This window comes from Cydia splendana, chromosome 12 (genome assembly GCF_910591565.1).
Source record: "Cydia splendana chromosome 12, ilCydSple1.2, whole genome shotgun sequence".
NCBI lineage: Eukaryota > Metazoa > Arthropoda > Insecta > Lepidoptera > Tortricidae > Cydia > Cydia splendana.
Genome location: NC_085971.1, coordinates 20641313 through 20752613, shown reverse-complemented (window position 1 = coordinate 20752613; position 111301 = coordinate 20641313). Strand labels below are relative to the sequence as shown.

Sequence of the window (111301 nt, the reverse complement as noted above, 5' to 3'; positions counted from 1 at the left end):
AAATGAGGCTAATCTTTCCTTTAAAATTAAGCCATTCCCTATACTATTAGCTAAAATTACATAGACGTTGTACCTAGTATTTATATCTGTAGTTTTATGTAATTGTCATTTTTTATTATGTAAATATAGCTTAATACGTATTGTTTCCATTGTAGCCAATGTAAGTCCTTTCTGTATTGCTTTAATTTCTTTTCCATGAATTAATTAACACCAAACATTAAAAAAATGCATTAATACCTAACATGTAATAATGAGCAAAAAAAATTGGTGTAAAATTCAAATTACTCTTCGACAGCTAGGGTAGTAAAAAGGGTATTTTACCGTAAATTGCCCTCTCGTCGTAAAAGAAATGATACCTATAGATAAGTCATTTTTGGCCCATTCCCATAGTAAGAGTTGTGACGCGCGCGGCTATAGCCCAATATCAACCTTCGTGCCTTGCGACAAGGTTCACGATGGCGCGCCGCGAAGATTCAAATGGAGGCCCACTTCACCATCCCACTAACCCGGGGTCAAGCAGTTAAACCGTTAACCTAGTGTCATATTGTATGGGTAACCATGGCAACTCCAGGTTTAATCGTATAACCCCGGGTTAGTAGAATGGTGCAAGTGGGCCTGAGTTAAATATAATTATTTTCTTTTACCCTTTTCAATGATACTTTATATAGCTCTCAGAACTGTAGGTACTTGAGTTTATATGTAGTAGGTACATATTACATTTGTGACTCTATTTGCAATTTTATATTACTTATAGAAGATGCTGTGAATATTGCATTAGATTGAGAATATTGAGATGTCTCGTGATAGTTTTACTATTTTTAGAAAAAAATACGTGCTTGTACTTTATTAATTCTTCCTTTTTACTTCACTTCCCGAGTCAGCCATTTTTGTAGATGTTATTTTTTTGTAATTTATTATTTATTTGACACAGAATTTCAAGAAAAATAGAATAAGACATAAGTATTTAAGTAAAAAAAAATTATGTAGTCGATTCGTAATGGGCATAAACGAAATAAGGTTACGTGCGAGAAAGATAACATTTTTTGCATTGAATCGAATAGTAGGTTTCACAATAAGAGGCAAATGGAACACATGATGACTGAACGTAAATATATATTAGAGCTACTCACATGTAAGAAAGAATGAAGATAGGTATTACAAATTCTAGAACACTCCACACTGAACATTTTCGGAAACTTCTTACATTATTGTAATATGGATCAGTCGAACGAAATTACAAGAAAAAATGGTTTATTGCTATTTTTTTTTAATTTTTGGAAAATTAGTCTTGCTTACACAACTGTATACCTACACGACGTATTATTGTTTACTGGCCTCTCCTTGCCGTGCGATTACTAATACAAAAGTATTCACTTGTACATATTGTACAACTACTCGTATGGACAATTATGATCACCCAGTATTCATATAAAATAGCTGATTGTTATTTAATTTATTTGTTCTTAACATTACTTATTTTACTGTTTAATTATTTGATATGAGATTATTTTGCTGTTGAGTTACTATAAGCTTTACGTTTATTACTATATTGTTTTACTAGTTATATTCTCTCCTTTGTCTGCAATGCGGTTGGCAACTATCAAAGGTTTGCATAGATGGCGCCATCATAGCTTGCCCCTTTTTCTATGAGATTTGGTTTAAAAGCCTGGCATCCAGGGCATTAAAAAAACAAGAGTTTGACACAATCCTAGGGGTTGACAGGACAAGCTATGTTGGCGCCATCTGCTAAATACTTCGACCGGCCAACCCTATTACTTGCTTTCCAAAAAATAGAACTTCCACACTTAACACACTATATGTTAGGCGGCATTTTCTCAGATTGTCAACTTAATTTATTAATAATTTATTTGTTTTATAATGTTAGTATTATGTTGTAGCATTCCTTTGTTATTGTTGTATCATTTTAGGATGGATGTATAAACTGCTAAAATAAATAGACACTGTTTAGTATTGCGTCGTTTTATTTAGGAAATACCTAAGAAAGAGCGCGGGTGCACGGAGCGGCCGCATAGAGTTAGACCAAGAAAAGTCTGCAGCGATTTTGATAGCCCACGCAGTTCAAGTGTTATTTTAAACGTCAAACGTCTATGAAATTATGACATACAAATAACACTTGCACTGCATGGGCTATCAAAATCGCTGTAAACTTTTCTTGGCCTAACTGTAGTAGGGTGGTAAATCAAATTTTTAGGGTAGTTTCCGTTTTGGTATACCTATCTATTTTGAGCAGTTCAAAGTCTATTCTGGATTGTGAAATATTTGAACGTTTTCTAATATTTTTTAGACCAAGTAGTGAAGTTGTTATACAGTGGAACTTCGATAGCACGAATCTGAAGGGAAACGCCAAAAAGTTCGTGTTAACGAGTTTTCCTGCCGTATTCGAACTTCAAGATATTGACAAGAGACGACACGTACTAGATCCATTCTAGATACGTTATAGTTTAGATTTCAACTAGTTTTCTCTTTTGCAGCTCAATTCGGGCAACCAGTGTCGCTTTTACGTCAAATAGTGTTAGATATCTTGTGGAAATCGTTCAAGAGTATCTCCAGAATCGCATAACGGCTCGATTCGGAAAATGAATTAGATTTCTACTAGACTTCAACAAGTTACGATACGGATAATTTAAAGATATTTGTAAGATAGATATGTCAAATTTGACGTTTCCGCGATTCTGGAGGTCCTCTTGAACGATTTCGAGAAGTTAGGACTTAGATATCCAAGTCACATCTAGTCGATATCTAATGTAGATCTAGTTGATCTCTAAATCGTCTCAAGATCTTGTGATTATCTCGAAATCCGAATAGGCCTGTGATGTCAAATTTGACAGGTTAGATCTTAAACATATCGTTATCGTATCTTGGTGACGTGTAAAAGATATCTAGTAGATGTCTTTTACACTTAGTCTTAAAGATGTTTTAGGTTACAGAGGTAAAATGAATGAAAATTCGCATTAGAGAGGTAATTATACTTACGCATAAGGTACGGTGCTATGGAGAGGGCTATGCTCGGAGTTTATCTGCGTGATCGAATCAGAAATGAGGAGATCCGTAGACGAACTAAAGTCACCGACATAGCCCACCGGATTAGCAAACTGAAGAGGCATGGGCAGGCCACGCCCGCTCCGTTCACACGCGCCATCTATCGGACGCTCTAAGAGTTCTAAGACAATGTTTTTCCCACAAGTCTCCTTCAAATATCTACGAAGCCTCAGTCCAGCATATTAAATATCATTTTGTATAAAAATGTAATTGTAACAACTTATTGTAACCCATATTCCGCAAATAAACAATAATTCATTCATTCATTCAAATATATGGGTCGCGGCAATTACACCGCTTAGATTCGATAAATAAATAAAATGCGTTTATTTTCAGACAACAAGGCCCATAGTAAGTATTGTTAGTAGGTAGGTAACTGTACTTAAAATAACAAATAAAAACTAAAATTAAAACTTAAAAAGACCAATTTTATAGATTTAGTTTAAATTCGTTTCTTTTTGGTGTATTAATTTTATATATTTATGTAGAATAATTTCAAACATCAAAGCAATAAAACATTTATTTCTTCTTCTTTTTCTTGTATATTCTCTCGGGATCCTGGCTGGTAAACTCCGCGGAGTCCGAAGGTAAGCTGTAAGCTGCTTTGTCTTCATTCTAAAAAATGTAAGTAAGTACACACCTCAGTTATATGTTGATTGACTCTTAGCCGATGGCCAACGCACGCTCAGAGCGTCAGGACCGTGCGCGTTCGAAGCTGACGTCACAAGGAGTACAACGTCGCGATTCGGGAATGGTTATTTACAATACAAGTGCGGAAAAGAGGAAATTCGAAACGAGTGACGATAAATTAACACACGACCGAAGGGAGTGTTTTAAATCGACACGAGTTGCGAATTACCTATTCGCACGTGTATCGTACAACGTTTTACAGTACATATGGCCCTTTAAACTTTTGACATATGCACGGAAACTGCTGTTTCACGCACTAGTGCGGGCAAGTAGGGCCATATGTACTGTAAATGAATTAGAGATTCACTAGATATGCCGTATTCGAACTTCAAGATATTCACAAGAGACGACAAGTACTAGATCCATTCTAGATACGTTATAGTTTAGATATCAACTAGTTCTCTTTTGCAGCGTAATTCGGGCAACCAATGTCAGTTTTACGTTAGATAGAGTAAGATATCTGGGTCAAACAGATCACTGTGTTATGTCTTTCCTGTAGACATACACGAGAGTTAAGGGCTATAAAGGCTAATTTTCTTATTTAACCCTTATCCACGTGAAAAGGTCCTCCTTTTATTTAAAGAACTATGATAAAATCATTACTTACATGCCCACAAGCTGTTAACTATTGCCCACAGGAGAGAAAACTAGTGTGTTATCGCGAACAGTACATTTTTCTCTCCTGTGGGCAATAGTTAACAGCTTGTGGGCATTTAAGCAATGATTTTATCATAGTTCTCTAAATAAAAGGAGGACCTTTTCACGTGGATAAGGGTTAAATAAGAAAATTAGCCTTTATAGCTCTTAACTCTCGTGTATGTCTACAGGAAAGACATAACACAGTGATCTGTTTGACCCATCTATTAGATGTGAATTGGATCTCTAAGTCATATCCTGTGGAAATCGTTCAAGAGTATCTCCAGAATCGCGCAAATGTCAAATTTGACAGGTTAGATCTTAAACATATCGTTATCGTATCTTGATGATGTCTAAAAGATATCTAATAGATGTCTATTTCAAAATCCGAATCGGGCCCATAGTAAAGATAATCTTTCTATCTATTGACTGAGCACGTTCGTGACGCTCGAACTCTCAGAGCCCTGAGGGCCTACCGCGACCTACTACGTTCGACGTGTTGGCTCCCTGTCACACTTACGTACGAATTTACAAGTGGGACAGAGAGGAAACACGTCGAACGTGGTTCGCGGTAGGCCCTCTGCGTTCCGTGGCCAACGGCTCGATTTCTACTAGACTTCAACAAGTTACGATACGGATAATTTAAAGATATTTGTAAGATAGATATGTCAAATTTGACGTTTCCGCGATTCTGGAGGTCCTCTTGAACGATTTCGACAAGTTATGACTTAGATATCCAAGTCACATCTAGTCGATATCTAATGTAGATCTAGTTGATCTCTAAATCGTCTCAAGATCTTGTGATTATCTCGAAATCCGAATAGGCCTGCGAGGCTAAGGTGCACAGGGTTCAGCCAACACAGATTGTGAAAAATCAATGCGGTTTTTTAGATCATAATCCGGTTGCCATAATAATGAACAACCTTGAGGCCGTTCACTACTTTCTCTAGTAAGTTTATTGATTCGAAACCTGATTAAATAAATCTCACTCGACTGTTTTTTTCCCATGCGATGTTGTTATCTCCCTGTCACACTTACGTACGAATTTACTAGTGCGACAGTGAGGCATCACGTTAAACGTGGTTCGCGGTAGGCCGTCTGTTCCCAGCAGTGAGCCGTATAAATATAGGCTGAAGTATGTATTAATGAGATAATTTTGCAGCAAGAACGCCAATGTCGGTCAACATAGAATAAGGTAAGGACCCCTAATTAACGAGGGGGTTAAGCAACTTTTACAAAGAGAACTAAAATTGAAGCATAAGCTGGCTTTGTATGAACAATGACATATTTTTTTATGATAGTTTGTATATCGAAATTCATATTTAATTCATTTTTGAACTTGTTTTGGCCAATTATATAGAAAAAAATAAATATTAAAACCAAAACGTCGAAATCGCCTATTACCGTGGTAATTGATCACTGTTACCCAAATACCGCGAATAAGGGTTCCTTTTTACGAGGGTAGATAAGCCCATCGCAGTTTTAGTTCCTTATTTATATACTTTTCACGCCACTGTTCGGAAATGTGGCAATAGATGATCTAAAACCAAACTGGAAAGTAGGCAATAGATTTGGAATATCGCTCGCAGACGTATCTGCATGTTTAAAAATTAAAAATTGGAATTGCTGTAGCACCTGTACCACCACTACTACACTGTTTCATTGTTATCATCATCTGTCATTGGTGACGGTTCGCTACAGCAATGCATGAGTATCATTTAAAAATAAAAATCAATAAAAGGTCTATTTTGGCGCAACTTTTTCCTTCATAAATAAAATTTAGTACATTGTAGGAGAGGACGGAAAACCGCTAAAAGATGGACGAGTCGTTTGAGGGCCGACACGTTAGTGGAGGCCCTCAAATAATACGAGTCCATCTTTAGCGTTTCCGGCCGAGGCATTACATAGTGCTTTTCACGACTACTGCGAGGAAATAAGAAAACATTTGCATAACTATAAGTACTAGCCCTCGATTTCTCTGGTAGCAAATTACTAGCCACTGCCTGTGCTGTCTCTTGAATTTCGGTAGGCGTCAGCGTAAGAATATCATTTTCTTCACTATACTCTGTATCTTTAGGTATTTAAATAAAAGTAAACAAAATCTACCCTCAAATGGCTCCTTAAGCCAGTTGAGGGTAGATGAAAACATTACATGATCAAATAATGTAGGTTACAGTCAGGTCGTTCAGGGACTGATCCAGGCGGTTTGGTATTTGGTTGGTTAACCAATAAATGTTATAACTACCCGAAAATGTACAAATTGTTTGTTTACCTTTATTTAAATACCTAAAGATACAGACTTTAGAAGAACTCATTTTTATAGCGAGCGTAGATACGTGTTTCTTGTATTTTTTAGTCAAATACAATTTACACTATCCAATTCAGTAAGTATTTTCAGATCCCTCTTTTTCGTTTTTCTGTTATTTGCTTCAAACCGACTCTAAACTTAGAAGCGTTTTGCTAAAAAAAACCACAAACAGCTACAAAAGTAAAAAACGCCTTAAGAGTGAACTGAATGGATAAATGTTAAAAAAAATTAAACTGAACGGTTTTGACATTTCTTTTTTTTAAACAAGAAATTTGGCCCATAAATAACCTAATTTTATTTTTGAAGGAAAAAGTTGCGCCAAAAAAGACCATTTATTGATTTTTTTGTTTTAAATGATAATCATTGCTGTAGCGAACCGTCACCAATGACAGATGATGATAACAATGAAACATTGTAGTAGTGGTGGTTCACGTGCTACAGCTATTCCCTACATTCCAGCTTGGTTTTAGACCATCTATTGCCACGTTTCCGAATAGTGGCGTGAAAAGGTTATTTATAGGACCAATTTCTTGTTTAAAAAAAAAAAGAAATGTCAAAACCATTCAGTTCATTTTTTTTACAATTATCCATTCAGTTCACGCTTACGGCGTTTTTTACTTTTGTAGCTGTTTGTGGTTTTTTTAGCAATAACGCTTCTAAGTTTAGAGTCGGTTTGAAGCAAATAATAGAAAAACGCCTCTTAAAAGTGATAAAAAAAGTAAAAAAGGCGGGATCTGAATATATTTACTGAATTGGATAGAGTAAATTGTGTTTGACTAAAAAATACAAGAAACACGTATCTATACGCTCGCTATAAAAATGAGTTCTTCTAGTGAAGAAAATGATATTCTTACGCTGACGCCTACCGAAATTCAAGAGACAGCACAGACAGTGGCTAGTAATTTGCTACCAGAGAAATCGCGGGCTAGTACTTATAGTTATGCAAATGTTTTCTTATTTCCTCGCAGTAGTCGTGAAAAGCACTATGTAATGCCTCGGCCGGAAACGCTAAAGATGGACTCGTATTATTTGAGGGCCTCCACTAACGTGTCGGCCCTCAAACGCACTCGTCCATCTTTTAGCGGTTTTCCCTCGTCTCCTACAATGTACTATACCTATATTTATTTGACAATAGTAGTTAAATAAATATGTTGTAGGAATTAATTTTCATAATTATGTTTTACTAAAAATCCTCTGATTTCCAATCATAAGATTCATTTTTTTTTGTTTTTCTTTAAGCAAACATAAGAGGATTTTTAGTAAAACATAATTATGAAAATTAATTCCTTTGAGCCTACATCTACTAACTACACTTAGATAATAGATATGTGGTCGTATCAAACATACATGCTGTATATCTACATAAAATAAATAAATATAAGAGAAAATCTTACTCAGATCGACATTGTCTCAAACTAAGCAAAGCTTGTATGTACTATGGATACTAGGCGACGATATACATATTTATATAGATAAATACATACTTAAATGTACACATAGAAAACACCCATGACTTAGGAACAAATACTTGTGTTCATCACACAAATAAATGCCCATTAACATCAAGTTGATCCAATGATACAATACAAGATATGTGAAATCAAATATTAAAATAAATTAATATTGTATGTTGGTGTAATGATTTAATTAAAATAAGTCAATAGGTTTTATAATAAACATATTAAGAACCTATTTATTTCCTACCAAAGTTATAGTTGGGTCGGTATTAGGTTCCCATACATCTTTTTACCGAGTGATGTCTTTTGTAACCATCGCTAAACGGTTTAATTCACATTATTGTAAAACACATATACGAGTTATAAAAATAAATAAAGATCGTGCATATTTTGAACACAATCAAAATGGAAGATTCTAAATATTACAAAACATTATATAAAACATTATCAAAACTACACAACGGAACTTAATCCACAACAAACAAACACAAAACAAACAAAACATTGCAATTTTAATCGGGACGAGGGTTTTAAGATCTCATCCACATGGAATCCAGTCATTAGTAGATGTAAGCGGAAACGAATATTGACCGTCGATAAATCGAATATCGTTAGTGTTGTGTGTCGACAGAGTAACATCCCTAGTGCGCAAAACGTTCAAACTGATAAACAAGACCAACGGCTCGATTCGGGAAATTAATTAGAGACTTACTAGATATGAAATAGTAAAGATATGTGACGTTCCATTGCAAAAGGTACCTTATGGTGGCTGGCGCCGCGATTCGGGAAATGTATTAGAGATTCACTAGATATGAAATAGTGAAGATATGTGACGTTCCATGGAAAAAGGTACCTTATGGCGGCCGGCGCTTACGTCGCATAGCGCCGTAATAATATTGGAGCGGCGTTAATAATAGCGTATGCGCCAACCGCCATAAGGTACCTTTATTTATTTATTTATTTATTTAAACTTTATTGCACAAAGTATATACAAAAATGTACAAATGGCGGACTTAATGCCAAATGGCATTCTCTACCAGTCAACCATAGGGCCAAACAGACATCTACAATTGGTGCAGAGAGAGAAATATACCTATTCAGTGAATATAAAAAAAGCAAACTATACATATAAACTACATAAATAAATAAAATATATATAAACTACTACATATTTATACAATACATACTATAAATATAATAATGATGGATATTATTCGAACTCTTGTTTTAGCAAATGCTTACGCAACAACCGCTTAAAAGAAAACTTACTTGGAGCTTTACCCGTAGGACGTCACATATCTTTACTATATCGTATCTAGTTAATCTCTAATTCATTTCCCGAATCGCGCCGCAAGTGCGGGTAGTTCGAAAAACTCGCGCGGCTAGAAGATGTTGATGTCAACTTGAGCCAGTCTTCTCCGAGACCACGGGGACAACGCCGTCCTCGAAACGTCGGAGGTAAATCTTAAAACTTAAATACGCGATTAAGTCCCGTTGTGTAGTTTTGATAATGTTTAATAATCGTGAAAGTATAAATCAATTATATAAAACAGACGTGAAAACCATACTTTTGTTTTTATATCAATATTTAAACAAGATTGTCATTTAAGTAATAGCTAGTAATAAAACTTCCAATTAAGTGCTTTTAACTGTAGTCAAAATGAAGAGTTTTTATGTTAATAGCTCTTTAGCTTCATAGATGGTTCAATGTTTCAATAACCTCAAAAATTAAGGAAATGTGTATTTACGTATGAATATACGACCCTTAGAACATAAAATACCGTTTCCGCTATTATCGAGGTATACCTCGAAATTAGGAACCACACCAAAAAACGGAACCCAACAGCGAGGTTTTTAATTTTCTATTTTTTACTATTGGCAATATAAACTGAGATAAATATTTACAAATTTAATATGTCATATGTAAATAAAGAACATATTTGTACTTTAAAATGAACACAAGAAACTAAACGATAAAATTAAAACTAAAATAAAACAAATCTTAAACTAAACTTATAAGTAAAAAATGCTCCCCAGGTCACCTTCATGCGTTATGGTGTCCAGAAGGCTGGCAGCGTTACCTTTTTGGATGGCCAGGCTTATCCTCTGGCCGAGGTAGCTGCCAGCCCTCCGGTCACCTGAGGTGTCAATGAGGCGCTGTGATATTTCCTTAAAAAGGCTTTTTGCACTAGGCCCCCACGGTCCCAGAGTCTCTACGCCAAACGGCGCAAATATGTAGCCCTCGCCGAGGACAGCATATTTGCGCCGCTTGTTCTGCTCAGCGGTTGTAGCCGCCGCTCCCGCCTTAACGGAGGTCGCCTGTAGGTGGGACGGCGCGAGCGTGTCAACGCAGGTGGCGTCCCATACAAGCGTCCTCCCCAGCCTCCACGGAATTGTCATTCCGTCGGGCCGCTTGCCGTCGTCGCGTGCGATACCGTTCGGCTCTAGGATAGCCGGCACGCTAACGGAAGCAAGCGCCCTCCGCCCTTTACAAATTGAGTATTTGGGAACCATAAATATCATAATTAAGAATTGATATAAAGTCTTAGTCTTTCTATAATAATAATAATAATATAGCATCTTTATTCCCTAATAAACAAACATAATAATTCACAATTGCATTTCTTAAATACTTGCATTAAAATTTCATTTCATGCATACTTTACATATACCTAACATTTCAAATTTGAAATATTATTCCAAAGTTTAATTATTATTTGTTTGTCCTTTCCACATCTGGGGCCATGGGGTCCCGGACTTTTGGGAGGCGTGCGTGGGGCCGAAGCCAACAGCGCAGAGGCCCTTTAAGACAATTTAATCTAAAGGCAAGGGATACACGTGGCGGATACCATCCCCGAGCGCACAATATGATACATCCGGAGATGGTTCCCGCCAGGTGCAAAGACTATTGCAATGCAGCACTTTTGTGCTGCGATGGGAACTAAGGTCATATGCTATTGATTTGAATGTTGGATGGACTGGATATCGGGCTATGGGAGGAGACTAGCGGACACCTGACATGACAATCAGCCTCAAAATTGTAAAAGACAGGTGGTCTCAGTGATGAGTCAGTGACTCGCCAACTCATTGAGTGGGCCCCGCAATGGCCGCACGCACAGTGCGACAACAGGGCAACACTTTGGAGTGGCTGTGAGGTTGTCGAGAGGTGAGTCTGCTGTAGCCAGATCCCGGTAATCCGTTCAGCAGGCCGCCGGCGTTATGACATTTTACACTTCCAACCTGGAGCATAGGTTCCGCTCTTGCGACTCCACTCTGGCCGGCCAGTGAAGGCAAGCACAGAGGCGAGGGCCAGATGAAAGTGCCCTCTGGAATAGGGTTCCGCGGTGTCTCACCGACAGCTCGCCACAAGCTGCCCTCGCGGGTTAATTTTTTTTATTTTTATTGAATTAGTAATTATTAATTGATATATTGTACTTAATTAATTTCATTTGTATATTTTACATAATTATTTATTAAAATGTTTATTTAAGGACCTCTCTACGAGTAAAGGCCTCCTCCATATCCTTCCAAGTATCTCTATCCATTGCCTTCGTAATCCAATCCTTTCCAGCAGTTCTAACTAACTCGTCTGACCACCTCTCTTTCGGTTTTCCTTGAGTTCGTTTGCCGAGTGGTCCTGGCCACAGTGGCCACATAGTTACCTTATTTGTCCATTTGTCCTTGCTCATACGTGCCACATGGCCTGCCCACCTCCATTTTAGTTTCTTACAGTATTGTAAGGCGTCTATTACGTTTGTTGTCCTTCTTATGTCTGTATTACGTTGCCTGTCCTTCGTCCTCCTGTTTATTTTCAGTATACTTCGTTCCATGGCTCTTTGACATGTCTGTATCCTATTTGTTGTGTAGTTACTGTAAATCCATGTTTGGCTGCCGTATGAGAGGCATGGGAGTATACAGGAATCCAGAACCTTTTTCTTGAGCTTGACTGGGAGGTCTGACTTTAGTATTTCTTTATAACTCCAGAATTTGTTCCATGTTAAATTTATTCTTCTGTTTATTTCGTCTATGTGTCTTGATTTATTGGAAGCTATTTGTTTACCTAAATAGATGTATTATTCTACATATTTAAGCTGTGCATTATTTACAAATATGGGTGCTTTTGAAGCATTTATGACTTTCGTTTTAGCCGTATTTAATTCCAAACCAATATTTTTGCTGACTGTATCAAGCTCACGAATCATTTTTTGTAGTTATGTTGCAGACTCCGAAAAAATAATTAAATCGTCGGCAAACGAAGATTGTTTAGAAAGTCACCTTTTATATTTATTCCTTTCCGGGTCCAGTTTAGACTTTTCATAACATTTTCTAGGACAGTGACGAAAATTCGAGGCGAGAGTGGATCGCCCTGCCTGACTCCTCTACAGATCTTTATTTCTGGACCTTTTGTTTCCATTCAAACACGAGATACGCTTTTATTATAGATGTCTTTTATTAGTTCTATAATCTCTGTGGGAACGTCGCAATCGTGTAAAGCTTTCAACATGCTTTTATGTGAAATAGAATCGAAGACCTTGGCATAGTCAATATAGGCCAGATATAGAGGTCTTTGACGTTCTTCATACTTCTCTATTATAAGTTGAAGCGTGTGGATATGATCCATGGTCGAAAAGCTTTTGCGGAAGCCCGCTTGCTTTACAGGTTGTTGTTTTTCAGTAAATGTAGCGAGACGTTCTTCGAGGCAAGATGCGAAAAGTTTGTATAGGTTTGGTTTGCAGGCTGATGGGTCTGTAGTTGGCAATATTAGCGGGATCCCCTTTCTTGTATAATAAAATTATATCAGATTTTGCCCATTCCGTAGGTATCCTTGACGCGTCTAGAATTTTTATTAAATAAGTTTGTTAAATGTGGTATGTTGTACTAGTAGCGATTTGCCCACTTTGATTGCTTGGTTTGGAATTTCGTCTGGACCGGAGATTTTATCTATTTTTAACCCGTTGATTTTTTTCGTGATCTCTATCATAGAGAATCTAGGTATATATAATAGTGGTAGAGATTGGCGTGATTTGATGGCATTCCTCTTGGTCTGAACTTTGTGTCGAATACAGATTTCTGTAGAATGAAGTGGCGGTATCTATTATCTTTGTTCTTGAGTAGGTCTTGATATTTGTAGACAGTTCGCTTAAGCAGGGGATCCATTGCTTGGTATTACTTAATGCTTTAAAGCCCTTCTTCACGCTACCTGAAGACAAGAGATGTTTTTCTATTACTTCGATTCTATGTTTTTGATGTTCTTTCTTAATAAGTTTATGTATATTCTTGTACAAATAACTGCGTTCTTTCTTTTCTTGAGATGTAATTTTGAGTTTATTTGTTAGTTCATATCTTCGATCTAAAAGTTGTTTAATATGCTCCGAAATAACGTATTGTTTTTTTATAGTTTTACTTTTAGTACAGTTTAAACTTTCAGATATCCAGGTTTTTATTTTAATGTAGTAGGTCTCTACATCTTCATTTTTGACTGATGTTGTGGCGTTAATTTTTCAGTTAAGATTTTCAAGTATAGCTCCTCATCTTCTAGTGTATTTAGTTTCGTAATGTTATTTTTATATGTGGCTCTACTTTTCCTTATTTTTGAAATTACAACAGTACTTCTTACAAGCCGGTGGTCGCTGGGAAATGACAATCTTTTTAATATCTCAATGTTAGTGAAATTTTCTTTCTGGTTCGTTAGTATATAATCAATTTGGCTCTTCGTCTTTTTTGGGGATAGCCATGTCCACATGATTCTGGTATTTTTTTTAAATAGACTATTTATTACGTATAAGTTGTTTTGCCAGCAGAACTGTAGTAGGGTTTCTCCTCGTTTGTCTCTTTTCCGAAGCAGTATTTGCCTATTATTCTTTCTTCGCCAGTAGCACGTTGGCCAATACGCGCGTTGAAATCTCCAATTATAATTTGAAATTTATAGCATTGCTTGAGAGCTTGTTCGATTTGGTTGCAAAAAAAATATATTTCCTGGTCGCTCAAGTCTATGGTTGGCGCGTGGGCTTGAATTATTGATAGGGTTGTGTTGTCGAATTTCAAGTTTACTTACATATTCGTTCTGAGATTGCAATGAAGCTCTCTATATTTCGTTTTTTTTATATAAGAAATCCGACTCCACATTGGTCTTTTGTCTCGCCATAAGAGCAGAAAACATGTTTGTCATCTTCTCCAACATTGTAGCCCGTTCGCCTTATTTCTGCTAGGCCAATTATATCGTAGCTTATTCTTCAAATTGCTAATTTAAAATCGAGTAATCGTTCTTTTGATAGTATGTATCTTGCGTTGTATGTGCATAAATAGATTTGTTGATATGGAGGGTTGTGGTCTCTGGCCCCCGCGGTGACCGGCCGTGGTGGGGGTGAACGTGAAGAGGTCGCTTTATGTCAATCATTCTTCGAGTTTGTGCTTTCATTGGTTATAAAAGTTTTATTTTGTACGAGATTGTTCGAAGGTGATAAGGTGCTCGTAGGTGGTTCTGCGTTTTTATTTTTAGTTTTAATCACGTACTGCTCTATATTTGGATGAGGATTCTTCGCTGGTTTTATAATACTGTTATTTCCCGACCCAGACTTGTTTTGGCTTGTTCCTGGGGATTCAGATAATTGCCTTTTATTGTTGTTTCGGTTTTGGTTGTCATGTTGTTTATGCTTAGTTTCTGGGATTATTATTAGCTTGTTGTACCTCAAGAGTGCTCTACGGCCCTTACTTTCTTCTTCTACTAACTGGGCCCTTAATTTTTTGCTTTCCTCGAGTACTTCAGGCGGGTAATCTTCCTTAATATAATATGTTGTCTTTTCCAGTTTTTTTTTGTGTTTTAATATTAGAATTTTCTTGCCAATAGTGGTGACGGTTAGCGCGATCGGTCGAACTTATTTTCCTCCTTTTTGCCCCTTCTTGATACCGCCTCAATTTCAGATCTCAATAGATTAATTTCCATGTTTTCATTTAATATATTTAGAACAGTATTTTCTAGTTTTTCATAACTTGGTACTGTTTCAGCCACTCCAAAAATCATGATATTTTTCTTTCTTAACTCCTCTACATATTGCAGCCTTTTCTCTTGTTTTTCGAATTTATCTTCCAAGATTTTTTGTTTTTCTTGTAGTTTGTCGAATTTATCGTCCAGTTTTTGTGATATAGTGTTTGTGATCCTGTTTTCCATGTCTCTATTATCGTTTTTCATCTGGTTTATGTCTACCTGAAGTCTTTCTAGCATTTTTCTGATTTCTTCAATATTTGTTTTTTACGCCCTCTGTTGTTAACAAACAACAAACAAACAAGATTTACTTTATTCATGTAGGCCTAGCAACAAGCTCTTATGAATCGTAATTAATCTTAATCTAATTATCAGAGCAATTTATTGATGTTAATATTATCCCATAATAAAATTGGATTATTATACATATCAAATTAAAACGCAGCAACAATTAGAATCTGGAGCAGCGTTCGCTAACTAATTTCAAAGAGAATAGATAGTATAGAGGGGTCCTGTCATAGTAAATTTTGTAGGCACAGTAAATTTACTGCCATCTATCGACACACGACCAAAACTCAAAATGAAAACGTATAAAACTATCAAAAAATTAATATATATGGATAAATGATTTTATTATTTTTATATCATTTTGACCCATGTTCATTCACTGATACCTATGTGTTAAAATTGTTAAATATGAAACGGTGTCGTCACGTCATCTAGCCGGGGATAGGCCAAAGGTGTATGCGCCATCTGTCCGAGAATGACTTTTTCTTGACTTCCGAGGCACGTTTTTTCCTTAGACTTTATTCATTCCTTGCACTTTAATGTTTTTGTAACCGTTGAGTAGTTTTTATCCATTTTTATTATTTTAAACAATGATTTTATACGGAGCAGCCGTTACCGTGCCACACACGGCGCCCTCCTTTCTATAATATTCACCATTACTATGAAAATCACTAAATAAATTAGGCGTTTGCTTACTTGAGGTGATCCGCGTTAGTATGGAGCATTCAAACCATGCGCTCCCGGTGAGTTAGTTCACGGTTTTCGAATTGTTTACTTTGTGTTTTTTTACTAGTGTTGTACTTATTCGACAGTCAAAAAAGAAAGCTTTATTTGTGTGTAATTAAATTAAAAAAAAATGATTTTCTTATAAAACACCTTTTTGTACATACCGCGGTAATGAATACCGATTTTAATCGGCTCGTTAATAGGGGTACTTACCTTATATGCCAATGCTGCTTTTAAGTGTGTAATGCCATCCTTGAGGCGGTTGTTTAGCAGATATATAAACTCCGTGTTACTGTTCACATCGGCAAGTATGTTCAGCAGCTTGTGGTAGTGGAACACGTACCTACAATCATATGATACATTACATTATAACAGGTAGGTATAATTCAATTCAATATTTTTATTTAAAAAAATCCGTATCATTGTTAGTACAGTCAACAACAGAGCTATGAATACAGGCAAAGTGCCAAAAATATGTATACACGACTTTAATGTACCTCAGGCAATAAAGTACTGTATACATATTTTTGACACTTTGCCTGTATTCATAGCTCTGTTGTTGACTGTACAAGCCACAGCAAAACTTATAAATCTATGTTAGTGATAAAAAAAAAACGGCTTAGTGCTCGCGAGTCGGACTCGCCCACCGAGAGTTCCGTACCATTACGCACGAAACGAAAAAAAAATCAAGTTTGTTGTATGGGAGCCCCACTTATTTATTTTTAGTATTTGTTGTTATAGGGGCTGTCCATAAATTACGTCATCGTTTTTTGACGTTTTTGGACCCCCCCCCCCTAAAATCATCCAAAAATCATGCTTCGAATGACCCCGTTTCCTCCTACGTCATGCTACTATAACTAAGTCATCTACCAAACTAAGGGGAGGTGAATTACTTCAAATAAACAAGTGTAAAGTTAATAATTTTAAAAGAGGCGTGGTGGGGCGAGCGGCGGGACGCGCAGCCGCACCCAGCGCGCGAACAAACGCGAGTCCCAGCGGCAGCGCTGCGCCACGCCAGCACGCTTAGAATACTGGGGGGCTACAAATTCGCAAATTGCGGGGATCTTTCTCTTTTACTCCAATGAAGGCGTAATTAGACTGACAGAGAAAGATGCCCGCAATTTGCGAACTTCGATTTTCGCGGTTATAGCCCTGTTTGGGCGGTGGCGAAGACGGTTGACTAATGACGCACACCGTTTTCTAACTATTGCGTCCAAACTACCAGTGAGCGGTATAGACCTACCTCTTTTATCTTCAACTAGCGACCCGCCCGGCTTCGCACGGGTTAACAAATTATACACCTCAAGAATCACTCTATTGATAGGTTAAAACCGCATGTGAATCCGTTCAGTAGTTTATCGCATAAAAACATACAAACAGACAAACAGACAGACGCGGCGGGGGACTTTGTTTTATAAGGTGTAGTAATTACGAAAACGGGACTATAATCGCGTATAATAAAGTTTTAATATTACCATCGACGCAGTTTTCCTCCGAGGCCACGGGGACAATGCCGTCCGCGAACCGTCGCCGCTAGGGCATGCTCCCGGGAATTCCCGGTTCTCAAATTCCCGGGAATTCCCGGGAATTTCATTGTGTCGAAAGAACCGGTACTGAAGACCCGGTACCGGTACTTCCCGGTTCTCATCAATATGCGTATTTATTCCCATTTTAACACTAGTACTTTAGCTCGGGACATTAAATCACATTTAATAATGTTGCTATGAAACGGGGGACCCAAATAACCCGACAAATTAACCTGGTAAAGTAGGTATTCCAATCGATATTACGTTTTGGCTCGGGTAAGTAGGATATTAGGTATATTCGAATATTCATCTTTCTTTCTAGGAAGTTGGTTTTATATGAAAAAAATCCGTTGTCGGGTTGATTTTTTAATTTCTATATGCCGTGCCGTCATAGTGCTGAGTGCATCGACTACGGGGCCTCCCGTGTAGCTCGTAATGCCATGCCCATCAGGCGGAGGTAAACCAGCGATTCGCAGGGCTGGTGGCTCTAGCCTATAGCCAAGGTTTTGCGATGAAAGCGCGTGCAATAATATTGACTTGTAGTGATTAGGTATTGGGAATTTCCAAAGGGGCGTAGCGGAAGATTTACAAAAATGTGAGCGAGCATAGGCAAAGTCTCAAACTGTAGAGGGCCGTGTGCAGGTTGGTTTCGTAAAATAGGTTGGAACGCTAGATTTTTTGATAAAATAAGTTATTTATCGATACGTATGTAATAATTTATATGAAAATAAGTCATTCATAAAGATTGTACACTAACACAAACAATTTCTTAAGTATAATCTTAATATGCCTTGAGAACCGGGAAGAACCGGGAATCCCGGTTCCAGCCATGCCCAGAACCGGGAAATGAAATTCTTGGTACCGGAACCGGTACTGCGTGCCCTAGTCGCCGCTAGGCGTAAGGTCCGACTTTTTAAGTTTTTACAAGCTTTTATTTAGTTTCACCTGAGCGTTGTCTATCTGTGTGTAATCAAATCTTGCAAGTTAAATTTGATCCACTTCCCGGTTTCCGATTGAGCTGAAATTTTGCATACATACGTAAGTCGGGTGACAATGCAATATTATGGTGTCATCAAGCTGATCTGATGATGGAGACCGGAGGTGGCCATAGGAACTCTGTGATAAAACAACGAAACCTAATTGTATAAACAGTTTACTCAATTTCCCAAGAGATGTCGCTTTTTAGTTTGGAAACTAGCTAACGCTTGTGTAGCATGGAATTCATAAGAGATTTATTTTAATTTGTATTATGTGTGATTTGTGTGAGCCAGGCAAATATACGTCAGTTTATTATTAAACTCGGTATTTGTTCTTACTTCCCCTTCGAGACCTTGGTGCAGAGTGTACATGGTCCCTCGATCGGATAAGCGAGCGGCTTTTTGGAAGTTCAGTCCAGTGCGGACTCACTTCGTCCCGTGGTTAGACGGGTAAAGTTTCCAGCTACCTGGGATTACTAGCGCCATCTAGCGACGAGTAGCCGAAGCTAAACACGGAAGCGGATACGAGTGGCAGCAGTTTAGAGGTCAAGTGGCGCCATCTAGTACCAGCAACTGGAAAAGAAGTTCAGCGAAGTGTGACGTCACATCAGTTCAGTGAGTTGTGTCAAGTGCGAACCGTGAGTACTTTAAAAGTTATTTCTCAAGAGATTTTCAACCTTGGGAACAATAGTTTATTTTGTGTTATCAGTTTATTTTGCTATGGAATTTTGAACTTTATTTACAAGAAGAAATTTACTTTGAAGAATTCGATTGTTTACATGGACATAGAAAATATTTGGCTGTAGTTTATATGGAATATTAACTTAGAATAATTTAGTAGAGTAGACACTTAGAATAATTCAGAAAATCCTGTTGGAACGGGGAATCCACGCCCGATTTTGCTCAAAGTGTATCAAAATTCAAAGACTTGTAAAATTTTCAAAAATATTATTATTTATAAATTTTATATTTTTTAGTATTTTTATTATATAAACTTTAGATTGTCATTCAATTCAAACTGTTTGGTCGGAAAGTCATAACATTATGGAGACATTACTAAATTATCAAAATGACTTATCCAGTCGTATTTGCAAGGCGCGCGTTAATTTTAAAAAATCTCCTAAGTCTCGTATAACTGAGCATTATATAGAGAGTAGGCTGGAAACACTAGAACAGTTATGGTCGGAATTCAGACTAGGTCACAAGGAGTTAATGCGTACCTACGATTTAGAACTTTTGAAAACAAAAGGTTATATTGTCAATGACATTTACGACCAAACAGAAGATGAATATACTGATTATCGATGTGAACTTAAAGATGGTTTAGCTGAATTTGTAAGCTTTCATTCATGCCAATCAAAGGCCACCAACGAAGATAGTGTGTCGGCTAAGATAAATTCAATAAAGCTTCCTAAATTAAGCATTCCCAAGTTTTCGGGCAAGTATGAAGAGTGGATGACATTTAAAGATTTATTTATGTCTATGATTCACAACAATACTGCATTAGATAGCGTACAAAAATTGCAGTATCTTAAGAGTTATCTCACGGGAGAGGCAGAACAGTTGCTTCGCAATATTCCGGTTTCAGATTCCAATTATTCTCGGTGTTGGAGTCAATTGGAACAGCGGTATGATAATAAAAAATACCTTTCGCACTGCATTTTAAAACGTTTACTAAGCCAAAGGAATGCAACTTCTGAATCTCCCGCCTTTTTAAAGGATTTGTTAGACACGTCAACAGATTGTTTAAGTGCACTGTCTAACTTAGGCATTGACGTCTCCACATGGGACATAATAGTGATACATTTATTGACGCTAAAATTAGATCCAGAATCGCGCAAGCAATGGGAGCTTAATGTAGCGACCAACTCAGCTTCAGATGCTCTACCAACTTTTGAGCAATTCAAAGATTTTTTGACGAGTCGATACAGAGCATTAGAATTCATCGAGCCGAGAAACGTCAATAGGAATCCCAATGCTTACGCAAAACCTGGCAATAATAGTTCAAACAAGCCGAATACACTTCATGTTGCCAACGCATCGGCTTTAGCTTGTGAATTTTGTAGCGAAGCTCACAAACTTTGTTTTTGTAAAAAATTTGCAAATGAAGATTTTGACAAAAGGCATGAATTTGTAACCAACAATCGCCTGTGCTACAATTGTTTAGGCGGTAACCACGGTGTGAAGTTTTGTCAAAAGGCCACTAGTTGTAGAGTTTGTGGAAGGAAGCATCATTCCTTGCTTCACCAAAAGGATTTCTCATCTTCAACTGTCAATCCAAAGAAAGTAGTTCAGGCAGCTGAAGATGTCTCGAAGGAAGCCACACATATCGCGACAGAGAACACACAAAATGAGTCCACACCGATAGTCAACTGTTTTGCGACAGAGATAGTGAAAGAAGAAGTATTATTAGCCACAGCCCTCATAAAGGCTGAGTCCAAAACAGGCGAATATCAGGTGCTTCGTGCATTCATAGACCCAGGTTCACAGTCTTCATTTGTTTCTGAAGCTGTGGTACAAGCCTTAGGGCTAAAGAAAGTGCCCATCAGAAGTTCAATTACGGGGTTAGGCGGCGAGCCAACTTCTGCTGTGCCGAAATACATAGTAGAATTAAAAATTCAATCGCTCGTTAACCCAACATTTAATACGGTAGTAAAGACATATGTTTTAAACAAGGTCACCAATCACCTTCCTGGTAAACAAGTAACATTTCCAGGATGGTTAAAACAGAAACAGCTTACGTTAGCCGACCCGACTTATAACATCTCCAGAAAAATCGATGTGCTGTTAGGAGGCGAAGTTTACTGCAAGATAATTACAGATGGAACACTCAAAGGTCCAAATGGATTTCCTCTGCTACAGTGCACCACCCTCGGATGGATTATATCTGGCCCAGACGGTTCAACCAGTGCAAATAACAACTTGACAGTTTTACATACGCAGGTGAATGAAGATGATATGTTGAAAAGATTTTGGGAGATGGAAACAGAACCGAAGGTACACTCCAGAATGTTTACAACAGAAGAACAAAGGTGCGAAGATTTTTTTGCATCTACGACAGTGAGAGACCAAGAGGGCAGATACGTCGTGAAATTGCCGTTTCGCGATGATCCTACCTGTAAGGGAAATTCAAGAGAGATCGCAGTTAAAAGATTACACAGTTTGGAGAGGAAGTTTGAAAAAGATAAAACACTTAAAGCTAGATATACAGAAGTAATAAAGGAGTACGAGCAACTAGGCCATATGATACCTGTGACAGAACCTGACCACAAACTTAAAGATGCTATATACTTACCTCATCATGCTGTCATTCGTGAAAATCGAACCACAACAAAAGTAAGAGTCGTGTTTGACGCATCCTGCAAAGACGACAAAGAGATATCGCTGAACGACTTACTTATGATAGGGCCCACTTTGCAGCCAGATTTGCGTCATCTAGTTATGTGTTGGAGACAGTACCCAGTCTGTTTAGTTGCGGACATTGTCAAAATGTACCGCATGGTGCGGGTGGCAGAAGAAGATACCGACTTCCAACGCATAGTGTGGAGAGAGGACTCTGAAAAGAAAATCACAGATTACAAGTTACTGACAGTAACATTTGGAACGGCTTCCGCTCCATATTTAGCGGTGAAAGCGTTGAATCAAGTAGCTTGTGATCATATAGACAAATATTCAATGGCTGCACCTAGAGTTCACAAAGAGTTTTACATGGATGATTTGATGACTGGTAGTGAAACAATAGAAGAAGGATTACAGCTATACAAAGAAATGAAAGCCTTAATGAACGAAGGAGGGTTTTTATTACAGAAATGGGCTAGTAATAGGCAAGAGCTGTTAGATCAGATAAATATAAAAGAAAACGAACATATAGCAAATGAAGAAGAAAAGAACAACCTGGAATTAAAAACAGACAGTGTAACAAAAATCTTAGGACTTACCTGGAATAGAGATGAAGATGTATTTCAGTACTCAGTAAATCTGCCGCCGCTTTCACCACCTGCAACAAAAAGAAAAATCATTTCGGATGTTTCGCGTCTATTTGATCCGTTAGGATGGTTAGCTCCGTGTGTCATAGTAGCCAAGATTTTTATACAGCGATTGTGGCTAGCAGGAATCGGATGGGACGAGGAACCACCAACTGATATATTAAAAGATTGGATAACTTACCGTGAACAGTTAACTTACCTTGAAGATTTCCGGATCACAAGATGGCTGAACATGAATGTTAATGACACATTAGTGGAGTTACATGGCTTTAGTGATGCCGCTACTGCTGCATATGCAGCTGTTGTATATCTGCGGGTAGTAAAAGCTTCAGGTGAAGTTCAAGTTGCTTTGGTAGCGGCTAAAACAAGAGTATCTCCTGTCAAACAGGTCAGTATACCAAGACTGGAACTCTGCGGCGCTGTACTCGTAGCTAAACTGCTGAAAGAAGTTGCTACAGTTATGAACATACCCAAACCCAATGTAAGAGCATGGACAGATTCTACAGTAGTTCTTGCTTGGTTAAACAAACATCCAAGTAATTGGAAAACCTTCGTGGCCAATAGAGTCTCGGAAATACTTACCACTATGGATTCATCTCAATGGTCACATGTCTCAACAAAAGAAAATCCCGCAGATTGTGCGTCTCGTGGGATCCGACCAGCAGAGCTAATTGAACATGACTTGTGGAAATCTGGCCCTAAGTTTTTATACGACGAGGTCATTAGTTATTCCAAACCCAAAGACAACGAAACGAATCTGGAAAAAACAGCGAAGGTTCATTTAGGAGTTGTAGAAGAACTTATTTGGGATAAATATTCATCGTTAAACAAGCTTATTCGTATAGTCGCGTATTGTAGACGTTTTCTTATTCATCACGACTTATGCGGAAATCGAGAACACACCAAACATCTACAAAAATGGGAATTAGACGAAGCTTTCATAAACTGTGTGAAAATGTGTCAAAACGCAGAATTTAAAAATGAGATAGCAGAGATTGATAAAAATGGTTATGTATCCTCAAAGACCTCTAAAATTCGTTCTTTGTCACCCTTTCTCGAAAACGGTGTTTTACGAGTTGGCGGTCGATTAGAGAAAACGTTAGATTCCGAAGAAATAAAGCATCCGATGATCTTACCATATGATTCACATTTGACAAAATTGATCGTGGCGGACGCACATTTACGCACCCTTCATGGAGATCAAAGAATTATGTTAAACTATTTGAGGTCAGCTTATTGGATAATAAGAGCAAAAGATTTGGTAAAACAACACATTCGTAAATGTATTCGCTGCATTCGTTATAAAGCCAAAATGCAAACACAGATGATGGGAAACTTACCTACAGCAAGAGTCACTCCAGACAGAGCATTTATTCGCAGCGGTGTAGACTACGCAGGACCCATCAATCTGAGGACTTCGAAGGGCCGAGGTCATCGTTCATATAAAGGATACATTTGCTTATTTATATGTATGGTCACGAAAGCGATACATCTAGAAGTCGTAAGTGAGTTGACATCGCGTGGGTTTCTGGAAGCTTTCAAGCGTTTTATATCCAGACGCGGTCGCTGTTTAGAACTTCATAGTGACAACGGGACAAACTTTGTCGGAGCCGCGAAAGAATTAAAAGAATTATTCAATGTTGAGAAATCGACTATGATTCAGGAAATAGCAGAAAATTTAGCTTCAGACGGTACTACATGGCACTTTATACCACCTAAAAGTCCAAACTTTGGCGGATTATGGGAAGCTGGAATTAAGTCAACTAAGTACCATATCAAACGAGTGATTGGTGATTCGACACTCACATACGAAGAAATGTCAACGCTGCTTAGTCAAATTGAAGCCTGCTTAAATTCGCGTCCTATTTCAGTTATGAATACTGATCCAAATGAACCAAACCCTTTGACTCCTGGTCACTTTTTAATAGGAGAGCCTTTAGTAATAGTACCGGAAAGGAACTTTGAAGGTTCAAACACTGTCAATTTAAAGCGATGGCAATTGACGCAGCATATGTTGCAAAACTTTTGGCGTCGGTGGTCCAACGAATATTTGACCCATTATTTACACCGCTATAAGTGGTCACATCAGGTGCCCGAACCTGCCATTGGGGATGTCGTTTTGGTGAAGGAAGACGATCTTCCTCCTTCTAAGTGGCTTTTTGGTAGAATTATACAAAAACATCCCGGCACAGATTCATTAACCAGAGTTGTAACTATAAAATGTAAAAATACGTTGATAAAACGGCCGACTTCAAAGGTCATTATACTACCTGTAACTGAATAGACAAGTGTTTCATTTTGTCAATATGTGCTTGTTTCTATTTAAAGAGTTATAATTATGTTTTGTTAAGAAGTTTAATTGTTTTATGTTATGTTTCAAGTTAATTGTACTTGGTAAAACCGCATCCACGAAATTTGTTTGTATTTAGTTCAATTTTGTTATCTTAGTTACTTCAAGGTGGGCGGTCATGAGGAAGGACATGTCGTCCTTGGTGGGCGGTATGTATAAACAGTTTACTCAATTTCCCAAGAGATGTCGCTTTTTAGTTTGGAAACTAGCTAACGCTTGTGTAGCATGGAATTCATAAGAGATTTATTTTAATTTGTATTATGTGTGATTTGTGTGAGCCAGGCAAATATACGTCAGTTTATTATTAAACTCGGTATTTGTTCTTACTTCCCCTTCGAGACCTTGGTGCAGAGTGTACACTAATTGTGTTTGGGGTTTTTAGAATTGTCTCGATGAGTATTAGTTGCCTGTGGAAAAAAAAGTACAGTCGGCGATAAAAGCTTGTACCAAAAATGAAATTTTTGCCAAAAACTTATTAGATACCTACGCGTCAAAAGTTATCAAAAGTTACCACAGCATGGAAACATTGAGAGGCATCTTGACCATCGTGCTGTAGACATTCCCCGCGGTAGCCCTCTGCTCCAACGTGTTGCCGAATAGCAACCCGATTTTAAACACGGTGCTGTTTCTGTACCTGTATCACATTCACAATTTAAGGTAAACGTACTAGTGCTCGGCATGCTAATGCCCAATAGATGACACCTTGCTGTCATCTCTATTGACAATGACTTAAGTTTCAAGATGACATGTAGGTACTGGGACCGCGTCGAGCACCACTTCGTTTACCTTACTTGTATTTAGAATCTTTAATAAATAAAATTACGGATTTTAAATCTTATTAAGCTATATTAAAAAAGTCAGCAGTACCTGCAAACTTTGAAACTCCGTAAAACCACACACAAGTACAAGGGTCAAGGGTTAACTGGAAGAGATCCCTGAAAGGGATAAGTTCGCCTTTGTACTAATGATTTGTGTTCTTTCATGTTTTATGTTTCTTTTTGTACAATAAAGTATTTTACTACTACTACTACTACTACTACAAGTACCTATAAACCAATGGCAACAAAAAAATGATTTGGCGAGTTTTGAAGGCAAATTTTTATACGAATATCTCATGTATAAAAATGGGTCACTCAAGTCTTTAAAGTCGAAAAAAGTCAGGAGCTCGCGCAATTGCGGGCCGCAGATCTCCGCGCCCGATTGAACTACCCTCTATAAAATATTTAATAAGTATGTCTGTCTCACTGAAGATTTGACGAAATTCTTCGTTCAGGTGTGACTATCTGACTATAATTTTTTTAATATTTTATTTACATATAATATATATACAGTGGTACTACTAAACGAAATTAATAACTAGCTTAATCTGACTATAATTATTATATTATTTGAATGTTGCAGGTCTAAAGGCAATTTTGTTTCATAAAACTTGGGCAAAACCTAGAAGAAGAATACTATTTATTGTAGCACTTTACTTATTGAACTTGAAATTCTTATAAATTCGCCTTCAGAAGTCACTAAATCAAATATGACTACCGAACAGACGGAATAATCTTAATTTTATTTTAAAGTGATTTTTTCATAGCACTATAAACTTGAATAGTGCGGAGTCGTACGACAATAAACAAAAGCATTGGTACCCAGCGGAGCGGAGAAGAAAAAGAAAGTGTTTTTTTCAAATAAACTAAAACAAATGCTAACATTCAGTGAATGAATATTTAAACGACAAATTATAAAATGTCATTTTTCTGTACAATAACTAACAAGCTTGTTACAGTTGTTACCTAGTGTAAAAAAAACACATTAGTTTAAGTTAGCTTAAGTTACTTATAAGGATTGCCATGCCCTAACGGGGCTCATGTCTGAAACTTTTATTTCATAAGATCTTATGTACAACATGAATGCAAATAAAGTACTTGAATACTTGAGATGTGGATAACAATACAACCATTGTTATTGGTCGAATCCTGCACGTCTCGTCTCACCTCTAGCTGCCTCAGTAGAAAAGCTTTAAGATGTACCTAAATGGAGGACCCGCGAGAAAATGGCTTTTCTACAAGCGTCATCCTCATTGTCCTCTCTAGATATTAACATTATTGAAAATATTATGACACTACCTATTCGTTGTATACTCGTATCAACCACAGCTATGCCCCTACGTTCGAATTTTTAATTATTATAATCTGGTTTTCGCACCAAATTTTTACAATACCCATGTTAGAAAAAAATCAAACATAGGGGCATTAGCTATGGTTAATGTACATCAAATTATGTAAAAGTTATTTTCTATAATGTTAATAATAGCTATATCCAGAGAAGAAAACGGGGACTACGTGTTGTATGGAGTGGCGGCCGTCCCTTTCCTCTCAAGCTTGAAAACAATTAATAGTAGGTTAAATTGAATAGAAATGTTACTTTTTTCTAAGTAAGTGTAGCTTATTGATCTCGTATCTCGTCGAATAAACCGAGTGCGCCATGAATTGGAGTAATTTCCTTCTGCCTCGTATATCCCAAGCATACTGGAGAAAAAAAAACATTGTTTGACATTGTAACCCTTAATTTAGCACAACAACAAGGTAGTGAGTTCAAGCTTGCTAGACCTTCAGCAATCCTAATAGTTCAGGGTCCTGGCCAAGATGACGATCGCTCGCAGAGAAACTAAACGAAACGCTGTCTCTATCCCATTAATTTGGAAGGGTGATACCTAGAGACAGCTTTTGGTTTCCTTTTCTGCAAATATTCGTCATCGTCACCTCGGCTAGCCTGATTCGGAATAAATGCAAAAAGTGGGTCAAATGTCAGGACAAACTTTGCCAAATTAAGGGTTAATATAAAATTGTCGATTATATCTTGTTAACACTAATTTACTAATCTTACGTGTAATATATTAGTAGTGCCCTTTTTGTGTAGAATAGAATAGAAAAAAAACCTTACTCGTAAACACACACATTAAATTTAAGAGGAATATAAGGAATTATTAAACAAAGAAAACTTAAAAGTGAAGTACATTTGAAGCTCCATATTATGGAGCGAAACAATACGAACAATTTCCAAAAGGTTTGTCCATTGGTCCATTAACATATTAAAGGTAAAAAGCCACAAAATGGGGAAAAACAATAATTATATAAATATGCAGGCTTTACAGGACCCTAATTTTAGTATAACAAATACGTATTTTTATTAACTTTTCTATTTTTCGCTTTTTATAGTTTTTATTGAATAGGGCACCCCATGAGGCCCAATAATAAAATAATAATAATAGCGGGCAAACTTATAATACCCCTCTTTCTGTGTCGTGGGTTAGAAAGGCATTTCAAACGTAACAAAACGTACAAAAAAATAAAACAACGGGTTGCACTCCGGGAGTGCCGGCAGAAGTGAAAACTCAATGACATTAACAGTTTTTCTCAGTAAACTCAGTAACAGTTTTTCGATCAGGTCACGTGTCCGTCTTACGTCTTACGAATCTTACGGTCACGTGACCTGTCGCGAGTTTAACATTTTTCCCCTTCACAAAAAGTGCACAGCGCAAGAAGTTTTCACCACACCAGCTCGGAAAGGCTTACTTTGCACTTCAAAAACGGATAGCAAAGTTGCACTTTGCTATCAGTAATTCACATGTGAGGCAAAGTAATCGAATGCAAATTTTGAGTTGTTTTCTTATGTTTGCTGGTAGAATTGACTTTTAAATGATGATTTTGGATGATAAATATCTAATAACATTAATTTGAATTTGATTTGGTTTGATTTTGTTTTGATATTTTACATTTAATATTTGCTTCGGGTTGGTGTGGTGAAAAATTTTGTTTCACTCGGGGGCAAATTTTGTTTAACCCTCGTGCTTTGTAACCCTCGCAACGCTTAAGATTCCATTTTTAGAACCACTCGCTACTCTCGTGGTTCAATTTTGGAATCTTTCGCTTGCTCGGTGTGGTGAACCTCTTTACTCATAACATTTATTATTTTTCCATCCTACATGCCTAATTCATATTGTCATTCACATACATTATGTTTTGCTAATTAAAACCTACAGATTAGGTTTTGCCTATTATTTCAATTTAATTAGCAAATCAAACGACTAATTACGAATGGATAAGTATTTACGCCCTGAGCTGTTTGAAGGAGACCCATCGCAAAGCACCGCGGCCGCAGAATGGGAACATTGGAAGAAGACCTTCAACAACTTCCTTGCGGTGCAAGTTCTCTCTTCCGATCAGGTCAAGCTAAATATTTTAATCAATCACCTGTCTCCGAATGTCTATAACTACATAAGCGAGTGTCAAACTTACGAACAGGCAATACGCGTACTAGACGGGATTTACGTAAAACCTAAGAACATCCTTTATGCGCGCCATGCTCTCGCTACACGAAAGCAAAACAGTGAAGAGACAATCGACACATATATATATATTCAAGCTCTGAAACAATGATCTAAAGACTGTGACTTCACTGCCGTCGATGGCAATACAAACCGGGACGACAATATCCGTGATGCCTTCATAGCAGGAATCTCTTCAACCAAAATAAGAGAAAGGCTTCTTGAGAACCTGAGCCTAACATTAGATGAAGCACATAACTAAGCTCGCTCCCTAGAGATGGCAGAAGTCAACACATTACATTACAGCAGCACGACCCCTGTGAATGCTACTATCGAAAACATACGCAATACAGCTGGTCCAAGCGAAAACACTTCCGCTGCCGCGCCAGCCTTGCGCTCCAATCGAAAATGTTTCTTCTGCGGAGGTCGTGTACATCCACGCAAGACCTGTCCCGCCTTCGACGCTTCTTGTCAGGTTTGCAATAAGAAGGGACATTTCGCTAACGTATGTCGTAGCAAGAATCAAACCAGTGCTGCAATATCCGATACGAATAATGTCAGTTCCAGCATCGTCGCTGCATCATCGTCATCGTTACGCAAAACAACGATGCCTACGTACATCAACGGTATCAAAGCTGAAGTATTGCTGGATACTGGCAGTGCCAAGAGCTTCATGGATTCCAAATTTGCTAAGTCATGTTCCTTGACAAGTAAGCCCAGCCAGCAGAGAATATCCATGGCCTCTCTAAGTCATAGTGAACCAGTTGCAGGAGAAATAACTATCGATCTTACATTGGGTAAGCATTCATATGAGAACTTAGGGCTACTGCTAGTAGAAGATCTATGTTCCGACGTCATTATTGGCCTCGACGTATTGGCTCAACATTCTTCTATCGAATTCGATTTTGGCGGTCCGAGAGAACCTTTAGTTGTCTGCAATGTGGCTGTAGCGTCCGTGCCTGCAGTACCTTTATTTGCAAATCTAACGCCTGGATACAAACCGATTGCCATCAAGTCACGGCGGTACAGTGACGACGATCGACGCTTTATCGAGGAGGAGATAAAGAACCTTTTAAAGGATGGTATCATCGAAGAAAGTAGGTCACCATGGCGAGCGCAGGTACTAATTACGAAATCTGCTACCCATATGAAACGTCTTGTAATCGACTACTCAAGAACTATTAATCAATACACTGAACTAGATGCTTACCCACTTCCTAGCATTGAAGAATTGATTTCAAAAGTGGCTAAATACTCCGTCTTCAGCGCTATAGATTTGAAGAGTGCATACCACCAGGTGCCAATTTTGCCAGAGGAGAGACATTTTACTGCGTTCGAAGCTGCTGGAAATCTTTACCAATTCCGCCGCATCCCTTTTGGTGTTACCAATGGAGTTTCTAGCGTCCAGAGAACCATAGATTGGCTTATTCGGACAGAAAATCTGGCAGGCACATTTGCCTATCTCGACGACATAACAATATGTGGCAAGTCACCTGAAGAGCATGATACGAATTTGCAAAACTTTCTGACAGCTGCTAAAAAGTACGGTCTGACTCTCAATGAAACCAAATCTATTTTTAAACAATCTTCCATTAATATACTTGGCTATACGATCGCTAATAATGTTATCAAATCTGACAGCGCCAGATTAGAGCCTCTTTTAAACTTACCTCCTCCGCATGATTTGCCCAGTATGCGCAGAGCCCTGGGCATGTTCGCTCACTACTCAAAGTGGATACCAAACTTCTCCGAAAAAGTACACGAGCTAGCAAAAACAAAGACATTTCCACTAACCAATACTATGATGAAAGATTTCGGAGATCTTAAGAACTACATAGTAAAATCGTGCGTTCACGCCATTGACGACAACGTTCCATTTACGGTTGAGACAGATGCATCGGAGCACTCAATTGCAGCGACGCTTTCACAGGCTGGCAGGCCTGTAGCATTCTATTCGAGAACACTCAATCAAAGCGAACAGAACCATTCGGCGATTGAGAAAGAAGCTTACGCGATCGTTGAATCCCTAAAGAAATGGCGGCATTTTCTCATCGGCAAGCTATTTCTGCTCATCACTGATCAACGTTCTGTTTCCTTTATGTTCGACAAGAAACATACCAGTAAAATCAAAAATGAGAAAATTCAGCGCTGGCGCCTGGAGCTGTCTCCATACAAATATGACATAGTGTACAGACCCGGCACGCAGAACCATCTAGCGGATGCCCTCTCCCGTGTCTGCGCCATCGTCGATACACCTGCGAAGCTGCAATCTCTCCATGAAGCTCTCTGTCACCCCGGAGTGACAAGAATGGCTCATTGGGTTCGTTCCAAAAACTTGGCATATTCGATTGAAGAAATAAGGAACATGACGAATCAATGTCGCATCTGCTCAGAAGTTAAGCCTAGATTCTCTAAAGCAGATCCACAAAATAGACTTATAAAAGCTGTAGCGCCATTTAAAAGACTGAGCATGGATTTTAAAGGGCCCGTACCGTCCAGATCAAGTAACAAATACATTTTAACAGTGATCGATGAGTATTCCCGATTTCCATTTGCCTTTCCATGCTCCGACATAAGCGCCAAAACTGTTATCAAACATTTAGACAGCATTTTTAGTATGTTTGGCATGCCTGCCTACGTACACTCCGATCGTGGGACATCGTTCTTGTCGGATGAGGTGAAGGACTATTTTAACTCCAGAGGAGTAGCAACAAGTCGTACGACGCCATACAATCCTCGAGGAAATGGCCAAGTCGAGAAACTGAATGGAACCCTGTGGAAATCTATTCAGCTAGCGCTCAAGTCTAGAAACCTACCAATAGAATGTTGGGAGGATGTCCTTCCACAAGCGTTGCACTCGATACGCTCCCTGCTATGCACAACTACGAACTGCACGCCACATGAGAGGATGTTCCGCTATCCGCGAAAATCACCAAATGGAGAATCAATTCCGACATGGCTAACTAGCTCGAACAAGGTCCTTATGCGACGATTTAATCGAAAATCGAAGTATCAACCGTTAGTAGAAGAAGTGGAGGTAATAGAAACCAATCCCACTTATTCATACGTACGGACTGAGGATGGACGAGAGACGACTGTGTCCAACCGTCACCTAGCTCCTCTCGGGTGCTGTGAACGGAATATCCCTGGGAATAACGAGTATGTAGATAACGACCCCGAAAGAGCACAGTCACCGCCACCTTCATGTTCGCCACCGAATACGCCGAATTCATCACCGACTCACTCACGCCAAGATTCGCCGTTCGCCACTCCGCTTTCGCAGTCGCCATCCGAAACTCTGCAAGAAGTTCCAGAGCCACCGAGCCCTGATGACAATGAACCCGCAGGTGCAGAGCAACCCCGGAGGTCCGGTAGAATCCGGAATTCGCCGAAGTATTTATCCGATTATATCTGGCCCGGGTGAATGTGGTGAACCTCTTTACTCATAACATTTATTATTTTTCCATCCTACATGCCTAATTCATATTGTCATTCACATACGTCATGTTTTGCTAATTAAAACCTACAGATTAGGTTTTGCCTATTATTTCACTCGGGTATCAATATTAGGACGAGCGGTTAAACAACAACTTTGCCCCCTTGTAAAACAAATAACTATTTCACTTCAAATATTGTATGAAATTTTGGGGCCACTGTTTTTCTTGTGTTAGAGAAAGAGCTCGTGATTCTGAGTCGAAATAATATAAAAATTCTAAAATCTATAATGCAAGTTGGGGGTACACAACTTTAAATAGAAATGCACAAAAATAAGATTCGTACGGGATGCTCCGCATAGTTGAATACATGCAGTATGTTACCCTGCCGCCTTGCGTCCGTGGCCCCCTTCATTCTGCCAGCGTCCAGACCGGCAGCCAGCTTCAACTCCTTAAGCCTCTTCGCTTCCTCTGCAAGCTTGATGACGTTTTCCAGGTTTTCGTGATCCAGGACGTTGAATTCCAGCCTTTCTAGTACCTTTGTCAGGTTTTCGTTGACATCTGTGGAATATACGGACTTGAAATCGAATTCAGTATATATTTATACCTGTACATATTTGTACCTGTTCATACTTTTGTACCATTTCTTTTGTAGTGTGCAATAAAGCATTTTATTATTATTGTTCTCTTTATTCATTTCTCATCTTAAGTTAGGTTATTTATAATATGAATATAAAAGTAAAATATAAAAACACTTACAAAACAATAAAAATTAATATAAACACATTATAAAAAACCTAACCTAGGGTGCCGCCAGCAGCGGGGCAGGGCCCAAGCTACCGGTGGTCAGGGCCGCAGAGAGAGGAACCGGCGGACTATCCGCGCCGTGTCCAAGATCACCGCCTTCTGCATCTGACCCTTGATCCAACCACCTAGCGAGAGTCTCTCAAGATGTTGGTCGAGACTCTTCGCTATTAGACCGTTCACTGAAACGACTATCGGGACAATGATCGTCGAATCAACATCCCACATGGCGGTTATCTCGTGAGCCAAGTCTAGGTACTTACTGGACTTGTCCTTCTCGGCTTTCACGTGATTCTCATCATGGGGGATGGTGATGTCAACGAGCACGGCCCGACGTTGTGATCGATCTATTATCACGATGTCAGGCTTATTGGCTACAATAGTCCTGTCAGTGATGATAGATCGATCCCAATAGAGCGTGGCACGACCATTCTCGAGAACAGGCGCAGGTAAGTACTTGTAGTACGGTACTTCGCGGTCCACAAGGCCGTATAGAAGAGCAAGTTGCTGGTGAATAATCCTGGCTACGAGATTATGTCTGTGCAAGTACTCGCCGTTAGCAAGATGAGAACAACCGGAAATGATATGCCTGAGTGACTCTCCGGGACGGCGGCATGCCCGACAAATATCGACCGTACCGTCCTTCAGGATATATTTCCGATAGTTGTTCGTCATCATCACTTCGTCCGCAATTGCACAGGCAAAACCCTCGGTTTCTCCGAAGAGGTCCCCGAATCGTAACCAGTTCACCGACGCGAGCAGGTCCACGTCGGGTCCCGTGAGGGCCTTGTAGAACCGCCCGTGTAGCACCTTACTCTCCCATGCCGTCTTGCGATCCGCAGTACTTAGTACCACAGGTTTGCGCCAGTTCTCGTTTGCCAAGGAGAGCGGCGTTAGGTTCCTGTCTACTGCCACCACATCACGATGCATCCCACACTCGTTGTTAAGGAAATAATTCCTGAGATTGTACACCTCGCGGTTGTGGAGATCCTTGGCATTTAGGAAGCCTCGGCCTCCACACTTCCGTGGGATGTACAATCTCATAACTGACGAGCGTGGGTGTAGCATACGATGTGTGGTGAGCAGTGATCGGACCCTCCGATCCAGGGCGTCCAGCTCGGTCTGAGTCCACCTTAGTATGCCAAAGGAGTATGTGAGTAGGGGCATTACCCAGGCGTTGAAGGCGCGCACTTTGTTGCCTCGTGACAAAAGACTGTTAAGGACTTTTGTAAGCCGACTGAAAAAGCGCTCCTTCACCGACCGTCTAATACCCTCGTCCTCAATACCCAACGACTGTGACATACCAAGGTATTTATAGGTTTCTGATTCAGAGATAGATCTGAAAGACATTGTCTCAGAGAGTTGTAAATTTCTTGAATTTACAACCCTCCCCCGCTGTACATGCATAACCGCACATTTATCGACACCAAATTCCATGTTGATGGCACTACTGAAGACTTCGGTGGTTTTCAGTAGCTCCAACAAGTCTTGGCTATTTGGTGCAAATAATTTGAGGTCATCCATGTACAGGAGGTGAGAAATGACTTCACCCTCTCTCTGAAGCCGGCAACCTAGTCCCAAATCCTTCAGCAGGGTGCTGAGGGGATTCAGAGCTAGGCAGAACCATAGGGGACTCAGACTGTCGCCCTGAAAGATTCCTCGCTCAATCCTTATAAAATCCTGCGGGCCAAGGCGGTCATCCCCGCCTCCTGGTTGACGAAGGACTGTGGTCCACTGCCCCATACACGTGCTTAGGAAGGCTCTCAAAGCTGCATCAACTTTATACAACTCTAAGACCCTCCCCAACCATGAATGAGGCACCGAATCATAGGCCTTCTTGTAGTCAATCCAAGCGGCTGAGAGGGCCCCCTTGTTCCGCCGGATTTGTTGGCAGATGGTCATGTCTATGAGGAGGAGCTCTTTAGTACCACGGGACCCAACCCTACATCCATTTAGAGCGGAAGCCAGAATATTGTTTGCAACAATGTGCGCGTTGATTTTTGCTCTCAAGATGGATGTAAGGAGCTTGTATAGTGTAGGCAAGCATGTGATGGGTCTGTAGTTCTTCGCTTCCGTGGTACTACCGGACTTATAGAGCAGGAAGGTGACACCAGTTGTTAAGGAAGGTGGGAGAGAACCAAGCTCGAGGGCTTGTTGAAATTGTGCTGCCAAGCGCGAGTGCGAGCATCGGAACCACTTTAGCCAGAAGTTGTGCAATCCATCCGGCCCAGGACTTTTCCAGTTCTGGGCCGTGCGGATGGCACAACTCACGTCATCGGGGCTGATGGTGACTGCCCCCATAGGTTCGATGGACTCGCACTCACGCTCGACAACACTCATCCAACACCCCTCGGTGTGTCCGACAGGCACCGACCAGATGCTACGCCAGAAGTCAGTCATGGCAGTAGCATCCGGCGGCTGCGTGTCGGGCGTACGAAGGTTGGTTTCCTCCCACTTTCGGTAGACCTTCCTTTGGTCACTTTGAAAAAGGCGATTCTGCTGGAATCGATCCACACGCTCTCTGTAGCGGCGAATACGGTTTGCCCATGCATAGACTTTCTGCTTTAGAAAGTCGATGCGCTCTGTGACATTGGCCATGTAGTCGCGGGGCCTGATATCCGTCCCCGCGAACGCCTGGTTCACAAAGCGCATTACTCGGGGGCGATTGTTGCCCCCCCTGAAGCAGATCAGCTTTGCGATGAGAGTCCTAAACGAGCTGATACGTCGCTCGATCCGCGCTTGCCATGCAGGGACACCTCCGACGATCCTAGGTGCACGTTCAGCGTCCGGAAACTTGACGCGAGCAACACGGCACGCCGCGATGGCTCCGCAGTACATGATCGAGTGCGTATCATCTAAATCTTTACTAGTCCGTAAATATGGCTCTAGTAAAGCGTTTAGGGCTCCCATTAGCGCTAGATTGCGTCTATTCATAGGCAGACGTGGTAATCGTGGCCTAGAGTTGGTTGTGGCGCGATACTGCGTAATCGCCTCTTCCAAAGTCCTCCTCAGTTGCTCATTAGCAGTCGTACTCACATTCTGACTCGCGAAGTCCCCCTCGTCGGTACAGAAATCAACCCGTGGCGCCGCCGGTGCCAGGTCGGGTGCGGGCACCGGATCCGGCGACGTGGCGGGTAGATCTCGCACCGAGGTGGAGTCCGCGCGAGCAGAGAGAGCCTCCTGGCGAAGCCGATCAAGTGTCGCGTCATCCAAGCGCTTTAGCCGCTGAATGACGCGCACCTGATCCGATAATCGCTGCTCCGACACGGTGATGGTGGGTTCAAGAGCCTGAAACAGAGGCAGTATTCTTGAACGATAGGCGGATAGCTGTGTTCCCCCCTCTGTAGCCCCATAATAGGCGCGCATGACATTCTCGTTCATGGTTCGAGTCCATCGCATGCGTCGCACTATACCACCGGTAGCGGGAGCCGTGGGCGGGGCAGGATGTCCCGCAGGCCCCAAGCGTGCCGGCAGCGGTGGCCGCCCTCATCGCGCAGGTGGTCGTGGCGGCGGCGGCGGCGGCCCGCCCTCGTCACTGAACCCGTCTGTGTCAGGCGGCGTTGCGAACTCGTCGCCTGACGACGATGTGGACGAGGAACTGGACGGGGCGGGCGGGGGTGGTGGTTGTGCGTTGTTAGTCGACTCCGCTGCACGTCTTTGACTCCTCGTAATCATTGTTTATTATTATTATCTCCGTTTTAAAACACTCGGGTCTTTCGAGCCCGGTCATTTATAAGGCGTGCGTGGGGATATGGATCCAACACGTAGAGGCCGTTTGGAGAGATTTGATGTCATGTAGAACGCCTGCTGGAACCCATTCACGGGTACATCAATAGATACCCGTGAACCGGTTTCAGCAGGCATTGGAAGCTATTGTAAAGAATATGGACAGAGTACTGGTCTATGGTTTAAGTTTGGGTGGAAAAAAGGCTGAGCTATTGCAAAGAAGTCCGGACACCTGCCATAACATTGCTTACACAAGTTATCGATGCAGGCGATGACTCGCCACTCGTTAGATGGGCACCTGATGCGCCATCGTAAAGACGGCCAGGCGCAACACCGGCGTGAGCGGCTCAGGGGTGTCGAGAGGTGGTGCTGCGCTTTCTCCGAAGTTACTCGCGGCGTTATGCCCTTTAACACTTCCACCCCTGGAGCATATAGCTCTAGCGACTCCTCTCTGGACGGCCAATGAAGGCAAGCCAGAGCTGAGAGTCCTGCGGGTCCCCTTGGGGTCCACTCCGACCGACGAAGACACGCCGGAGACGGAGACCCTGACCGACTCTCGGGAGCACTCGGGTCCGTGGGGTCGTTACTCCCCAACAGCTCGCCACAAGCTGCCCTTATTATTATTATTATTATTTATTTACATCATTGTTTCATATTTACATAATTTAGTAGTAAACCTACTACTAAACCTACTAAACTAAATTAATAACTAACCAACGGAAATAAAGGTAAAAAAATAAATTCACCCCGGTCATAAATGGAGCATTCCACAGGCTGTCTCGTACAAACGCATTTTATTTCCTGTGTTGCGACTTTTTTTAGGCATTTAAAGCAGGCGCTTATTTTTCTGTGCATATTTTTGACCATTTGTCATAGAAAAGGAAACTCAAATGCTATACCTGCAAATCTTCAGAAAATTCGCGTTTGTACGGGACAAACGGTAGACAATTTCATGGAATTCTCCAAATATGATTTAGGGAATATGTAAGCGAGACTGCTCGCTGTACACTCGGACCTGTAAAGTTACGAAAGTAGTCCAAGAAGGACATGCTCCTGGGTTTGTCCGGGAACAGTCCGAGGTGTATGATTTCCTCCAACCGGTCTGCGTTAGGAAGCATCTGGCCTGGTGGCAGCGCTGCGGAGGCGAACATGGCGTACAGCCCTAGAAAAAATAAAAAAAAACTTAACTAGGGAACCAATTAAATTATTTTATGAAATATTTTGTTGATTTCTCTACAGGTCGCAATTCTCAACAGATTCTCATTAAATTTTGTGAGTAATAAATTTGAAAATTTTTCAAAATGGCGGAGCCATACATTCATTCAGTTTAAAGGATGACTCACGTTAGACCGAGCCGTGTCCGGGCCAGAGCTTCCGGCGCTTACTTTTCTATGACATGACAGGCGATCACGTGATGCTTTCCATAGAAAACGATGCCCCGGAAGCTCCGGCCCTGTCTAACGTGAGTCACCCTTACAGCTATCATCGCGGGGTCTATAGCTCACAAACCACTTCTATTATTATAATAGTATACTAGTATGGATGGAAATTGGAAAGTAAGGATATAGGTATACATAAGTATATGACAAGGTGTAAAATATACTTACAGGCAGCCACCACCGCTGACCCCAAATACACAAGTCTTCGCATATTATTATACTCGTCGTATCAGTTTCAAACAATTTTCATTCAAATCCCCCCCGCATTTGGGTATGAGCCCGATTTATCAGCAAAACTGTTACATAATTTTATTAAAGTACCTATTAAAAGTATAATCGAAGTAAGTAAAATTACATCTTTTATTCGATTGTAAAAATGTTAATTTCCGTAATGGTACATTTTAATTGAAAATATTAATGGTTCTTCATTATTATTTTAAAATAGGCACTTCTTACTAAAACGTTTGAGCAACTGATCGACGCAATTATTTATATACCCACTTCTGTTTTACTTTCGGTATTCCCGATGTAATTTTTGGTTAAAAGGAACACATCTTTAAAGCGAAATGTTACTTTTTATACTCTCTATTTCAGGTAGGTAATACATCAAATACCTGACCCCATTAAGGATGACTCACGCTAGACCGGGCCTGGGCCGGGCCGGAGCTTCCGGAGCTTCGTTTTCTATGGAAAGCAACAAGTGATCACCGATTAGCCGTCATGGAAAATGACATGTCGGACGCCTCGGCCAGGGCCCGGGCCCGGACCGGTCTATCGTGAGTCATCCTTTAAGCGTAGGCAGTCATCCTTAGCTGTATGTAAGGCGTGCGACTTCTTAACCAGAGGTCGCGGGTTCGGAACAGGCTTCCAGGCTCGTTACAACCAATTTTTTGGAATTATATGACTATATCATGTGGGATTTAGATTTTCGGTCAAGGAAAACATCGTGATATCACTGACATCGGGAGGAAAACGGACTCAGTAAGTCCATAAAGACTCAGTTTCTAGTACTGGACCTAAGAGCGTTAACGCTCTAAGTCTAATATGGTCAGAAGGCGCCAACCTCAATTCTAGGGATTAGCCGAGGTATCAGTTTTTTGCGAAAAGCTCCCTGAGGCTCCCTTTGTGACACAGGCATTTAGCCTGCAGCCTAGGAAGAAATTAAATACTCATACATTGCTTGACTTTAAAGTTTTTTGCCCCAACAGTTCACCTAGCCTCCGGCCGTTTTCTCGTAAGCTACCCGGTACTGAAGGTCGTGCACGGCAACATTAGCCTGATGGACGACCTGAAGGTGCCGCCGCCGTCGCGTCGCGACGGCACGGAGAACGACATCACATTCGGTGGGAATGAGGAGATGCCGGACTTTCACGAGTTCCTCAATGAGATTGAAGACTTACAGCTATGGAGTAAGACTATAGACCTATAGCGGTCAAATAACAAGATATAGTACTTGTTGTTTATGGTTTCGAGCGGGTGATGGGAGTAGAAGTCAAACACCTTATGTGTGATAGTATAAGAACGTATATTCTCTAAATGCCTGCCTATATATACACGTTAGGTTGCGCTGACACAAGCAATACGCGTTTAACCAAAGTGTTACTGCTAAACACTAAAAGTGGACAATCGCCATATTACAGCGGCTAGCCGACCGCTTAAATGAGTCCTCGCCTGCGCGGTATGGGGGCGACGGGGTTGGGGGCGCCGTACGCCTGCCACCCGTACCACCTTCCCCGCCACCCTTAGTCGTCCTACCCCGCGGCCCCCGTACCGCGCAGGCGAGGACTCCTTTAAGCGGTCGGTCTATAGTTAATATGGCAATCGTCATCGACGACCGAAAAGTAGGTAATTTTATGCTTAATTTCATGCGCGGGGTGAAATAGGATCACCTTAACTACGGGCGGTCCTTTATTCCTTGTATAAGTAGACATAGCGACAGGTACTTAACTGACCATCAAAAATGCTCCTGGGAGTAAGGTTTACGAGTTACATAAAGGAAACACCTGCATGGGAAGCTGGAAATCCTGGAGGACATTTAGGGCATCTATATATGTATTAATGTAAGTGCCTGCCTGTATATGCAGCCTTCCCTTCTTTCGACCGTTTAAGAATCCTGCGCTTTTAAGGGTCTGCCATCTTGTGGCCTTAACTCCGAGTTAGTTGGCTAACACTGGAACGCGCAAGAGGCCCTTAACTAGATAATTCGCCACGCGAACAAGCAGTTGTCAGCCCCAGTTCACGTACCTACTTACGTTTTGCCATCTTGTAGAATAAATCGGAAACTTCTTCATGCCTTCACAATAGAGGGTCAATGTGTATCGAACACCATCTTTCAGACAAGGAACTAACCCGCACCAGCACCTCACACGACCTCGACCTTAAAGACCTAGACGACGCCTCAAAAATGCTTACCAACATAAAGGAAAACCTAAAAGTGGTCACCCAAGAGCAGCTGGACACCAGGAGGCAGAATGAGGATCTGAAACTGCCTCATGAAATTAATGACCTGTGGAAGGATCCGGTGAAGTTTCGCGAGTGGTATTATATGAAGCTATGCCTGACGTTTCTGATACATATACGGTTCCAGATGGACACGGCTATACGACAGAAAATGTGAGAAAGCCATTCCTAATGTAGGTAAGAGTCCCACCGACCGGCTGGAGTCGGGCCGCGGCGGAGCGGAGCAATATGGCTATAGATACATTATGTACCTATGGCAGAAGCGATGAGGTCCGTTCGGTGGCGGTCGTGTCCGCGAGGAGTCGGCCGGCTTGCGGCCGTACAAATGTGAAAGGCGCGCCGACTCCGCCCGTTCGGTGGAAATCGTACTTATAATATACAACTAATCTGAAGAACTACAACTAATCTGAAGAACTACAACTAATCTGAAGAACTGTAGTAGGAGCAACATTTTGTTTCTTGCTTTTCTAAACTCTTTCTGACAATGTGTACATTTTTCTTCACAATGGGATCAACCTGAAAAGTACACGGCCCATTTTTTCTTTGGTACAGTCAGCAGCAGAAGTTGCTAAGCAGGCGAGGTGTTCACAATTACCTTGACACGCTCTTATACCCTTAACAATAAAGTCGCGTCAAGATCATTTTGAACACCTCGCCCGCTAAGCAACATCTGCTGCTGACTGCAACATTTATGTAAATTTGAGTTTGTATAAGAACATCTATAAGAACGACCGATATGCAATTTTCAAACTCCCATTAATCCTAAAATTCACATCGCAAATAAATTGTTCCTCACAAAATATAAAATATTATTTTCTAAGAATCGTGTTCTTTCACTGCGTCATCTCCAAGAGGGTCATTATAGATACTTAGCGCCACTTATTATTATTATTGTGTTGTAGTGGGCCTTTGAGTGTCGCATCGACCAGCATTGATCTATTGTGACGGCCCTTTAAAGTTCATTACTAATGCCCGTTGCACCCAGAAAGTTCCAGATTCTTTGGGCCGTAATGTTCTGTACCTAATAGGGTTGCACTACGTGTCGCCCTAGGTAGGTACTTCTTTTTGACATTAGTGGTCCACAAGAGCAGAGAAGGTGCATTGCAGTCTTCTCTGACTCCTGACAGAACCTGCATGTCGCATCTTGTTTCTTGCCAATTTGAAACATATGTTTGTTCAACTTACAGTGTCCTGTCAGTATTCTGGTCACCGCGCAGGTTTTGTGCCTTTTGAGTCCTAAAAGCTCCTTAGCAGTTTTGCTGTTGAACCCTTTGATCAGAGCTTTCGAGTATTCTTGTCCTTTAACGAACTTCCACCAATCGATTGCTCTCCTTTTTTCTAAGTTGCTGAGCAGAGAATATGCATCCCGTTTTGTGATTCCACAGAACGGTTCTGGGCCGACCAAGGGTGTGTCTGCGCCCTTTCTAGCAAGTTCGTCCGCCTCTTCGTTTCCGTTAATGTCGGAGTGCCCTGGTACCCATCTAAGTGTGACTTTGTTGGAGTTAGCCAGTGCATTTAGGTTTGTTTTACAGTTCTGGACTAGTTTTGAGTTTGACTCAAGGGATTCTAGTGCCAGCAGAGCAGCCTGGCTGTCTGAGTTGATGTAGATATGCTGGTGTCTTAGGTTTCTATCCAGGTTGATCTCCGCACATTTGTTAATGGCGAAGACTTCTGCCTGGAAGATTGAGGCCTGTGTGCCCATGCTGACGCTAGCTCTGAGCTTAGGTCTCTCACCATAGATCCCACATCCTACATCATTGCCTTTCTTGGAACCATCTGTATACCAGACGTGACTTCCCTCTTCGACGTACATTTGATTGTTGATCCATTTGTCTCTAGGAGGTATTTCTACTGAGTACAGTTTGGTGAGATGATATTCGGTGTGCGTGTCATCAGTGGGCATGCTAAGGGTTCTATTTGCAAAAACCCAGGCCTTTAGATTGGCTAATGCCTGAGAGCGCCATTTTGGCCTGTTTAGCGTGCATATTCTGTAGACGCACTGCTTGGCCTCCTTTTGCACCTGCAAGTGGAGTGGTATGATGTCCAGCAGTGCATCTAGGGCCGCTCCCGGTGTCGAGGAGAAGGCGCCTGTTACTGTTAAACAAGCCGTGCGTTGCAGGTTGTTTAGAGTGTCTATTGCTGTCTTTTGGCTGGTTTTGTTACACCAGACTGCGGAGGCGTAGGTGACAATTGGCCTTACTACAGCTGTGTATAACCACATAGCAATTTTGGGTCTTAAGCCCCATCTTGCTCCTGCCATTCGACAGCATGACCACATGGCCATTTTCGCTTTTTGTATAATGTTTCTCAGGTGAGGGTTCCAAGTTAACTTTTGGTCGAAGGTGACCCCTAGATACTTGACCTCTTCCGAGAACGGTATTATTTGTCCATTAAGTCTTGGTTTTGTGAGTTTATCGAGCTTCCGTTTCCTTGTGAATGGTACTAGTACAGTCTTGCTCGGATTAATGGACAAGTCATTTTCTCTACACCAGCGGTTCTCAATCTTTTTTTTTGACGGAACCCTTTTGGAAAGCGAAATACTTGATGGAACCCTACAATAAAACAATAGTTTTTAGAAGTGTGTTTTTTGCATAGTAAAATTTTTCGAGGCGACTAAAGCATAGTGTTCTAAATTCTTGCGGAACCCCTGCAGGGGTGTCGCGGAACCCACTTAGATAATGGCTGCTCTACACCATTTGAATATTGTGTTTAGAGCTCCTTGCATTAGGTTGGATATTGTGTTGAGGCAAGGGCCTTTGACGATGACTACAAGGTCGTCGGCATATCCTTGTGTGTCAAAGTCTTGGCCTGACATGATTGCAAGAAGTTGGTCCACTGCTAGGGTCCATAATAGTGGGGATAAAATGCCTCCTTGTGGGCACCCTTTAGTGGTATAAAATTCATGCTCTATAGTATTGATGGTCAGAGTGGCTACTCTGTTCGAGAGCATGCTATGTACCCATCTGGTGGTGGTTTCGTCGACTCCCTTTGATTTCATACCATTGAGTATTGTCAAAAGCACCTTCAACATCAAGGAACGCACATAGAGCGGTTTGCTTTTCCTCTAGGGTTTTCTGCACCTTGTCAACCAGGTCGAGTAGGGCAGTCTCCGTAGATTTACCCTTAGCGCCACTTGCACTATCCCACTAACCCGGGGTTAACCGGTTAAACCTTTAACCCAGTGTCAAATTGTACTAGTAACCATGGTAACTTCAGGAACCTATAACCGGTTAACCCCGGGTTAGTGAATGGTGCAAGTGGCCCCTACAGTATTATTACCCACGTAAATAAACTGGTTTAACTTTTTTAATATACGTATAGGCTGTAATCGTAAAGTGTTTACAGGCGATTATTATGTAAATAAAAAGATATCGAAGTGTACAACTTCTTGGTAATTGGCAGGGCAGCTAACGCCTACCCGGGCTACCGTATCGGCTACCTGTTCAACCGGGTGATGAAGATCAAGAACCAGATGTACAAGCTCAAGAAAGAGTGTGACAGGATGACGTAAGCATTCACCTTTATCTGCCTTCGCCCCTGACTTCGAGTATTGAGGTCGATTTATATCTACAGACATACGCGCCAATAAACGTTACATACCATTAGGTAGGTATACATATTAATGTATATCGTCGCTTGATATCCATATAGTAAAATAAAATTTATTTACATACAATATATATACAGTGGTACTACTAAACGAAATTAATAACTAGCTTAAATCTAAAATAGGCCCTTGAGGCATTGTACCAAGGATGCTGGCGGCATTTCCTCGCTGTATCGCAATGCTGATACGTTGTGCGAGGTAGCCGCCAGCTCTTCGGTCACCAGTTACGTCAACCAGACGCTTCGCGATTTCTGCGAACAACTTATGCGCGCTGGGACCCCATGGACCTAGAGTTTCAACACCAAATGGTACAAAATGGTACTCTCTACCGAGGCTCTTATATTTGTTACGTTTTAGAATTTCGGCGCTTTCCGCCGCTCCGCCCGCTTTTACAGTAGTCCGTTGGAGGTGGGACGGTGCCAGTGTGTCTACGCAGGTAGCATCCCACACCAACATCCGTCCCAAGCTCCAAGGAACTAAGGACACTCCATCGGGCCTCTTGCCATCATCTCTGATAATGCCAGTCGGCTCAAGAAGAGCAGGCACATTGATGGTGGCAAGAGACCGACGGACTATGTCATTAAGCGACGCATGTCTCGAAAAACGGCCTGCACTTTTTTGACAAGATAATCCGTGGTGTCCCAGTCGGTCCACGTCCGTGCCACAAGAGCATATGTGTGGCGTACACACCGAAACCCCGAGTCGCAAACCAGTCGCCAGTCTAAGGGAGGCCGGATCCAAGAAAGTACCAGTATTGGGCGAAGGATGGGCATGTAGCCAGTAACCGGCTTCCCGGGCTCCGACCGCCAAAAGCCTCGCGCGGTCTGGACCTGTACAGTTGTTTAGGAGAGTATTGTAAGTTAAATCACAGTAAACATTATCCCAACTCCTTTGTGAATTTGGGTTGTCTGGAAATTGTTTGCCTGGGCAAGCAATTTTAAAAGCATTTTTGGCGTCCTCAAAGCCCGCAATCTCACAGTTTGTGGGCAAAGCCCTTAAGATATTTCCTATGAGACCAGACGTGCTATGAGTGGACGCCAAAAAGGCTGGGGAAGCCACACTGGAAATTTTGCGAATTCCTAAACCTCCAAACCGAATGGGGAGGGACGCTTGAGACCAGGAAGGCTCACTTAGCTGAATGTTTAGAATCGTGTCTAAACTAATTTTGATCAAATCATCTATGGGCGACAATAAATTTTGATGTTTCCAGAAAGGACAACAGCGGAGCACATACGTAAATTTAGGGACAAAAAGGCAGAATTTAAGAATCACAAGAGCATAATGAGGGCTAATTTCGAGTAAGCGATCCGTGTGACTTTTGAATTTAGTTATGGAGTTAGAAATATAATCGGGAAAAGATTCTTCGAATATAGGAGAACCCAGGAGGCAAAGAGAATACTTGTCTACTGATTTGATATTGGGAGTCAGATCGTCAAATTTGGGTTGTAAGTTGGTCAAAGTACAAGAAGATTTTTGAATAAAGAGTTCGCATTTACTGAAATTCAGTTCTAAACCAATATTTTCGAAACTACTCTTAATAAAAGACAAATCAGAGAGTACAGTATTCACGTCACCTCCTAGGGTTCCGTCATCTAAGTACCACACATTGAATTTTGATTTTAAATTTTTGATAATTGGATTTATAGCCAAACTAAAAATTGCTGGCCCGAGAGGGTCACCCTGCTGACAGCCAACCTCGGAAGATAATTCATGTGACTTGTACATTAATTTAGATGAGTCTGAATAGCAAAAGAAAAGGTAATTGTATAGTTCCGGAATTTTGTCCTTAACTTCTGTCAGCAAGGTGTCTCTACTAACCGAATTAAAAGCATTTTTAACGTCAATTTTGACAACAATTTCGCAATCACCGAGTGAAAGGTAGGTCCTTAGGGCATGGACGGCTGCCTCGCACCCACCTTTCGTGCCGAAACCTAGCTGTATTGGTTCAAAAAGGGATTGTAATTTTGATCTAATGTGTCTAACCGCAATTTTTGAAGCCAGACGTCGTAAAGTTGACCCCACCGCAATGGGTCTCACCCCTCCGTCCTTTTTGGTTAGGGCGATCAGGTTTGCCCCGTATAGAATCGGGACGATATTAGTGTTAATTTTGCCTGAAAACATAAAATTTATTAATTTAGTAAGAGAACAGACAAGCTGCTCACCTGCGTCGCCCACGGAATGAGAAATAAGATCTTTCAAATGTTGGGGCGAGATCCCATCCAGGCCGGCCGCCGAACCGGCTTTGAAAGAAAATATGGCGTCAATAACGTCTTTGCCTTCGATTTGGAGGCAGGCCTGGTCAGCTGTAGGTGGGGCAAACGAGTGTGGTACTGAAGGAGCCGGGGGATGTTTAGATCGTAAGGCCGAGAGGGTATCGGGAGTATCTGGCGATAGCACGTCGTTTGTGAAAAGAAGACGAGCGGCACCTTTAAGATCGCCGTCGCTAATTTTGCTTTCAATTAATTTAGTTCTATTGAAAGTGGATGAGCTACATCCAGAAGGTCGAGAAATGTGTGGAGTTGTATTCGAAACGCAATTGTTTTTGATTTTTTGTGTTAAAGAAATTGTCTTATCCTTCTTGGCATGAAGGGTTTTGAATGAGAAAAGGAAAAGATTATGCCAATCATCAATTTGATTATTTTCCACACATTTTGTAAGTAGGCCTGAAAGGTGTTTAGCGACTGTGATCCTGGCGCCGCGCGGAACTCTTTTAATAACGGGCACATTATTTTTAAGTTCGCTAAGGTGTAAATGGAAAGGGATAGAATTTGGATGGTCAGAAAGGGGGGTGGTCAAGTGGTGGTATAGTACAACCTTTGTTTAGTTTGAGGCTAGAGGTCGTCGATCTATGTGTAAGATCGTTCCACACAATAAAAACAGAATGAGACAAAATGAGAGGGTTATTAATATCTGTTAATATTAACACACTGTGCGTCCCCAAATGCAGCGCCTGCAAAAGTACCTAAGACTAAAGAAAGTCTGCAGCACTAGATAAAAAGTAGTTTTTAAAAATCAGTATGTGACAACACAGAAAATGGTTTAAAAAATAGTCTCGATACTTGTGAAATTTCTACCATATTTAGGTATCGTCTATGAAAAAATATGGTTAAATAAATTTAATAGATATCACTATTAATATGTATACATAATATACATATACGTAATTATACTAATGTTGATAAATAATATTGGGAGAATGTTGAGCTTTTGTAATATCCGCGACGGCCTAGCGGTAAATAGGTACAGAGGGCCTACCGCGAACACCGAAGTTCGCAACTTGGGGGTATCTTATCTTTTACTACCATTAAAACGTAATTAGATTGACAGAGAAATTGCCCGCAGTTTGCGAAATTCAGTTTTCGGAAAAACGAAATAAACCATTAAAACAATAAACATATATTAAAAATAAAATTAAGCTTTAACTAGTAGGTACACATACCGTAAGTATAAGTATGGAGGTTGTGGGTTCGAGCTCGAAACCCAGCTCGTGCCAATGAGTTTCTCGAAATGTTAGAGGAAGTTCATACACCACGGGTCTCCAAACATTTTATACCTGAGGGCCATATTGCGCCTCAGAAAATTTCATGCGGGCCACCGTCGATCTGACAGTGGGCACTCGCTTTGGGTGACGGCGGGCCGGATTTGCCCCGCGGGCCGGGGTTTGTAGACTCCTGGTCTAAACCAATAATTATATGACATGTACTGGGACCGCGTCGAGCACCAGTACGTTTACGTTACTATTTTTAAGGGGTCTCTATTGTTTTCCATAAAGTTTTAAGTCATATATTGTTTGTCCGCATTTTCGCTAGTCATAATTTGATTTTTCTCATAAACGCGTAACTTTTCAGGATTGCTCTGATAGCCTTACGAAAACCCTGAAAAGTTAACGGTTTCAGAATTATGACTAATGATAATCTGACAATCATTATTCATTACATTATGACTTTCAATAATTATGTCAAACAATGGGAACCGATTTTTAAGATGTACCCTAATCATATTATTTAAATCCCAACTTTCTTCAGCAACCAGAACTCGTTGCAGAACCGTCAAAACTGGCGCACAAAGAAGCACAGCTTGTTGCTGTTTCTGCAGATGTACGAGAGAATGCTGCAGCTGGACGTGGACTCGAAAGATGCAACGGAGATGGTCAAGTTCCAGTTCTTCGGCCGGGAGCAATTCCAGACAGAATATAACGTGCCTCCGACCAGACCTTTCTTCAAATAGAAATGGACTGCCGTGTTTTTCAAACTGTGGGTAGCGATCCCCCAAGTCCTTGCCAGCCTTAAAACAATACATAAGCGAAACATTTTGTTCATACTAAGGGGGTCGCATCATGAAAAAGTTTGAAAAACATTGGACTAGTGGAAATAAACATTATTTACAAACAAGATATATACAGTGGTATTACTAAACGAAATTAAAAATAATAATTTTTAAGAAAAAAAACCGACTTCTATGGGGCCCGGTGAACGATTATTTGTAGATGGTGCGCTATGTAGAAAAGGATGTAAAACCACCCACTTCTAGTAGCATTTCGTTTCTGTGAGGCTCGCAGTTCTATCTAACCTAACCTAACCCGCTTTTGTTCGGTTTTGTGAGGATCGCAGTTCAAACCTAACCTAACCCACTTAACGGCGTATGCGGTGCGGTGTACGGGGGTTTGAGCGGGAGGGGTTTGGCATCATCATACTTTATACCTACATTTTATGGTAGGTAATCATAGTGGTTTATTTAGTTTAGGTATCATAGTGGTTTTCCGGGTCAAGATCCGGGTCTGAGTCCGAGTCCGGGTCCGAGTCCGGATCCGAGTCCGGGTCCGAGTCCGGGTCCGAGTCCGGGTCCGGGTCCGAACCGGATCCGGGTACGAGTCCGGATCTGGATCCGAGTCCGGGTCCCAGTCCAAGTCAAAATCGAAATTCGAAATCACCAAACGTGTACTATGCGTCGCGTATGCGTTGAAGAGTTCTGTTCTGATCATCATCAGCAGTTCCACTTCATCAAATGCGACAGTTTTTAATGTTAATGCTTTATTTTATGATGAAAATATAGAAAATTCTATATGTATGCCTTTAAGATTTGAGGAGTTCCCTCGATTCCTCATGAATCCCATGTTCAGAACTTGAACTTGACATAAATATGGCTTAAAAACCTAACTTGCTTAACAAACATAATGAAGAAGAAAATTCGCCAACGCGAGCTATGCGTCGTTAAATAGTTTCGTTCTGGTCATCATCAGCAGTTACACTTCCACAAATGTCACTTTTTCGAATGTATATGTTTGATTTGTTGATAAAAACACAACAATCACTATATGTATGCCTTTAAGATTTGAGGAGTTCCCTCGATTCCTTATGGATCTCATCATCAGAACTCGAGCTTGACAGAAATGTGGCTTAAAAACTAAACTTGCTTAAGAAACATAACGAAGAGGACAAATCGGCAAACGTGAACTGTGGGTCGTTGAAGAGTTCTGTTCTGATCATCATCAGCAGTTCCACTTCATCAAATGCGACAGTTTTTAATGAAAATGCTTGATTTTCTGATGAAATACAAATATCTCTATACGCATGCCTTTAAGATTTGAGGAGTTCCCTCGATTCCTCATGGATCCCATCATCAGAACTCGAGCATGACAAAAGTGTGGCTTAGAAACTTAACTTGCTTAACAAACATAATGAAGAGGACAAATCGCCAAACGTGAACTATGCGTCGTTGAAGAGTTCCATTCTGATCATCATCAGCAGTTCCACTTCATCAAATGTCACGTTTTTGAATGTATGCTTGATTCTTTGATAAAAAATCAAAAATCACTATATGTATGCCTTTAAGATTTGAGGAGTTCCCTCGATTCCTCATGGATCCCATCATCAGAACTGGGTTTTGATAAAAACGGGACCAATCTGTATGCATATACATATAATCAAAAAAATAATTTTCTAAATCGGTCCAGTAATGACGGAGATATGGAGTAACAAAAAAAAAATCATACAACCGAATTGATAACCTCCTTCTTTGAGATTTGGAAGTCGGTTAACAAGCTTAAATCCATACTAATATTATAAAAGAAAGTCTGTCTGTCTGTTACCTCTTCAAGTCTTCACGCTTGAACCGCTGAACCGAATTACATGAAATTTGGTATAGAGATAGTTTGAGTCGCGGGGAAGGACAAAGGGTAGTTTTCATTCAAGAAATCACCCTTTAAGGGGGTGAAAAGGGGGGTTGAAGTTTGTATGACGAATCAACAACACGCAGATTGAATAAAATAATAGCTACCTAGGCCCTTGAGGCATTGTACCAAGGATGCTGGCGGCATTTCCTCATATTGGACATATTCATAAGTTGTCATTTTTAACACATTCATTGCCACTAAGAGCTACGGGTTACGCTCGTAGCGCGTTTTTGCCGTTTAGAGCGCGTAGTCGCTAAGAACAGTGTACCCGACAGTCGGGTTCTTGGCCCTGAATGTGTTGTGTTTAAGGAATGAAAGACAACCAATACTAACGAGATATTTTGACGCGCGAAAGGCGCGAATAAAATGAGTCCGCCAACAATTGATCTAGTCAGAATCGGCGCATTTCTTCACCCGAGTTAAACACTGCTTTTATTTCGAATACTCGTACGAGAGTAAAACACACGTGTATTTTACAAAACATGAGTAAGCAGGTACAAACGTTTAAGTATAGTAAGGTGCAGGACAATTTCGACTGCGGGATAATTTCAACTAATCGAAATATCTTCCATGTTTTACATTAGTAGATAATGTAGAGTGCCATACAGGGTGACCTTAGCCATTGGACAAACCCTGAAATCCCACGTAGGGTTACTTATCAAACAAAAGTTATTTCCAATAATCGACAACAAAAAGAAACATATTGTATTAATCATTGGCAGTGCTTTTGACAATTTGTTTGAAAATGTGCGGCAATGATGCATCAATGATGACATTTGTCAAAAGTCAGAATCTTATTAATGTCATATATAAAAAAGATAATCAAAACGGTCGAAGAAGGTCTCATACTATTTATTACCTCAGGAGCTACTAACACATACAGGTTGCTCCAAAGTAAAAAAATCGTAATTTGTTAATTTCTTCGTAACCGCTACACCGATTGTTATGATACTTTGTATACTGGATCTAAATACCCTAATGCATATGTACATTTTGGCTTTGTCCAATGACTAGGGACAACCTGTATATGTCCAGATAGCGAAAAAGATGTGTAGTGTGTGACTTTAGTTAATAATGTAAAACTTGTAAGATATTTCCATTTGTTGAAATGATTCCGCAGTCGAAATTGCCCCGCTGCACCTTAACTAACCCTTCAAGTGGCGGCCAACCCGTTAATGGTCGGATCGAAAAGCAGTAAACTGGCGGCCCACCACTCACGGGTCGATGCGAAAACCAGTAAACTGTCGGCCACCAGTGAGTGGTTAATGAGGTGTTGTCATATTTAGAGGTGAAATTGAACGCATTTAAGTATAGTTACGCTCTTCTAGCGCCCAAAATTAGGTAGCGAGTTAGACAAGGATAGCATACCGTAAGAAACACAAAAACATTTGGTATAAAGTTTGTTGGTGAGGACCATTCATTCGGGAGCGACCGCCTAGTCCGAGTTCAGTCTCGACTTTTAAGATATTGTATTTTAAAATAAATTGTATGTTAGGTCCCCTTTAATGATTTAATCTTAAAAATAAATGTCTTACTTTGATAATTAACTAGCAATTACCTGAAGCATGCCATGAACGAACCCTTAGATTTTTCGGACACATTATGAGATCATCAATGCATGATATGGAGAAGTGTATCATCTTGGGGCGAATGAATGGTAAACGCGCTCGGGGTGGGGCTCGTAAGAGATGGTCTGACGCCATGAAGAAGGCGAGTGGCGGCAGCCTGCACCGTGCAGTTCACTTGGCTTATGACCGCAACCAGTGGGGACATGTTGCACGTGGTCGCGATCCTCAGCATTGAGGGAACGAGGAAGAAGAAGAAGAAGCAATTACCTCAAATCATCAATTTGTTTTATGGTGGTAATCATTTTTAACAAGGAAGTTGAAAAACTATCATTCTTCCGGAGTTTGATTAGGTCTGGCCAAATGTATAAACCTTATAATAGTTTTATTGCTATATTCAAATAGCGTATTTAACGCTTATTATAACGATATGTGATTTAATATACTTTCCAAAATAGAATAGCTTAAATCGTCTATTTTGTAAAATTATCTTAATCTGCGCTGACCACCGACCGGGGCCCCGCCACGTGACTGCTTTTGCGCAAATCCGCGGCGGCACTTTACTACTTTTCGCGTTTTCGCTGGCGCCACTTGAAGGGCTAAGGGCCGGAACGTATCACTTTCAACCCGCATCATTTATAAACAATGAGCCACTTTCAGAACATGAGAATTGGAAAGATCATTTTGTATGATGTAATGTTTATTCAATAAAGGTACATAACTAATTTTATTCCATAAACATATGATCAAAAGCGCTCGCATAATCTCGGGGAGATTTTAAACTTGTGTTTGTAAATATTTCATACCGGAGCATGTTGTCGTTCGATACTATCATATCTGACAGCAGGTCTAAATCAAACCACTTAGTCTGCATTCTCTCGAGAGCGTATGCGATGTCGATGTAGCTGTGATATGGAAGGTAAACCCCCGCAAAACCTTGTCTGATCATGTTACACATCCGAAAACTCTTCTGCGACACAGAGGAAAACGTCTTACCAGCCTGATCTGCTTTTGCAAAAAGGAACCCCATTTTGTACAACCCTGATGCTCTATGCCGGGTCCTTAAGTTCTGCATAAATGTCATCCTATTCCTCGCCTGGTATATTGCTTGTTTCATCAATTCAATAATGTACTGGTGTATATGCATGTAGTTGAACTGAAACATGTTTCCGTTGAAGTTTTGCTTGTCGGCTCTGAATCTCCGAGCTGCTTGTACTGGCAACTTGGCTCTGCCGTTTTCTACTTGAAGACTGAAGAGCTCATCCGTGTTATCAACGCCTTTAACTAGCGATGCCATTTCTTTAAGGTTTGTGATGTTTTTGCCAGTTACTATTCGTTCTTTATCTATTTGGTCCCAAACGGTTGTGAGCGCGTATTTTTCCAGAAAATCATTGAATGCTGGCTTAGTATTGTTTACAGGCGGAAATGTCCCGTACTTTTCATGGAAGGGCTTGCGAGATGTCTTAGTAGTTACGTTAGCATTCGTTTCGAGTTGATATCTCCTTACTACGTCTATACTTTCTTTCATAGCCACTTCTTCTTCAGACGATATGTCAAGTGTATCATATTTTCCTACTAGATTTTCATTTCTATCTTTTATTTTGTATTTGTCAATATTGAACGGGTTCTTTGGTGGATACTGAGTGTTAGTATTCTTAGTAGTCTTGGCATTATTTGAAGTTCTCCCGATTTTGCGGATTTGTTTGTCAGTGGGAAGACCCTCAGTGTTGATAGTACACAGAAGAATAACTGAAATTTTTATCAATTATATAATAAGTTGGTAGTAAGTATTAGTAATAAAATAAAAACAACTTAAATTTCTAATACTAAACAACTAATGAAACATAATATTTTTTAATTCATCATCATCATCATCATCTCAGCCATAAGACGTCCACTGCTGAACATCTTACATATTATTCCTCCATTCGTACCGGTTGGAAGCAACCCGCATCCAGCGTCCTCCGGCGGCCTTAACAAGGTCGTCTGTCCATCTTGTGGGTGGGTGGATTTTTTAATTATGCTTTATTAATTAGTGAACCAAATATTTTATAATTACTTAAGTACATTTTCTAAAGCCGATAGTTATGATTTTAGTATTTGAATATACTCTCAGATTGTTCTGCTCTTCCATATACAGGTTGGTCCAAACCTTGACGTCCAAAATTTTTTTTTAATTCCTCACGTCGTGGGCTATCATAATATACCCCATGTATGTTAGCCGATTTTACGTAGTTTTCGAGTTATGATTTTTTAAACTTTTAACTTTTGTTATGAAATTCAGGGGTTCCCATACAGGATGGCTAAAAAATAAGTGCATTCCCGTTGCCAGGGAGGTTTTGGGATTATACTGAGCAACTTTTACTATGGGACCAACCCCGAAATCGCGAAAAAGAATTTGGCTGTTTCATACATTTGTTGCTGGTCCATTTTCTATAGGAGGGTAAATTTTTTTTTCGCGATTTCGGGGTTGGTCCCATAGTAAAAGTTGCTCAGTGTAATCCCAAAACCTCCCTGGCAACAGGAATGCCGTTATTTTTTAGCCACCCTGTATGGGAACCCCGGAATTTCATAACAAAAGTTAAAAGTTTAAAAAATCATAACTCGAAAACTACGTAAAATCGGCTAACATACATGGGGTATATTATGATAGCCCACGACGTGAGTAATTAAAAAAAAATTTTGGACGTCAAGGTTTGGACCAACCTGTATGTTAAAGCCAAGTTATAAATAAGACCATCGTTCAATCGAATTGTATATGTATACTTAGTTACTAATTAGAAATCATAAGAAAATATAGAAAAAAACAGGGGGCAATTCTCTTAGGGAGCTTTGGAATCTAAGACTAAACTGACTAGGGGTTCCGTAGTCAATTAGGAAGCTTTATAGTTTCACCAAGTCCGTCTGTGTGTCTCTCCGTCCGAGACTTTTCTCCATGATTGTTAGTGCTAGAAAACTACAATTTGGCATTTGGCATACCCCACGTATAGTGCATGCCCCACGTAATGTGGTGATAATAGTTATTTGTTTTACAAGGAGGCAAAGTTGTTGTTTAACCGCTCGAGCTAATATTACCCGAGCAAGCGAAAGATTCCAAAATTAAACCACGAGCGTAGCGAGTGGTTCGAAAAATGGAATCTTGAGCGTTGCGAGGGTTTCAAAGCACGAGGGTTAAACAAAATTTGCCCCCGAGTGAAACACAAAATTTTAAACCACACCAGCCCGAAGCAAATATTAAATGTAACATATCAAATAAATCAAACCAAATCCGAATGAATGTTAATAAATATTTATCATTCAAAATCATCATTTAAAAGTCAATTCTACCAGCAAACATAAGAAAACAACTCAAAATTGGCACTTGATTACTTTGCCTCACATGTGAATAAAATGCAACTTTGCTATCGGGAGCGATCAATGATGGACCTGTGAAGAATTGGAATAGCAAGTTAAGTTTTATTTTCTGTCTTTAAAGTTGACCCAAATTTAATGACAATAATATAGAAACTTTATTGCAAGTACCTACTTTGCTATCAGTTTTTGAAGTGCAAAGTAAGCCTTTCTGAGCTGGTGTGGAGAAAACTTTTTTTTCGCTTTAACCCTTTGGTGTGGGGTGTCGTTGAATAATAGTAGTAGTAGTAGTAGTAGTGGGGTGTACATGGGTTTATAAAATACATATGTACCAATGTTAGTCTGTAAGGTATTTGTAATATGGGCCTTTTAAAACAGTCAACAAATATAAATAAAATAAATAAATATAATATATAGGACATTCTTACACAGATTGACTAAGCCCCTCAGTAAGCTCAAGAAGGCTTGTGTTGTGGGTACTCAGACCACGATATATGTAATATATAAATACTTAAATACATAGAAAACAACCATGACTCAGGAACAAATATCTATGTCATCACACAAATAAATGCCCTTACTGGGATTCGAACCCAGGACCATCGGCTTCACAGGCAGGGTCACTACCCACTAGTCCAGACCGGTCGTCAAAAACAAGAAATTATTGATGACTGTTTTAAATTTTTAAATAAAATAATAGTACATTAAGATACAAGTGCGAAAAGTAGCAAATTCGCAACGAGTGGCGATAAATTGAAACACGACCGTTATTTTTACCCGACTACGGCAACGCAAAAGGAGGGTTATGATTTTGACCGGTATGTATGTGGGTATGTATGTATGTATGATCATTTGTTCCCTCATAACTTCTAAAGTACACGTCATTATAATTTGCAAACGATTTATTTATTTTTATTTCAAACAAGTTAAACAGCATAACAGTAAAAATACCAAACCACTCCTGAGTCTCCTGACTACACAGAAAATTAAAGAAAAAGAATACAATATGTATACAATTCGTCACAAATTACAATACCTATTGACATCTAAGAGCTCGCGTAAAATTTCGACAAAGCCCTTCAGATAGTAATCGTCAGAAGTATCTATCGTTACGGAACCGCTGCAATAAGGTCTGCAGGGAGTCAAAGCGTCGATACATCCACAGTTCCATTGATGAATGTCCCCCTGCTAAATTATGGAAGTTTTTAAAATCACTCGGGGTGGGCAAATCTCAATCTAGTTCATCCAGTATCCTTGATATAAATGGTATTAACCAATACTTCAGTACTTCACCAGTTACTCTAGACCCTTCCCTTAAGCATTCTACCTTGTCACTTCTTGCAGCTTCTACAACCAACTCCAGCTTAGATCCTTTTGAACTCGGCTGTATTTCTGCATAAGAGACACGAGCAATCCTCAAAGCTATTAAAACGAAAGCCGTCGGTGACGATAACCTGAGTGTAGATATGCTCATGCTCGTGGCGGATTTTATTTCTCCTATCATTTCTAACATTATTAATTTCTCCCTTTCCAGTGGCACGTTTCCGGCATCCTGGAAGTATGCACATGTCATTCCTCTCCCAAAAACCTCCAATCCTGCATCTTTCTCCCAATATCGTCCTATCTCCATTCTTCCTATACTATCAAAAAATATTGAACATTTCGTTAACCGTCGCCTGCAATCCCATCTTAATAAAAATTCACTGTTTAACCCTCTCCAATCTGGGTTTCGCCCCGGGCATAGCACAGTCACCGCTTTGGTTAAAGTATGTATGTATGTATAAACTCTTTATTGTACAAAACACAAAATACAAATTTATGGCACAGGATAGGCAGTACAAAGGCGAACTTATCCCTTTAAGGGATTTCTTCCAGCTAACCTTTGAGTAGATGAGAATTGAAGAAGAACGGTAGACAAATATAGCACTGAGTACAATAGACTAGAGGAAAGTCAATAAAATTATAAAAAAGAGGCCAAGAATAAAATTAAATAATATAAGATTAAAATTAGAAGTAACAATATAACAAATATATAGAATACCTACGTTAAATATAATAAATATATAATATCTATAGTCACGAACAAGTTAATTTCGGTCCGATAGCCACAGCTTTTTTAACTGCCCCTTAAGCGACGCAACGGACTGCGATTGCCTTAAGGAGGGAGGCAACTCATTCCGAAGTTGAACAGCTCGTACCGCAAAAGATTTACCATACGCACGAGATTTGTGATGAGGTGTTGCCAGTGCAAGATTGGTACTCGATCCAAGGCGATGGCCACTAGCATCTGCCAAATACTTGAATTTTTGTAAAAGATAGAGAGGAGAAGAAGGAATAAAAAGAACATTAAAAAGAAGAGAAAGAATGTGCCCTGCGACGGCGGATGGGAAGCCAATTCAGTTGAGTGCGAAATAGAGAAACATGCTCGTATTTCCTTAGACCGAATACAAATCTTATGCACATATTCTGCAGGCGTTCAAGCTTGTCAAGCAGTTCCTGCAATATCGGCGTAATCGAGAAGTGGACGTAGAAGAGACTGAGCCAACATAATTTTAGTCGGAAGCGGGAGGAAATTCTGCAGGCGCCTCAGGGAATGGAGAGAGGCAAAAATCTTACTGTTGATTTCAGAGACATCCCATGAGAGCGTCTGGTCCATAGTAATACCGAGGTTTTTGACAGTGGAAGAGAAAGGAATAGGAATTCCGTCGAACAAAATATCTGGCAAGACCCGGTAAGACAGCCTGGAGATAGAGTAAGGACTACCAATGATTATTGCCTGCGACTTTGTGGTGTTAACTTTCAGCCCGAAGGATGATGCCCATACACGGATAGACTCCAAGTCAGAGTTAATTTGGCTGACTAGAGAACTAATGTCATCAAGGTTGGACGCTGAATAAAGCTGTAAATCGTCTGCATAAAGGTGGTATGCCGAATGTAAATTTTTGGTTATGCTATCAATAAAAATTGAAAAGAGTAAAGGAGATAATACACCTCCTTGAGGGACTCCAGCCGAAAGTTCAGTCCATTCGGAGACCTTGTCATCAACCCGAACACGCTGCCGTCTCCCAAAGAGGTAACTACGGAACCAGGACAGAGCTTTAGAAGAAACATTACACACAGTATTAAAAGCACTACTGAAGTCCAAAAGAACCAAGATAGTGACTTTTTGACTCTGAATATTGTAACGAATGTCGTTGGTGACCTTGACTAAAACAGTGACTGTGCTATTCCCGGGGCGAAATCCGGATTGTAGATGATTAAAAAGGTTATGTCTGTTTAGATGTGAGGTAAGGCGTCGATTGACAAAGTGTTCGATAACCTTGGAGAGAATAGGGAGAATAGAAATAGGTCGATATTCAGAGATAGAAGAAGGATTGGAAACTTTAGGGAGAGGAATCACGCTAGCGTATTTCCAAATAGAAGGAAATACCCCAGACGAAAACGAAAAATTTATAATGTGAGATATGATGGGGGAGATATAGTCTGCTACGAGCATAAGCATGTCTAAACTAAGGTTATCTTCACCGACGGCTTTCGTTTTAAGAGTCTTGAGAAAAGTAAAGTCACCGACGACATTCGTTTTAATAAAGAGTGCAAAAAGCTAACTGTCCTTGTTCTTCTTGATTTTAGTAGTGCCTTCAACACTGTAGACTTTGACATCCTTCTAGGCACACTCAGCACTCTAAAAATCTCACAAACTTCTCTCTCGTGGTTTCATAGCTACCTTTCTGGCAGACGCCAGCGGGTCAGAGTAGATGACAAGCTGTCCGACTGGTGTGAGCTCACCGCTGGCGTCCCGCAAGGAGGAGTGCTTTCTCCCCTTCTTTTCTCTATTTTTATTAATGGCATCACCGAAGCACTTACATCATCATATCATCTTTACGCAGACGATCTACAGATTTATGCAGCGGCCAGTATAGATGATCTTTCTTCATTGATTACTCAAATCAACCTTGATTTGGAATCCATACGGGACTGGGCGTGCAAATTTGGTTTGAAAATCAATGCTAGGAAGTCGCAGGCGATTATCATTGGTAGTCCTTATTATGGAGGCAAGCTTTCGGACATGGTGGTATCCGACATTTTGTTTGATGGGACTAATATTCCTTTCTCCTCTACTGTCCGAAATTTGGGTATCACCATGGATCAGACGCTTTCTTGGTCTCCCCATGTTGCTGAGGTGAGTAAAAAAGTTTTTGGATCCCTCCACTCTCTTCGACGGCTGCAGAATTTTCTCCCTCTTCATACTAAACTGACTCTTGCCCGTTCTCTCTTGCTCCCTCTTCTAGACTATGGTGACGTTGCGTATCTGGACCTTAATGAGGAATTGCTGGATAAACTTGAGCGTTTACAAAATGTTTGCATCAAGTATATATTTGGCCTCCGTAAATATGATCACGTCTCCAACTTTCGCTCCCAGCTCGGGTGGTTACCGATCCGCCGACGCAGAGATGTGCATATCGTGTCGTTGCTGCTCAATATACTCTTCAACCCCCGTTCCCCATCTTACCTAACGGAAAGATTTAACTATCTGGCTGAAGGAAGTGATCACCGTTTACGATCTAGCTGTAATCTCACGCTTACTATGCCGCCTAATAAGACGCGAACATAATATATGCAAATTCTTTTTCGGTGCGCGCTGTGAAGTTGTGGAACGAGTTGCCCCTGTCGCTCAAGCGGTCCCAGTCTGTGGCGTCACTCAAGGCTAATCTGAAGAAGCTTTGGCTTTCCAATCAGCGTGATCTGGTTAAGTACTAACTAGTGATGTACCGACTATTGATTTGGCCGACTAGCCGGCTAGCCGACTAATCGGCGCTCGGATGGCCGATTAGTCGGCCGACTAGTCGGCTAGTCGGCAAGATCATTAGTAACGTATAAGTTCGGTTCAGATGCACTTAAAAAAAATCGTTTTACCCCTATCGTCGTGCTATTCATTTACCTAAAGGCCAAAAAGGTGGTAAAGCTAAAATATAAAAAACCTAAGGCTATATTTCATACGACAACCGGACAATCGGAGATAAGAAAACGACCACACTGTCAATAATTCGAACAAAAGTTTTCGTAGGCACCCTAAACAGGAATTTGGGTAAAATAGGTGAAAAGCTTAGGTAAATATTTGCTTTATTTCTTTTTGCCCTGTTTTTCTGTCACTTATAAAGTGCCGACTAATCGGCCATTTTTGCCGACTAGTCGCCGACTAATCGCCGACTACAAATGAGACCGGATAGTCGGCGACTAGTCGGTACATCCCTAGTACTAACCTTTATTTCTACTTTAAACTTGTATATATATATATATATATGTTCCGTAGAGGAACAGATTAGTATTAATTACTTTCTATGCATATGTAAATAGGTATTTTTCTTACATACAAAGCAACACAATTAGGAAAGAATATATTTTCGTGTAGTAGCTAGATATTTGAACTGGCAACTGCATTTATCTCAAAAGCCCTTCCGGCGCGATCTACAACCGCGCCACCTAGCGAGGATATAAAAAATTCTTCGCCTGCAGTTAAAACTAAATAGCCGCGTTCGATCCGCGCTCCGATTAAAATAATTCATATATCGGTTCCCGTCGCTGCGATCTAAGTGAAAATCAACCAGAGACTAATTAGTGACCCAGTGCCCCTTATGGATATATGCAGCTGTCGATAAAGCAGAGGATTTCCCAATCATCATACATAGACCACCACGTGGTAGGTGAAGGTGCTGCTGGATTTATGTAAGTTGCTCTCAATTTATCTCGGCTACAATATATATATATATATAAATGCAAGTGGTCATCGCATACCACAACAACAGTGCCTTCACGGATGGCGGGACCGCGATCTTGAAGCCACTTTGTACTCTGCTGCAGTTGATGGAGATATTCACGACTCCATCTACGCCAGAAATGCTGGACAGCTTGTTGTACCCAGCGCCAGCGCGTAAGACGACTAGGGTTTTCGTCGATCAAAGAAACGTCCGGTAGGGCCGTTAAGGGCTCGCCGATTAAGAAATGAGCCGGCGTAAGAGGTAACGGATCGGAAGAGTCTGAACTTAACACGCAGAGAGGACGACTGTTAAGTACCGCTTCGATTTGACAGGTCAGCGTGTGCATAGAATCATATGTTTGCGTCTGTGTACCTATTACGCGATATAAATGGGTTTTGAAACTCTTAACAGCCGCTTCGAATAGTCCACCGAAATGGCTAGCATACGGTGGCTGAAAATGCCAAGTTAATCCTTGTTTTAAAGTTTGTTGATTGAGAGCGCTCATGACCGAATCGTTACGTAAGAACGCGTATAATTCTTTAAGGTAATTATTACAACCAACAAAGTTACGTCCGCAATCGGTATATATATCTGTACAATATCCTCGGCGGGACGTGAAACGTCGCAACGCAGCTAAAAAACCTTCTGTGGAAAGTTCGGAAACTAATTCAAGATGTACAGCCTTAACGCTCATACATACGAAAACCGCAACATAACATTTTATTATTTTTGCATTACGAACTTTATTAGCGCGAACGTAAAATGGCCCGCAAAAATCGCACGAAGTTTTACTAAATACGCGCGCGGGGCGCAAGCGGACCGAGGGAAGCATGCCCATGCGAGGTTGCACGCGGGTAGGGCGTGCGCGGAAGCATGGAATACAACGATGCACGCGTAGACGCACAATATCGCGACCTGAAATAATCCAATATCGCTGTAAGAGCGAGTTTTGCACGCACTGCGGACCGGCATGCAATTCGTGTATATGAGTATCGTCAATAATAAGATTTGTAAGAGGATGTCTTTTAGGTAATATTAATTGACGTTTTGATTCATAAGGTAAAAATGATTTATGAATACGTCCGCCGACGCGTAATAATCCCTCACTATCTAGAATAGGCGCGAGACGCCGCAAACGTAAGGAAGGGGATTTATTTGACGAGATATTTTTTATGTCGTCTTCGAACACTTGTTGTTGCGTAATCAATATAAGTCGCTTTAATGCAAAGTGGTACTCTGGTACGGTGATGTCCTCAGGGAGCGTTTGTTTATGTTTTCTACATTTGTGGTAAAAACGAAATATTAATGCCGTGACGCGAACTAATTTACCTAGCGACGAAAATCGCGTAATAAGAGTATCATCGTCCGGGAAAGTAGGCAATGTGGAAACACATGCGCAATTAATATTTGTTGATTCAATTTTATTACGTTTTTCTTCCGTTGTGTTTACTACCGGTTTTTGTATAGGCCAGGAGTCGTGACTTTGTTGGAGCCATGTAGGACCATGGAACCACAAGTCATTTTGTACGAGCGCGGCGGGCAGCAGACCGCGCGACGCCGGGTCAGCGCTGTTGTCAGCTGACGGGACGTGACGCCAGCAGCTCGCCGGGACACGGGACACAATCTCACTGGTGCGGTTAGAGACAAACGTTTTCCATTCGTGCGGGGGTGACTTAAGCCACGCGAGCGCGACGGAACTATCTGACCACGCGTACACTTGATCGGGGCGAATGCGATCACCGTAAATGCGCATTACTCTTTCTATCAATTTTGACAGGATCACGCATCCCATTAATTCCATTTTCGGAATAGTAAGGCAAATCCGAAGTGGAGCTACGCGGGTTCGAGCTATGACTAAATAAGTTTGAACCTTACCGGTATTGTCCGTAAGACGTATATAAACACAGGCGGCATACGCAATTTGACTTGCGTCTGCAAATCCGTGAATTTCGATTGAATCGAAGTCGTCAGTATTAAAAATATGACGAGGAAATGAAATTTGAGATAAGAGCGGGAGCTCGCTAACAAAACTCGTCCATGAGTTAACTATATCGATAGGGGCTTCGGAGTCCCAAGGAACCTTTGCTAACCATAGCAATTGAATTAAATGTTTGGCAAACAATGTCACCGGAGATAATAACCCGAGTGGGTCGTAAATTTTTGCAATTTCCGAGAGAATAGCCCGCTTCGTACAGGCCCGAGAAGTACTTTGTACTTTGAAACTAAATGAGTCTGATCCCGGATTCCATTGAAGTCCAAGGACTTTGACCCCTTTGTCATTTTCCATTTCGGCAAAATGAACATTTTCGCGCCGCTCACCATGAGAATCTGGGGATCGCGTAACAGCGAGAATAGCTGGCGAGTTACTTTGCCATTTACGTAATTCGAACCCGGCCGTGGCACAAATACCTATCAGCTCCTGCTGCAGAGCGAGAGCCTCGGCTGTGGTATCTGCACCGGTTACCACATCGTCAACAAAGACGTCATTGAGTAAGACTGGGGAGGCGCGCGGGAAACGCTCACCTTCGTCGTGAGCTAGCTGTTTAATTGTGCGCAAGGCGAGATAAGGGGAACTACTTATACCGAATGTAACGGTACGAAGCCTATAATCGCGCAGAGGCTCCTCGGGGTATGTAATAACTCGCGCCAGCGGGGGGGGGTTGTCGTCCGCGAGCTCTACCGGACGTTTCTTTGATCGACGAAAACCCTAGTCGTCTTACGCGCTGGCGCTGGGTACAACAAGCTGTCCAGCATTTCTGGCGTAGATGGAGTCGTGAATATCTCCATCAACTGCAGCAGAGTACAAAGTGGCTTCAAGATCGCGGTCCCGCCATCCGTGAAGGCACTGTTGTTGTGGTATGCGATGACCACTTGCCGCCGTTACAGTGGAAACTCGCGCGCGTTCATGCTGTCCATCCGGGCACTGATCAAGTTAGTCGCGTCGTAACTTTAAAAAGTGGGAACACATTGTTCAAACGACCCGTAGTTAAGGTCTGTCCCTTACCCTTAGAATAATTTCTACAATCGTTACGACTTTAATGTTAGCATTTAAGTTAGGTATAAGTTTCTTTATCTTGTTGAACTTTCGCATGTTCTTTTAAAAGACACTACGTGTTTTTAAGGTGAGCGGCATGTTCCGTAGAGGAACAGATTAGTATTAATTACTTTCTATGCATATGTAAATAGGTATTTTTCTTACATACAAAGCAACACAATTAGGAAAGAATATATTTTCGTGTAGTAGCTAGATATTTGAACTGGCAACTGCATTTATCTCAAAAGCCCTTCCGGCGCGATCTACAACCGCGCCACCTAGCGAGGATATAAAAAATTCTTCGCCTGCAGTTAAAATTAAATAGCCGCGTTCGATCCGCGCTCCGATTAAAATAATTCATATATCGGTTCCCGTCGCTGCGATCTAAGTGAAAATCAACCAGAGACTAATTAGTGACCCAGTGCCCCTTATGGATATATGCAGCTGTCGATAAAGCAGAGGATTTCCCAATCATCATACATAGACCACCACGTGGTACGTGAAGGTGCTGCTGGATTTATGTAAGTTGCTCTCAATTTATCTCGGCTACAATATATATATATATATATATATATATATATATATTGTATTGTATGTATGTATGCTAGTTTGTATTTTATGTATTTTATTCTATAATTTATGTATTTTATGAGTTGACAATACGTTAGTTTACTTTTTCTAAATATTACTGTACATCCCATAAGTTTCTCTATCTGACCTAGCTGGAGTTTTCCTATCATCTAATCGAAGGTTAGCTGGAAGAGATCCCTTATAGGAATAAGTTCTCCTTTGTATTTCCATTACTGTAATTTATTTTTGTAAACCTGTGTTGTGTACAATAAAGTGATTACTACTACTACTAGTAAACATAAATAATTAGCACATTTTAAACAGTAGAAGGACGTGCATCCATCTTCTCACAAAACCTCAAACATTCATCACGCACAGCCACCAGTCTGCTTGCAAACAAATCACACTGAGAGGCTGATGCGAGGAGCGCATTCAAAAGGAGCAAAGAACGAACCAGAGGGGAATTCCTACGTGATACAGTACGCGAAGCCGGGACTGCCAGGAGACAACGGTCACGAGGTCTGAACTCGATTCTGGTCCGAGAAGGAACGTACAGACGTACTAGTTGCCCCACCAGCTCAATACAGTCCGACTCCCCGCGCAGGATACTGCAAGCAGTAGTGAGAAGTGCAAAGTTACGTCTTACCTCCAGAGAGTTGAAACCCAGTATTCCTAACAAATATTTGGTTGGGTATAAGAACGGATAGTACCCATACATTTTTTTATAGAGGAACCGTAAGAATACCTTTTGCACTCTCTCCAGAAGTAAGACATAAGATGCCTCATAAGGGTTCCAAACAACGGAGGCGGACTCGAGTTTGCTTCTTACTAGGGCGCTGTACAGGAGCTTCACGGTACCTGGGTCATGAAAATCCCTAGAATTCCTGATTACAAACCCTAACCTCTTGTAGCAGTCACGCGCCAATGACAACATGTCATGTTTTCATGACCCAGGTACCGTGAAGCTCCTGTACAGCGCCTTAGTAAGAAGCAAACTCGAGTCCGCCTCCGTTGTTTGGAACCCTTATGAGGCATCTTATGTCTTACTTCTGGAAAGAGTGTGGTCATGAAAATTTAGGTGGGAGTCGAGTTTAACGCCTAGATCTTGAATAGAATTGACACGGGATATAGTCTCTGAATCCAGGATATAGTCGTAGAAAAGTGGATTGCGAGCTCTACTAAACGACATGACCGCACACTTTGCTGAATTAAAAGTCAACTTATTTTTGATACTCCACAGATGAACTCTGTCTACATCTTCCTGGAGAGATAAACAGTCTGATATGTCTTGGATACCGTAAATAATTTTGAGGTCATCGGCATACAGTAAGCTTCTAGCAGATCCAAGAACATATTATGGTAAGTCATCGATCATTATTCCAAAAAGCAATGGCCCCAGAATGGAACCCTGGCTGACCCTGGACATTGTCTGAAAGGTCTTGGATACAAAGCATCCGTGCTGCACGTACTGTAGCCTGTCAGGCAAATAGCTAGCGAAAAAACGAAGCAGTTGGGGGGAAAATCCAATTTTGCACAGCTTGTTCAATTACACGTCGTTATCTACTCGGTCGAAGGCTTTTTTAAAGTCGAAATACAGCACGTCTACCTGAATGCCTTTATCTAAATGATCTGAAATAGTATCAGCCAAGGTTAACAAATTTGTTTCGACTGATCGCCTTGCCCTAAAACCGTGTTGAGAGTCACAAAGAAAGGGCTTCATTTGCGGGGCGACTAGTCTATTTATGATAGATTCAAACAGCTTGGCTATCGATGACAGGATGGCTATAGGTCGATGATCCTCGACACGAGTTGAATTATTTACTTTCGGGATCGGCCTTACTCGCGTGACTTGGATACTCCCCGGTACTTAAGGCTAAGTTAAATATGTGCACTAGAGGGGCAATAAGCCCCTATACGATATGTCATTCGAATCGTCTTAATCGTCCGCTGGTTATAGGCTACATGACGTCACAAAAATATGAACACGGCGCCCTCTAGAGGTCATGATTACGTGTTGTATATCATTTGAAAGAGCTCAATTAGCACATTTAAAATAAATACATATTGTTAGCTTTTGCACCCGGCTTTGCTTGCATGCACCCGATAAAACATTAATTTATTGGGTAGGTAATTCGAACTACGAATCTACAAGCGCTCTGGATTCTATCCGCGTATTACCCGACTACGGCGATACAAGAAGGTATTAGCAAAAGATATGTTGTATTATCTATGAAAAGGGACCTTATTGTCGATGGGGCTTACGACACTAACATCGATAAGCAAAAAACGTAGTAGTTTAAATTGGGGATTCTGGCCCATTTTAGTTATTTTGATTTCCAATTTAGCAATTAACTTTCTTTGATTACTGGGACATTCAATGTTGCTGTCTATCCAATGCGGAGGTCAATTTATGTTATGTGACGCTGATGAATTGATCAGTCATCGGGTTTAAAGGTCCCTTTGTAGTTTTTTATAAATAACTCGTAAACGGTGACCTGTATCATAAATGTTCTGATACATAAGTAATCTGCGTAAAATTGTCTATATTAAATATTTAAAAAAATATTTAAGGTAGAAAGTAAATTATGATCAATTCTTTTTTTTTTGTATATGTAAACGGTGGCCTGTACCAAAAAATGTTCTGATACATAAGTAATCTACTTAAAATGTTCTTTATTAAGTATTCTATAAATTTTTTCGCTAGGATCAATATTAAAAAAAATATTTAAGTTAGAAAGTTAATTATGATCAATTGTTAATATTTTTTGTAAATAACTCGTAAACGATGGGCTGTACAAAAAAATGTTCTGATACATAAGTAATCTACATAAAATTTTCTATATTAAGTATTCTGTACACTCTTTCGTTAGGATCAATATTTAAAAAAAATATTTAAGGGAGAAAGAAAAAGTTAAACGACCCCACGGAACCGAGTGCTCCCGAGAGTTGGTTAGGGTCTACGTCGCTGGCGTGTCTTCATCAGTCGGAGTGGACCCCATGGGGACCCGCAGGACTCAGCTCTGGCTTGCCTTCATTGGCCGTCTAGAGAGGAGTCGTTAGAGCTATATTAGGGGTCACAAAACCGTGCGTATTTCTAGAAAACCGGTTTTTCGGTTTTTGTGCAACAGCTAAACCGGGTTTCCGGGTTTTTTGGTGATTTAGATTTTACGTATAATTTGTAAAATAAGCAAGTATTTTTAGGATCAATGCTTTATTATTTAGTCTTCCACAACATTTATATAATTACTCTATCTGGTGGCGCTACTGCGCCAAATTCCCTTTCGACCTATTTTAAATCAAAAACTCTACGGTGACTGCTAGCCAGGTAGATATGACGTTGACATACTGACTTACTGACAACAGACTTCAATATTGAAAATCGCCGCATCAAGTACTGATTTCCTTCGTGATATTATAAGAAGAATCCTGCAGTTTAATATATAAATATATCGCTCCGCCCGCTACAACATAATATTACACCGCTCTTGGATTTCGTGGACAAAGGACGACGGACGAACGGGTAAGTCACCTGCGAGTATAAATTTTGTTTAGAACCGCACACCGCAGTATCGGCTCCAGTTCCCGGATTCTCCGTATTCCTCCAAATTCTAAAGTCCACGACAATCTATCATTTTTGGTCCTTTTCGAAACGCGTATTGATCCATATTTTATTTATTATATTTTCCGCCATTTCGTTTATATTTTGTTTTATATTTGACATTTACATTTTCCGCATTCATTTTTATAATTTCCGCATTTATATTCCAACATGTCTAAATTAGAGTTGGAAAATAAAATAAAAATTTTGAAGAGTAAGGAAGAGAAAATCTTTGAACGTGTTTCGCGTATCTATGATGCCTCAAAAAATATTTCAAATTTCGAATCGAGAAACAATGAGAAGTTTATGGCGGATAGTGAATCAATCGAAGAATTACGCGTTAATTTCGAAACAATTCTCGACGATATTAACAAATATACGATGTCTCTCATTCCTGGCTCTGAACCTGATTATGCAGCCCTAGATTCTTTCGAGGATATGTATTCGCCAATTAAACGCTCTCGCAATAATATTATTAAAATGTCATCACCGCAAATAAATACAACCGCTTCCGCGAGTCGCAGCGACGGTTCCTCGTTCAGGGGTATTAAGCTTCCACCTATCGAACTGCCGTCTTTCGATGGCCGGACGGAAAATTGGCCCATATTTTATGAAATGTTTAAGGCCAACATTCATGACAATAACCAGTTGTCTGACGCGCAACGTGTGCAATACCTTGTTAGCAAATTGACAAATAACGCGTTAAAGTTAACTGCTGGCATAGTGCCTAATGGTGAAACTTACTCCATAATTTGGAACAGTCTTGTCAAAAAGTATCAAGACAAACGCGCTTTGGGTACTTATTACTTGAACAATATACTCGATCTCAAGCCATGCACAAATAATTCCAGCAGCCTTAACAACTTCACTGAGAAGTATTCCGCGTCTATCTCTGCGCTTAAGCAGTTAGATATCCCTGATTTGACCGATTTTATATTTTTAAGTTGCGCTTTAAGGAAAACGGACTCACAGGTTTTACAGAATTACGAAATGACTATCCGCGATGAAGAAATTCCAAAATATGATTCTTTCATCTCTTTCGTACAAGACCAAGTGAAAATTTTAGAAAGGTCTAATGGTGGTACATCCAGCAAATCAATTGTCAATACACCAGCTCAACCCGCTAAGACTACATATAAGGTATTTGTAGCCAGCAGCGACACTGATTCAAACTCCGCGACAAATGAACAAGCTTGTGTATTGTGCAATAAAAAGGATCATTCACACCTGTACTCTTGTATGAAATTTAAAAATATGATATCCCCGCAAGCGAGATTTGAATTTATTAAAAGTAAACATGGTTGTGTTAACTGTCTCAGCACTTCGCACACGATTCTTAACTGCAACTCGCGCCACACTTGCAACGTATGTCAGAAGCGTCATCATACGCTTTTACATTTCGAAGCGAGCAAGACTGCTTCCGCAAATGTTAATTCAACACAGTTGTTTGCTAACGTCAGCAACGCTGCGTCGGCGCCTGCTGCGTCCGCTGTTCCCTCTCCGCAAGGCTCAAGTGTATGCTCGAACTGTGCATGCACACCGCAAGTAAATTTTACAATTAATGCGCAGACACAGCCCGACGTGTCAATGTCATCTAATATTTGTAAGATAATTCCGCCTACAAATGCTAGCGTTTCGCTACCGACGTCAAATCCTCAATCTGCTATATTATTAGCAACTGCTCATATCTACGCCAAGCCTTATAATGGTGATGGTAGGTCAATAATTCGCTGTATGATTGACAATGGCTCTCAAAACAATTTAATAACGTTAGATTGCTGCAAGGCGCTTAACTTGCCTGTGATACCGCTTTATAATTCCTATATTAACGGTGTGTGTTTAACGAAAGACAAGATACACGGTTATGTCTACCTAAACATTGAATCGCGCATATATCCAAATTACAAATACTACATACACGCGTTAGTGGTATCTTGTATAACTGGTCCGCTTCCAGAGATTGTAATCGAAACTAATAAATGCGACTTAGCACATTTGGCGAATATACCATTCGCAGACTTGACCTGGAACATACCAGGCAATGTTGATCTTCTGTTAGGAGTTCAGATCTTTCCGTACATATACGTGGGGAACATGATAGAGTCTGGCTCGTGCGCACCCTCCGCAGTGCAAACCACATTCGGTTATGTATTTATGGGTGACTATCCTCAGAAGGGTGACAATCTTCAGAAGGATGACCATATTTATAATTCTTTCGCCGGTTTGATTCGCAATGACCTTGAGTCGAGCTTAAATAAATTTTGGGAATTGGAAGAGATCCCATACAAACGCTTCCTCAGTCCGGAGGAGACGGAGTGTGAAAGCTTGTACGTAAAGTCCGTTTCCCGCCAAGGTGACGGTCGTTACACAGTCGCCTTACCCTTCTGCAAAGATTCTTCTGAGCTAGGAAACTCCCGAGCTGTGGCTCATCGCCGCTTGCTTTTCCTAGAAAGGAAATTTAAGCAAATACCTTCACTGCGTGAAGACTACAACAAAGTTATCGACGATTATATGAAAAATAATTATCTCGTCGAGGTTCCTGAATCTGACGTCACAGATGACGGCTACTACATCCCCCACCACGCTGTAATTCGACTTGACAAAGCAACGTCACGTGTTAGAATTGTTCTGGATGCTAGTGCCAAAAGTCATTCTGGTCAGTCGCTTAACGACATTTTACATACTGGTCCAAATCTTCAAGCAGATTTGTTTACTCTGCTTTTGAATTTTCGCCTGTTTCCAGTGGCAATGACGTCAGATATTCGTCAAATGTATATGCAAATATGTTTGCCGCCTCACGATTATAAATACGTGAAAATTTTATTTCGCTTCAATGAAAATGAGCAAATTCGCACCTTTCAGTTTACGCGTGTTCCATTTGGGCTCAAGTCAAGTCCATTTATGGCTATGCGCACTGTCAAGCAGCTTTGCTTGGATGAAGAGCATCAGTTCCCTGAAGCTGCAACTGTCGCTAGTTCCCAATTGTACATGGATGATTTAGTACATTCGTGTATTAATGATGAAACCGCTATGCGCTTGTCGCAGGAGTTAATATCTCTGTTCAAAGCTGGCGCATTTGACTTAGTCAAGTGGTCCAGCAACTCGCCCGCTCTTTTGGAAAGTCTTCCTGACTCACACCGCGCTTGTGTCGAATTTAATGACAAACAGAGCTTCGCTAAGGTACTGGGATTATCTTGGGAACCCTCCAATGATACTTTCTTCTTGACTACGTCCCCGCCCGCTGGAGGGAAGTGTACCAAGCGAATTATACTCTCTACCGTAGCTCGCTTGTTTGATGTGCTTGGTTTGGTAGCACCTGTCGTATTGTACGCAAAGTTGCTTATCAAAGAACTTTGGCTCAGTAAAGTTGATTGGGATGCAAATCCCCCAGAACACATAATTAAGTGTTACTCTATGTTGGTACAAGAATTTCCACTGTTATCAACATTAAAGATTCAGCGCCATGTTGGCGTTTTCGCTGACTCTAGTGATTGTCGAATAATTGGATTTAGTGATGCCAGTCTTAATGGATATGGCTGTGTCATCTACTTGCATGTGACAGATTCAGCTGGTAACTCAACTGTGAGGTTACTATGCTCTAAATCTAAGGTCTCTCCCGCTAAAATTACGACGCTTGCTCGTTTGGAGCTATGTGCTGCTGTGCTGATGAGTAAATTGATCAAAATCGTACAGAACACATGCCTTGCTCGTATCGCAATTAAAGAAATGTTTGCTTTCTCTGATTCTACGATTGCTCTCAACTGGATCAAATCATCGCCTCATCGATGGTCGATATTTGTCAGCAATCGTGTTGCGCAATGTCAAGAAAATGTGTCACCAGAAAACTTCTACCATATTGCTGGAGTTGAAAACCCAAGTGACTGCTTATCTCGTGGGTTGACACCATCGCAGTTAATTTCGCATACATTGTGGTGGAATGGGCCTTCATGGCTGAAGGAGGCGCCGAACAAATGGCCTATTAAGCCATTTCAATGCTCAGCAATCGATCAATTGCCAGAACACAAAACTGTTGCATTAACCACTATAGTGCAGCAAGAGTCGCCTGTACTATATGATTTGGCGCAGCGCATTTCTTCTTGGAACAAATTGCTACAAATCGTTGTATATATACTTCGGTTTATAAAGAAATTAAACCCAACTGAAACAATTAAAAATCTTGACACCGCTGAAACCGCTTTAATACTCGCTATACGGAGAGTTCACTTTAGTGAAGATATAGCTCAAATTAAAAAGAACCTTTTACCATCGCGCAAACTTGTAAAGTTGTCTGCATTTATTGACGACAAAAATGTCTTGCGGATTGGAGGTCGTCTCTCGAATGCTGATTTGCCGTTTGAAGTAAAGCATCGTGAGCTTAATCATTGACCACTTCCATGCTGTCAATTGTCACACAGGCACAAGTCCATTAATGGCAATCATTCGCCAGCATCATCATCATCATCATCATCCTGGCGTCAATCCCGGCTGTGCCCCCGCGCGGGGCGCGAGGACCCGGGGTCCGCCTTCCGACTCCTTCGTGACCACTTTGCCCGATCTTCGGCATCCCTGGTAGTGAGTCCGTTGGCACGCATGTCCTCGTTGACGACATCAAGCCATCGCTTCTTGGGCCGGCCTCTTCTTCCCGTACCGGGAGGAGGCGGCATGGCCAGGCATTTGTTACCCACGTAAGCCCGCCAGCGTTTTTGGATATTAGATGGACGCACAGTTATTAGAAACAGAGTACATAAATGTAACTCATGTTTCCGGGTCAAGCCAACACATCCTGTACCGAAGATGGCTGACCTCCCATCTTGCCGCATACAAGAAGCCAAAGCCTTTGTGCACACTGGGGTTGATTATGCTGGCCCTCTTCGCATCACGCTTTGTCGTCGTCGTGGTCAACACGCACAAAAGGCGTACATATGCTTGTTTGTGTGCCTAGTTACGAAGGCAGTGCATATCGAGCTAGTCTCTGATTTAACGTCTGACGCCTTCCTAGCAGCGTTCAAACGATTCATATCTCGACGTGGTCCCGTCTCTTGTCTTTACTCAGACAACGAAATAAATTTCGTCGGTGCCAAATCTCAAGTGGATGAGATGTATAATCTTTTCCGCACGTCTGATTTCAAATGTAAACTTAACCGCGAATGTAGTAATCACCGCATTGAATGGAAAATGATTCCTCCTCGTGCGCCTCATTTCGGTGGCATATGGGAATCAAATATTAAGAGTGTAAAAACGCATTTGTACCGTGTTATTGGATCACAGATTCTGACATACGAAGAACTGTCAACCGTGCTCGTTCAAATCGAATGTATACTTAACACTCGTCCGCTCACTGTTTTATCTTCGGATCCGCATCCCGAAGTATTAACTCCCGCTCATTTTTTGATGTCTACACCGCTCCAATACTTACCCGCGACTGACCTGTCTACCGAGTGTCGTAACCTCAACAATCGGAAAAGATTGCTGGAATCGATTGTGCATTCCTATTGGAAAAAATGGCGTTTGGAGTATTTGGACACACTGCAAGTTCGGAACAAGTGGTGCACTCCAGACCGTCCGGTTGTCCAAGGCACTGTGGTTCTGATGGGTGATGATGACATACCGCCCTTACATTGGCCGCTTGGCATTATTACTGCCACACTTCCTGGACTAGATGGTGTAGTTCGGGTCGCTACTGTTAAAACCGCTGGTGGGCTATTTAAACGCCCTATTGTAAAACTTTATCCGCTGCCTTCGCAATAATCTGTTCCTTCCTCTTCCTTATATATATATAAATTCATTTACCGCATCATATCATTTTATTTTTGAAATTCTCCGCATTTCAAGGCCGGGAGCATGGTGGCGCTACTGCGCCAAATTCCCTTTCGACCTATTTTAAATCAAAAACTCTACGGTGACTGCTAGCCACGTAGACATGACGTTGACATACTGACTTACTGACAACAGACTTCAATATTGAAAATCGCCGCATCAAGTACTGATTTCCTTCGTGATATTATAAGAAGAATCCTGCAGTTTAATATATAAATATATCGCTCCGCCCGCTACAACATAATATTACACCGCTCTTGGATTTCAAGGACAAAGGACGACGGACGAACGGGTAAGTCACCTGCGAGTATAAATTTTGTTTAGAACCGCACACCGCAGTATCGGCTCCAGTTCCCGGATTCTCCGTATTCCTCCAAATTCTAAAGTCCACGACAATCTATCACTATCTTTACCAAGACCATAAAATTCCATCAATAAAGTTTTTAACCTCATGGTCAGCAATTCTGAAACGGCCTAAGCAAAATATTACGTGACAACGGGGTTGACATAGTCCTCCTTCTGGAAACACACATCGCTGATAATACCCAACTCGCTAAACGGGGTAAGTTACAAGGGATTTCATTTGGTTGCGGCCACTACATCAGCTGAGGATATAAGAAATCTGATGGGGAAGCCGATCATGGACTGGACATATAGGAACAACACTTTCTTAGCCATTTCTAACAAAGGCAAAGGAACCTGAAGGAACAAAGAAGAAGAAAACTGTAGGGTAACTTGTTGATCAATGAAACACTAAAAGTTGAAACCTTCCTATTTCTGGTGTTTTTAAAGTTATGAGTGTGATATTTCGCATGAAGATAAACAATTTAGTTGGCTATCGTATGGCATTCTTGGTTTCTACTTATCTTTAACAGTTTTTGTATTATGAACCTTTTTTTAAATATGAGTTTTGTTTCATTGTGTACTTGTGCATGTTTTCAATGAAACACTCTATTTTTTACAGTGAAACAGATGTAATAATTTTAGTCTACCATGAAACATCGTTAATAAACATTGAAACGGTGTTATAAAATAAGTGACATTAATACATATATGCTTTCAATCAATTAATGAGAAAGGAAAGGAGAACATAGTGGTAGGCTGAAATTGGTTATTTAAAAGGTTTCCGACATATGAAATGATTATAAGATTGCTGAAATATATAAAAGCGAAAGACTTGTTTCATTGTATACAACTTGAGTTTCATTGTAAATCGAGAATCTGGTCGGCACGTACGTCATGCTGCGAGAAAGGCACGCCTTTTATGTCCACGAGCATGATTGCCAACTAGGTGGACGCGGGAGGGTTTTGAGCACCTGCATGCTTGATATCATACACTTTTTAGTAACATAGTGTTTTATAAACGACTGTTTCTTTGTTCGACAAGTGACCTATAACCTTGCCATCAATGAAACATTCAACATATAAACCATCCTATCTCAGCCGTTTCTAAAGTTAAGTACTTATCTTATATTTTGCCATATGATAGACAAATTATTATCAATATCCACGGTGTTTTACTTTCACAAATTTCGCACATATTCTTTAATTATTTAAAAAAATAATGAGTTTGTTTTATTGTGTACTGGTAAAATGGTGTTCAGTTAACATCATGTTTCATCAAACATTAGACCTGTTTCATTGTATACTACATACAAATATTTCATTGTGAGACAAGGGGGTGTTTTTTAAAACAATTTAAAAAAACTGCACCAAAGAGTGAACCAAATTTAACAATATTTAGCTCCAAATAAACTTAAATACACATAGAATACAACAAAAAATTAAATATCGCCAAACTCGATTCTATATCTTGGTTAAAAATTGCGAAACATAAATAAAAAAAAATACTTTTGCCGCAAGAATTCACAATAACGCTCGTAGCAACGTGCTCCTTCTCCGAGGCGCGCTCGAATATTGGTGAGGTGCTGGGGGTCCCTAAGCCTGCCCTTGCTTGACAGACGGCACTAGCTGGTAACTCTTAGTTTCCGAGATATCGCAAAGTTTCACTGTGTTCGTTTGTTTCAATGTAGAACAACTGACCCTACATAATTTCGCGAGATTGACTTTTGTTATAATTACTACAGGTGGTGGTGGCCGAGTGGATATGACGCCCGACTTTTAATCCGGAGGTAGCGGGTTCAAATCCTGGCTCGTACCAATGAGTTTTTCGGAACTTATGTACGAAATATCATTTGATATTTACCACTAGCTTTTCGGTGATGGAAAACATCGTGAGGAAACCTGCATACATCTGCGAAGAAATTCAAAGGTGTATGTGAAGTCCCCAATCCGCATTGCGCTAGCGTGGGGACTATAGCCCAAACCCTCTCATGCTTGAGGGGAGGCCTGTGCCCAGCAGTGGAACGCATATAGGCTAAAATATTATATATTATATTATATATTACTACAATCAACATTTTTAACTAGAGATCAAGGAGCGTTCCTACTAAAATGTTATTTAAACTACGTATTACAGGAAATTAAGGGATATTTAGTGAAAATAGTAAACAGTTTTTTGTATAATGTTTATACATACGAACTTCGTATAATCTATTGTGTTGTTCTAAAATCTAAATATAATAACAAACTCTGAAGTAATTGTTGCTCGCGTCTTATGCATCTATATTCATAAGACGTGAGTTGACACAGTGGCTGTTAATACCTACTGAGTAGAAAGCGGCGCACACCTCTCGACCCCTGAGCCGCTCACGCCGGTGTTTCTCCTGGTCGTCTTTACGACGACGAACGACGGAACTAGGGACCGTACGCGAAGAAGCTACGGGCCTTCGACGCGAGATGGCGGAGATGCGCGAAATGGTTGAGGGCTACTCAAGCCGTATCGGGGCCGTGGAGGCACAGATTAATAAATAGTTACTACGTAACAGATACTTCATTCCCAAACAAAAGCAAAAATACCTACGCTATAATAGCCTACAAAACCTTAATAATAATACCTGCTGCTCAGGATAAGAAGAAATGTACCATAAGTACGCGCACAAAGAGTCGAGACTGTGCTGCCCGCCGTTCGAGTCACGTGCCAACGCGTCTTCGTAAGAATGCGCTAGGGTTGTAGCTACCCTACCTATGATGATTATGGTAATAAAACGAATGTTGCGAATTAAATATGTTTTAGTTTTAATATAATGATTTATAATTTTTTCACTTCTCGGAATTCTCTGTTATTAAAATTTTATAGTTGAAAATATGTATCCTAAATCGCGTAAATAATTTTAATAAATATCCAGGAGCAAAGCAACAGACCATCAACGGTTTTTAAAAGTTGTAATACGGTGCTACCAGGCCGATTAATTATTACTTACGTCGTCAAAATTATTTAAAAATACTTTTTCTAACCCTTCAATATAATTATTAAACGTTTCAGGTGGGACCTTTAAAAAGATGAATTTTTATTATAGGCATTTTCCTTTGTTTTTTTGACTTTTTCACCCATCTACTGCACAATAATTACGTGGTTTCGGCATTTCGAAGCATAAGCGCGGGAAACGCGCGGTGCAATGTGGTGCAAGCGCTGAGGCGGGCGTTCGGCGGCCCTCTGTCGGTTGTATCGTCGACGATACGCCGAGCGGTAGGCATATAGCGCGTGGCCTTGAGCGTGTGACGGAGGCCTGGTGGAGGCGAGAGTAGAACGTCGGATTGAGGAGCAGCCGGCAGCCTCCGCAAGCAGCGAGTTGACAGCGACCGTCGAGGCCCTAAAACTGGAGCTCAACGACCGAGGCCAGGACTTGCTCCTCAACGACCTTGAAATAACAGGCATCCCGGAACAGCAAAACGAGAATACATCCCACATTGTGTGCCTAGTTGCTAGAAAACTAGGTGTCGGCCTGGAGGATCGTGACGTCGTATTTGCCGAACGTGTGGGTGCGCACCGACAATCACCACCAACCTCTGAGGCTGGGAACACCCCAAGCGTTGCTGGCGGACCCGGTGCTGCAGCGAGCGTGCGTCCACGCCCACTTGTAGTACGGCTCGCCCGCCGAGGTCCTCGCACCGAGTTATTGAAAGCTGCGCGTGTTCGCCGTGCAGTCGACACTTCGGACTTTGGTCTGCCGGGTAATCCGAGCAGGTTTTACGTTAATGAACCGCGTTTTTACCAGACCTGACGAGAGTGCAAGCGGCTAAACTGGGAATATCACTGGACGAGAGACGGGCGAGTATACGCTCGTCGTAATAAGGATTCTGCCGCACGACGCATTAAGTCGGAAATAGACATCAAACAGGTTTTTGCCAGTGTAATTGTTGGCTGAATATTTTGAATAAATATATTGACAAAAACCAAACTGGAAAAATTATAGGCTTAAGCGAATGTTGCCGGATGTTTTTATGGGTTTTCATCTATCTCTCATTCTATCATCATCTAGTTATAAAGTCGTAGCCATACCTCTACATTGTAGTATCCGTAAATCCTGTAGCATAATATTTTTCGCCTCTTTAACGAATACCGATATATATATTACCCATGCTTATTGAACAATCTTAAGCTGCAAAGCGAGTGGTTGAAAGTTCTTCAATACAGCGGTCCTTATGTATACGAAAGAAATGTCAAAGAGTAATTGTTTGAAGCTTGGTTTGCTAAATGTGAGGTCCCTAAGCACAGGTCGGGATGAACTTCTGGGGTCGGTTCTGCGGCACAAACTGGACATTCTGGCTCTTAATGAAACATGGATAAAGAAAGGCGCCGAAAAAACCGCACCGTGCATACCTGGCTACGTAGGCATTAAAGCTCTTTCCGCGATCCGACAATAGAAGCAGTGGCGGTGTAGGTTTTTACGTGCGACGAGGTTTAAATGTACGAGTGCGCGCACAGCCTGTATCTGCGTTAGAGCAGATGTGGCTTGAGGTTACGTTGCCGGGAGCGCGATTAGCTATTGGCACGGTGTATAGACCACCCTCGTTAACACTTACAGAAATATTTGACGCACTGAGCGAATCTATAAACTTCTTTTCAGATTGTAACTTCACATGTCTCTTTACGCATTTCAATGTTGATTTAATGCAAACCCAATCGGTCAGCTCACGTAAACTTTTGTCGTTTATTAACCAACAATACCAACATAATATGAAACAATTAGTAGGGAGCCCAACACGCGTTTCCGATACGTCTCAATCGCTACTAGACTTGGTTATAACTGATTCCTCTAATCGGTTCAGCGACCCGGAAATACATGACAACCCACTTCTTCTTCTTCTTTTTTTTATTTTTTAGTCATTAACTAGAAACTTAAAAGATATTGACATAATAACTCTGGAATCCGATATAGTTTGGACCCCGTGGCATAAGATACTCGAAGAAAGTGATGTAAATACATGGTTTCAATGTTTAATCGTTTTCTTCTTGCAATATTTGATAAGAACAGCCCTCTAAGACGCAAACGCATTGCAGACAAAATATGTCCATGGATAACTGATAATATCAAATTCGTGATGTCACTTCGTGATGAAGCATTTAAAAGAGCGCATAATTCTAATTTAGACAGGCATAAAAACTATTATAAACAGCTGAGAAATCTGGTTACCTTAAGCATTGAACGAGAGAAAGAAGCATATTTCACCCACTACGTAAATAAAAATAAAATAAAACCTAAATTGTTATGGTCACATCTAAAAAAGACGACTATCTTCAATGATATAATATTTAAAACTTACACTACTAACTAACTTACTTACTTACTTTTTATTGGGACATCAGTTAGCCGCGACCATGACCAGTGAAACCTGTGTCGAAACGTCGGTAAATAAAGGTAATTGAATAAATTTCGCATTAGACCCGTTTATAAATGTGAGTTAATTATGTATCTTCAATGATCCCTGTGGAGATAGTATCCCCACCCATCTAAATAATCCAGATGAAATGAACAACTTTTTTCTGAATGTATCGGGAAGCGACACACCATGTCCTGATCTGATTTCCTATTTCTGCAGGGAAAGAGCCGAGCGAAAAACACCACAGTTTAATATTCTCCCTACCACTGAAAAAGATGTTAAAGAGAATTTGGACAGCATCAAAACTAACGCATGTGGACAGGACCAAATCTCCATCGAGATGATCCACCTCACTCTTCCTAACACACTTACAGTGATTACTGCCGTCATAAATACATCCATAGAGTCTAAAACCTTTCCCGAGACATGGAGCTCGCTTTAGTTAAGCCGATACCTAAGAGTGGAAAAGTTGAGCAACTAAAAGATTTACGGCCAATCAGTTTTCTACCCGTGCTTTCTAAAGTCTTAGAGCGAGTCGTCGAGAAACAATTTAAGATCTAGAAGAGAACAGCTGCCTTCCTACAGTACAGTCGGGGTTTCGTGTTGGGCATGGAACTTCCACGGCTCTGGCACATGTTAGTGACGATATTTTAGCAGCTTCCGATGAAGGAAGAAGCTCTATACTTGTTCTATTAGACTTCTCAAGAGCTTTCGATTGCCTGAACCCCCAACTACTTCTTGCAAAGTTATCGTATTACGGTTTGTCAGATAATGCTGTAGAATGGTATAAATTATTTCTCACTAAAAGGAAACAGCAAGTAATATCTGAGGACCAAAACGGAAACCCCATAGTGTCACAAATAATGGAGCTAAGACGAGGTGTACCACAGGGTTCAATACTCAGCCCTCTTCTACTTGTAACGTTTACGGCGGACATAGTGAAGGTTCTAAAACACAGCAAAGCCCATCTTTATGCAGAGGACACGCAAATTTATAAGTCATTTTAGGCCAAGGACTCGGAACTTGCTATCATTGAGCTAAATAATGACCTAAAAGCTATTAATGAATGGTCACATAAAAACACCCTTGTCTTGAATGCGGCCAAAACTAAATATCTAGTAATGGGCACTAAACAAAAAGTAAGCAATGTTATTAGTCAGAATCTAAATATAGTAATAAACAACGAGGTACTTGAAAGAGTAACTGAGGCTAGAAATTTGGGTCTAGTTATGGATGAGCAGCTAAGATATATTGACCATATAAATATGAAAATAAAGAATGCCTTTTTTAAACTAAAGGTGCTGTATACATAATATACGCAAACATCTAGAATATAAGATAAGAGTCATCCTTACTGATTTACTCGTATTATATCCCTTTAACTATTGTGACACAGTGTACGGGCCAAGGCTGCACAAATATACTAAGCGCGCCATTCAGAGGGTTCAAAATGCCTGCGTACGATTTTGTGTAAATGGCCCAAAAAGGGCTCACATATCTCCAATCCTGGCTGAGAAAGGGATACTTAACATGGAGTCGCGAAGGGAACTTCACATAGCATGCTTGACACATAGAGTAGTGTATACCTACTAAGAAACCGAATTATCTTTTTGAGAAACTATCCCTCCACAAAGAAAATCGATACCCCACACGAGAGACAATAAAGCTCAATTTAATAGTGTTTTAGCATAAATATGCAGGGTTTAAGGGGAGCTTTAGGTACGCTGCCTCAAAAGTATGGAACAATATACCACCACCTATTAGATATAAACGTTGTTTGATTACATTTAAAAGACACTGCAAACGCTTAATATTTAATAAACAAAAGGAAATGTCAAATGTACCTAATAGGAAAAATAAATAAATAGAATAATAGATAAGTAGTCTACAAGATTTTAGCACTTTGTTATTTATTCAATTAATGCGTAGACACACTGGCACCGTCCCACCTCCAACGGACTACTGTAAAAGCGGGCGGAGCGGCGGAAAGCACCGAAATTCTAAAACGTAACAAATATAAGAGCCTCGGTAGAGAGTACCATTTTGTACCATTTGGAGTTGAAACTCTAGGTCCATGGGGTCCCAGCGCGCATAAGTTGTTCGCAGAAATCGCGAAGCGTCTGGTTGACGTAACTGGTGACCGAAGAGCTGGCGGCTACCTCGCACAACGTATCAGCATTGCGATACAGCGAGGAAATGCCGCCAGCATCCTTGGTACAATGCCTCAAGGGCCTATTTTAGATTTAAGCTAGTTATTAATTTAGTTTAGTAGTACCACTGTATATATATTGTATGTAAATAAAAAAAAAAAAATTCAAAAAAAAAAAAAAAAAAATTATATCCTATCTTGTTCCTAAAATCTATAACAACATACCCTTAAATATTAGGAAAAGCACCAGCAAAAATGTATTTAAGTCCAAATTTAAAAAAAAACTCATGTTAAAACAATATGAAGCTAGGATAAACTTAAGTGAAAAAGAATGTCATGTTATATTGAACTTAGATTTGTAACTTATATTAGTATCTAAAAATAGTTTAAATACCTAAATTAAGTAAAATCTAAATATATAAACGTGAAAGACCTGACTGACTGACTGACTGACTGACTGACTTAAATCAACGCACAGCCCAAACCGCTGGGACTAGAAAGTCAAAATTTGGCAACTGGATTCCTTATAAGGTCTAGGGGTCCACTAAGAAAGGATTTTTCAAAATTCATCCCCTAAAGGAGTGAAATGGGGGTCCAAAGTTTGTATGGGGAAACAAGATTAGTTAGACTATTTTATTCCAAATTTCACAAGAGTATTCCTAAAGATAAATGAGTAAACACGTGTTTCAGGTTTTTTGAAAATTGAACCCCTAAGAGGGGGAAAAGTCCCCAATAGGGTTGATATCTCAAAATATCAATATAGGTATCGTTTTCATAGTATTTTGAGACGCTAATAACAAAAATGGCATCAAAATTAAAATTAACGTAGCCGAAGTGAACAATCATTCCCCTGGTGGGGGTGCAATGGGGTTGAAATTTCAAAATATCAATATGGGTATCATTTCCATGGTTTTGTGGGATTAGTTAGACTATTTTATTCCAAATTTCACAGGAGTATTCCTAAAGATAAATGAGTAAACACATGTTTCAGGTTTTTTGAAACTTGAACCCCTAAGAGGGGGAAAAGTCCCCAATAGGGTTGATATCTCAAAATATCAATATGGGTATCGTTTTCATAGTATTTTGAGCCGCTAATAACAAAAATGGCATCTAAATTAAAATTAACGTAGCCGAAGTGAACAATCATTCCCCTGGTGGGGGTGCAATGGGGTTGAAATTTCAAAATATCAATATGGGTATCATTTCCATGGTTTTGTGGGACGCTAATTAAAAAATTACAAAAATGGGATCAAAATTAAAATATAACGTAGCCGACGTGAACTATGGCCCCTGGTGGGGAATGCTAATTACGAAGATAGCATAGACGGTTGTAACATACACGCTGATTTACAGCCACACGTGATCCAGACTTTTGAGAATTCAATCCCTTAAAGTAAATTTTTTGAGCTACAAAATTATAAGATTACAAATACCTTCTAATAATTGAACAGTACACAAACATCGTTTTTAAAATAATTATCATCTTAAACGGTTTGTTTACATTCAAAATACCTAAAACCATTAAAGTACATAGATTATTAAAAAAACTCTCCTGCGCGTGCGAAGCCGCGGGCAAAAGCTAGTCTAAATATATAAACGTGAAAGACCTGACTGACTGACTTAAATCAACGCACAGCCCAAACCGCTGGGACTAGAAAGTCAAAATTTGGCAGCTAGATTCCTTATAAGGTCTAGGGGTCCACTAAGAAAGGATTTTTCAAAATTCATCCCCTAAAGGAGTGAAATGGGGGTCCAAAGTTTGTATGGGGAAACAAGATTAGTTAGACTATTTTATTCCAAATTTCACAGGAGTATTCCTAAAGATAAATGAGTAAACACGTGTTTCAGGTTTTTTGAAACTTGAACCCCTAAGAGGGGGAAAAGTCCCCAATAGGGTTGATATCTCAAAATATCAATATGGGTATCGTTTTCATAGTATTTTGAGCCGATAATAACAAAAATGGCATCAAAATTAAAATTAACGTAGCCGAGGTGAACAATCATCCCCCTGGTGGGGGTGCAATGGGGTTGAAATTTCAAAATATCAATATGGGTATCATTTCCATGGTTTTGTGGGACGCTAATTAAAAAATTACAAAAATGGGATCAAAATTAAAATATAACGTAGCCGACGTGAACTATGGCCCCTGGTGGGGAATGCTAATTACGAAGATAGCATAGACGGTTGTAACATACACGCTGATTTACAGCCACACGTGATCCAGACTTTTGAGAATTCAATCCCTTAAAGTAAATTTTTTGAGCTACAAAATTATAAGATTACAAATACCTTCTAATAATTGAACAGTACACAAACATCGTTTTTAAAATAATTATCATCTTAAACGGTTTGTTTACATTCAAAATACCTAAAACCATTAAAGTACATAGATTATTAAAAAAACTCTCCTGCGCGTGCGAAGCCGCGGGCAAAAGCTAGTCATTCATAATTATTAAAGGTTATCGCTAAACTCAATTTCGTTCGAGCATAAATAATTTTCATAAGAAGTCATAATATAATATAGAAATTAAAAGTGTCGAATAGTGTCCTCAATCATGTATGTTGCAATTTGCAGCGCGTGCCACACGTTGTGCGCACGTCGACAGAAAACTTAACTAGGCCGCAAGACTTTGCCGCGAGTTAGAATATTTTAATAAGCGATGAATGAAATTTGATACATCGCATAACGATTAAATAATTAACAACTCAATTCAATAAAATTATTTAATTGTTTTTGAGTAATGATTAATACTTTAGCTACGTGTCGGACTGATCACCTGATATACAGCGAAAGTTTAATTTATTACATCGTATTTTTTTTTGAATTTTGGAAGTTAAATAATAGTATTTATTTTATAGAAAGCTTACAGTACGGTAAAAGTTTGAGAAGTTTTAAGGAGTTTAGGCACATTTATTTATAAAAGTGACCTTATAGCTAGAGCACTAGTCCTTCATACTTGATCATAGTGTGATATACAGTATCCTCCGAGAAAGTTGTAGGAGACTTATTGTCTTAATGTATTTGTGTCTCTAGGTACAGGCAGAGCCGTACAGCCTGGCCTGATATGCCGCTATTATTGTATTTTAGGGTGACCATGCCCTTGGGTAACCAATCCCACGTATAGTTATGAAGTTCGGGTACGCACGGGAGCGTAGCCCATGAAGTATTGATTATAGGGTGACCATGCCCTGGGTAACCATTCCCATTAATTATGTTAGGAGCTTAGGACTCCGTCTTAATACGGCATTAGTTATTTTTATTACAAGATTTGTAGAGTACTGTAACTATAAACAGCGAGAGTGAATATTTTAAAGTTGAATAAGTACTAAATATTTTAAAGTTCAAGAGTTAATGTTTTAAAGATGAAGAATAGGTAAATGTTTTTAAAGAAGAAGATTTATATTTTATGAGAAAAGAAAGTAAATTAATATTTTAACGTTTGAGAGATGATAACATTTTAAGTGAAGATAATATTTTCTTATTAAAAGATAACGATATATTTTTTACAAGTACTACGACATTAATACGACACATAAAATCAAGCTAAATACAGATTGTTTGCATTATACCTATATAAATTATTAATATTTTTAGGGTTCCGTACCCAAAAGGTAAAACGGGACCCTATTACTAAGACTTCGCTGTCCGTCCGTCCGTCCGTCCGTTCGTCCGTCCGTCCGTCCGTCCGTCTGTCTGTCACCAGGCTGTATCTCACGAACCGTGATAGCTAGACAGTTGAAATTTTCACAGATGATGTATTTCTGTTGCCGCTATAACAACAAATACTAAAAACAGAATAAAATAAAGATTTAATGGGGCTCCCATACAACAAACGTGATTTTTGACCAAAGTTAAGCAACGTCGGGCGTGGTCAGTACTTGGATGGGTGACCGTTTTTTTTTTCATTATGGTACGGAACCCTTCGTACGCGAGTCCGACTCGCACTTGCCCGGTTTTATTTTAATGACCTGCAATATTTTATAACGTGAATTCCAGATCAGCCAGAATGTATGAAACAGCCGTACAAGAGACGTACGAGGCACGCTGTACGCGTTCCAAAGCCGGGCGCCTTCGGCGCCCTCATACTAAAAGAGTCGGGCGTAGCCCGACGTACGAGGTAGGCTGTACGCGTTCCAAAGCCGGGCGCCTTCGGCGCCCTCATACTAAAAGAGTCGGGCGTAGCCCGACGTACGAAGCTCGCTGTAGGCGTTCCAAAGTGGGCGCCTTTGGCGCCCTCATACTAAAATAGTCGGGCGTAGCCCGACGTACGAAGCTCACTGTACGCGTTCCAAAGCCGGGCGCCTTCGGCGTCCTCATACTAAAAGAGTCGGGCGTAGCCCGACGTACGAGGTAGGCTGTACGCGTTCCAAAGCCGGGCGCCTTTGGCGCCCTCATACTAAAAGAATCGGGCGTAGCCCGACGTACGAAGCTCGCTGTAGGCGTTCCAAAGTGGGCGCCTTTGGCGCCCTCATACTAAAATAGTCGGGCGTAGCCCGACGTACGAAGCTCACTGTACGCGTTCCAAAGCCGGGCGCCTTCGGCGTCCTCATACTAAAAGAGTCGGGCGTAGCCCGACGTACGAGGTAGGCTGTACGCGTTCCAAAGCCGGGCGCCTTCGGCGCCCTCATACTAGAAGAGTTGGGCGCAGCCCGACGTACGAAGCTCGCTGTACGCGTTCCAAAGCCGGGCGCCGAAGGCGCCCTCGTACTAAAAGAGTCGGGTGTAGCCCGACGTACGAAGCTCACTGTAGGCGTTCCAAAGCGCGGCGCCCTCATACTAAAATAGTCGGGCGTAGCCCGACGTACGAGGCACGCTGTTCGTGTTCTAAAGCCGGGCGCCTTCGGCGCCGTCATACTAAAAGAGTCGGGCGTAGCCCGACGTACGAAGCTCGCTGTAAGTGTTTCAAAGCCGGGCGCCTTCGGCGCCCTCATACTAAAAGAGTCGGGCGTAGCCCGACGTACGATGCGCACTGTACACGTTCCAAAGCCGGGCGCCGAAAGCGCCTCCATGCCAAAGGATGGCGCAGCCCGATATATGCGGCGCTCTGCGTGCATTTCTGAACTGAGGATGCCCTCGAAAAAGTAATATAAAGTGACTTCAAACAGTTAGTAACGAAGTCATGATCATGACCCCAAAATTAATTAAATAAAAAATAAGTTCAAAAACTAAAACCCGACTACTCCAAATCGCGCTCTAAAAAGTATGAAACAAGATAGAATTCTTATCTGAAATTATCAAACAGGAAATATATTAAAAGTTATAATTTTTTAATCAAAAATACTACGTAATATAATTTACTACATTCTTGCGCGATTTGCAGTAGTCGGTTTGCGGTTTTAGTTTTTGAACTTATTTTTTACTAGCTTTTGCCCGCGGCTTCGCACGCGCAGGAGAGTTTTTTTAATAATCTATGTACTTTAATGGTTTTAGGTATTTTGAATGTAAACAAACCGTTTAAGATGATAATTATTTTAAAAACGATGTTTGTGTACTGTTCAATTATTAGAAGGTATTTGTAATCTTATAATTTTGTAGCTCAAAAAATTTACTTTAAGGGATTGAATTCTCAAAAGTCTGGATCACGTGTGGCTGTAAATCAGCGTGTATGTTACAACCGTCTATGCTATCTTCGTAATTAGCATTCCCCACCAGGGGCCATAGTTCACGTCGGCTACGTTATATTTTAATTTAGATCCCATTTTTGTAATTTTTTAATTAGCGTCCCACAAAACCATGGAAATGATACCCATATTGATATTTTGAAATTTCAACCCCATTGCACCCCCACCAGGGGAATGATTGTTCACTTCGGCTACGTTAATTTTAATTTTGATGCCATTTTTGTTATTAGCGGCTCAAAATACTATGAAAACGATACCCATATTGATATTTTGAGATATCAACCCTATTGGGGACTTTTCCCCCTCTTAGGGGTTCAAGTTTCAAAAAACCTGAAACATGTGTTTACTCATTTATCTTTAGGAATACTCCTGTGAAATTTGGAATAAAATAGTCTAACTAATCCCACAAAACCATGGAAATGATACCCATATTGATATTTTGAAATTTCAACCCCATTGCACCCCCACCAGGGGAATGATTGTTCACTTCGGCTACGTTAATTTTAATTTTGATGCCATTTTTGTTATTAGCGTCTCAAAATACTATGAAAACGATACCTATATTGATATTTTGAGATATCAACCCTATTGGGGACTTTTCCCCCTCTTAGGGGTTCAATTTTCAAAAAACCTGAAACACGTGTTTACTCATTTATCTTTAGGAATACTCCTGTGAAATTTGGAATAAAATAGTCTAACTAATCTTGTTTCCCCATACAAACTTTGGACCCCCATTTCACTCCTTTAGGGGATGAATTTTGAAAAATCCTTTCTTAGTGGACCCCTAGACCTTATAAGGAATCTAGTTGCCAAATTTTGACTTTCTAGTCCCAGCGGTTTGGGCTGTGCGTTGATTTAAGTCAGTCAGTCAGTCAGTCAGTCAGGTCTTTCACGTTTATATATTTAGAAGATTATATTTAAATTTCAAAGTTTCAATAAAACAAATTCTCATTTATATATATGGTTTTATTTTCAGCACGAGAAATAATATAGTGAGTAATGGTGAGAACTTTAACAAAAGTTACATAATCGGCAAAATCCTTATAACCATTGCCCCTAGCCACCCAGAGACCTATAAAAAGGTCTCTCCCTTGCCAAGACAAATGCAATTCTTCTTTTTCTTTTTCCTCGCGTTATCCCGGCATTTTGCCACGGCTCATGGGAGCCTGGGGTCCGCTTGACAAATAGTTCTGTTCTATTTTAAATGATTATTTTGACGAATATAATTGCATTTGTGTTGGCAAGTTTTGATGTGTGGGCTCTAGGGGATAGACCAGCTTAGTCGATAAACATTTGGTTAAAAGCCTCAACAATCATCTCAGGCGTAGTTAGATTCTTGTCCTTTAACAGGACTTTCCGAGCTATGATATCGTTAGATATCAGTAAATCTTTATATATATCCACATCGAACCATTTGGCTAACAATCGCTCAATACTGTACGCTATATCCAGGTAAGATTTGAATACACGATGATCTCCAAATATTTTGTATCGGGTCACCGAACAATCTGAGAACGCTTTGAATGCGAGAGAACCGAAAATTTTACATTCGTAATCAGTTTTAGCAAAAAGGTAGCCCATCTTGTACACCGCTGTAGCCCTGTATTTCTCTCTTAGTTGTTGCATGACCTGCATTCTGTTCCTGGTGTGGTAAATGGCTTGTCTCATGTGGTACATGAGGGTTTTAGAGTCGCCGTTTTTCAAGCTGTCTTCGTGTGGAGGCTGCGGTACTGGCCACTGGTTGTTCCACCGGCGACCGCTACGCGGAACTTCGAGACTTAGCAGCTCGTCTGTCGAGTCCAAGCCTTTCGATAATAGGAAGAATTTTATATCATGAGTATCGTTGCGTCCTACGATCAGCGCTTCTTGTTTGATCTGTTCCCATACCGTCCTTGCCTCATATTTTTCTATGAAGTCTGTAAACTTCCAATTGTCTGGAGTTTTAATGACGTTCTTTTCAAGTTCCTTATTTTCATCTATGCCATATTTTTTGAAATAATCTTCAAAGACGTAGGGATGGAAGAGTGCCTTATCTTTATTTTCTATTAGGTTGTCGATGGTCTCGTTATCGGGTGGCCTGTACAGAGAATGATGGGGAGCTTCGGCCAAATATTCTTCTAAAAAATTTTCCAGAGACCAATCAGTCGCTGTGCATGGTTTTTCACGCTTAGCATCCTCTTCAGCCAAGGCTTTGGAAAGTTTTTCATGAAGAACCTGTCGGCGGGTTTCTCGGTCATATTTCCAGTGCTCAATAAGAGACTCTTCAGTAACATTGGGCATGAGTGTGGCACCAAATGTGAAGACCAATGCAACTGGAAATAAGGTTTTCTTTAAACACCAACTTCAATGAAATTATTACGTACACATAAGACTTGCACTGCGTGGGCTATCAAAATCGCTGTGATCTTTTCTTGGTCTAACTTTAGTAAGGTGTAACGGGGCAATCCTGACTGCAAAAATCCGTTAAATGGGGTGAGTAGGGTTCACGGGGAGAGTTGGGTTATGAATGGGGAGAGAAGGAATGAAACGGTGAGATGGGATTTTAAGGCTACTGCTACAAAAATAATGTATTCCAATTTAAAATGGAGCTATAGTAATACTCATATTTAAAAAAAATCGATCGAACAATCTTCCAAAATCACCTTTGTACGAAAACCCAACTCACCCCAAATACGAGGGACTACGGGGTGAGGTGGGATTTCCTGTTTATCGTCAAAGTTTTGAAATGGAACTACCCAAAATAAAATAAAAACTAAAATACAAACGTCCGGAACACTTATTATATACACCATTCAGTTTGCATATGTAAAAATAAAATGTTATCGAGGTTTGAATGTCAGTTTTGCACCTACTCACCCCATTTTACGGTAATCGAAATATCTTCCATGTTTTACATTATTTTCATCACACTTGCTTAGTAAGCGAGCTATTTCACGCATGTGCAGCGGGAGGTAAAGTCCATTTTACTCCCACGGGAATACAGCATTTTTTTGAATTTATGTCACTAACTCAATAGGTTCTAAGTAGGTTCTAAGTAAAAACTTGTTAAAAGTCAAGGTATAAAATGAGGTTTACTTTCAAAATGCTAACGTTTATAATTTAACTGTTTTGTTTATGTTTCAAAATATTTAATATGATTAATTTAATAGCCGATTAAAATATTTAAATTTTACACAATTTTCAATCGTGGCTGAATGCGTAGGTACGAGTCCGTGCCATCGATGCCTAACCATAACCAGTCAAAAAATGACAATATGGCGGACGAATGTCTGAAACGTCACCGTATTTAAGAATTATTTCGCTTAAAATTATTAGCTTAGTTTTTTCTTTGCAAGTGCGATGAAAAACATTGTGTGTAACTCTGGGGGTAAAAATATTGTTATTTGAGTCTTTAATATACAGGGTGTAATCGTTAAGTGTAGCCCGGCGATAATTCCGTAAATATAACAGATGATATCAGAAAACTTCAAATTGATATCGAAAGTGCGTTACCCAATGAGCAAAATTACATTAATAACTATTTTTAAACTAGTAGTTCGCCCCGAACTGAGAACTCGCGGTTTGGCAAAAATTATATAGAGCGATTTTGTTGCACCTGCTTACTCGTATAGTGCGACATAAAATAGTAGAAAATATTTTTTAAGAAAAATAAACCAACTTTTAAGGAGGTAAAACCACCCACTTTTCTAGTAGGTAGCATTTCGTTTCTGTAACAGTCGCAGTTTTAGCCTAATGAACCCACTTCTGTGATAGCAGTTCGGTTCTGTGAGGATTGCAGTTCGAACCTAACCAAATCCACTTTTCTAGTAGCATTTCGTTTCTGTAAGGCTCGCAGTTCTAACCTACCCTAACCCACTTTTGTTCGGTTCTGTGAGGATCGCAGTTCAAACCTAACCTAACCCACTTAACGGCGCGTGCGGTGCGGTGTACGGGGGTTTGAGCGGGAGGGGCTAGTAAGTTTGGCATCATTATACTTTATAAATACCTACATTTTATGGTAGGTAATCATAGTGGTTTATTTAGTTAAGGTATCAGTGGTTTTCCGGGTCAAGGTCCGAGTCCGGGTCCGAGCCCGGGTACGGGTTCAGTTCAGGGTCCAGGATCAGGTCCAGGTCGAGGTCCAGGTCTAGGTCTTGGCCCAGGTCCAAGTCCAGGTCCAGGCCTAGCTTTAAGGTCCAGATAAGAGCCCGGATCCAGGTCCAGGTCTGGGTCCAGGGCCAGCTCCGTCAAAATACAACTTTACGCTTTACAATATTAGTTGTCAACTTATTATTTTAGACGCCAACCTATCAATTCAAGTTCCCTATAAGTTTTTTGGGTGGCTTGATTTTGCTTAAATTTGAGGCTAATATAAATTTATTGGTGCTAAAATATTAATGCACAGCCAAATTATATTATTATATGCCCAGTGAACGTTCCTGTTTAATATTTTAGTTGCCCGGTTAATAATAAACCGATATTGATTATAATTAACTTACCCCCTTTAATACCTCATTAAATATTGATCGTAGCGAAAAAGTGTACAGAACCTTTTTTGTGGACAATTTAATGTTCAATATTTATTTTGCAAGGGGGCACCGTTTACGAGTTATTTACGAAAAACTAAAAAGCAGTGACCAGTGAACTGATTGTGATTAACTGTCTTCCTTTAATATCGGTTTAAATATTGATCATAGAGAAAAGTGTTCAAGATGTTTTTTGCTGAAAATTTTATGTAGATTATTTATTAATAAAAACCTATTTTGGTATGGGACAACGTTTACGAGTTATTTACAAAAAAACTAAAAAGGGACTTTAAAATTGATTATAATTAACTTACCCGCTGCTTTGTCTTTTTAAATATTGATCCTAGCGAAAAGTATTATTCATGTTTTTTGTAGAAATTTTTATGTTTATTATTTATGTATAGGATTTGTTTTTGCTATGCGTCATACTTTTCAAATTCTTAACGAAAAAATAAAAACAAGGAAACTTAGAATTTATTATAATTAACTTTCCCCCTTTATTATCTTTTTAAATATTGATCCCTGCGAAAAGTGTACATAATCTTTTTTATAAAAAAAATTGTGTAGATTATTAACGTTTAACAACATTTTCTTATATTGGCCACCGTTTACGAGTTATTTACGAAAAACTAAAAAAAGGGACCTTTAATATCAAATATCTCATTTCCGGTCAAGATTTCGATCGAGCAACCGGCAAATTCGGATTCAGCGGGGTTTAATTAGGTTAAAAAACCCGGTTGCTTAAAAGTAATATGATTTGCCAGTCGCATCAAGAAGGAGAGCGATTTTGATTTTTTTTGTCTAGTCTGTCAATTTTTGGATATTTTTCCAAAACGGCGGAGCCCTAATAATATATTTATGTATTTAGTTTAACGCTATCCGCGCGAGGTCTACAGAGCCACTAGTATGAATAATATTTGAGTTGAATTTAATAGTATCTAGAATTAACTTAAGTACATGATTCTACCAAAGCAAATTTCAACTAACAAAATATTGTATGTTCAATTAGGTAATACTACTAAATTTAAGCATAATAGGGTATTTGACTGTATTTAAAATAAATTATTTTACACCATGCAAGAAATAAATCACCAGAAGATTAATAGATAAACGTAGACGGTAGTTATTTTTAGACATAAATTCTATTTTGAAACCCGTATAAAACTGTAAAGAGTAGGTCATTTGATCGTGACGTCACATGCTAGTGTTTCATATAAATTCCATATTAGCAAAATCATTTTGACAGTTCGAAAAAAGAAACTGATTTGACTAGTAGTCAAATACCCTATTTTGGGTGATTATGGTGATGATGAATTAATCCTGGTCTAAGATCCCACATATATGGTCGACCTTCACCAATCTGTCTGACGGCTAAAACTATGAAAATATGAAAGAAAATATGTTCCAGGACATAAATAAATAGGGTTGCCTAAAGAAATATGGTCAAGGCTATTTTTAATAAATTTTTGAAAAAAATATTTTTTCGCCAAATTTCACCGATTTGTCTGACGATCGAAATAAGTTTAAATGGAAAGTATACATCTTGTACAACATAAATCATCTAGGTTGCCTATCTTTTTCAGGCCACTATTATGTGGTTGCCTTGTTTAAAGAGGTGATTTTATGTCGACAATTGTACTCATCTGTCTGACGCTTGAATTATACATTAAAATGATGGTAATTTTATTGCAAATACAATGGGATAGGGTTGCCTGCGAAAATCCGGTCACAAATGAGGGTTGCCAGGCTTTTAATTAAAATAAGAAGGGAAGACTTTTAGCGATAACTCGTAAACGGCTGAACTGATCAAGTTTGTTTTAATTTTATTTGATTGAGTTTTCTAAGCACTATTTTCATGATTTTTTTCATATTTTTTGAACAGATGTTTCAAAAGTTGGAAGGAAAAACCTTTTTTTTTTCTTTCTAAACGGTTATTTCCGAAATGACTCACTTTATCAAGAAATGTTGTTTAAAGACCACTATTCATTTTGAAAGGCCTATCCAACGACACCCCACACTATGAGGTTGAAAAGATAAAAAAATTGTCACACACATTTTGTTTCTTTCAAAGCGATTATTTCCGAAAATATTCACTTTTTTCTTTAGGCAACCTTACCACCTTTTTTCTTTAGGCAACCCTATTTATTTATGTTCTGGAACATATTTTCTTTCATATTTTCATAGTTTCATCCGTCAGACAGATTGGTGAAGGTCGGCTATATGGGGGATCTCCTACTATCCGAGTTTATTATTATAGTTTTACATAAGTATGTAAAGAAAGAATTACTCACGAGCAACGGCTAATATCATCTTCCAACTTAGAATTACATAGCAAATGTAAGTAGTTATTACTTTTTTATTAGCCTGAAGTAAGTATACTCGTGTAAATAATCATTAGAAAATTTTAATGCGATTATATTCGTTTAAACTTTTACGATTTTTGCAAATTGTTTCTAGTACTTAAACGGAAATTGTTTCAACTATTAAGAATTTTGTATTTATTTTTTCCGAAGTTTTAATTATAAATGTACTTATTTACTTTTACTATAATATTCCTTTAATTAAAACTACCAACAAAACTGAACTAACATTAAAATAAACCAACTTAAGAATTAAACAACTACCGTAAACCGGGGTGAAAAGACACGATTTTCAACCTCAAGGACGATTTTCTCCAATAATCCAAATGACAGAATTAAAAAATTTGACATCATTTCATGAGTCTTGGTTAGTTCTTCAATTTTGCATTTGCTAAACCAATTTTGACCCACCCAATTCAGATAAAATCAAAGAAAACTACCTGTTTTCTCCATATCCTCAAATCGGGGTCGATAGACACACGAAAGGGGTGAATAGAAATATGAAGTTTTAGTTGTCATAGGCATCGAATTTGGTCATTATTATGTTGATACTCTATTGGCAAATAGTATATATATCTGTTAAAAAGTTATTTGATACAAAAATATTTTTTCGTGTCCTTTAACCCCCAAGGCGTGGTTTTTCACCCCTTTGTGGTATCTAATCACCCCCTATGATGTAACTATTCACCCCATATGCGTGTCCACTGACCCCTTTTTGACGTAAAATTGCTTGTTGATAGTTTTTTGCATAAAAATGTTTCATTATAGAGAAAATTGGTCATATTATTTATTATTTAGGTACTACAGATACTATATTACCAGGTTAGCTAACTTTAACTACGTTAATGTCACTACATTTATCGCTAGAACAAAGTTCAGACAGGCTTCATTTGTTACCTCGGTAAGCCTTACTTTAGAGTCATAAAAATCTAACTTTTAGGTAGTTTGATTAACTTCTTTTGGTATCAATGTAGAGAATAAATAGTCTACTATGTACGTATCCCAAAAAATCTAATTTTAGAGATGTACGTTTTTAAATAAAACAACTTGAAAGAAAAAGTTCAAAATTTCTCTATTCACCCCGCGATTTCTGTTGACCCCGTTTTACGGTATAGAAAAAATACCCACAGACCTATGAAGTTTTAAACCTAGTACTTAATGTTATAATAATATTCTTGATCGCAGGAAGACTGGTGGACAACATTATGTAGCTGCTGACTACCCCCCTACGACTGAGATGTTAAAAATGCCAAAATGAGAGAAATCTGACGCACTGTGTGAGACTTTGGTTAGGTCATTACCAAACAAAAATGGGGATGGACAGGACATGATCAGAATGATGGCAGGTGAACCAAAATGTCAACGGAATGGTGACCTTTTCAGACGGAAAAACGTGTGGCGTCCGTTGGCTTGTTGGGTGGACGACATTCGGATGATTGCGGGTCAGTTCTGGATGATATTAGCTCAGGAACGGGACAAGTAGTGCATTTGAAGAGAGGTCGAAGCTCAGCAGTGGGGGACAAAAGGCAGCGATGATGATGATGACCCGCATTTGGTCTTTGTTTATACGCTAGGATTGGAACTGGGCCTACTACATTGTGCAACATAAGCACGGATATAATGGTCGTATTTGTATAATTTTGTGTTATTTGTGTTAAAAAAGTTACTCTTATATTATCAGGCGCCATCATGGAGATACACAGAGATGAAACATGCATGCGCCGTTGACAGAACATAGGAAATGCGACGAAATTAAAAAGACGTTTTAACATTCCTGACATCATACCAAAATTAATGTACGTAATTTAGTCAGGTTCATTGTTATCCACCAGGGACCGCGGGTGGGTAACTACTAATTTAAACGTCTACCGTTTTGACGTGGAACTAAGGACTTTTAGGAAAAGGTGGAAATGAAAAGTGAGGCTAAGACAAGGACAAAGAATAATAGTGATTTCTCTGCTACTGCTACTCCTACTGAAAGTCTCATAAGACCATCCCGTTCGGTCATTTCCCCTAACCCCCATGTCTTATCCAGAGTACCTATATTCATGCGTGCCGCCTACACCGGCTGATGATTTGAAGGTCGTTTTTTTTTCGATTAAGTATATTGGCTAGATTCCACGAAGTTACGATACCGGAGGGGTCCCATCCTGGTTCCAGAACTTATTAGGTCGGTCCTAATGTCCGTAATGTGAGTCAACTTTTAATTAGGAAATTATGACGTAAAAATAACACTTGCACTGCGTGGGCTATCAAAATCGCTGCAGACTTTTCTTGGTCTAACTCTATACATTTACACGTCATTTCATTCCTTGATTTCTATTTACATTTAACTTATTATAGGTATGTGTATACAATTTATAATATAACACTGTTACGATTTATAATGTAACATAATAGGTACGGCGCTGGGTCAATGATCTTACCGTATACTTGTAAATTCATCAATGCTGTAATAAAGCTTCATCTAAAAGTAACAGCTTAAGTTTCATTTTAAATATTGAATCTGTTTTTGAGTCTTGTATCTCATTCGGTACTGCATTATACATATATATTTGGCCCCATAATACTGAGTGACCGTCGAGATTTGGCGAGGCGGCGTCTAGGAGCAAGTAACCTGGGTCGCCTGCGCATTTGAGACCCACGGGCAATGGGCATGAGTGTTAGATTTATACTTGTCTATGTTCGATCTTACATGCATGCATGCTGTGAGTATATATGTCGTAGTCAGATCGTATAATCCGCCGTATTACATTACGGCTAGCCGTTTTCAAAAACAGGGGCGTTTTGAAATGCGGCGGTTCGACGATTAGCCGGATTGTCATTGCGATACGTTCTTCAATAAGGCGGCCTACGTTTAGCCGCATCGTACTACTATTTTAGATTGTAGAGTGACCAGTTCTTTCGGTCGCCTACGTAACCGGAGTTTGACAATGTTTGCAATTTAATTTATTTTTACCATGGTCCCACCGCACTACACGTGTTTCTTTTCCAAAACATTTCCTTCACAACTTAAATAGACGGAGCCCCGCAAGCGGGGCTCCTATTTCTGGGCGGTTTGCCCTTCGGGCATCTGAAGCTACCTAACGAACCTAACCTACTTACCTACCTACGCTTTTTTCCTCAAAGTGTAATGTTTTCACGGACGTCTCACTAAATCAATAGGTAGGTAGGTTAGGTTCGTTAGGTAGCTTCAGATGCCCGAAGGGCAAACCGCTCAGAAATAGGAGCCCCGCGAAGCGGGGCTCCGTCTAGTTAAGTTGCGAAGGAAATGTTTTTTGAAAAGAAACAGTCCGACGAACTCCAGATTTGATGGACACCCCAGCGTTTGTCAGGCAGCGCCACAGGTGTTAAAAATGGGAACTAAAAACTGTCAAAGCGGCGGCTAATGACTCGCTGTATTACATTACGGCTAGCCGTGTTGAAGAACGTATGGCGCCGAATACATTCCGGCGGATTCTCATTCAGCCGCATTCAATCCGGCTAATCGTTAAACCGCCGCATTTCAAAACGCCCCTGTTTTTGAAAACGGCTAGCCGTAATGTAATACGGCGGATTATACGATCCGACTGCGACATATATATACAAAAGACAAATAGCTTTATCGCTATCATATTTACTTGACATTTCTGCCAAGAATTTGGCAGACAATTCTGCTCCTATTGAGCAGCCCAGTATGAACATGGAATTGGTTCCAGTCATAACCAATGATTTAATAGATTTAAACTAGGTGTTAAGACAAAAGATTCTGTCTCTGGCAATTTAGTTTTAAATAAATATAATGAAAAATACTGCAAACATGGAAAGTATATCCACCTGATGCATCAAAATATTCAATGTATTAGAGGAAAAAATTTACAGATAGAACTTTTTTTGAATGATTTTAATATTGATATTTTATGTCTTACTGAACATTGGTTAAATAATAATGAATTAATGCCCCAATTTAATAATCACCAGGCGGGAAGTTCGTTCACCAGACTTAGTTCCATACATGGTGGGTTATTAATTATATTAAATAGTCAGTTAAAATTTAAGGAACGTAAGGACATTGTATCCATGTCTGTTGAACGGACTATAGAACTAAGTGCAGTAGAATTAGAGCAATTTATTGTTGTCTGTGTGTATAGGCCGCCATTAAGTAATTTTGAATTATTTGAAAACATAATGGAATCTACCCTACTTAAAATATCATCTTCTAGTAAGAAATTGCTTATATGCGGCGACTTTAATGTAAATATTATGGAAAATTCAACAATGTCTTGTAGATTATTGAATCTTTTTAAATCTTGTAATCTCAACCACATGTTTATGGAGCCCACTAGAGTGACTGCTACTAGTGCAACCTGTATAGATAATATTTTCACAGATATTTTTCCTATTGCTAAAAAAGTTATCAGCAATTTAGAATCAGACTACTTAGGTCAATTAATGGTATTTGAGGCATTAAGGAAAAATACCATGAGAAAACAAATAACTTTTGTACCAGTAACCTCGGACCGCGTGGAAAGAATGAAGCTAAGTTTAGTTCAGGCGCTACCCTTTTTGTCTTCCGATATGAGTCCTAATAGTATGTATAATTCATTCTTTCACACTTTTATGGATCATTATAATGCGATATTCACCTCAAAATCGGTCGTAGTTAGTGGTGCATCAGTTTATAGTGAGTGGGCTACTGCGGACTTACATCAAAGAAGACGTGAACTGTATGCCTTATATGAGGAACGGCGGTTTAATCAGAGTGATGAATTTAAAGAACATGTGAAGGAGTATTCGAAGAAGTTTAAAGTAGATTGTCATATAGTTAAGCGAAATTATCTAAGTCAGAAAATAAAAAGTAGTTCCGACATTGTTAAAGCAACCTGGAAAGTTATAAATGTGGAGACTGGTCGCTCTAAACACACAATTAAAGAGCTTAAACTAAACATTGATAACAAAATTATAGATTCCAATTTAGAAGTAGCTACAGAATTTGAAAAATTTTTCACCGAGGTACCAGTATCCACAACTAAGGATTTAAATTCATCACCCTCATCTGCTGTTAGATTATTAAAACATAACGCTCCAGAGTGTTGTGGAGACCTTAATATTGAACATGTTTGTACCTCAGATGTAATAAAGGCGTTTAAATCAATTAATGTCAAAAAAACTAATGACCTCTGGGGAGTCTCTGTCCATGCTGTCAAATCCTTAGTAGAAATTGTAGCGCCTGACTTGGTAGTTATATTTAACAACAGTGTTGATTGCGGCGAGTTTCCTGATCTAATGAAACATAGTAAAGTAATTCCTTTATTTCAATAGCCGGCAATTTATCCGATCAGCTGAGCGATGCAGTTATACCTGTAAATGTATCACCTTTATTAGATCGGTGCGCGCATGACAATGAAGACAACGTGAATAAGAAATCTTTTGTTGACATTCTTAAAGCTGATGGAGAGTGGAAGATGGTGCCAACGGGACGTCGAAAACAACAAAAGAATAACTATCGTTACCTCGGAACAAAAGGTATCTCAGATGGCAAACCTGGCAGGTTTCGAGCGGCCGAGAAACATGTTCCTATATTTATTACAAAGGTACATAAGGAAACTACGGAGCGAGATATAGCTGACTACGTATTTGAGCAAACGAGTGTACATATAAGTCTAGATAAAATAACTACAAGCAAGGAAAAACATTACCACGCATATAAATTCTTTGTACCTGAAAGTAAATTACCTATATTTCTGGATAGTAAACTTTGGCCTGAGAATATTATATTCAGAAGGTTTACAAACTTTCGGTCAAAGTATACGAGCAGCGGAGCTGCGGACGGCCCGTGTATTTTACTAGATGACAAGAAATCTTAACTTAGTTAGTTTTAATTGTAAGAATGTTAAGCGGTCGGTGGAGGCAATCCGGCAACTATGTAAAAGGTCTGATATAATCGCGCTGCAGGAAACGTGGTTGAGAAAGGATGAACTTGGCTACTTGGCCGACATAGATAGTACGTTTGGGTATACAGGTACATCGGCGATAGATACTGAGAGCGGCATGCTGCGCGGCCGTCCGTACGGAGGAGTGGCCCTTCTATGGAACAAAAGTGTATTCAATAATGTTTCCGTAGTGAGGTGTGATAACCCGCGTGTGTGTGCTGTGCGTATTACTATAGCTGAGAAATCGTTCCTAGTGTGTAGCGTGTATATGCCGACGGACAAAGTGGTCAACTTAGTGGATTTCACAGACTGCCTATCACTGGTGAGTGCGATTATAGATAACGAGGACATTGAGTTAGCATATATTTTAGGCGATTTTAATGCTCACCCTAACGAACTATTTTATACGGAGATGTTGGAATTTTGCCGCGAGCAGGACTGGACGTGTGCGGATATTGACATATTGGGGTTAAACTCGGGAACGTAGTTTTATTAGTGAGGCAAATGGGTCTAAAAGGTGGTTGGATCACATCTTGACTACAAAGCACGCTACCAAGAGTATAATTAATATTAATATACAATATGATGTACTGTGGTCTGATCATTTTCCTCTGTGTATAGAGTGTAATCTAGATATAAGAATAGTAAATATGTGTAACCGTAACGTCAAACCGATGACTGACAGAGTGAGGTGGGGTGAGAGGAAACCCGAACAAATTAGTTTATATTCCAAGATCTGTCAGAAGGGACTTAGTAACATTGATTTCCCGTACGAGTTTAGCAAGTGTTGTGATAGTCATTGTTGTGAGGCGGGTCACAAATTGACAATATATATAGCAATGTAATTAATATTTTATGCGATGCCGCCTCGAGGAGTTATACACTAAAACGCTCGCAGAAAAGGAAAACTGTAATTGGCTGGAACGAACATGTAGGTGAGGCCCACAGGGAGGCCCGGGAGAAGTTTAGGTTGTGGAATTGGTATGGGAGACCGGAGTCAGGTTATTATTATGATGAGATGCAGAGAAGCCGAGGTATTTTTAAAGCGAAACTGAAATGGTGTCAAAAACACGCTGACCAGATAAGGATGGATATCCTTGCATCTCATCATTCTAAGCGTGACTTTCGTGGGTTCTGGAAAGCCACGAAGAACCTAAACAGTAAACCTGGCCTTCCTGCGAGTATTGAGGGCATTAGTGAGCATAAGTGTATAGCCAGTTTATTTCAAAAACAGTTTACTGTGGCATCACCCTTAAAGTTGACATGTTCATTACTGGAGGATGAGTTGAGTGACCAGGAGATTAAAACTAGATTTACAGCGAAAGATGTTGCTACGGTTTTAAAATCTATGTCGCGTGGAAAATCTCCTGGTCACGATGGCCTCAGTATTGAACACCTGAGGAATGCAGGCCCTCACTTGCTGAGGGTACTCGCTCTGTTGTACAACCTCTGCATTAGTCATGCGTCATGCGTACTTACCCGAGGCAATGATGAGGACTGTGGTAGTACCAATTGTCAAGGATAAGGGTGGTGATGTAGGTGATAAAACCAACTACAGACCGATCTCGCTAGCGACAGTGGTAGCTAAAGTGCTGGACAGTCTGCTTAGTACACAATTGGACAAGTACCTTGATATACATCAAAATCAATTCGGTTTCAGGCCTGGACTCTCTACGGAAACTGCCATATTGTGTCTTAAGGAAACTGTCAAGCACTACACAGAGAGAGGCACATGTATTTATGCATGCTTCCTTGACTTATCGAAGGCGTTTGACCTCGTCAACTACGACGTCCTCTGGCGGAAGTTAAAGAACACGAAAATGCCGGTTGAGCTTCGTAGAATGTTTAAATACTGGTACCTAAACCAGAGGAATGTAGTACGATGGTCAAGCGCTTATTCGGAGCCATACAGGTTGGAGTGCGGGGTGAGGCAGGGAGGGGTGACCTCGCCCAAGCTTTTCAACCTGTATATCAATGCACTTTTAGAGGAGCTCAGCAGCACTAATATCGGATGTCACATTGGCGATACATGTCTGAATAATATAAGCTATGCAGACGATATGGTGCTGCTGAGTGCCTCTCCTTGTGGTTTGGCGAAGCTCATAAATATATGTGAGAAATATGCACTCAGTCACGGTTTGACATATAATGTCAAGAAAAGTGAATGCATGGTCTTTCAAGTTAGAGGTAAAAAACTACCACCAGTACCTCCTATTAAGTTAAACGGAACTCCACTTAATAGGGTGGACCGATTCAAATACCTTGGGCATGTAGTAACCTCTGACTTGAAAGATGATGCTGACATTGAAAGGGAACGAAGAGCGTTGTGTGTTAGAGCGAATATGGTGGCCCGCAGATTTGTTAGTTGCTCCACTGAGGTGAAAAAGACTCTTTTTAGAGCTTTCTGTACTACCTTTTACACTGCTAATCTGTTGGCGTGCTATACCCAAAAGCAGTACAACGCTCTTCGTATACAATATAATAACGCCTTCAGGGTGCTGATGGGACTACCTCGTTTTTGTAGTGCGTCGGGGATGTTCGCGGAGGCCAGGGTGGACTGTTTTTACACCAAAATGAGGAAACGCTGCACATCCCTGGTGCGCAGAGTACGGGCTAGTTCCAGCGGCATCTTGAGGGCGTTCGCAGAGAGGTTTGACTGCCAGTACCTGAATCACTGTCATATGATTCACGTACTGGTGTCCAAGCCTCTCTAAGGCTCTTATTGTTTGTTGTTTTAGTATAAGTTAGAATATAATGATTCAATTTTAATTTTAATTTAAATTATTTAAATTATTGAATTTAATTTATTATAATTTATTTGAATTTTAATGTAAAATAGTTAATTTAATTTTAATCTTAATTTTAATATAATAAGTAAATGTAAATGTAATATGATCCTAAGTTGGTCGAAATAAACGATTTTTATTTATTTATTTATTTAAATCTGGTAGCAGCTCTGACCCCACTAACTTTAAACCGATATCTGTGCTACCAACATTTAGCAAGATTTTTGAAAAATTAGTTCTTTCTCAATTAGTACGACATTTTAACGTTAATAATTTGATGCATAATAAGCAGTTTGGTTTTCCACGGGGTCGCTCAACAACCGATGCCGGTGTTGAGCTAATTAAGCATATTTTCGATGCCTGGGAGGAGTCACGAGATGCTTTAGGTGTCTTCTGTGATTTATCTAAGGCCTTCGACTGTGTTTGTCATGAAACATTAATCAGGAAACTTCATTATTACGGAGTTAGAGGATCGGCACTGAATTTACTTAAGTCCTACTTAAATGGTAGAATACAAAGGGTCGATGTGAATGGACAGCGATCACCTGGGTCATTGGTCTCTATGGGTGTACCACAGGGGTCAATATTGGGGCCTTTCCTGTTCCTTATCTACATAAATGACTTGCCATTCCTTGTTAAGACCCACCATGATATAGTATTGTTTGCAGACGACACCTCACTTATTTTCAAAGTCAAACGACAGCAACAAGCTTACAATGATGTAAACAATGCCATTTCAAAAGTAGTAAATTGGTTCAATGTTAATAATTTATTGTTAAATGAGAAAAAGATTAAATGTATTAAGTTTGTCACTAGTAGTAACGTAAGGCATGTGCAAACAAGTGTCATTGTGAAGGATGAGGAATTGGAATTAGTTGATAGTACAGTTTTTCTTGGTATAACTTTAGATTCTAAACTCCAGTGGGGTCCCCATATTGCTACTCTTTCGAATAGACTGAGCTCTGCAGCTTTTGCAGTGAGCAAAATCCGTCAGTTAACTGACGTGAAAACAGCTCGATTAGTATATTTTAGTTACTTCCATAGCATTATGGCATATGGTATTTTACTGTGGGGCGGTGCTTCAGAGATAAATACCATTTTTGTTCTGCAGAAGCGGGCTATTCGAGCAATATACAAAATGAACCATAGAGACTCACTTAGAGATAAATTTAAGGAAATTGACATAATGACAGTGCACTGTCAATACATTTATGAGAATATTCTGTATGTACATAAAAATATTATAAATTTTAGGAAAAATTGTGAAATTCATAATATTAATACTAGAAATAAACATAAGCTCGCAGTGCCCTTCACTCGGCTCCATAAAATTAAAAAATCATTCATGGGTAATTGTGTAAGATTTTATAATAAACTTCCAAACCATATTACTGAATTATCTATTAATAAATTTAAGAATTATGTAAAGCGGAAACTTATTTCGAAAGCTTATTATACCACACAAGACTACATGAATGATATTACAACGTGGGATTAATTGTTATTCGAAATGATTATTTATTTGTTAGGTATATTTGATTATTGATGAGGAAATGGATATTCCGATGTAATACTATCTACTTCTTTTCTTTCTGTTACTTATGCTTTTTTTTTTGACATTTAGATTTTATTCTAGAAATTCTAGACTAGTATTTTTTATACAATCTTTTTAATGTTTGACGATTCTTTTGTGAAATTCTTAGTGTTAAATTTGATATGTATAATAATCCAATTTTATTATGGAATAATATTAACATCTATAAATTGCTCTGATAATTAGATTAAGATTAATTACGATTCATTAGAGCTTGTTGCTAGGCCTACATGAATAAAGTATATTTTTGATTTTGATTTTTGATTTTCATGGTAAAGTAAGTATTTTATGTTTTTTAAACAAACTCTGAGCTGGGTAGTCTACAGGTTTTCCATCGATTATACGCAGGGCGCGTTTTTGCATCCTGAATACTCTGTCGCGCTCAGCAGCCGTGCCCCAAAGATCCATACCCCGCAATAGAATCGAGTGGAAATACCGTTTTTAGGTCTTCAGCAGACAGACGGGTGCTATTCTGGACAATGCGTAACACGCAGAGGCTAATTTGTCACATGTTGCCTGTATATGTGGGGCCCAACTAGCAATGTACAAATTGCAGAACATTCCCAAAAAGCGGAAACGTTCTCGAGAATGTTCTCAGAACATTCTTGCAACATGGAAATTATTGTTAACAAGAGAATATAGTTGAAATAAAGTTTAAATAGGCATAACATAAAACTAAATGTTATTATGCATATAAAGAAAATCAATTTAATCTGTTTATTTCATAAAAAGGCATGCATATTTACAAATTTAACTACTAATCTTAAATTAAAAAGATTTTTTGAGTTAAGGAGTCTAGGTATTCATGTAGAATTAATTTTTATATGTTTATATTTAATTTTCGTAGGTACAATAGTCTTGAGTAATTGGAGGTTATAGATATCATTACGATAAATAAATAAATTCTCGTTCTCGAGAACATTCTCATAACTTACCGAGAAATTCTCATGTGGAAAGTTTCGCCACTTTGGAAAGTTCTCGTGAGTGCATTGCTAGGCCCAACTCAGAACAAAATGATGTCAGGGTAGAATTGTGTCAGGGTAATCGTTCAATGATCGATCGTTTAATGAGAAATTAGATAACGCAAAGGGCTACTCTGTTAAATGAGTTAAGAGTCCGCAGCAAGCTCGGCCGAATATCATCACCCCATACAAACGGAGTTTTGTTCTCATTTTAAAACTACGTGTTGGATTGAATGGATTGTAATGAAACTTTGCACATACAAATGACATGAGCTATATCTATGCCTGTAATTTTTTTATAAAGCTCCAACTTATAAAACAAACGAATTAGAGCAAAAACAAGTTTTGTATGAAAACTTAAGTCCGCTGTATTTTATTAACTATGGTATCTTAAGCTACGTAAACTAATTACAGGCATAGATATAACTACCTTATCCTATTGTAAGTAAGTTCCAGAGCAATCTTTGCATTGAGAACCGAGCTCGCTGCGGAGTCTTAAAACACCATATATCTCAAATATAATGAAGAATTTTTAGGTGCTAATCAAATAACTTTACCTTTAAGCATTAGGATTTATTAACATTAAACTCAAGAATTTTTTTTTTATTTCAGGATTTTGTAAGATTTAGTGACTAAATCCTACAAAATCCTGTAGTTTTTAGTGACTAAATCCTTAGTCAATAAACATTTCATTAAAAGCCTCAACGACCATCTTAGGCGTGGTGAGGTTCTTGTCCTTTAACAACACGTTCCGGGCTATCCTGTCGTTCGATACCAACAGGTCTTTCAGTATGTCTATATCAAACCACCTGGATATCAACCGCTCAATACTGTACGCTACATCCATATAACTTTTGTATACACGGTGTTTTCCAAATATTTTATAACGCGTCATCGAACAATCTGAGAACGCTTTGAATGCGAGAGAACCGAAAATTTTACATGCGTAATCAGTTTTAGCAAAAAGGTATCCCATCTTGTACAGCGCTGTTGCTCGGTATTTATCTCTTAGTTGTTGCATGAGCGACATTCTGTTCCTAGCATGGTAGATGAATTGTCTCATTATGTACGTAGCGGCTTCACCGTCACCTTTTTTCATGTTTTCATTTTGATAAAATGGCGGCTTTTGAGTCGGCGTTCCCATTGGCCACTGGTTATTCCAATAACGACGGCCGCTGCCTGAGATACTGAGGTTGAGCAGCTCATCTGTCGAGTCCAAGCCTTTCAAGAATTTAAGATTATTTGTATAGTTTCGTCCCAGCGCTTTTTCAGTCTCCTCCCAAACAACAGCTGGTTCATATTTCTTTATGAAGTCTTTAAACATAAAATCTTCGAGCTTAGTGCTGTTCTTTTCTATTGTCTCATCTTTCAAGAAATTTTCTATCAGATCATAATGTTCAGTATGATCGTTGATGGTCCAGGTGTCAGGTGTAGTGGAGGGAGCATGGGCCTCAGCCTCGTCAAGGTAGCGGTCTATGAAATGTGCCAGAGGCCAGTTGACTGCTTGCAGTGGCTCTCCAGGTTTTGATTCCTTTTCAATCAGGACTTTGGAAAGCTTTTCGTAAATAGCCTTTCGGAGGTTTGCTGGATCCCATTCCTCCACCTGCTGGTCTTCAGTGGCATTGGGCTTGAGTGTGGCAGCAAAAGTAAAAAGCAAGGCAACTACAAAAAATATATATTCTTTAAACACCAAACGAAGATACATATATGTATCCAATCTTGTAACATAACCATAGTAATGAATTTTGAAAACTAATTTTAATTATTCAAGTGGAAGTCCTGTCATGTGGCAGGAAAGCAAAGCATATGTCGCAGTCGGATCGTATAATCCGCCGTATTACATTACGGCTAGCCGTTTTCAAAAACAGGGGCGTTTTGAAATGCGGCGGTTTAACGATTAGCCGGATTGAATGCGGCTGAATGAGAATCCGCCGGAATGTATTCGGCGCCATACGTTCTTCAACACGGCTAGCCGTAATGTAATACAGCGAGTCATTAGCCGCCGCTTTGACAGTTTTTAGTTCCCATTTTTAACACCCGTGGCGCTGCCTGACAAACGCTGGGGTGTCCATCAAATCTGGAGTTCGTCGGACTGTTTCTTTTCAAAAAACATTTCTTTCGCAACTTAACTAGACGGAGCCCCGCTTCGCGGGGCTCCTATTTCTGAGCGGTTTGCCCTTCGGGCATCTGAAGCTACCTAACGAACCTAACCTACCTACCTATTGATTTAGTGAGACGTCCGTGAAGACATTACACTTTGGGGAAAAAAGCGTAGGTATAGGTAAGTAGGTTAGGTTCGTTAGGTAGCTTCAGATGCCCGAAGGGCAAACCGCCCAGAAATAGGAGCCCCCTTGCGGGGCTCCGTCTATTTAAGTTGCGAAGGAAATGTTTTGGAAAATAAACACATGTAGTGCGGTGGGACCATGGTAAAAATAAATTAAATTGCAAACATTGTCAAACTCCCGTTACGTAGGCGACCGAAAGAACTGGTCACTCTACAATCTAAAATAGTAGTACGATGCGGCTAAACGTTGGCCGCCTTATTGAAGAACGTATCGCAATGACAATCCAGCTAATCGTCGAACCGCCGCATTTCAAAACGCCCCTGTTTTTGATTACGGCTAGCCGTAATGTAATACGGCGGATTATACGATCTGACTACGACACATATACAACGTGTCCCAAAATTCAACGATAAGCTGGCACCAGAAGATGGACCTGATCATGACTACTCGAGGAAAAAAAAGAAAAAAAAAATATCTCAATTTATTATGGAATTACAAAAAAAAAAGAAAATCGACACCCCTAATGGTATTTTTAACGACCACGTCTACAATTTTTAAAATATTTCTGTTTTTATTTTTGTATCGGCAACCTAAGTAACACTGCTATCCACCACAATCCTTAAAAATACCAGAATACATGTAGTTTTTACACAAAAATTAATCAAAGTTAGTTTATCCTTATAATTTTAACTTTCAGTCCACTTTCACTCATCGTGGTGTACAAAAAAAGTACTGGCACTACTATGGCAAGTATTTTAGAAAGTTGACGCAACTAACCAAGATTCCAAAATGGTATAATACTCTAGGGAAACTAGGCACAAAATAAAAAAAAAATAGAGTAAATGTTCGAATTGCCTGTCACCGGCATTAATACAGACACGACATCGCTTTAAAAATGACCGTTTGATTAGTCGTGCATATCTTCTACCATTGAGATGATCCGCATCCTGTGTGATTCTTTCGAGCTCGTCCAATGTTTCAATAGGTTTTGAGTAGAGTCTGTCTTTGAGACAACCTCAGTAGAAGAAGTCCAGGGGGTTTAGGTCGGGCGAACGAGGTGGCCATAAGATAGAACCAAGTCGCCCGATCCAACGCCCTGGATACTCTTGATTTAAGTATTCTCGCACATTACGGGCATAGTGAGCTGGGCAACCATCATTTTGAAGCCACATGTTTTGGTAATAATCACGTAGAGGCACGTCTTCTAATAAGTCGGGCAATTCGTTTTGCAAAAAGTTCAAATAACTATCGCCATTCAAGTTTCCTTGTAACTCAAAGTGCCCAATTACTTTTCCATTTAATAAGCCCGTCCATAAGTTAATCTTAAATTGATATTGGGATTTGTCTTTTCTCATCAGGTGCGAATTTTCATTGCTCCAACCATGTAAGTTGTGAAGATTCAAATAGCCATCTTTCTTGCAGGTTGATTCATCCGACCATAGAACTTTATCTAAGAATTAGGGATCTTCCCTATGCTTTTGCAGCATCACACGGCAAAATTCGACCCGTAGTGGATAGTCCCGCGGTAATAACGTCTGCACACGCCTGTAGTGATATGGGTGAAACCTGTGACGTTTTAGAATTCGATGAGCAGTAGGTACTTTTTGGGATTCCCGTAGCTAGTTCTATGGCACGTACCGAGGTAGTTGAATCGTTTTCTATTTCATTGAGAAGCACTTCATCGCATTCCAATCTACCTCTTCCAGCGTTTCTCCTGTCAGATGGTAAACGAGTACCACACCGATTGCGAGCACACAAACGCTTGATGCACATTAATAAATACCCGATAATCCGGGTATCTTTGAGCATTTGGGTACCTTTCTCGATACAATCTGCTAGCTGCGTTAGCATTGCATCGGCATTCTCCATAAATGAGATGCATATTAGCGTATTGTAACGGTGTATACGGTAGCGGCATGATAAACGCTAAACAATCCAAAATACCCCAAAAGTCCAATTCACAAAACACAAATCACAAATTATAGTCCAAAATTTTAAAAATCATAGCGAATCGATCCTTGAAATGATAACCTCTTTGCGTGATTATTACCAAAACATGTGGCTTCAAAATGATGGTTGCCCAGCTCACTATGCCCGTAATGTGCGAGAATACTTCAATCAAGAGTATCCAGGGCGTTGGATCGGGCGACTTGGTCCCATCTTATGGCCACCCCGTTCGCCCGACCTAAACCCCCTGGACTTCTTCTACTGAGGTTGTCTCAAAGACAGACTCTACTCAAAACCCATTGAAACATTGGACGAGCTTCGCCAAAGAATCACACAGGCTGCGGATCATATCAATGGTAGAAGATATGCACGACTAATCAAACGACCATTTTTAAAGATATGTCGTGTCTGTATTAATGCCGGTGGCAGGCAATTCGAACATTTACTCTAATTTTTTTTATTCTGCGCTTAGTTTTCCTAGAGGCTCCGTCAGACATAGGCGTTTTGCGAGCGTGGCGTGACCGGGGCGCGATGAAAGCGGCGCGCGCGGCGCTGGCGGGCCGCTCGCGTCCCGCTCGCATCGCGCTCTGCGGACGCCGGCGGAACTCGCGCGTCGCGCCAACATCACGCTCGCGGCCCGCCAGCGCCGCGCTCACAACCCGCCCGCACCGATCTTTCTAAAGAAGCAATTATTGCCTAAAATAGTTTTTTTAATCTAATCTAACACCTTCTGTACGTAGTTTACTGCATTACTGCAGGAAATATCAAACAGGTCATTTTATAGAAGTAAAAAAAAAACATTTTTAACCGCCTTCAA

At 40.1% G+C, this 111301-nt stretch overlaps 4 protein-coding genes across 7 annotated transcripts in view; 1 reads left to right on the top strand and 3 right to left on the bottom strand.

Moving 5' to 3' along the window:
• Positions 1-3529: 3529 nt before the first annotated feature.
• LOC134795707 (uncharacterized) lies at positions 3530-39034 on the bottom strand. Its single transcript, XM_063767646.1, has 7 exons — positions 38876-39034; positions 38284-38430; positions 33085-33299; positions 27402-27505; positions 25498-25620; positions 16361-16490; positions 3530-3675 (listed from the first exon to the last, which is right to left on the bottom strand). The coding sequence occupies exons 1-7, from the start codon at positions 38916-38918 to the stop codon at positions 3580-3582; spliced, it is 858 nt and encodes a 285-aa protein (XP_063623716.1). The 5' UTR covers positions 38919-39034; the 3' UTR covers positions 3530-3579.
• Positions 39035-39144: 110 nt separating this feature from the next.
• On the top strand, positions 39145-49188 carry LOC134795709 (uncharacterized). 3 transcript variants are annotated; one of them, XM_063767650.1, is made up of 6 exons: positions 39147-39210; positions 39243-39301; positions 39916-40116; positions 41044-41320; positions 44570-44674; positions 48819-49188. In XM_063767650.1, the coding sequence occupies exons 2-6, from the start codon at positions 39274-39276 to the stop codon at positions 49033-49035; spliced, it is 828 nt and encodes a 275-aa protein (XP_063623720.1). In that variant the 5' UTR covers positions 39147-39210; positions 39243-39273; the 3' UTR covers positions 49036-49188. The 3 variants fall into 3 exon arrangements, with proteins under 3 accessions (XP_063623719.1, XP_063623721.1, XP_063623720.1); XM_063767649.1 differs by having other exon boundaries at positions 39145-39301; positions 48819-49187; XM_063767651.1 differs by having other exon boundaries at positions 39145-39301; positions 48800-49138.
• A 4021-nt stretch (positions 49189-53209) lies between these two features.
• On the bottom strand, positions 53210-95053 carry LOC134795699 (uncharacterized). Of its 2 annotated transcripts, none has more exons than XM_063767633.1 (2): positions 94930-95053; positions 53210-54260 (listed from the first exon to the last, which is right to left on the bottom strand). In XM_063767633.1, exons 1-2 carry the CDS (start codon positions 94946-94948, stop codon positions 53239-53241), a joined length of 1041 nt encoding a protein of 346 aa, XP_063623703.1. In that variant the 5' UTR covers positions 94949-95053; the 3' UTR covers positions 53210-53238. The 2 variants fall into 2 exon arrangements, with proteins under 2 accessions (XP_063623703.1, XP_063623702.1); XM_063767632.1 differs by lacking the exon at positions 53210-54260 and adding an exon at positions 89090-90445 and having other exon boundaries at positions 94930-95025.
• Positions 95054-106818: 11765 nt separating this feature from the next.
• The window catches only part of LOC134795703 (uncharacterized), a 9040-nt gene continuing 4557 nt past the window's right edge, over positions 106819-111301 (bottom strand). The window contains exon 2 of the mRNA XM_063767639.1: positions 106819-107914. Coding sequence (XP_063623709.1) covers positions 106926-107914 — 989 coding nt within the window. The 3' untranslated portion in view covers positions 106819-106925. The remainder of the gene's footprint in view (positions 107915-111301) is intronic.

Excerpts from the sequence above, each read along its gene's own strand:
- LOC134795707 (XM_063767646.1), bottom strand. The coding sequence starts at position 38,918 with ATGCGAAGACTTGTGTATTTGGGGTCAGCGGTGGTGGCTGCCT. Across the intron at positions 33,300-38,283 it reads CTACTTTCGTAACTTTACAG|ATGTCAACGAAAACCTGACA; the intron begins GTCCGAGTGTAC and ends TATATTCCACAG. Across the intron at positions 16,491-25,497 it reads CTCAATGTTTCCATGCTGTG|GTACGTGTTCCACTACCACA; the intron begins GTAACTTTTGAT and ends ATATGATTGTAG.
- LOC134795709 (XM_063767650.1), top strand. The coding sequence starts at position 39,274 with ATGTTACTTTTTATACTCTCTATTTCAG. Across the intron at positions 40,117-41,043 it reads TGAAGACTTACAGCTATGGA|ACAAGGAACTAACCCGCACC; the intron begins GTAAGACTATAG and ends ACCATCTTTCAG. Across the intron at positions 41,321-44,569 it reads ACGGCTATACGACAGAAAAT|GGCAGCTAACGCCTACCCGG; the intron begins GTGAGAAAGCCA and ends GGTAATTGGCAG.